The sequence below is a fragment of the Taudactylus pleione genome, unplaced genomic scaffold, assembly GCF_031769625.1.
Source record: "Taudactylus pleione unplaced genomic scaffold, aTauple2 ptg000274l, whole genome shotgun sequence".
NCBI lineage: Eukaryota > Metazoa > Chordata > Amphibia > Anura > Myobatrachidae > Taudactylus > Taudactylus pleione.
In genome coordinates this window covers 1,690,887-1,835,065 of record NW_028284676.1, presented here as the reverse complement: position 1 = coordinate 1,835,065, position 144,179 = coordinate 1,690,887, and the positions used below count along the sequence as shown (strand labels likewise).

Sequence of the window (144,179 nt, the reverse complement as noted above, 5' to 3'; positions counted from 1 at the left end):
CACATTACAGATGTTACAGTCAGGTCACATATTTCTAAGGAAAGGCTGAACAGTAACTAACTACAGTATTTTTCAGGAACTCTTCACATTAACATTTAAAGAGGGAGATGTATCAAGCTTAGGAGAGAGATAGTGGAACAGTTGCCCAAAACAACCAATGGGCTTCTGACAGTTAGCAGCTGATTGGCTGTTTTGGGCAACTGTTCCACTTTATCTCTGTCCAAGGCTCGATACATCTCCCCCTAAAGTTTGTTTTCGCTGAATGCTGCGTGTCTCTCAGACTGTAACATGACAGTTAGGAGCTAACTGGTCGATACTTTCTCTCCACTTTATCTCTCTCCAAGCTTTGATACATCTCCCCCATAGTATTCCTATGTAGGACACCTGCATCTATAAAATAAATTTTCATTTGTCCCTATCTCTATACTAACACCTAGTGCATGTGTTCTAGGAATAATACCTTGTGATATTTTGGATAAACATACTACCCAATACGTTATTAATCTGTGTACATTGGCAAAAGTTGTCATAGCTAGATCATGGTTGGCTTCTACGGGACCTGAATATGCGACATGGAAATCACTTGTTAATTCTACGGTGATGCATGAGAAATATATTTATATCTCACGAAAGTCTGAGTCTAAGTTTGAGAAGATATGGAATAGATGGCTTCAATTTAGTTTCTATGAGACACCCAGTGACTCATAATTGGCTCTAATGTTCTATTGGGAAGTTTTCTATTATGCGGCAATATCAGTATCAATAACAACAACATTAACACTGTTTTTTTTAAGTGTTCTAAGTACATCACAGTTGTAAACTGTTATTAGTTAGTATGTATGTTTAAGAAAAATATATCTGTTTATATGCATATCTATACTCTGTTCTTTTTTTTTTAATCACTCAAGTCAGTGGGATGAGATATCTACTCTAATTATTTGTATATGCCTGTTACTACTGATGTTATTTGATATGTATGCATGTTATGTACATGTTAATATGTATGTAATTTATGCTTGTATGGTATGTTTTAAAACTAAAATTAAAAATTTACTCAATTTAAAAAATAAAAAAAAATACATTTTCATTCAATACCCTGTCAGGTGTATGTATTAATGTGAGATAACCTCTTTTTATGCCAAAAATAGCTGTTTGCCGCAGTTAGGAGCAATACATGACTTATTGCAGGCAGTAGTCCCTGTGGTTTTTTTCTGGTGAAAGCATCTCCTATCAGGGGTGAGGCTTATTTAAGAAGAATCCTCTTATCGCTCTCATAACTCAGGATGGCAGTAGAAAAGCTTGGAAATAGAATGCTGTTATGTGGGCATGTGGGCATACACCTAGGTGTCTGCAGGACTCGCTGGCGAATGGGTAAGATTCCTGTAACTGCTGCCAGCCAGTATCACTGTGGAGATGAGCATCAATTACAGCGATACAAGATTTCTTGTTACTGCAATAAGCAGCCATAGAAAAACGCTGTTGTTGCCGCATCTAGATAAACCTGTTTGTCATTATTTGTAATAGTTACATTGGCACCAAAATATCTATTAGATTACTGCGAGGCTAGCTTGTGTGAGACCACCAAGACATAGGGACCTATTAATGAATAGGCCCCCTGTCTCCAGCAATCAGGCTGATTTTGTATCACAGAAAAATCCCTTTTCGCCACAATTTTACTGTCACAAATATATATTTATAAATTTATATATACACTGCCACAGGAGTTGATCAATACTCAACCCGGAGCAGTTTTGGCAGATGTGCACCAGCTCAGGCACGCTGCAGTGCTGGCGAGAGCCCAGATTGGGGATTTTACTTAATAAAAATTATAATAATAATAATGTTTGGAAATAGACGAAAAAATAAACAAAAAATGTTTCAAAACTTTTTAAAAAAAATAAATGTTTTTGTTTAAATAATATGAATAATAAAGTGATATTAATCTGTTATCTCCATCCTGAGATTGTGATAACCAGACACTAAGAGCCGTATTCAATTAGAGCGGATCCGCGATACTTTTCCGCCTCCCAGACTTTTCGCCTACATCGCGCCTTTTGTAGGCGGAAAAGTATCACAGCCGTGCGCGATAAAGGACCCGGCGAAACTTGAACAGGCGGAAAGTACTGTCAGATTTGGGGAAATCAGCCTGATACCCCCCAAAAGATGCTCTGACATGGAGGTTCCCTATGGTACCCCCCGATTTGGCTTGCTGAAGGTATTTGGTGTTTTTAAACGGGCTCAATAGTGTTTTTCTACACGTGGTGCAGAATAGTATTCAGGAGTATTTTTCCAGAAAATAACTTATCCCAGCAAATTTGGGGTACTTGAAAATGGGGGTCAGCATATTTTAAAGTTGCTAAAGTGAAGCTGAAAAAATCATGAAAAATCCACCTGCCGCAAGCACCTGCAATCAAAAAAACACTTGGGGCAAACTTGGGGACCCCCCCAGAGTCAAGTTCACTAGTTTTTAACTTTGTCCCCCACATTTTTTTTTTTCGCCTCCAAATTCAAAGTGATTTTTTGGGGTGTCCTTAAGTGTTTTTTTAAAAATGTTTGACACAGTTTACCCTTGGGGGACTGTCTGAAGGCTGCAGGGGGGTTCCCGCAACGTTGCACCCCAAAACCCCAATTCTGCACTTTTTTCCACCTGCTATTCATAGGCGAAACTTTTTCGCCTATTACATTGCATTGCCTTTCCGCCTAGGCAGAAAGTCTTCCAAATTGAATACGGAGTAAAACCCAAACAGGCGAAAATGATGTCATCGGCGAAAAGTTTTCACGAAAAACACATGAAAATGGCTTTTCGCTTCAAATTGAATACGGCCCTAAAAGCTCATCCTTACAGGGCGAAATGAAACAAACAAAAAAATGCTTTGCTATATAAATCATTCCCCTGATATTCAAACTTATCATGTTACCACATTTCTATTATGTACTTGGTAACGGTCTTCATTTTCTTGTCACCTTTATCCTGAGTACTTGGCTACGCTGTGACAATAACAGTGAGTAAGACAGGAGCGGTAACGGCTGGGACAGGTTCATGTACTCTAGCTCAGGGATGGGCAAAATGTTTTTGAGCTGTGCCGAGAAGGATCCAAAAATAACAGCATTAGATGAGTAGCGTACATTGGCCATCTGCATGCACTCTGTGAGAGGGCAGGGGAAACGAGTGCGCACAGTGCACTGGCTGCAGTAGATAGGGGAGGGGGCGCTACTAGCACGGGGAGGGGGGGACGTACATTGCCCAGTAATGCAGGAGTGTGATAATGTCGGTATCCTAGCATAACTTTGCCACTTGGGGCCTGCAGCTACTAGATAATTAATTGTCTCCTGCTCTCCTACTGTACATGAACAGTAACGCTGAAAACACAATAATACAGGCATGGTGATTATAGGTGACACAGCTTAGGTCATACCATGGTACAGTATATAGTAGTGCACAGTAACAGTACATCCTCATTGTGACATTACAATCTCAGTCATGCTAATAAAACAAGCCGGGGCACATTCATTCCATCGTCAAAGAGAATGTTACATAAACCCCCCGTCTGTGGGGGGCTTTAAGGGTGACGCAGAAAGCAGGGATCAGTATAGGGTGCTGCTGAATACACACACACTCATACAGTATCTGCTGTATACCTGCAGGAGCACAGGGTCACACAGGCTGGGATATTGCACAGCCCTATGGCGGATTAACAGCTTTGCCGGGGAGATTAGCAGTGACAGGGGACGGAAAGCACAGGCTGGGGAGACAGACGGGACATGACAGATATAGACAGGCAGAGAGCCCGTAGGTAGGACACTGACACTCACCCACAGGTAGAAGGACAGGGCCTCTCGCTTGCTGTGCAGTGGGAGGATGAGGATGGTGTAAGCAGCCTGCACAGCCATACAATACATGTGTGTGTGTGTGTGTGTGTGTGGTGGGGAGCAGAGGGCATCTAACGCCAAGGAGAAGCTTTCTGCTTGTTTATTAAACATGTATGTGGCTAGACGTGTGTGTGTGTATACCTAGCCTCTCATCCAGGACTGTCTACATGCCCATGTACTGTGCGTGTAAATGTTTGCATGCGTGTCTCTAAAGTGAATGTAAATGTGAGTGTGTGTGACAGCAGGAGTGCATACGTGTATCTGGTTATGAGCTGCACATGTGGATGTGTAACAGTGGGTGTATGTATACACTCCCTATGGTGCTCTAGGCGTGTCTGTGTACATACCTGTATGTTCCCTCCTCCCTGTCTCTCACCGTCCCCCCTGTAATCCTCTCTTCCTGTCCTCTAACTCCTATTGTTTATTACTATTTTCCTTTGACACCCACCATTTAATGATCCGCTCCTCACCCCCCCCCCAGTTACCTGTATAGTTACTCTCCTGCCTTACTGCCTCCACCTCTGAAACTATCAAACTCTGATGTTCTCTTCCGTAAGTGACGGAATCCCTGCAGCCCTCTCCCCTGTCCCTGCAGCCCTCTCCCCTGTCCCTGCAGCCCTCTCCCCTGTCCCTGCTGCCTGGCCAGAGACTTGGTCCGCCTGTTGCTCCCAAACAGCAGCCCCCGTGTGAATAGAGAAGTTATGCGAGCAGAGCTGACACTCCCTCGTCAGCCTCTCTTTTCCCACCCCTCCCTTATCTGTCTACCACTCTCTCAGCCCCTGTCATCCCCACCCTCTAACTCTCCTGTCTTCAGTTTATCCTCCATAGGCCTCCATGGGGGGGTGGGAGAGATGAAGAGAGTAAGCAATGAGGCCTTGGGGACAAATATGTTTCGCAGAGGTCCCAGACATTAAATTACCTACTTAGTCCTACCCAATGATACTGAAAATGAATGGAGATAAAATGGTTTTGCGGTGCCAGGTACCGTGTTGTAATCGATTCCGCTCGTCAGCGTGTGACGCCGTATGCGCTGCTCTTGGCGTGTGAGGCGGGAGGAGGAGGGGACATCGTTGTGGATGCTCCGGGAACGCGTGACACCCTTACAACCTGGGAGAGAGAGAGACACTTATTACTATGTTTATTGATTAATATTTATCATTTCCGCGAGATGTAAACGGGATGAGAGCTGTCCGTATATAGGAAGGATGTTTATTGTAAGAGGCTTGGATGTGTCTCTCTCTGTAATTAATGTTTTGATCTCCCCATCTGTTCCCATCTTATAAACCTGCATCTGTTCCGCTGAAATTAAAGAGTTCATCTCAGGGCTTAGTATGGAGAGAGATTGCCATCACTAAGGCTGGATGTATATAGAGCCTGCTAATTACTAGTTATGAGCAAATCCCATATTATTCAGAAGCAGATATTTCTAAGACTGAAGGTAATTATATGGCTAGACCATGATATGTACTGTACAAGCTCTAATGTATCAGGAACCTGCAATGTCAAAGACTGGTATACAGTATATATATCACCCGCCTCCTCTAGAATTGCATATAAAATGCTATGATATGCAGACCCAGCAGTCCTAACACTGCAGGACGTAAGTCAGCGACTCATGTACTGTGCAGACAGAAAGATTCATGCGGGGAATACATTGTAATTATGTGTGTACTGTACGCTACGCCGCATGCATCTCAAAATGGGTCCAGTCTGCAACACCAGCGATTGCGCCAGGTTTACGCCAGGAGTAACAAAAGCGTAGAGATGTGGTTTAAATTGTTTTAGTAGCATATGCTCAAGTCACACTTCCCAATTTGTATACAGTATAATACTGTAAAGAAGTGTCTGGACAATGTCATCAATAAATGCAAAGTTGCGTTTACCATGTAAAAGACAATGAAATACAGACACAAACACAGTTGTCTTTAAAAAATCAAATGGGAACCTCCTTTTCTGCCGCTGTGAGAATGAAAAGTAGTGCGTATTATATATGGCAGTGACTTTATACAATGTAAGCAGCCACACTAGTGATTTATAGTGGTCCAGGCACAATCAGCCAATCAGAAGTGGCTGCCCATTGCTGTCATTATCAGAGCGTATCTTGCACAAGGAATCGAGCACATAAGAGAAATGCCTTCTGATAGGCGCTTATGTGTCTTTGTCCAGGAGAAACTTGGTGGCATTTATGTGAATACACTCTTACTGTGCTTGGCCTATGCATAATCTGCATACAGGTGCAAGCGTAAGACTTTATGTGACCATGCACAGTACGAAAATACAAACATGAGATGTACAAATCTTATAATATAGCAGAGCTGGTGCGTATACACACACAGGGTGAAATCTTGTGGGAGACAGAGCCCTCCCAAATTACATGCTGGTGACATGTTGATCTGCTGTACTTTAAATGGTCACCTACAGTAAAACCTCACTTAAAAATCGCACGGTATAGATTAGACATGCATCCAACATACAGAACACGATAAGTGGTTCATTTGGCCAATATTCAAAACATGGAACATTTCCATGGACACCAATTTGTACTCTCATAATTTTGAAACTCTGGACTGGAAAACAGGGACAGCTGTTCTCTATGTAATACAGAACCTGAGGTTTGCAAAGCTGCATGAAATGTGGAGAGTCTGTGGAAAAAAAAAAGCAATGTGTACAGTATAGAGACTTTACAGTACCTGAGCTTGGGCTTGCCTCTAAACCTCTATCTGACCGTCCTGAGGAGAGAAACCAGGCCTAAACACACCCTATTAGGGTATAAAGACATAGCAGAAGTGGCTGTATACCACTGATATAACAATGTGTACACATATGTCTAGAATGATATTTATTGTGAATTGATGGCTTACAGTAGGTATGCTTTGAGTATGAGACACTGTAGTTTTAAATGTCACGATGGGTAGGACTGGAGATGTAACTGGGTTTTGCAAATAAACATTTATGAAAGAGTACAATGGAAAATGGAAAGAAAAGGTTATAATTAAATTCGGTAAACATTACAGTTTGGAGACCGTAGGGCCTGATGGTCTGTGCCTATATACACCAGCTGGGCGCTCTCCAAGCGCCCACTCTGCCCACCAATCAGCTCTTTTTAGGCATAACCCAGGTCATCGTGATATAGGGCGCTGATATAGGGCGCTTCAAACAGGAGGCTGCCCGGGATGGACCCGGGAATAACCCTGGCAGCGACCAGGGTCAAAGTCCCGGGTATTTTGATCCACACAGAAAGAAAAGAAGAACCCGTGTTGACCGGGCTTGCCCCAGCAAATTACCTGGTCCTTTTCTCTGTCTGAAAGGGATATAAATTATGCCATTCCAGAGGGCTAAGCCGTATGGTGATGCAGATTTGATCAACACTCACAACCTAACCTGTAGGCATGGGACATCACCTGCTCCCTCAGGAGTCTGGGCAGTCTCATCCCAGTTTGGGAGTCTCCCGCACATTCCAGTAGACTGGGAAACTATAATTTGGACAATCAAAGCTTTCTGATTGGTTGCTATGGGTTAGTGCACATTGTGGACATAAATTTAATGCTAAGATCTTTAATGCGGCATTATACTTATTATTGAATTGACTAAAGGAAACTTGTCTGAACAAAGTGTGCATTGCAAGTTGTTCCTTTATGTGACAGGTTTTAGAACTGTTAAAACCCTTAGTTAGTTAGGAGCTGATTGGTTGGTACTTTACCTGTATCTTTCTACAAGGCTTTCTACAAGGCTTAGTACCAAAAGTCCAGAACATGTTTGGTCCAAAGAGTGCAATCAACTAATGGCACACACATCCTATTAGAAGCGGAATATATTCCTATTGCGAAGTCTAAGTGTCTCGGCCAGAGCAGTGTTCTGGAAATGGTTTTTATACTGCGTCAGCAGTGTGCGCTTGTATAAATGGGTACCATTGTGTGCGGTGATTCACATTACTGCATGTAGGCTTAGGTACCCTGAATCCAGTTAGCTCATAGGTCTGTATCGCAATTGATAATGTTTTTTTTTTAAATGCGTTCTCTTCTATGATAAACGTACCCTATCAAGATAGAATAATGATTGTGTTGTTCAGCGATTTGGTTTGATCTATTTTTATGGCAGTGTCCTTGATCTATTGAGAATGATAGGTTGTGTGTGTAGTCATTTTTTATGCCTTGAAGTAATAATCCCTTCAAGTTCTGCCCATCCTCTCCCAACACACAGATTACATCCAGACAGATGGTGCAGATTACTGAGGGCTATGATACACGAGTGTCAGACCAGGGAGGGATGAAGGAGTGGGAGACTGCAGCGGACAGTGGTAGAACACAAAAGGTGAGGACGGAGATGAGGGAAAAGTTTTACATAGAGAAGAAGACAATAGTGAGAGGAATAACAGAGGGAGGAAAAAAAAAAATCAATGAAGACAGTGGCAGGAATGAATGGGAAGATCAGAAGGCCCACCAGGTCCCTCAAACTCACCTCTCTTTCTGGGCGTAGCTGTGTCCTGAGGGTCTCCTACTGTCAGCGCCTGCGTCAGCCCCCTCACCAGCCGGGCAAAGCTCAGGTATCCTCCGCTTGAAGCTGTTGCATCTCTCAGCGCCTGTGGCACCCTGGAGAGAAGGCTCGGTCCCCCCCAGAGACCTTCAATGTCCTGCACATGCACCTGGCCACCCCCTTCCTCCTCCAGGATGCTGTACAGAATACGGAGACTGCGGAGAAAACCCCGGGAAGGACAGGGAAGAGAAGAGGAACCGGGGGCCTGTGCACCTGGGGGAGAGGGGCCAACAGTGGAAGGGGAAGAGCTAGGGCCACAGAGGGGAGAGGTAGGGCCGGAAACTAGCAGTGTGTTCATAGTGATCTAAGTATCTCTCTCTCTCTTTAAATACATGCAGAACAGCCACCTGCTATACAGCTATTGCATAGAGTATAAGGGTTAATATTTGGCACAAATTTATGCAATTACTGTACAACTTTCTGCACTGTCCACTGTAAGTGTAAATTATTCTGTCTATTTTATTACTTTCGCAGTGAGTGTTTCCTTCTCACAGCTTCTCAGAGAGTACAATAAAGTATCTTTGTCCCATGTGTTTGTCCCCTGTGCTATATGTGCCTGGGCTCTGCCTTCTCTCTGTAGTACAGATGATTATCTTAGTGTACTGCCCGTGTCCCACTCATTAGTGTATCTCTCTACCTGACAAGTAATAACCTCTGCCTGAAATACAGAGCTACTGGTCTCCCTGTGGTCAGTCTCTAGCACACTGTCACTGTACCAGTGGAGCTAGCACTCTCTCTCTCTCTCTCTCTCTCCTTACTCACACTCTCTCTCTTGCTAGCCTGTCTGTCTCCTCCAGTCTCTTCATCTGTCAGAATAGCTGTCTCCTGAGGCTTTTCTCCCTGTCGGATTAGTTTTGGTGGCTGTCTCTCTCCCACTTTCTCCTTACTCTTCTCTTCCCCGATCTCTTGGTCTGTGTGTCGGCCAGTGAGCTGCCTCTCCTCTCTCCCTCCCTCCCAGTATAATCTCTCTGTGATTCTTGCTAAGTCTCTACCTCTTTCTCCTGTTTTGTGGCTTGTGATGCTTCATGCGGCTTTTAGAGACTGTCACATGTGCAGTGTCTCATTAAACACGGGGGACTCTGGACCAGACGGGACCAGAAACCTAGTTCTCTCCCATCCCCCATCCCATGTCCCGTCTGTCCTTTGTCTAGCTCCCCCTTTGTCCCTCTCTGTCTATTCTGTCCCTGCTTCCTCCCAATCCACCTGTCCATCTGCCCCTGACACACAGTCACACATACTTCTGACTTCTGCACCTAAACATGTTAGGACAAATAAATATTTTATTTAATGATGCCAGAGAAATCTGTGTGCATTTGGGCTGTCAGGGTCGGTGCACTGTAAGAACCTTAGGGGTTATACAATCTGAGCATGCACACAGGGCCTGATTCAGAGCCGAACGCTCTGAAAGAGCGCTCGCTCTGAATCAGGGCATATTTTTTTTTTTGTGCGGCCTCCTGGCCGCTCGCATAGCTGTGGGTGACCACCCACGGCTATTGCGAACGGCCAAGTGATGGTCGCGATGTTCAAGACCATCGAGCTTGCGACGAGACCCTTGCGGTAGGGTCTCGTTGCCACAAGCCCCAGTGGACTTCCTGCTCTAATAGAGCAGGAAGTCCACCTACTGACATCACGAGTGATGTCAGTAGGGCCGCCCACAAACGGCAGGCGTTCCTGCAGGAACGCCTCCGTTTGCCCAGCCACCCCCCCCTGCCCCGCCTTCCAAAAGGGGCGAGCTGTCGATCAACACCGACAGCCGCCTCTTTTGGATGCGAGCGCCGGAGTGAGTGCTTTCTGTGCTCGCTCCGGGGCTCGCGCGTGCGCACTGGGCCACCATCGACCCGCTTGTGAGCACTATGCGCTTGCCAGCGGGTCTGAATCAGGCCCACAGTTTGGTGTGAAAGATGAGACACGGCAGAGTTGGGTGCAACTACTTGAGTAAAATTCATCAACTTAGAGCCAAATAGTCCACATTGCCAGAGACCAGAGACCTGATTTTCATCACTTTGTATTATATGTGAATATGGGCATTACACAGAGACGGAATACAGGGCCTAATTCAGAGCTGTTATTACAGACATCCTCCAATGTTTGCAGAGCTGCGCCATGAGCCGCACTGCACTTGTGCAGATCTGTCTCTGCGATGGTGCTGCTGGCATTTGGAGGAGGCGACGGGCAGTGCTCCACATAACTGGGGCCTGTCGGCCCTGTTCTCTGGGCGTGCCAAAGCCACTGGCCCCGGCAGCCTGATTTCACCCTACATCCTGTATAACCCAAGGGGATTGATACAGATATACCTTATGCCCTAACCCCCTTTTTTTTTGTTCACTAACCCAAGGGGTTACTCAGATGTCGGATGTTCACGCAGTTGATCCAATGCTACGTCATGAGACACACTATCGCCGACTGCTCCACTACATACAACCTGATTCATTACCGCCTACTGATTAACTACCACCTACTGATCCACTACCACCTACTGAGCCACTACCACCTACTGATCCACTACCACCTACTGATTCACTACCACCTACTGATTCACTACCAGCTACTGATTCACTACCACCTAGTGATCCACTACCACCTAGTGATCCGCTACCACCTACTGATCCGCTACCACCTACTGATTCTCTACTACCTACTGATTAACTAACACCTAATGATCTAATACCACCTACTAATCTGTTACTGCCTACTGATTCACTACCACTGACTGATCCACTACGTACACCTACTGATTTACTACCACCTACTGATTCATTGCCCGTACTGACCAACTACCACCTACTGATCTACTACCACCTACTGATCCACTACCACCTACTAATCCACAACCACCCACTGATCTACTACCACTTACTGATTCACTACCACCTGCTGATCTACTACTGAATACTGATCCACTACCACCTACTGATCTACTACGTACAACCTTCTGATTCATTATCGCCTACTGATTTACTACCACCTACTGATCCACTACCACTTACTGATCCACTACGTACAACCTTCTGATTCATTATCGCCTACTGATTACTACCACCTACTGATTCACTACCACCTACTGATCCACTACCACCTACTGATCCACTACCACCTACTAATCAACTACCACATACTGATTCACTACCACATAATAATTCACTACCACGTAATAATTCACTACCACCTACTGATTCACTACCACCTACTAATCTGTTACTGCCTACTGATCCACTACCACTGACTGATCCACTACGTACAATCTACTGATTCATTATCGCGTACTGATTTACTTCCACCTACTGATTCACTACCACCCACTGATTCATTACCCGTACTGACCAACTACAACCTACTGATCTACTACCACCTACTGATCCACTACCACATACTAATCCACAACCGCCCACTGATCTACCACTTACTGATTCACTACCACCTACTGATCTACTACTGAATACTGATCCACTACCACCTACTGATTAACTACCATCTACTGATCTACTACATACAACCTTCTGATTCATTATCGCCTACTGATTTACTACCACCTTCTGATTCACTACCACCTACTGATTCACTACCACCTACTAATCTGTTACTGCCTACTGATCCACTACCACTGACTGATCCACTACGTACAATCTACTGATTCATTATCGCTTACTGATTTACTTCCACCTACTGATTCACTACCACCCACTGATTCATTACCCGTACTGACCAACTACAACCTACTGATCTACTACCACCTACTGATACACTACCACCTACTAATCCACAACCACCCACTGATCTACTACCACCTACTGATTCACTACCATCTACTGATCTACTACCACCTACTGATTCACTACTACCTACTAATCCACTACCACCTACTGATCCACTACCACCTACTGATTCACTACCACATAATAATTCACTACCACATAATAATTCACTACCACCTACTGATTCACTACCACCTACTAATCTGTTACTGCCTACTGATCCACTACCACTGACGTACAATCTACTGATTCATTATCGCTTACTGATTTACTTCCACCTACTGATTCACTACCACCCACTGATTCATTACCTGTACTGACCAACTACAACCTACTGATCTACTACCACCTACTGATCCACTACCACCTACTAATCCACAACCACCCACTGATCTACTACCATTTACCGATTCACTACCACCTACTGATCTACTACTGAATACTGATCAACTACTGCCCACTGATCCGCTACCGCCCACAGTACTACTACCGCTAACTGATCCACTACCACCTACTGATCCACTACTGCCCACAGTACTACTACCGCTAACTGATCCACTACCACCTACTGATCCACTACCGCCTATTGATCCACTACCGCCTACTGATCCGCTACCGCCCACAGCACTACTACCGCTTACTGATCTACTACCACCTACTGATTCACTACCACCTACTAATCTGTTACTGCCTACTGATCCAGTACCACTGACTGATCCACTATGTACAATCTACTGATTCATTATCGCCTACTGATTTACTACCACCCACTGATTCATTGCCCGTACTGACTAACTACCACCTACTGATCACTACCACCTACTGTTTCACTACAACCTACTAATCTGTTACTGCCTACTGATCCACTACCACTGACTGATCCACTATGTACAATCTACTGATTCACTACCACCTACTGATTCATTGCCCGTACTGATCAACTACCACCTACTAATATACTACCACTTACTGATTCACTACCACCTACTGATCTACTACTGAATACTATCCACTACCACCTACTGATCTACTACCGCCCACTGATCTACTACCGCTTACTGATCCACCACGTACAATCTACTGATTCATTGTCGCCTACTGATTTACTACCACCTTCTGATCCACTACCATCTACTTATCCATTGCCCGTACTGATCTACTACCACCTACTGATTCATTGCCCGTACTGATTCACTACCACCTACTGATTCATTGCCCGTACTGATCAACTACCACCTACTGATCTACTACCACCTACTAATCCACAACCGCCCACTGATCTACTACCACTTACTGATTCACTACCACCAACTGATCTACTACTGAATACTGATCCACTACCACCTAATGATCCACTACCGCCCACTGATCTACTACCGCTTACTGATCCACTACTACCTACTGAGTTACTACCACCTACTGATTCACTACCACCTACTGATTCATTTCCCGTACTGATCCACTACCACCTACTGGATCACTACCACCTACTAATCCATAACCAGCCACTGATCTACTACTACTTACTGATTCACTACCACCTACTGATCTACTACTGAATACTGATCCACTACCTCCTACTGCTCCACTACCGCCCACTGATCCACTACTGCCTACTGATCCACTACCGCCTGATCCACTACTGCCTACTCATCCACTACCGACCACTGATCTACTACCGCCTACTGATCCACTACTGCCTACTGATCCACTACCGCCTGATTCGCTACCTCCTACTGATATACTACCACCTACTACAGCCTATTGATCTACTACCACCTACTGATTCATTAGCCCATACTGATCCACTACCACTTGCTAAGTCTTTCTAATGTGCTCCTCCAATTAGCTGGAGCTCCATAGATGAACTGTGCTGACATTTTTCTCAGGACTGTATCGGATCTATAATAAAGAACCAGCAAATCATTTTATTTACATGTTAAAAATTGCTACGGTTTGTTTTCAGAAGGAACTGATGTGCTCCTCATTTGATGTGGACTTTGGGCCTGATTCAGACCCGTATGCGCTCGCAAGCGGGTCAATGTTGGCCCAGTGCGCATGCGCACGACGAAGCCGGCTCCATCGTGCGCATGCGGCTCCAAGCCGTCGCTCCGGGTCTCGCAACAAACGGGGCGTGCTGTCGATGTTGAGTGACAGCACGCCCCCTTTGGTGGGCGGGACAGGGGCGTGGCTGCCCAGACGGAGGCCATGGGAACGCCTACCGTCTAGGGCCGTCCCCACTGACATCACAAGTGATGCCAATGGGTGTGCTTTTGGCTCGGTCAGATCTTGGACAGCTCTCCCAGACGCCTGAATGCCGGTGAGTCTCCTACCAGCCCCTCGATGCCACATGCTGCTGCCCATGTGGTCCAGGTGGCTTAATGATGCAATTTGTGCTGAATCGCATCATTGGTGCCACAATGACGTGAGTGTGACACCATCCCTCCCAGCACCTCTCTCATACCTGCACAGTGCCCCTTGCACTTCCCAGCTGGCTGCCCCCATAAAGTTGTCAACTATGAGCTAATTATATGTTGATACTTGTCTCTAATTATAGCTGTCATTGGGAAAATGCAGTTTATTTTTTTTAGTTTGTTTTTTTCTTTCTCTCAAAGATAGTAGAAAAAAAGCTGTTTTGTAATGATCGGAATTTCTACATGTAAATTCCTACAATTGTCTTGGTTGTTAGTGATTTTAGGGCTTATATATACACGCATTACGCCTGAAAGGACACTGGTGAAATAAAATGTGCCTTTATTCTTATTGTCTATGTGTGACATACATTGCAGTGATAATACATACACACCCACACATCATTTCTGTCTATGGGATCTCCCGTCTTATTTGTCCCCCCCCCCCCGGAGCCTTATGCTGGGTACACAGTGGCCGATATATATTGTGTGCACGTCGGCCAGTGTGTACAGACGATATGTCTGTGTACGGCGACATTCACAGACATATCGCATCGGCCGTGCAGCACAGCCGATGGCAGATATGTCTGCAGATATACCTGTTCATTGTGCTGTGTGTACGGGTGGTCAGTCGACCGCCGGTACAGATGTGTCCTGGCACATCTTTGCTGCGTACGCAGCAAATCACTCCCTGCATGGCGCAAGGCGTCTGCCTGCGAGCGGATTAGTGTACTGCGCTCACACCCACGTAGCCATAGGAATGCATGATGCGATCCATAGTGTAGCATAGCATATGCTGTGCTGCGGGCAATCGCTTGGCGCGTTGCGTGCGCACGTTTGCAGACCGATCGGCAAAGATGTAGCAGGACACATCTTTACATTTGCTGCAGAGTCCGCCAGGGAGGGGGTCGCCTTGGCCAGTGGGACCGCAGATGACGGGTGTTCAGTTTGTATGAACATCCATCATCTGCAGATACAGTACATCTGTCAGGTGTGTACCCACCTGTAATCTGGCCCTGCTTGTACTCAAGGCCTAATTACCCTACTTATACCCCTTTCAGTCAGAAATCCAAATTACCGGGTTAAACATTTCAACCCGGTAATTTGGTGATTTACAGGGGACTTTTTTCTGTCTGAAAGGGTCATCCCGTGTCTAAATTCCCAGGACTTCATTTACAAGGGTCGGAGACACGGGAATTTAGTCCCGGGTTGACCCCTTCAGACAGAAGAAATAAACGTGTAAAAGACCCGGTAATTTGCTCTTCTGTCTGGAGGGGGGTAGAGACAGAGAATGGCAAAACAACCCGGTACACAAAAGTCGGGGATAATCCAGGTTTTTTGCCATTTTCTGTCTGAAAGTGGTATTACTAAAAGTTTAGTAAAATTTGAACAATAGTCAATATCAGTTAAGTGTTAGACTGGGTGTACAAAAGGCGATATATTGGATGATATATATTGTTCTGATGCGAATCATAACGATATCTCATCCATATCACTCAGTATGTTCCCTCAATCGCGCGTTCACATGCATCGTCAGCGGGGTCGTCATACAGGTGAATGCAGGATGGCAGGGTATATTGCACGGTCATACACCGGATCGCCCAGTGTGCTCGGCTGCCCAACATATCCTTTCATCGGGCGTCAGGTCGTTTGGGATACACATCGTTCTGATGTGTACCTACATGTCCTATTATAATACATATGGACATCTTTACAGATGTAGAGAGAAATTAAGAGCATCTCCATGAATGTTTCCCGGATTATGCTCTGGCTCCCCCCGAAAAGCTGACCTGAACTATGCGCCTACCTCACCCCTCCCACGTGAATTGCTGCAGTAGATAAAGCAACCTGGGAGCTAGGATGACTCTGGTATAAACCTGAATTTGGCACCAGTGCTTCATACGTGAAGCTAAATTATCAGACACATAAATGAAAACACATTTGTGTTTGTCCCCCTATTCCCAAGAGCATATACAGCGAATGCGGGTGGCATGGACCGTTACAGTAAGTGACTCTGCCCCTATTCTGCTACCACCATAAACAGAGGAACCAGCTGGCAGGTTTTTATACATCTTCCATTTACTGAACAATACTCATTATTATTATTATACAACAAGATATTAAAATATACATATGTAAAACAATGTATTTAGCAAAAAAAAAAAAATTCACTTGAAATTCACATGCCACGCCCCCTGCGTCTGCGATTCCTTAAGCAAGAAATATGGCTCCGGCATCTCAGTTCCCGCTGCCACAGACTCACTCAGTACTGCCACAAAAGAATGATCTGTGACCGATGATGCGTCTTTATACTCAGGATGTTTGGCTTTGCAAAACCACCGGAGGCTGCGACATTTGCATATTATCACATAGCATCTGTGTACACATTCGCAGCGGCGGCGGCAGGCAACATTAGCGTACAGCTCTGAATCAGGCCGGACTTCAGAAGGGAAGTGTGTATGTAGGTGGGATGCACAGAGGAATTACAATGGAATCTAATGTGTGCATGGACATATGTCCTCGCATTCATGTTACAGTGGACACAATTGTGCATACTTAGAGCCGGATTCAATTAGAGCGGATCCACGATACTTTTTCGTCTCCCCGGACTTTACGCCTACTTCGCCTGTTTTGCAGGCGGAAAAATATCGCGCGCGTGGCCGCTCTACTCCGTATTCAATTTGAAAGTAGGCGAAAACAGGACCCGGTGAAACTTGAATAGGCGGAAAGTACTGTCAGATTTGGGGAAATCAGCCTGACACCCCCCAAATAATGCTCTGACATGGGGGTTAGCTATTGTACCCCCCGATTTGGCTTGCTGAAGGTATTAGGTGTTTTTAAAGGGGCTCAATAGCTGCTAAATAGCGTTTTTTAATAAGTGGTGCAGAATAGTATTTAGGAGTATTTTTGTTGAAAATAAGTTATCCCAGCAAATTTGGGGTACTTGAAAATGGGGGTCAGCATATTTAAAAGTTGCTAAATTAAAGTTGAAAAAGTCGTGAAATATCCACCTGCCGCAAGCACCTGCAATAAAAAAAACACTTGGGGCATACTTGGGGACCCCCCAGAGTCAAGTTTGCTAGTTTTTAACTTTGTACCCCAACATATTTTTTTTTACGCCCCCAAATTCAATGTCATTTTTTGGGATGTCCTTAGGTGTTTTAAAAATTTTTTTTTACACAGTTCACCTTTGGGGAACTGTCTTAAGGCAGCACGGGGGATCCCGCAATGTTGCACCCCAAAACCCCAATTCTGCACTTTTTTCCGCCTCCTATTCACAGGCAAAACTTTTCCGCCTATTACATTGCATTGACTTTCCGCCTACGGAAAGTCTTTCAAACTGAATACAGAGTAAAATCAACACAGGCGAAAATGACATCATTGGCGAAAAGTTTTCTCCCAAAACACGCAGAAACGGCTTTTCGCTTCAAATTGAATATGGGCCTTACATGGGATACTAAACAGTGTTACACAACATAAGGTTAAACTCCATCAGGAATCAGTCAATCCCAGAGAGCCCTGCATGCATGAGAAATGTAGTACGTATGACATTCAATTCATAGTTATTCCCACAGAGAATACACAGCTTTCTCACACCCTGGCCTTCCCAAGTGTTACATGACTGATAAGCTGGGGGAATAGTCTAGCAATTTTATCAAATTGTATGATACAGTATCTTCCAACCACCTCCCTGTACTGTATTACTGTCAGCAGCTCTGTGCTGCTGTAATATGCAAAACATACCGAATAGTAATAACTAATAATAATAGTAACAACCCACAGTATGACTGTATTACTGTTAGCTGCTCTGTGCTGCTGTAATATGCAGCACATACCTAATAGTAATAACTAATAATAATAGTAACAACCCACAGTGTGACTGTATTACTGTTAGCTGCTCTGTGCTGCTGTAATATGCAAAACATACCGAATAGTAATAACTAATAATAATAGTAACAACCCACAGTATGACTGTATTACTGTTAGCTGCTCTGTGCTGCTGTAATATGCAGCACATACCTAATAGTAATAACTAATAATAATAGTAACAACCCACAGTGTGACTGCATTACTGTCAGCTGCTCTGTGCTGCTGTAATATGCAGCACATACCTAATAGTAATAACTAATAATAATAGTAACAACCCACAGTGTGACTGCATTACTGTCAGCTGCTCTGTGCTGCTGTAATATGCAGCACATACCTAATAGTAATAACTAATAATAATAGTAACAACCCACAGTGTGACTGCATTACTGTCAGCTGCTCTGTGCTGCTGTAATATGCAGCACATACCTAATAGTAATAACTAATAATAATAGTAACAACCCACAGTGTGACTGCATTACTGTCAGCTGCTCTGTGCTGCTGTAATATGCAGCACATACCTAATAGTAATAACTAATAATAATAGTAACAACCCACAGTGTGACTGCATTACTGTCAGCTGCTCTGTGCTGCTGTAATATGCAGCACATACCGAATAGTAACAACTAATAATAATAGTAACAACCCACAGTGTGACTGCATTACTGTTAGCTGCTCTGTGCTGCTGTAATATGCAGCACATACCTAATAGTAATAACTAATAATAATAGTAACAACCCACAGTGTGACTGCATTACTGTTAGCTCCTCTGTGCTGCTGTAATATGCAGCACATACCTAATAGTAATAACTAATAATAATAGTAACAACCCACAGTATGACTGCATTACTGTTAGCTCCTCTGTGCTGCTGTAATATGCAGCACATACCTAATAGTAATAACTAATAATAATAGTAACAACCCACAGTGTGACTGCATTACTGTCAGCTGCTCTGTGCTGCTGTAATATGCAAAACATACCGAATAGTAATAACTAATAATAATAGTAACAACCCACAGTGTGACTGTATTACTGTCAGCTGCTCTGTGCTGCTGTAATATGCAGCACATACCTAATAGTAATAACTAATAATAATAGTAACAACCCACAGTGTGACTGCATTACTGTTAGCTGCTCTGTGCTGCTGTAATATGCAGCACATACCTAATAGTAATAACTAATAATAATAGTAACAACCCACAGTGTGACTGCATTACTGTCAGCTGCTCTCTGCTGCTGTAATATGCAAAACATACCGAATAGTAATAACTAATAATAGTAACAACCCACAGTGTGACTGCATTACTGTTAGCTCCTCTGTGCTGCTGTAATATGCAGCACATACCTAATAGTAATAACTAATAATAATAGTAACAACCCACAGTGTGACTGTATTACTGTTAGCTGCTCTGTGCTGCTGTAATATGCAAAACATACCGAATAGTAATAACTAATAATAATAGTAACAACCCACAGTGTGACTGTATTACTGTCAGCTGCTCTGTGCTGCTGTAATATGCAAAACATACCGAATAGTAATAACTAATAATAATAGTAACAACCCACAGTGTGACTGCATTACTGTCAGCTGCTCTGTGCTGCTGTAATATGCAGCACATACCTAATAGTAATAACTAATAATAATAGTAACAACCCACAGTGTGACTGCATTACTGTCAGCTGCTCTGTGCTGCTGTAATATGCAGCACATACCTAATAGTAATAACTAATAATAATAGTAACAACCCACAGTGTGACTGCATTACTGTTAGCTGCTCTGTGCTGCTGTAATATGCAAAACATACCGAATAGTAATAACTAATAATAATAGTAACAACCCACAGTGTGACTGCATTACTGTTAGCTGCTTTGTGCTGCTGTAATATGCAGCACATACCTAATAGTAATAACTAATAATAATAGTAACAACCCACAGTGTGACTGCATTACTGTTAGCTGCTTTGTGCTGCTGTAATATGCAGCACATACCTAATAGTAATAACTAATAATAATAGTAACAACCCACAGTGTGACTGCATTACTGTTAGCTGCTCTGTGCTGCTGTAATATGCAGCACATACCTAATAGTAATAACTAATAATAATAGTAACAACCCACAGTATGACTGCATTACTGTTAGCTGCTCTGTGCTGCTGTAATATGCAAAACATACCTAATAGTAATAACTAATAATAATAGTAACAACCCACAGTGTGACTGTATTACTGTTAGCTGCTCTGTGCTGCTGTAATATGCAAAACATACCTAATAGTAATAACTAATAATAATAGTAACAACCCACAGTGTGACTGCATTACTGTTAGCTCCTCTGTGCTGCTGTAATATGCAGCACATACCTAATAGTAATAACTAATAATAATAGTAACAACCCACAGTGTGACTGCATTACTGTCAGCTGCTCTGTGCTGCTGTAATATGCAGCACATACCTAATAGTAATAACTAATAATAATAGTAACAACCCACAGTGTGACTGCATTACTGTCAGCTGCTCTGTGCTGCTGTAATATGCAGCACATACCTAATAGTAATAACTAATAATAATAGTAACAACCCACAGTGTGACTGCATTACTGTTAGCTGCTCTGTGCTGCTGTAATATGCAGCACATACCTAATAGTAATAACTAATAATAATAGTAACAACCCACAGTGTGACTGCATTACTGTTAGCTGCTCTGTGCTGCTGTAATATGCAGCACATACCTAATAGTAATAACTAATAATAATAGTAACAACCCACAGTGTGACTGTATTACTGTCAGCTGCTCTGTGCTGCTGTAATATGCAGCACATACCTAATAGTAATAACTAATAATAATAGTAACAACCCACAGTGTGACTGCATTACTGTCAGCTGCTCTGTGCTGCTGTAATATGCAGCACATACCTAATAGTAATAACTAATAATAATAGTAACAACCCACAGTGTGACTGCATTACTGTCAGCTGCTCTGTGCTGCTGTAATATGCAAAACATACCTAATAGTAATAACTAATAATAATAGTAACAACCCACAGTGTGACTGCATTACTGTTAGCTGCTCTGTGCTGCTGTAATATGCAGCACATACCTAATAGTAATAACTAATAATAATAGTAACAACCCACAGTGTGACTGCATTACTGTTAGCTGCTCTGTGCTGCTGTAATATGCAGCACATACCTAATAGTAATAACTAATAATAATAGTAACAACCCACAGTGTGACTGCATTACTTTTAGCTACTCTGTGCTGCTGTAATATGCAGCACATACCTAATAGTAATAACTAATAATAATAGTAACAACCCACAGTGTGACTGCATTACTGTTAGCTGCTCTGTGCTGCTGTAATATGCAGCACATACCTAATAGTAATAACTAATAATAATAGTAACAACCCACAGTATGACTGCATTACTGTTAGCTCCTCTGTGCTGCTGTAATATGCAAAACATACCGAATAGTAATAACTAATAATAATAGTAACAACCCACAGTGTGACTGCATTACTGTTAGCTGCTCTGTGCTGCTGTAATATGCAGCACATACCTAATCGTAATAACTAATAATAATAGTAACAACCCACAGTATGACTGCATTACTGTTAGCTGCTCTGTGCTGCTGTAATATGCAAAACATACCTAATAGTAATAACTAATAATAATAGTAACAACCCACAGTGTGACTGCATTACTGTTAGCTGCTCTGTGCTGCTGTAATATGCAAAACATACCTAATAGTAATAACTAATAATAATAGTAACAACCCACAGTGTGACTGCATTACTGTTAGCTCCTCTGTGCTGCTGTAATATGCAGCACATACCTAATAGTAATAACTAATAATAATAGTAACAACCCACAGTGTGACTGCATTACTGTCAGCTGCTCTGTGCTGCTGTAATATGCAGCACATACCTAATAGTAATAACTAATAATAATAGTAACAACCCACAGTGTGACTGCATTACTGTTAGCTGCTCTGTGCTGCTGTAATATGCAGCACATACCTAATAGTAATAACTAATAATAATAGTAACAACCCACAGTGTGACTGCATTACTGTTAGCTGCTCTGTGCTGCTGTAATATGCAGCACATACCTAATAGTAATAACTAATAATAATAGTAACAACCCACAGTGTGACTGTATTACTGTCAGCTGCTCTGTGCTGCTGTAATATGCAGCACATACCTAATAGTAATAACTAATAATAATAGTAACAACCCACAGTGTGACTGTATTACTGTCAGCTGCTCTGTGCTGCTGTAATATGCAGCACATACCTAATAGTAATAACTAATAATAATAGTAACAACCCACAGTGTGACTGCATTACTGTCAGCTGCTCTGTGCTGCTGTAATATGCAAAACATACCTAATAGTAATAACTAATAATAATAGTAACAACCCACAGTGTGACTGCATTACTGTCAGCTGCTCTGTGCTGCTGTAATATGCAGCACATACCTAATAGTAATAACTAATAATAATAGTAACAACCCACAGTGTGACTGCATTACTGTCAGCTGCTCTGTGCTGCTGTAATATGCAAAACATACCTAATAGTAATAACTAATAATAATAGTAACAACCCACAGTGTGACTGCATTACTGTTAGCTGCTCTGTGCTGCTGTAATATGCAGCACATACCTAATAGTAATAACTAATAATAATAGTAACAACTCCCAGTGTCACTGTATTTCTGCCGTCTGCTATGTGCTTCTGAATACACAGCACGTACTTAATAGTAAAATGAATAACTGATAATAAAGAATAGTAACAACCGTCTGTGTCACTGTATTATTGCCAGCTGCTCTGTACTGCTGATACACAGCACATAACTTTTAGTATAATTATTAGCTTACAATAATAACAGTAACACTCCCCTTTATCATTGTATTACTGCTTGCTGCTCTGTGCTGCTGAATACACAGCACATAATTAATAGTATAATAGAGAACTAATAATAAACACCCCTACCAAAAAAAACAAAAAAATAGAAAAAAATTCTATGCAAAGGAGACAATGTGCCCGAGCGGCTCTGAATCTGGGCCAATGTCCCTCACAGCAACTGATCTAGGCCCACACCTGGCCCCTATAACAAGCCCGGGAGTGGGTAAGCAGTTTATACAAGAGTTTGGCAAACTCCATTACAGTCCAGGTTTTAAGGATAACCATGCTTGAATCCAGAGAGTTAAATCAAATTGACTAAGGCACTAGTTAAGTCACCTGTGCTCAAGCATTGATATCCTAAATACCTGGACAGTAATCGCGGAGTTTGGGAAACTCTGGTCTATACTTTTTTTTTGTGTGTACTAAATAAAAATACACCTTATCAATATGGTGGTTTCTTTGCAACGGGGAACCTCTGAAGAAATTGATCCTCACTGACAGTGTCTTCATTCGGTATTCACTATTCATGTAGGTGATCACATGGTCCGGAAGATGCCTGTTTGTGTAGAAATATACACCAATGTCATCATCATACAACAGAGGTTCAACCAGACTCATGCCCCTTATGTCCAATCCAGCCTTCTGCCCTTGTGTCTTTCCAGCCTCCTGTATTTCCAGCCTCTTGTCCTGTTGCTCCAGCCTCCTGCCTCTGACTTTCTAGCCACGTGTCATGTCACTTCAGCCACCTGCCCCATCATTCCAGCCTCCTGCCCCCTGTGTCTCTCTGGCCTCATCTTTCAAGCCTCCTGGCCCATCGCTCCAGTCTTCTGCACCCTGTCCACCTCATTCCATCCTCCTGCCCCATCTCTCAAGCCTTTTGCCCTGTCACTCCAGCCTCCTGCCTGTCTTTCTAACCACATCAATACAGCCACCTGCCCCATCATTCCAGCCTCCTGTGTCTCTCCAGCCTCCTGCCCCCTGTGTCTGTCCAGCCTCATCTTTCAAGCCTCCTGGCCTGTCACTCTAGTCTTCTGCACTCTGTCCACCTCACACCAGCCTCCTGCCTCGTGTCTCTCCAGCCTACTACCCCATGTGGCTCTCCAGCCTCCTACCCCATGTCTCTCCTGCCTCCTACCATCTCCAGCCTTGTCACTTTAGCCTACTGCCCTATTACTCTAGCCTCATGCCTCTTTGTCTCTCCAGCCTCCTGCCTCATGTTTCTCCAGCCTCCTGCTCCCTGTCACTCCAGACTCCTGCGCCTTGAGTTTACAGGCTGTGTGTAATCCAAATACCACATTTATGGCAACCAGGGGTCCATCCATCTCTTGGGTGTAGAGAAAGGCTGTGCAGCTGCTGCATAGATGCTCCATCCTCAGCCTCTGCTTGCACGCTGTGGCTGCGCTGCATGGCCGTTCAGCATGACTCTAAGTCTGAGAACGCACAGCCTGAAAACAGGACAAGCTGCAAAAATAAAGAACAGTAACAGCGCCCTATATCACCGCATTACTACCGGCTACTGAATACATACACTGCACATAACTAATAGTAATAAATAATAGTAGTAACAACCCCCAGTGTCACTGTATTACTGCTGGCTGCACTGTGCTGCTGAATACACTGCACATAACTAATAGTGATCCAGGGTGGATTTTGCCTAGGGGCCGCAGCCCCCCTGTAAAATCCACCCCAAACTCCCCCCCCGCAGTGAGTTCCAACACTGGCTTCTGGCAGTGGCTTCCCATTGGAATCAACTTAAAAAAGGTCACAGAAGCGCGTTGTTGCGTGCTCCAAGCACTCTTGTTTTCCCTCCGGTCTATGTGGCTTTGGATAACCCGGACCCAACAGTACAGGCGTCTAAAGATATTCAGCACCTCTGGATAAAAGGCGCGGCAGTATACTGCACCTCTTACCTGCCTGCCGATAGACGTCTGGATACACTAAAAATAGACTACTGAGCACAGAGACAGGTGGTTGAGACCTGTGGGGAGGATGCTCCTATCTGCCGATAGAGACCCTTGAGTGAGTACCCGGGACTCTCGGCGCTTGTGTTCCAGACAATTTATACAACTTAAACTGGGGGTAATTAACTGGCCTACTGTATATAGCCTAAATATAAAGACTTTCAATTTATGAGTACGTATTTCATATTATCTTCTATGTTATTCACAATATCTTCCTGTGACTGAACATCACGGGGAGCGCTTTGAAACCAAAGCTGCTACAATTATATGCTGTTACTTATTTTGGTTATTATATTGCACTTTGATACAAATGTTGCACATTGATTGAGATACATATAAGTGAACCTATACAAGTTGGCTTTTAAATAACCTCTCTCTGGGCCTGATTCAGACCCACTGAGCGCTCGCAACCGGGTCGATGTTTGCACACTGGGCATGCGCACGACGGAGCTGACTCCGTTGCGCGCATGCGCGAGACCCGGCTAGCGACGGGTGCTCCATCGCTCCGGGTCTCGCTCCAAAAGGGGGCGAGCTGTTGATGGTGATTGACAGCTCGCCCCGTTTGGTAGGCATGGCCGGGGGGTGGCTTCACAAACGGAGGCGTTCCTAAGCGAAGCTCTCTGGGGCTTGAGGCCACGAGACCCTACCACAAGGGTCCCGTCGCAAGCCCGATGGTCGCGATGGTCTTGGCCGCTCGCAATAGCTTTGGGTGGTCACCCACAGCCAGGAGGCCGCTCCCAAAAAAAAAAATAATGCCCTGATTCAGAGCGAGCGCTCTTTCAGAGCATGCAGCTCTGAATCAGGGCCTGTGTTTTATCTGTATTTTACATTTACTCTTTATTCATTTATCCTTGTTCATGTGTATATGATTAATAAATGCTTTGATTGGTCTCTATACTCCAGCGCAAAATCTGCATTTTTTTATTGTGTTTTTGTGAGGTCGGCAAAACACCTCTTATTATTCTGTTATCAGCAAGTGGTTAAAACAGGCGCCGAGATTCTGTGAAGATTAATTGGCTTCCCATTGGAACAAACTTGCCAACATTTGAATTCTCCTCTCTAGAAGAAGCCTGGAAAGGAGAGGCAGCTGTCAATTTCGGTGGATAGTCGTGGGCTCTCTACGTCATTAGACTCTGCCCCCATGATTCAGGGGTCCATGAGGTGAGGGCAGGGTTAAAATTACACGTAATTGTAGCCCCGTCGCCTCCCTACGGACTCACTACTCCCGGTAATTATCTCCCCATCCTACCTACTTCACTAGGGGCAGGATGCTGGATATCCACCCATTCTTTCGGGGATGTGGGGGACTACCCGAAACATCTGGCAGAGTAGGTAAGTATGCATTGGAAGCACTATCTGCTAATCACACACGGGACAGGCAGTCCCAGGGGAGGGGTTTTCTTTCCCTGGAACTGCCAGTCCTGGCCGCGCTTAACAGGGACAAAGCTTCCAATAGAAAACCACTGCTCTGCCATCATCCCTTGATGTCGGCAAGCCGATTCATTCCCTAGGAGGCGGTGTTTGTGTGCATGAGCCAGTCCCTACGCCTGACAGATTCATTATGCAGGCGCCCTGACTGTCTCCGAGTCCGGACTGCAGCACGGGCAGCCCCCCACGTCAGAGAGGGTAGGAGCCACCACTGGTAATAACTAATAATAATAGTAACAACCCGCAGTGTGACTGCATTACTGTCGGCTGCTCTGTGCTGCTGGAATACACAGCACATAGCTAATAGTAATAACTAATAATAATGACTATTGATGCTAATAGCAACTCTTGGTACCACTGCATTACTTCCGGCTGCTTGTCCTGAGTTGGAGTACACAGTTTTCAGAGAGCACAGTGGGGCTAATCTGTTCATCAAAGCAGCAGGGAGGGAACCAGCAGTGTCAGCAGCCCAGGGATTAATAATCATCAACAGTCACAGGAACACTGCCAGTCCCATAATGATCGCATAGTAACATACTGTATATATTCTCGCAGCCATGGCACATGCACATGATTAGAGGGGCTTAGGGCCTACCTGTCACCTACATATAGTACAGGCAGTGCTTGCGTGGGCTGAAAATTCAGCCTATCAAATCACCAGTTACTAGTGGCACCGCTGAGGCATGCACAATTGCCCTCATGCCTCAGTGATGTCCTTATGTCCTAATGCGGTGCCTCCCAACAGCTGCTTCAGGGCACATGTATCACTGCGCCAGGCTGGATGCTTCACAAGAATTCAAGAGTAATCAGGAAGGAGGGGGAGATTATATATAAGATAACTTCAATTTGTACATAATTAACCTTATTATTATTCAAGCATTATATGATACAATGCTTGTACACTGGTGTGTCCCAACACAACAAAAATAGGGATCCCCATGTTGTAATTGATGGATGGGCTGTATTATTAGGTATAGTGGTCTTGCCCACAAAATAGCTGCGTCCACTTGGTGGAGGAGATGGGTACACTATAAAGACTGCCAGCTTCTAAGCAAGGCTGATTTTTCTGGGTATAGAATGAGGGTCTTGCCAGCAGAAATGTTAATCTAACCCAAACCAGTGCACAGAGAGCCGTGTAGCCGTGTCAGCACAGCAGGGATTACTAGGCGGTGGCCAGGGCTACAATGTCCTCTCGGGGTGAGAGGGGTTAGTCTGGCATAAGCGCACGGTGAATAATAGACTGGGACCGCTTAAATGGGTGAAAGGGTCAGTCTAATGCTGGAGTGCTGCGTTATAAAGACAGTGACGGACTTAACGGGTGAAAAGTTCATCTTAATGGCAGTGGCAGGATTGCCTGTCATTCATTTATATTTAGACATAAATGAGGCCAAGCAGAACATACAGACACATTATAGATACAGTGTCTATCCCGTGTGTCACAGTACTAATCATAAGATTGTGTAACACTACAATCTGCATCATATCCAGAGACATTCTGCAACAAGAATAGGCAAAAGCCCACTATGGTTCCTAAACCTCAGCTATGCTACACATCTGCCGCAACATCATTCTCATACTAGTTCAGTAACCCATTAATCACACTGATTTAAGGCAATGTATACGCAGACGCCTGTTGCTATATAAGGATTATATAAACAGGTAACTGTGCTGCATATGGTCATATACACTGCTGCACAGTGAGCTACCCTCTCCTATCAGATAAGCATTGCCTGTACGTGCATTGCATTCATACTTTTAGCAGTAAACTCCTTTTGAATGTACTACACTATACTATTCCTTCTCTGGATATACATCTGAAGCCGTTCTGAAACTGTTATTTCCAGCTGAAAACAATCTTTGGAGGATTTCCCAGACATTGTCAGATCCGCTTCAATTATTATTGCACATTGGTGCGAGACTAATTCACATTTCGAGGACCATTTATTAGTCACGATTGTGTTTGGATTTATTGCACTAGAAGGTGCCTCCAGATTATTCTTTTTCACTTTAGGTGCCTTTCCAATGTAGGTATAGCAGCACGGGAAATTCCAGCTGGGAAAGGCCTTATGGGGCCGAAGCGTCGACCAGCGACATGTGGTACACGAAGCATATATATATATATATATATATATATATATATATAAATATATATACAGTCAGGTGCATAAATATTGGGACATTGACAGAATTTTCATATTTTGGCCTCTATTCACCACCACAATGGCTTTGAAATGAAACAAACAAGATGTGCTTTAACTGCAGACTTTCAGATTTAATTTGAGGGTAATTACATCCAAATCAGGTGAACGGTGTAGGAATTACAACGGTTTCTATATGTGCCTGCCACTTTTTAGGGGGCCAAAACTAATGGGACTATTTCATGGACAGGTGTGGGCTATTCCCTCGTAATTTCATTATCAATTAAGCAGGCAAAAGGTCTGAAGTTGATTCTAGGTGTGACATTTGCATTTGGAATCAGTTGCTGTCGACTCTCAATGGGGTAGATGTATTATAGCGGCACTTACCGTGCCGCTATAATGCTTCCCGCTTCGCCTCGAAGAGGCACTACCGATGAGATGTATAAACATCTCATCGGCCGGAGAGGGGGAGCGTTAACTCCCCCCTACGGCGCTACCTGCTAGAGACAGCAGCGCATCAGCCTAGTGCTGATGCGCTGTGTCTCTCTCCCGGCCGGCTCCATTGAGCATGCGCAGGATCTCGCAAGTATCGCGAGATCCCCGCGTGGAGCCCTGGAGCCGGTAGCCGCTGCAGCAGGGACAGCGCTGTCCCTGCTGTGGGGATAGGCTAGCGCCAGGCTGTAGCTGTCGATAATGACAGCTACAGCCGGCCGAACGGTCAGACGATCTGACCGTTCATACATAGCCCAGGCTATCGGCGCTGCTATCTTGTAGATAGCAGCGCCGATAATGACAGGGGCGCATTTACCGCCCAGACCCTGTCATTTACCGCCCAGACCCCCGATCATACATCGGGGAGAAGCGGTATCAGCGCACATAACGTGCGCTGATACCGCTTATGGGCTTCGTACATCTACCCCATTATGAGATCCAAAGAGCTGTCACTATCAGTGAAGCAAGCCATCATTAGGCTGAAAAATCAAAACAAACCCATCAGAGAGATAGCAAAAACATTAGGTGTGGCCAAATAACTGTTTGGAACATTCTTAAAAAGAAAGAATGCACCAGAGAGCTCAGCAAACACCAAAAGACCTGGAAGACCACGGAAAACAACTGTGGTGGATGACAGAAGAATTATTTCCCTGGTGAAGAAAAACCCTTTCACAACAGTTGGCCAAATCAAGAACACTCTCCAGGAGGTAGGTGTATATGTTTCAAAGTCAACAATCAAGAGAAGACTTCACAAGAGTGAATATAGAGGGTTCACCACAAGATGTAAACCATTGGTGAGCCTCAAAAACAGGAAGACCAGATTAGAGTTTGCCAAACAACATCTAAAAAAGCCATTACAGTTCTGGAACAACATCCTATGGACAGATGATACAAAGATCAACTTGTACCAGAGTGATGGGAAGAGAAGAGAATGGAGAAGGAAAGGAACTGCTCATGATCCAAAACATACCACCTCATCAGTGAAGCATGGTGGTGGTAGTGTCATGGTGTGGGCATGTATGGCTGCCAATGGAACTGGTTCCCTTGTATTTATTGAGGATGTGACTGCTGACAAAAGCAGCAGAATGAATTCTGAAGTGTTTCGAACAATATTATATGCTCATATTCAGTCAAATGCTTCAAAACTCATTGGACGGCGCTTCACAGTGCAGATGGACAATGACCCGAAGCATACTGCAAAATCAACCAAAGAGTTTTTTAAGGCTAAAAAGTGGAATGTTATGACCTGAATCCGATTGAGCACGCATTTCACTTGATGAAGACAAAACTGAAGGGAAAATGCCCCAAGAACAAGCAGGGACTGAAGACATTTGCAGTAGAGGCCTGGCAGAGCATCACCAGGGATGAAACCCAGCGTCTGGTGATGTCTATGCATTCCAGACTTCAGGCTGTAATTGCCTGCAAAGGATTTGCAACAAAGTATTAAAAAGTGAAAGTTAGATTTAGGATTGTTTAGTTTGTCCCATTACTATTAGCCCCTTAAAAAGTGGGAGGCACATATAGAAACCGTTGTAATTCCTACACCGCTCACCTGATTTGGATGTAATTACCCTCAAATTAAATCTGAAAGTCTGCAGTTAAATCACATCTTGTTTGTTTCATTTCAAAACCATTGTGGTGGTGAATAGAGGCCAAATTATAAAAATTCTGTCAATGTCCCAATATTTATGCACCTGACTGTATTTAGAGAGAGAGAGAGAACAACAACACTCGATTGCAGTGTCCATCTTCCTTCTCGCCTTATATTTTGTAAAATTTCCTAAACCTGGATTATATTTACCCAAAGCAGTTCAAGTAAACTGCAATTAATCCACATCTAATTAAAGTACCCCTAAAACTAACATAAAGATGCCTAATATACTGTAAAGGAGCTAATAATTACATGCACAAGTATATACTGTACGTAAACCTACCCATCCTGTACTTTGTAGGAGATAATTGCCATTGTACGAGTATTTACATTTGATCTGCAGCCAAACAAGCTGGCGGCAGTGTCCTTCATCTGTACTACTGACAGAGAGTCTGCAGTGCATAAACACCTACACCCACCATCGCTCTCTGCAAAGTATTTTCCATTCTCAGATGCTCTTGAATACATTTATGAATGCTGTTAGCAATGCTTTTATATAAGTCACCGTGTAGTTCAGATGTAATGGTCACCAAGTAAGAAAAATGCAGGTGTGTCTTAAGGTGCATACACACGTAACGACCTCGTAATCGTTGAAAAAAATCGTTCCGTTTCGATGAACGATTATCATTCATACGCGTTCCCATTTGTAGTTGGTAGTTCATTCTGACTGACCAACTGAACGATTTTCATTAAGGGACGTTACAAAAATCGTTTGTAGTTCAAAAAATCGTTCACTACACTTTAAAACATCTGACAGATAATCTGACAGAAAATCGTTCATAAAATCGTTCATAAAATCGTTGTGTGTGTGTGTGCAGCTTAACTGTTTAAACGCCATTACATAGGCCTGCATAAATTAGCCATTGCCACATGAGAGCTCTCTACGTGTCTGGAGAGACGCTGTATTTGAGGTAGGTCAGACCTTCCGCAAGGGCTGCATTGCTGGCCGATGTTACCGATATTTACGCTGGTACTCGATGTCGTACGCAGGTAAGAAGGCATCGGTGGGCGTCCCTATGCTCGGGCAAGCTTTTCGCAGCTGCAGTCTGTGCGAAATCGCAGGTGCAATCGCACATATACAAGTGTCGCATATCATATTAATCAGTGTAGTCTTGTGAAGCGGTTTTGTCACATCGTTTTGTGACTTACACAAACATATGAGCAAAAGAGAGGCAACACTGCTCGGCGCAGCTCACTCGCGTCAGGTGTCTTGCGCCGCATGGCGTATTGAGGCTAGGTGTATGAGGACCCATCTGTAGTGTGGACACTGTGCTCCTGCAGCCAGAGTCTTTGTTGTAATCTTAAACTGGGTACACACTGGACAAAACGTCGTCCCATTCCGCGGATCGGAGTGATATATCAAGTACATCGTCTAGCGTGTACCCATAATATTCGCTGCAGGGCCGACGGGGGATGTCGCTAACGATGCCATGCAACATGACACGTCCACCCACCCTTCAGACCCGGCATAACGAAGTGTATATACACTTGCCGCATGCCAGGTCCAGTCGCCAGCGATGCCGTGCTGGGTACACATCGTTTAAAGTGTACCCAGCTTTAGTAATTGTTGCCACCCCCATAAAAAGAGAAGCTTGCAATTATAAATGCTGTGAATCTGTGATGCACTACTTTTGAATGATTTTTTTTTTTGTTAAAACATACAATGTGCATTTTCTGAAGTCATTTATGGATTTCGTAGCTAATACCTGTCTGACTGACGAGTCAATGAGTGTGCAGAGAGCAGAGTGACAGCGGAGGGAACCTTGCCGCAGGCGTGAAGTGCACCTGTTTCTCCTCACAATGTTCCCTGCTGTCACTGCAGCCTGAGACAGCAGCTTTCCAGGAGTGTCTGACACGGTGTCAGCTGCTGCCAAGGAAGGCTTGGACTCAGCCCGAAGACACTCGGTCTGCCACTTGTATATGTCTGCGGAGTTTAGATAAATGATGTTATCAAAAAAGTAACATATTCTATGAAATTAGACTTCTGGTTTGTTGTTTGTTCAGCACCGTTATGTTTAACATCTTAAACAGTGACATCTGGCGTTACTTTATCTCTGTAATCTCTCCCGCTAAAGCAGAGTAAATGGCTGTAAAATCTGTTTGCACAAGAAATACATTTTCCCTCCGGTTGGAAAGCTCTTCTTTCCGTTTTTGAATGCATATATAATTATATATATGATTCTAAATAGCCAACTAAAACCTGCTTCTTTTTCCAGAATAGTAGTCTCCATAGTATCATAATTGTACAATGCTCAAAGTCTCCTCTGGTGATCCCTAACTCTGGGGGTCATTCAGACCCGCTCACGAGGGAAGTTCGCTCACAAGCGGGTCGATGTTGGGCGAATGCGCATGCGCACGACGGAGGGAGCTCCATCGTGCACATGCGCGAGATCCGAATAACGACGGCAAAGCCGTCGTTATGGGTCTCGCACCAAAGGGGGCGTGCTGTCGATGGTGACTGACAGCACGCCCTCTTTGGTGGGCGTGCCAGGGGCGTGGCTGCCAGACGGAGGCGTTCCCATGGGAACGCCTACCGTCTGAGTCCTGCCCCACTGACATCAGTAGTGATGTCAGTGGGAGTGATTTTGGCTCTGATAGAGCCAAAATCACTCCTGGGCTTGCGGCAGAGAGACCCTACCGCAGGGTCTCGTCGCAAGCCTGATGGTCGCGATGGTCTTGTCCATCGCGACCATCAACATGGACGCTCGCTATAGCTGTGGGTGGTAATCCACAGCTATACGAGTGTCCATGAGGCCGCTCCAAAAACAGGTAGGAGGGCCCTGGTTCAGAGCGAGCGCTCTGGTCAGAGCGTTCGGCTCTGAATCAGGCCCTCTGATCTGACATTGTACACATCTTACTAGCTCAGCCAGCATGTCCAGTCCATAAGTAACTTGCAACTTTATAAGGCGTAGCTGTACCACAGTTTTATCCTAATTGGCTGGTATTAGGCCCATATCTTCTTTTCCCTAAGTCTTACATCTCCCTCTTTCTCTATATAAAGCTGACTAGACCAACAGGTTCTGTCTGACCTGTTTGAACTCAGGGCCTGATTCAGAGCCGGACGCTATTTGCGCTCGCTCGTTCAGAAAAAGGGACCGGATATTTAAATAAAGCGCTCGCTCTTTGCGGTCTGTTGACGCCTCTATGTCTGAGCGAGCAAATGAAATATGCGCTCACTATTTTGTAAAGACGCCCCCTGGCCGTTCGCATCATACGTCATCTCCGCTATTTATTAGATTAATCGAGTACATCGAAAGGCGTCTGAACTGCTCGCAGTGCTTGTGGTTGGATTTTCCTACCGCAATCATGCGAACAGTTCAGGCTAAGAGACAACCAAGTGACGTGGCCGATGACGCTGCTTTGTTAATTATGCGCTCCCATTAAAACGCCCGTTTTGACCGTTTGGCATGCCTGCGTTCAGATCTCCACTCCCCGTTTTCAAGCACCTTCCCGTTACCACCCACAAACGCCTCATCCTGTCACTCAAATTAGCAGGCACTCGCTATTTTGCGAACACACAATTTCCAACCGCACTGACTGGTTTTGCATGCGCATTACAACCCATACGCATGCGCAGATGTGCGAAACATCACTGGGAGCGAACGAGCGGCCGCTTACGAGCGGCTCTGAATCAGGCCCTCAGTCCCACCTACTCCTGCCAGCAGGAGTGAGAGCAGAATCTCTTCCAGATACCTGTGGTAAGTCCCTTACTTTGCCACACCAGTGTTATTGTTTTTTTTAAGAAGAGACATCAATAGGATCCATCACCTCAGGAAAAGCCATCTCAATATCAGAAATAACATTTATATAGTTTCTGTCAATCTCTGGTTGCACTGATTTTTCAATGGGTTAAGTCAGTGTTTCTCAACACTCAGGAACCCCTATTAAAGCATATGTTACAGATGTCCTCGGTATCACAAGTGAAATAATTAGCACCATCTGTGGATCTTTTACAATGTGTCAGCCTGTAATGAACACACCTGTACACCAACTAGGAGATCTGGAAAACATGCACTGTTAGGGGTACCTGAGGACTGCAGTTAGGAAGCACTGTGATAGCTAAAAAATAAAAAATACAAAGGAAGGTGAAATGTTAAGTCATTTATAGCACATGAGCATACTGTACAACATCAGATGATAATTATGTCCAGAAATGTATCATATAATACTTAAAAATAAAGAGCCCAAGTGAGACTTCATTAGAAGTCACTTGTTAGATAAGCGTTAATAAGAGCAAAAGGTGGTTCCACATTAATTTCAACATGTCTAATGTAAAAAAAAAACCAAAACAAGGTATTGCTAAAATCTCAATGTTCTCATAACAGCACTAACATGCAACACAACAAGTTCCCCACTATAGAGAGTTAAAACTTCCTACTGAGACTCAGTACAAAGGTTCAATTATTATTATTATTAGAGCAAATTACATCTCAATATCTTCACTGTCAAAGTACAGCAGTTTCATAAAACAATGGCAGTTGTTTAACATAACAATAAGTGAACATTATAGTATATACAATAAAAAAAAATTGTATGACAGCATTTACTTACAGAAAAGTTTAATTGTTAGATTAGACCTTATAAAGTAGTGTTTGGTATAAACTATTTGGAGGCGAGGAAGGGGTACAGAATAGTAGTTAATGAATGACCAGAGGTTACCCTTATTTGACATTGAAAAAACCCTGTATCCTCCTGTTTAGGGGATACATTGGATGAAATGTTGTGTCTATCACTCTATAATTCTGCAATAAACTATTCTATTTTCCATCGGAAATATAGGTCATTTATTTTTTGCTGTTCATTAGTGGTGATCACTGTTATCCAACAGGGCTCCTTAAAAAATGTCACATGTATTATATGACTTTGATAACTTTTCTTAAAGTAACATTATCAGAAAGTTTATAATATGGAAGAGAAGGGTAGGACCTCATCGGACAAATATTTTTGTAGGTCGATTTGTGGATCATCAAGATCTAGACAGAGAAAGCTGGAGACTAGTTTCTGACACCTAAAAGGAGTGAGAGAAAAGGGTGTAAGAGGTATGAGATAAAATACAAAGGAGATATGTATCTAGACAAGTGCAAATGTCGGCATAGAGAAAACAGAGAGACAAAATAAAAAATGACAGTTAGGAGCTGATTGGTTGGTACTTTATCTTCGTCCACTTTATCCTCTGTTAGTACATAGACCCCTCAGCCTGTAAAGTGACAGTTAGGAGATAATTGGTTGGAGCACCATTTAAGATTAGTAACGAGTGACAAACCATTATATCACTCTTGGATAAATCTGGACCCCAGTACATTTCTCAGTACAGACTTGGTAATTCCTCTAAGTATTTACCCTAACAAATCAAGAAGTACCAGGCTGGCTTCCAGGAGAGAGACTACAGATGAAGTTTATTTCTTTTATACATGACATAATCTGGAAAATTGAAAATAAATTGTACTGAATGAGTAGTGAATGAGACTAATGCCCCTTTTACACCGGAGCTAAAACCCGGGTTTTTGAAGGGTTAACCCGGGCAGCTCCCTGGTGTAAAAGGGCAGAGAGTTGGATCGCCGGGTCGAGTGACCCGGCAATCCAACCCAGGTAACCAGCAGGGTTTAACACGGGCGTAGCCCGTGAAACCCTGCTATGGGAACAGCGCACTCCGGGTCACGAAGACCTGGAGTGCGCTGCTAGCCGGCCGATTGGTCCGGCTTCAGTGGCGATTGGAGATGACGTCATCTCCTAGCGTCCACTTTCACTCCGCAAAAGCCGGGTCTATGCAGACCCGACTGCGGTGTGAGCGGCGCTGACTCGGGAATATCCCGAGTCAGCACCGGCAAAATTCCGGGTCTGATCCGGATAGGAACTTTGTTCCAACTCCGGGTCAGACCCGGAATTTAGGTGGAAAAGGGGTATTAGGTGAAAGAACCATAAAGTACTTTATCTGTAAATCAGACACAGAAGGTCAAGGCTAGGGTATGTATAGTGTATCCCAAGGTTTAGCATCTGCCTTACTTCTCCAGCTTTTCCTGTTTAGCCGTCTGATTGAGGCATTGTATGGCCTGACCTCTCCGGAACAGCTCAGAAACCTTGGGCACAAAAGGAAAATTTGGTAAACTGTATGGAAAAAAGTAGCGTAATAAGATTGAGGATAAAAAGAAATGTAAGATAAAGGAACAATCATGGGATTAAAGGACTAAAAAGGACGAGTTGGTAACACAGAAGTAAAGAGTCAAGATTCTCAAATTTTAATAATGTAATAATATGAGAAAACACAGTGTAAAATGCATTCAATCTTCTGAGTGTACACAATAATTAGGTAAATCCCCCAAAATGATTTTAAATGGGTCACTTATAGCCCTTTCTCGTTATCCAACAGGATGTGTTGGGCTTGCAAACCTCTGTAATGACAATGTTGTACTGGGTACTAAGGAGCTCATTCAGACCCGCTCACTAGATGCGTTCGCTTGTACCCTGCGTATGCAAATCCAGCGCACGCACAGCAAGGCATTAGCACATCCACTATGTCTTGGCGTGCGACCACTTAGTGTATGCAGACACCCACCAGCCATTCATAAGACGCCAACTTGCGCACATCATCTCCTGGAAGTGCAAGAAAACATTGGTACATCGAACACCACTGGATGTGATCGCAGCGCTTGAGGTGGACTATACCCTGCCACAAGCACTGCGATCACTTCAGTGTGAAATTCCACCAAGTGACATGTACTATGATGCTGTCTTTTAATTATGCACACCTCTGAAACGGCATTGAGACACTCAGGCACGGCTGCGTTCGCACCTCCACTCCCCCGTTTCTAGTGGACTGCCACTGTCACCACCCACAAACGCCTTCTCCTGTCACTCACTCTGCTGGGCTGTCTATGCACAGCGAGCGATTGCTTCCCGAGCATTCGCACTGGTTCGTGCATGCGCATTGCGATGCATGCGCAGATTGCAACTATCAGCCAGCTACAAGCGATCGCATCTTAGCGAGCGGGTCTGAATCAGCTCTTAAAGTCCATGTGTATAGTGACATTTCATGGTCACTGTCACGACCCGTGGTACTGAAGTCTCCCGACCTGTGGTACTGAAGTCTCACAACCCGTGGTACTGAAGTCTCCTTCTTACCTCTCCGGTGCCTATCCAGGTTGGAACAGAGGGCCCTCTGGGTTGCACGCCGCGCACGGAGGGTGCCAGGATATACACTTGGTGCTCCGCGGCCTTCTACTACACGCAGGCTTCTCCAGGTTTTTGACATATAGGCCGCACGCTGGCTCCCTCCAGAACAGAGACATGGGCTTGGCCATCTTGGACTTTGTCACATGACGCTAAGCTTCCACTCAGTGCACGGCCTGCTGAACTGCTGACTGCACTGGCCAATCATCCAGGATCCAGTCCTATAAATTCCTTTCACTGACTGCCCTCTGTTGCCAGTACAATGTCGCTTCCTGCTGCAGTAACAGCTCTAGTGCTGAGCTCCCTCAACTGCTGTTTCTGATTGGCGCAGTCCGTCCTATGCGATTGTCTCCATCTTCTATCAAGACTCCTTCATCATTTGCTGCAGTCCGGACTTGCCATTGGGATTTCATCTCACACAACCTGCTGCAGTCCTGACTTGCTACTGGGAATTATCTCTCAGTTATCATCTGATGGAGTCTGGAAATTATCATTGGGAATTATCTCTCAAATAATCATCGGTAATTACCGATTATCTTTAATAAAGTATCACTATCGGTTCCTACCGATCATCTCTAATAAAGTTTCACCATTGGTTCCTAACTTGTATCATCATCGGTTCTTACTGATTATCTCTTCTAAAGTATCACCATCGGTTCCTACCAAGTGTCATCATGGGTTCCTACCAACCATCTCTAATAAAGTATCATCATCAGTTCCTACCAATCATCTCTAATAAACTTGTCACCGGTTCCTACCGATCAACTAACATCTAATCCATTATCATTCTTCAAACATCGGATTTTCATCAAGTCAATTATCCTTCCTCAAACATCGGATCAACAACAAATCAAATATCATTCTTCATTTATGGACATTAATCAACTCTTAACAGGTTTGTTCTATTACATTGGACTTTTATCTATACCAAGTTATTTCAACCATCATTAATCTTCTGCCTGTGCAATTACCAAGTTCTCATATAATAGACTGTATCCTTCCAGTCATCGCCTTTGGGCATCACGGTCATCACAGCAGCCTCATATTCCTCATAGTCCTGGTTAAAACCATCCACATTTGTGCACACTTCCTCTCCCACGCATGCTCCAGTCCAAACCAAACCACAGACGTGACAGTCACTTGCTGACTGAAAATTAAATAAATATTACCAGCAATAAAGATGAACTCCCAGATATACTCATAATGGTTGGCGACGGGGCTCATCACTGCAGTTAAAAAGCACGGGAGCCCTAAACTGGCTATTGGTGTCATGGATGAGCACGTGAAGAAAATAATGAAAACCTATCTAAATAAGTGTCTGGCTTTGACCATTAAATAGAAAGGTTATTTAAAAACCACAATGAATTTACCCTACACTACTTTGTTTGTGCAGTAATTTGTCCATCGTGTGCATTTTTAAGTACAAGCCCATTCCCTGGTCCTTGAGACCACCCCAATAAAAGGAGGACACACCTACTTGGAATAAGTATGATGGAAACAGTGAAAACATAACTTCAAACTATGACCACCTAACACATTAGGACCACCCCCTCATTGTCCTCAGCTCTTACATTATTATCCTGACTGTGGTGTCATTATTTGACACAGGGCCTGATTCAGACCCGCTCGCAAGCGCATTGCGCTCCCAAGCGCGTCGATGGTGGCCCAGTGCGCAGGCCCCGTAGCGAGTGAGACCTTCACTCGCTCCGGAGCTCGCAGCAAAACGGGGCGGCTGTCGATGTTGATGGACAGCTCGACCCGTCTTGTAGGCGGGTAGGGGGGGTGGCTGAACAAACGGAGGCGTTCCCGAAGGAACGGCTGCCGTTTGTGGGCGGCCCTACTGATATCACTCGTGATGTCAGTAGTGGACTTCCGGCTCTATTAGAGCTGGAAGTCCACTCGGCATTGCGAATGCTGAGACCCTACCTTAGGGTCTCCTCACAATGCCGATGGTTGCGATAATCGTGACTATCTCCTGCCCGCTCGCACTAGCTGTGGGTGGGCACCCACAGCTTAGCAAGCGGACGGGAAAAAATAAATAAAAAAATACTCCCCGCCCTGATTCAGAGGGTGCGCTCGCAAATAGTGAGCGTCTCTGAATCAGGCCCTCAATCCAGTGAGTCTGAAATCAAGCCCTAGTCTATAGCGCAGTCTGTAACACATTCTCTTCATTCTCTCATGTGTGACATACAGAATAAATCACTGTCATCTTAAAGGCCAATTCATCCCAAAATGGCAAATTCATTTTCTGTTGTAATTTCCATAAATTCCAAACTATTGCAAAATATTTACTCAGGGTCCAATGCCCCACCCGGTTTGGTGAGTACCCCCGGAGCATGCTGCATCTCTCCTCACTGCTGCCAATGTGGGCTTTTCCTATAGACAACCCCCCAGCATTAGGACTAAGGGCAGCATTACAGCACTACGGAGATATTACAGGACCAGCTGGACTGGGGCCCTGATTCAGAGCCAGACACTCTAAAAGAGCGCTCGCTCTGAATCAGGGCGTTTTTTTTTGGTGCGGCCGCCTGGCCGCTCGCATAGCTGTGGGTGACCACACACAGCTATTGCGAGCGGCCAGGATGATGGTCGCGATGGTTCAAGACCATCGCGACCATCAGGGCTTGTGACGAGACCCTTGTGGTAGGGTCTCGTGGCCGCAAGCCCCAGAGAGCTTCTGGCTCTAAAAGAGCCGGAAGCTCTCCCACTGACATCACTGGTGATGTCAGTGGGGCCGTCCACAAACGGCAGGTGTACGCATGGGAACGCCTCCGTTTGTGAAGAAACACCCCCCGTCACGCCTACAAAACGGGGCGAGCTGTCGATCAACATCGACAGCCACCCCTTTTGTAGCGAGCCACGGAGCGAGAGAGAATGTCTCTCTCGCTCCGGGGCTTGCGCACGCGCCGTGCGGCCGCTGCGCGTGCGCAGAGCACACCATCGACCCACTCGCGAGCGCTCAAGCGCTTGCAAGTGGGTCTGAATCAGGCCCTGGGGGTTCATTGCTGGGCACCAAGTGAGTCATATCACATGATAATATATAAACTACAGAACTCTACTTAAAACTGAAACTCATTTTTATTACAGTGACCCTTCATTAGGAAAAGTGATAAGTACATTACCTCCACCCCCCGCTTGATGATATCTTCCGGCATACCGGCCATAGCCGCGACCCTGGCTGCTTGGCTGACCTCTGACACTCCCTCCTTTAGCTGGTAGAAGAAGACCAGTTCCTCCCCATCCAGGCACCACTCGAAGGTCTACAGAGCACAGAACAATAATATTGCATATTCGGAATCTTTGGTTATTGCCATTGGATTAGAAATGAATGTAATAATGACAGCATTATAATGACATGATTAAAAAGAGCAATCAAAATAAATAATTGAATAAACACTTGAACATATTCATAGACTCTGTGAATTTGTTCAAGTGTTTATTCATTTATTTATTTTGATTGCTCTTTTTAATCATGTCATTGTAAGAGTATATACTGTCTTATATTTCATAATTTATTAGCAATATTAAAGTTTCTAAAATCTAAAAAGATGTTAGATGCCTCATAAATGTGCCTCATAGCCGCTCTGAATTTTATTTCAATATTTGTGTCCAGGAAAACTGAATCTTATTTTTTGCAGGTTCCAAATGCCTTGATCCTCCCAGTACCTCACACCAGAAGGCTAAAACATTTCCATCTCTGCAGGCAAAGCCATCTTGAAGAACAGGTCCGTGCACTCATGACTTGAACAACAAAAGGTGCCCGACATTTACATTGGGTCTGCACATTTGCAAATGACTGTGCGTAAAGTGGTGGCACTGTATGGCAAAGAGTTTAGACAATATAGCATAGATTATCTAATACGCATGTGGCAACACACCATCAGCATTTTCCATCAATCAGTAGAAAGCATTTAGTAGTAGGTGAAGAAACACCACTCTTTGAAAAGTGTAAGCTGTGCACTAAGCTAGCGCTGTCAGATTGGTGGACTGTGGGCCGCAGGTGGTACCCGGGATGTCTGACCATGCAGTCCCAACACCTGCCGCCGTGAACCCAAACAGTTCCACTTGCTGCATCATCCTTAAACTTCCACCACAGCAACAAGATGTTTTATTAGCGGACACTGCTGTCGCTGCTACGAATCGAAGCTTAACAGTTCTAATTTGAAAACAATTATATAACTTTACAAAAATAAATCAAGGCTCTCCTAGACTGGGTCTCCATTATCCCTACTAATACCACAGACCGCTAACCAACACAGAAAGAGGGTCAAGCAGGTAAGAATGGGGAAACCTGAGGAGCAGGGGGGGAGTTTGGGCTGAATTCTGTAAGCATGTGAATAAAACTGCACAGAGTATGGCCAGCATGGTAACTGAGGCTGATTGCACGGGCCGTGTATTTATGTATTGTGTGTGGGTCTGAAATCCAGAGATCTAGATATGATGGCACTGCACTGGTGAAAGTATGTAATTCTGGGTCTGTTGATCTGCAGATATACTGCATGTGGTACTACCAGCAGAGCCGTAACTAGACATTTTGGTGCCCTGTGCCAGAAAGAGCATTGGCGCCCCCTCATTTTTCAAAGGGACATAATGCACCCAAAAAAGGGCCATGGCTTCATGGGGAAGGGCCAGGGAAGAGATAGGGGAGGCCAGGAGATGCTGGGGATGAAATAAGAGGAAGCTACAAGCAAGAATGATAATAAACAGAATTTTGACAGGCTCAAACAGTGCCCCCTGACCTGTGGTGCCCCGTGTGATGGCACCGGCCGCATTACTCTAGCTACGGCCCTGTGTGGTAGCATTGAGACATATGGGCATCAGCTTTGTTATGCTTGATATTGTTGTACTAGTTTCAGTGGCAAACGCAGGATTTCTAGAGGGGGGTTTGCAAATGCTTGATTTTAGAGTGAGTGTGGCCAGTCCATGAAGTGGGCAGAATTAGTACTTATCCAGCTTTAATATGTATATTGTGTTGCATAATTCTAGCATATACAGGACCAGCGATCACAGTAAGCCATTCGATGTGGCAGTAGGTCCATCCAGTCTGAGCAGGATGTTTTTCTTCAGATGTGGGCATCATTCCAGAGCATCGGGGCAAGTCCGGGAGTCTGGGGGAGCGGCAGAAGAACCTAGCACTTCCCTGGACATATATATGTACATATTGGGCTCTTTATGTACTGGATAGTGTATTATTATACAGTATTAATAATTAACCCTATTGATGATCTATAGCAGTGCAAGCCTAACAGTGCATGTTTTCCACATGTCCTAGTTGGTGCGCATGTATAATATTTATTACTGGTTGACACATTTTTAAAGATCCACAGGCGGTGCTAATCATTTCATTTGTGATACTGAGAAGAACATGCAGCGCTAGTAACATTCTATTATATTACTATTGTGGTCATGGTGTGTGCTGGGGAGGGGGTTTCTAGGCAGACGGAAACCCCCCCTGCGTTTGCCTATGCTAGTTTGCATGAAACATTAAAGGGAATGAACCTGGTAGCATGGGCACACAGCTGTAATGATGGGTATCCATTTCCAATGGTCATGATGATATAGTATTAAGCATAAGGGATAGTGATGGCTACGAGGTAGCTAATCTGGGAACAGGGCAATATGTTGTTGGCATGGGGAAGTAATGGTGGGCACAGGTCAGTGGTGAACTGCACACAGGGTGCAGGGGGCTATATGTGGTGGACATTAGGCTGTTATGCTGTGTGTTGAGTAATGGTCCACTATGAACAATATTTACTTTCATGCTATATCGTGCATACTATTTTATTACTTGGCTTTGTATAGTCATTGTCATGCAAGCTATCTATTTAATTTTTGTCATACTGTGCACACCCCAAACCTAAGATATGTCACACACCGTACATCAAGTTATGCAGGTTTAGACAAGTTTAAACTGTTCATTTAATTCATATTTCTTAATCTAATAATACACACGATTTTCTAAATGTCATCTACTCCCATCTAATAATGTGGTCACCAAGAGATGCGGCACCTGCACCTTTCTCATAGCAGGAACCTACCACGTCTATGCACAATACAGCCTGAGAGCAGAGGCTCTGCACCCTGGGGTTATCACATATATATGCAGTACGCTGCTGGGATGACAGTGTGAATGGAGAGATCTGTCTGCATCTCCTCCTGTGAGTATAGTCTGTTTTGTCCTCCTACAAGGGGGAGATGGCTTATGAAGCGGAGACGGTACTCTCGGCCACATGGGCTCATTCTACAACAGTAAAGACAGCAGGGAACCTTAAAAGTGAAAAATATATACCTATTGTCTTTTTACTGTTTCATTTTTGTGATTCTTTCAGTGGTGTTTTTACTTAGCCTGAAGCAACCAACATTAAATCATGTTTAGGTTTAATTTGTCCAGACTTGTATAGTAAGACCGACTACATTTTTGTATCTCCTAAATTGTAACAACTGGTATGTGATGTATTATTTTATCCTCAGGATTTACTGTTTTCCAGATAAGGGTTTTTTTTTTCCATCATTTGGAGCATAAGAAGTATAACATACTATATTATATTTAATTTAGGACTGACCCAGTCTTTCCTCCCAACAGACATTCCACCCAAAACTGAATTTGAATTTTTGTGCGGAATACCATAAATTAAATGTTTATGCAAAATATTCCGTATCTGCTGTCCTCGCCTCGCTCCTGTGGGCGGTTTGTGTCTTGATGTACAACACACTATCTGTATGATATAAGCCAGGAGTGAGACAGCCATCACTGCAAGAGGGGATACACCAAACCGGCTGGATCGCGAGACTCTAGGGAAGTTATATTCTGCTTTTGAGTATAATTTCTGAAACACAGCTCAGAACGGAATATTCTGCTTTAAGTATAGTCACCCTTTAATAGTTTTTAAGTGCTTCTCATACGGACTGTACAAGATACCATTTGGTGATCTTGTCTCAATGGGACCGATTCAATTCAGCGCGCTGCTGTGAATATCTCTGGGAAGTTGGTCCCGGAGCTATTCAATTCAGCGCACTGTTTAGTCCAACTATAACAACTTAAGTTGGAGAATGCCGGTTCTCACGACTTAACCTGGATGTTTAGTCGCGAGAACTGGCATTCTCCGACTAAAGTGCCGGCCGCCAGGCTGTTAGCGCCACGCTAAGCCGGCAAACAGACTCGCGACCGCCACTTCAGTAGGATTTCTCCTCACATGCGAGAAGATATCCTGTAGTCGGACTTAACGGAGCGCTGAATTGAATAGCTACAGGACCAACTTCCCGGAGAGTCTCACAGCACACTGAATTGAATCTGCCACGATGTGACATTGTGGCATATTTATCCATATTCAGTATTTTGCCCCATTAAATATCATTTCTTAATGCAGCATATCGCGGCAATAAGAAATATGGAAAATTTGGAATTTACCAAATGTCTCTTGCTGGAAAGTGGGCTTTAGAAGTAAAGACATAGCCTAATATTTGCTGGAACTTCCATTAGATTTTGATAAATATGACCCATTATACCTGCAATAACAATTACCAACAGCAAAAGAAAATTAATAAGTAAATATTTCCTTTCTGTGATTTATTTTTTTTTTAACTTTGAGGTTTTCCTGTAATTAAATTTACTTTGCAATCTACAGTATATAAAAAAAATCTACATAGCCAGCAATGACATGTGACTTTATGAATTCATTACAGAGATGACATTGTGAGGTGCCTAGGCATCTAAAGTGTCATCCTCAGCAATAATAGGTTGAATGCACACATCCATTTACATTGTCCAGTTTGCTCTCACCTGATATTGCACTGTGGGACTGTCTGGGAGTATTTTGAGCTGTATTAGACTGTGGAAGTTAGTAGACAGGAAAATATGGGGGCAGGAAGAACCCTTATTTATCCAGTGCCTGAGGATAGCAGCTAAGAGAGAGAGACCATCCACCTGGAAAGACACACACAGAGGATTTACTATAAGCTACACTGTATGTCTTGCTGTGCTGAACGCGCTGGGACATTTATGTCTATAAAACACAACTGAAGTATTTTGTCCACCTCATGGATTATTTATTTATTAACAGTTATTTATATAGGGCCTGATACTGAGCTGCATGCAACGCCGAATGCGCCCGCATCTCACAATTTTTTGTAAACTGCACCTACATCACGGCCTACATACGCAACTTAGAGCAGCTATGAGCGGTTCTGATTCGCTTCTCACCAACGACTGACTGGGCTTTACAGGGTGGTAATGTAGGAGAAGTTGTGGCACATAGGCAGAGTTACCACCTATTCTGTGTTGGGCATATGCAGAGTTCACACCATTTTCAGTCGGATCTTATGCACCAAGCATGGGGCAGATGTATGTGCCGTTACTAATGATGATGGCTACACTCGCATTGGAAGGGCTGAGAGCGGTGCGGTTGCATAGATGAATACAGGCCAATGCTCGCATAGCACTTCCGTGTGCCAGAAAAGGATGGAATTTCAACCACATTAGGGTAATTCAGAGATGAGCAGTAATAGCATCGCTGCTGCCTCACCTGGGATCCCCTGTGGTGAGGCCCATCTATAGTACTTCTCTTTTGGAAGCGTTGGTTCAGATGCCAGGGTGAGAGAAATTGGGGGAACATCATAGATCTCCTGAAGCTCTCACCCAGATGACATTTCACCATAAGATGATGAGATCTGCGGGAATCCATTCAGTCATCAATGTATTCAGGGGTAGTCTGCCAATGCCAGAAGAATAGATGAGAATGGGTTTCTATTAATACTGACTGATCATTTTAGCCCATTCTGAACACAACATCCCTAAGCACCCAGCATCAGCGTGAACAGCTGCAGGATGGAATCCTTGAGATCTGTCATGCATGGCATGGAGCAGCTCCAGTTTTTGGTCCGTGGACTCACAGGATGCACACATTTGCTTGTTCCCACATGACCGTCCGATCTGGGAATGTCACCAATGCCTTCTCCAGATTTACACTTCAGGCTCATAATTTTGGGATTCTAGATTTCAGCCTGTTGAGTTAAAGGTGTTCATGGGCATCATGGCAGAATTGGTGGCTTTTCTGAGGTTCATGGGGTGAATATTCTTCCATACTTGGACAATCTGTTCATCAATGCAGGGTCCTCAGAGCTGGCCCTAGCCAAATTAGTGCCGTAGGCAAGATTTTGGGTGGTGCCCCCCCATAGGATCCTGAAAAAGTGGGTGGTCTCACAGAAGGGGCGTGGTCTCACTGTGCTGTGGCCCCTTCCCCATTGCGCTGCGCTCCCAGCACCCAGCACAGATCACAGGACAGCACATATCACCCAGCACAGCACCCTTCTACCAGCACAGATCACAGCACAGTACCCCTCTCCCAGCAGCCGTCCCAGCACAGCACCCCTCTCCCAGCAAAGCACCCCTCTCCCAGCACAGCACCCATTACCCCTCTCCCAGCACAGCACCCACGCTAACTACTAGCCGTCATCCAGGTGCCTCATCCCCGCAAACCGCCGCTGCCCGCTCACTGGGCCTGATTCAGACCCGGTCGCAAGCGCTGTGCGCTCGCAATCGGGTCGATGGTGGGCCAGATCTCTCTGGGGCTTGCGGCCACAAGACCCTACCACAAGGGTCTCGTCGCAAACACGATGGTCGCGATGGTCTTGACCATCACGACCATCTTCCTGGCCACTCGCTATAGCTGTGGGTGGTCAGCCACAGCTATGCGAGCGGCCAGGAGGCCGTCCTGAAAAACAAGAAGGCCGGCCCTGATTCAGAGCGAGCACTCTGTCAGAGCGTCCGGCTCTGAATCAGGGCCACTGTTTGCTGCTGCCAGGTCAGATCGGAGCTGTCAGCTGAGCTCCAATCATGGACGCTGCACAATGACAGTAGCAGCTGCCAGAATCTCTGCCCAGCCAACAACTGGTGCCCCGGCCATGCATGCCCCAAACCAATGTCGGCCCTAGATGGGCTTGGGTGCCCTTAGTTTGTCTATGCCTAGGGCCGGCTCTGAGGGTCCTTCACCTTACTTCAAACTCATACAGTAGCAAAGGTGCAACTTCTGTATCTGGCAGCCTTTTATTTTGAACTGTAGCAGTAAATTATTGACAATCATGAGGTGACAAAGTGTAATAGGGAAATAACAGTAATTATTATTATTATTATTATTATTATTATTATTATTAATTGAACAAGCCTATGGTGTAACAGTGACATTTCTTACTGTATTAGTTCCTTTTCCAAACTCATCGATTAAAATAAGTGAATTTACAGTGGAATTATTCACTGCTCTCGCCACCTAGATAAAGGGAAGAGATCAATGTCATTGCAATTGTTAGACTGGGAGAATTTATTTTACTTTTCAATAAATTCTTGTCTTGCAAATCTACAATGACTGATAGAAAAACATTACATGTCTCCCACTATTATTCATTACTCAGAAGTCTGCAATATGTCCATCCCTTCAATACACCCCATGTGAACTTTGCCTGTGTTATAATGCCCCATTACAGCTCGGTTACACCTGTACAGAAGTAAGTGTAAATGCACTCAAAGGGCAAAATTTACTAAGCGGCGGTTTGACAGCGGTTTCTATACTATTCTAAACCCCGGCGGTTTGGTGGCGGTTTCTATTCTATTCTAAACCCCGGCGGTTTGGTGGCGGTTTCTATTCTATTCTAAACCCCGGCGGTTTGGTGGCGGTTTTGCAGTGGTTTCTAAATGACAGTCCTGTTCTATTCTATTCTAAAATGTGTTTTGATGGCAGTTTTGCAGCGGTTTTGACCTTAGTAAACCTGCAGATAGCAAAACCGCCACCAAACCGCAGTCAAAACACATTTTAAAATAGAATAGAACATGGCTGTCATTTAGAAACCGCTGCAAAACCGCCACCAAACCCCCAGGATTTGGAATAGAATAGAAACCGCTGTCAAACCGCCACTTAGTAAATTTTGCCCAAAATGTGTATGCCACTACAACGCCTCGACTAGCGTGGCATCAGTTCCGGAGCATGAACGGTGCGAAAACACGCAAAATATGTTCCGCAGACAGGCGTAAGGTCAGCTGCTGAATTATTTCATCTTATAGCAAGTTTTCAATTTATTATGACGGATTGTAATAAAATGCTGTAATCACATTATACAGAGCTCACTCCATGATAGTCCTCTCCCCTGTGTATCATGAAATGGGCGTACCTTACAGCCTGTATATAGAAGCCCAAAATTTGTAATGATGGACCAGGCTGCACTACCTATAAAGGAAGCTATAGGAGAAAAAGAACGAGTTGATGTATTCATATGACAAAACAGTAGTGTCTGACTCCGATTGGTAATAATGTATGACTTGGTTTTGTGGGTACAAAGGATGGAGCAAACAGAGCACAATACATCAAACTGCAATACTCTCACATACTTAATTAGCACAGGATATCGGTTTAAGTGAGGCTTGCCTACCTGGTTTAGGTCAATCATAAAGGTGGACAAGCCAAGAGATACAGATTCACGTGTCTGTAAACGAGTATATATCCCATCAATGGGCCCAATCTCAGCAAATGTGGCTGGGACATAGCTTCCAATCATAGACATGAAAACAATGAGACCAACCTGAGAAATGGAAGAGACATATAATCAAACATGGCGACTGGATGACACAGGAGCGCACAAGGTTACAGCAGCTCAGACCTTGCATTAGCACCTGTTGTAACTTTATGTTAGCTTTCGTAGTTTGAAAAATGAATTAAAAACATTGTAGTTCCTTCTTTATCTCTTCCTCCAGAATCTACCTTTACCTATTCTTACGACTTTCCTAGTACCTACTGTCACCTCATATTTAGCTTTGCAAAACATCTCAACACTCTTCATTTTAGGATGTGGCTTTTCCCAATCAGCTTTCATAATCCTCTCTAAAGTTCCCATTTTGCTATCTTCACTTACTTGGTTAAGTACCTATCTACAGTACTTGCAGATTCCTCTGTCACCGGCCCCTCCTACCTGTTTGAGATACACGCTCTTCCCGCATGAGTTGGGTCCCGTTATGATTTTTATTCTCTTCTCTTCCTCTCCAGTCTGCGCTGGATTTGGGACAAAGGTTCCAGAGCAAAAACCCATAAGGGGGTGTCTGGGGAGACAGTGAAATAAGGATGGCAATAAGTCAAGCATAGCCTCACATTATTATACTGAAAGGAGTGTGGATATCTGTCAGAGAAAGAATGACTGGGTACAATCTGCTCCCCCTCACCTGCCTTCCTTGATATTAATAGTGCTGGTTAGAGTGTAGCAGGGGCGAATATATCCATTCTCACGGGCAGAAACAGCCATAGCAAGAAGAGCATCCAGCTGCCCAACGTACTCAGTCACATCCTGCAACACCGCCGACCGCTCCAGGATTAGCATCTGCAGCTGGTGCATGATCATGGTCTCGTGATCTGTGGAAGTGGCACACATATTTACTTCACTTCTTCTTTGCTCCAACACTCCGTGTACTCTTATATATCAGTCATGTGTACCTGCTTTATCCTGCTCCCAAAAGTTTGGGATCCTATGAGTTCCTCATTTTACTGTGTATGTGCGTCCGACAGTAACTGCCAACACTTATGCGGATTTGTGCCTCACTAACATCTGCTACTTCTCAGATGTTCTTCCTTAGAAGATATATTGGACCTCATTCAGACCCGCTCGCAAGCGGGTCGATGTTTAGGCCCTGCACACGCGCAGCGGCCGCACTGCGCGTGCGCAAGCCCCGGAGCGAAAGAGAAATTCTCTCGCTCTGGAGCTCACTACAAAAGGGGCGGCTGTCAAAGGAACGCCTGCCGTTTTCTGGGCGGCCGCACTGACATCATCAGTGATGTCAGTGGGGAGCTTCCTGCTCGATCAGAGCAGGATCCTCCCTGGGGCTTGCGGTTGCCGAGACCCAACCTTAGGGTCTCGTCGCAAGCCCCGATGGTCGTGATGGTCTTGACCATCGCGACCATCAACCTGGTCGGTCGCTAAAGCTGTGGGTGGTAACCCACAGCTTAGCTAGCGACCAGGAGGCCGCACTTCAAAAGAGCAGCGGCCACCCACATTCAGAGCGACCGCTCGCATTTTGCGAGCACCTTTGAATGAGGGCCATTGTCCCTATAGTTGATCTGATATGTACATCTTTGTATAACCTACCCAAAACTACACAACAGCCCCATGAAGTCAATATAATATCCCACAATGTATTTTGTGCATTATAGTCTTTTTTGGAGTATTTCTGTAAGCTAGCTGTGTTTCACGCGAGTTTCAATTTACAAGTGTAAAGGAATGAGCATTCCTGCTTATACAGTATGCAAACATAAATGCCATTTACATTCATCTATTATAAGTGTCCTGCTTTGGTATTTTAAACTGTTGGGAGTTGTACAAGCATAATCCACCTTTGGCTGGAATCAATGGACACGGCCATTTAATGAGTTCCACCAAAATGAATGAGGACGTGGCTCTTCCAGTCACTGACGCATAAGGCACAAAGCATGTTGGTGATGGATGCACTGTAATCACTTTCACCTGTTCAACAATGTCCCATGCCCAAGTGCTGTGTGACTGTGGAAGCCCTAGCTGCGGTCTGGACAGCTTCTGCTCACAAACTGACCTCTGATCTCACAATGGAGATCGCCCAGAACTGTATCCAACTCTTTGGTTCTTGCACTTCGGTAATGGAGTCGATTTTCTGATAGAAACTGCACAAGAAAGGGAAATATAATACATGAAAGTATATGACATGCAAAAAAGCATGTTCTGTTATTGCAGTGCTCAAGCTACAGTGGTACAGGAGGAATCCAGAATAGATCAAACATAAATTGTCAGTGACAGTATATCAGAGGTGAACACCTAGGGCCTGATACATATAGTGCCTATAGTCTGAGTCGCCTGCATTTATGTAATCGCACTGCCCACAACCCTCCAGCCATGAGACCAGACCATCACTAGTAAGGGCACTTACACCTACCCCATGCTTGGTGCACATGATGCAACTGTAAATAGGGTATACTATGTATACCTGACTCAGAATAGGTCACACGCCTACTGGATGCTTCTCCTGCACGTGTACGATCCAATGTCACCCAGTGGCCACTCATTAATGCTCTTTCAGCTGTCGGTGAGAAGTGACCAATCGGACCATGTGACCAACCAGTCAACGGCAGCACATGTGCAGTTTGCTAAATATTTGCGAGAAGTGGTCGCATTTGGACATAAGTGCAACTCAGAATTAAGCCCCTAGTTGTGAGGATTGTGCTAGATGTGTGGCTGTGTGTGGAGGGGGGCAACAGGAAATCTCAGAGAGGGGAAAGGCATGATGAGGTTAAAATCTGTGATTCGAGGAGGTCAGACAGCCCCACCTCAGAACCCAGCGCTCAGTGAAAAATTGTTAATTTCACTTCCTGTTTGGTTCTGAATGCCATAGGAGCCAGACCGCACAGCTGTACAGTATAAGCCTGTCCCACTGAGTAGAGGACAATGATGGGCAGAGATACCTATTGATGGGCAGTGAGATATGGGGGGAGGATACAATGACAGAGATATGGAGGGGCAGTGAGATATGGGGTAGGACACAATGACAGAGATATGGAGGGGCAGTGAGATATGGGCAGAGGACACAATGACAGAGATATGGAGGGGCAGTGAGAGCTATGGAGGGGCAGTGAGATATGGGGGAGGACACAACGACAGAGATATGGAGGGGCAGTGAGGTATGGGGGGAGGATACAATGACCGAAATGGAGGGGCAATGAGAGCTATGGAGGGGCAGTGAGATATGGGGGGAGGATACAATGACAGAGATATGGAGGGGCAGTGAGATATGGGCAGAGGACACAATGACAGAGATATGGAGGGGCAGTGAGAGCTATGGAGGGGCAGTGAGATATGGGGGAGGACACAACGACAGAGATATGGAGGGGCAGTGAGGTATGGGGGGAGGATACAATGACCGAAATGGAGGGGCAATGAGAGCTATGGAGGGGCAGTGAGATATGGGGGGAGGATACAATGACAGAGATATGGAGGGGCAGTGAGATATGGGGGGAGGATACAATGACAGAGATATGGAGGGGCAGTGAGATATGGGGGGAGGATACAATGACAAAGATATGGAGGGGCAGTGAGAGCTATGGAGGGGCAGTGAGATATGGGGGGAGGATACAATGACAGAGATATGGAGGGGCAGTGAGATATGGGGGGAGGATACAATGACAGAGATATGGAGGGGCAGTGAGATATGGGGGGAGGATACAATGACGGAGATATGGAGGGGCAGTGAGATATGGGGGGAGGATACAATGACAGAGATATGGAGGGGCAGTGAGATATGGGGGTAGGATACAATGACAGAGATATGGAGGGGCAGTGAGGTATGGGGGGAGGATACAATGACGGAGATATGGAGGGGTAGTGAGAGCTATGGAGGGGCAGTGAGATATGGGGGGAGGATACAATGACAGAGATATGGAGGGGCAGTGACATATGGGGGGAGGATACAATGACAGAGATATGGAGGGGCAATGAGAAATGGGGGAAGGATGAGAAAGGGAGGAAAGGGACACTGAGAGAGCTATGATGGAGGCAATGAGAGATATGGATGAAGGAAGCAATAAAAGATGTATGCACGTATAGAGTATGGTACCTAAGTGCAAACCCTTTAAAATCATTTTATGCTGCCTTAGAGGTCAGTCTAAGTGGCCATTTATGTATAAACCTGGCATACAGCAGATTCATCATTGACTGTAATGCATGGATGTGGATTGAAAGATCTACAGTAAAAGGGTAGACAATGTCTAGATAGACACCAGATGTTAGACTGTCAACATGTCGACAGGGACAAAAGGTCGATAGGGACAAAAGTCGAAATACTAAAGGTCAACATGTGAGAAGGTTGACAGGGTCAAAAGGTTGACACAAAAAATGGTCGATACTTTTTTCTAACCCTAATCATTACCCTAACTCTAAAACTCCCCTTGGTGCCCAGCCCTAATCCTCCTGGTGCTTAACCCTAACCGTCGGGTTGGTAGGTGCCTGACCCTGACCACCCCTTTGAGTGCCTAACCCTAACCCTCCGGTAAGTGCCTAACCCTAACCCTCCCTCCTGGTGCCTAACCCTAAATGTCGGGGTAAGTGCCTAACACTAACCGTTGGGGTAACTGCCTAACTCTCCGGTAAGTGCCTAACCCTAAACCTAACAAAACAAAAAAATAATGTGCTGACAATTTGTGTCGACCATTTCCATGTTGACATTTTGACCCTGTCAACCATTCGCACCTGTCGGCCTTCTTACACGTCAACCTTTAGTGTGTTGACCTTTTGTCCCTGTCAACCTTTTGTACATGTCGACCTATTGACTGTCTAACATCCGGTGTCTATCTAGAAATTGTCTACCTTTTTACTGTAGATCTTTAGACCAGATCCCGTAATGCATAACCATAGGGGCTAGGGTCTTGGAGCCAGCTGGTGCATGAGTTCCGAAGTTATGGTTGGATGTACTGTACGCACACTTTACGGGTTTACATTGTCTGTAAAACTGTATATTTCATTATTGGTTTTTGTGCAAGCTGTTTTTATTTGGGCTAGCAATGGGAAGTAGGGGGTGGAGGGTTGAAAGAAAGCCTAGTTTCACCCCTGCCTGAAACACTTTCTCCATGCTTCACCCCTGCCTGAAACACTTTCTCCATGCTTCACCCCTGCCTGAAACACTTTCTCCATGCTTCACCCCTGCCTGAAAAACGTTCTCCATGCTTCACCCCTGCCTGAAAAACGTTCTCCATTGCATTTAGCTCAGTAACAACAGTCACACATTTTATACATAAAATAATAAATACATTCACAAGATAAATATACTGTAAAATGCAAGAACCAAGAGTGTGAAAGACACAGGAGGCAGGTCTACTCTCACAGGAGCTCAGGAGACAACTGAAATTCGCGGGTTTTTTGGACAATTCAGGACAGTAAGCAAGTATGACTTAAAAAATCATTACATTCTTGCTATGGGTTGAAAATTTAAAAAACATCATTTGAAAGAGTGAAACGTTTCTGTGTATAAGGAAGGAAAAGGAGTGTTAATCTGATGATGACTCGCTGATCACTACAGTTTCTAGGCAAAATAATTCCTGTCTTCTTGCATCATTGTCTGATAATACACACAAGGGATAACAGAACTTTCTTGGTGATTTTAAGATGGACATTCTCAAAATTAACTAAACACATGTTAGGAAACTCTAACATACTTTGGTGAGGGGGTAAAGGGTCTAAAGCTAGACAGATAGGAAACTAGAGAGGGTTGAATAGAACAAATCCATTCCTCACCATGAATTCCAAACCTTCAATCTCAAAGTCGCTTTTGTCCTGCATGAAAGCGAGACGATCGATAGATAGGAGGAATCCAATCTGAAGGGAATCAAATGTTATTAAATATAAAGATAAACAACCCAACACACAAACAAACATACAGTACATTGCGCTCTCCGGTTGCCAATAGGGGCCCAGAAGCCTTTTGGGCACTCAGGAACCAGTTGCATTATTGATCTGCTCTAGCAGCTAGAATTAGAAGGCAAAATATCAAAGGGGATTTGTTATTATATGATGCGGCTTTCAAGCATGAGATAATTATTTACTTAGATAACTGTATATTACATTGAGAAATTAATGTTGTGATATGTTCTTGTCATCCTCATGAGCTATAGTGCCAAACTACATCTGTCTTTTTACGCTAGTAAACCTCCAGTGTAATCTCTCCCCGTCCTTAAAAATAAATAGCAATTAACATTAGGGAGTTCAGTGCCAGCAAAGTAGAAGGAGGGTAAATATGATGTAGCCAGCATTAATCCAATTCACACAGATATGTACAAGAATGCTTTTCTGGATATAATTTAAGTATGACCGCTTAAGATAAAATGAAAAGCTTTTGGGAAAATTTATTGTTGCAGCTGTAAGTAATGTTACTCCAGATGTTTGATCCGTCTCTATAGGTAATTATAGAAATGAGTGTTTCTGCGATAGAATGACTCAGATAATACATATGTGGAAGTAAAGACAAAAATAGGATTCTACAGCTGTGTCAGGATGGATTTGTCAGAGAGGTAGCAGGTGAAATGGTTGTAGACAAACAGCTCGAGTATTTTGGAGGCAAAAGGGAGAAGAGAGATGGGGCAGTAGTTTGAGAGTGAGGAGGGATCAAGTTTGTTTTTTCTTTAGAATGGCTGAGACAAGAGCATGTTTGAAGAAAGAGGGGGAAATGCCAGAGGAGAGGGATAGATTGAAGAGGTTAGCAAGGTGGGAGCAGGTAGAGATAGGGCGAAGGAGGAGAGAGGGGATGTGATCTAGGTGGAGGTAGAGGGGGGAGATGATAAGATTAGGGAATGGAGTTCATAACCCGTGGTGGGAGGGTAGGAGCACAAAGGGGGATGGCTGGGGGGACGTGACATCCATTGAGAAAGGCCAAAAGAGGAAGAAAGGGTGAGAAGATTGGTGGAAGTCAGTGTGGATATAAATGGGGATGTTAAAGTCACCTAGGATGATGGAGGGGATGTCAGAGGAGAGATAATAGTTAAGCAATGCGGAAAAGTTATCAAGGAATTGGGAAGTGGGACAAGGGGGACAGTAGATGACTGAGACACGGAAATGGATGGGGTGGAAAAGAAGGACAGAGTGGACCTCAAAGGAGGAGAAGGAAATAGAGAGCTCAGGGGGGGGGATTACACAAAAGGTACATTTGGGGGATAGAATGATGCCCACCCTGCCGCCTAGTTGGTTATTAGGTCTGACTGTGTGGGTGAAGGAGAGGCCCCCATAGGAGAGAGCAGCGGTGAAGTGGTATCAGTGGAAGAAAGCCAGGTTTCAGTGACAGCAAGAAGGTTGAGTGAGTTGGAGGTGAAGAGGTCGTGGATAGTGAGAAGTTTGTTATTGATGGATCTGGAATTCCAGAGGGCACAGGAGAAGGGGAGAGAGGGAAGAGGGGAGATATAGATGAGATTGGCTGGGTTGCTGGAGTGGGACTATGGGCTGGCTGGGCGGGAGCTGAGGGCAGGGGTTGAGGATGAGTATGTGACAGGAGCGAGGAGGCATGGTGACTGACTAGGGAAGTAGAGAGTAGGGGAATAGAAGGGGGAATGGTGGTTTGTGGGTAGTAGTGGTGGGAAAAGAGAAGTGTGTGTTAAAACTACAGTAGATAAAAGGATTACTGTATAACTTCCAAATTCCATGATGTTTTTTGGAAGATAGAGGCTCTTTAGCATCAATTATATTTTGTATGACCTACTCAGAAAACCCTATTCAACAGACATGCCTTTAAATCCCACCTAGTCTTGATGCAAAATAAGTCTTTGGTTCATAAAGGTTAGGCAGTTAGGATGAGGCCATGAAGGTTCCGCTGCAACGCAGATACTATGGACCTCATTCAGAGTCGGTCGTAGCGGCCGCACGGTCATACGCCACCGATGTTCGCTTAACTGCGCACGCAAACTAGCTGCTACGATCAGAAATTTCTCTCTCCTTGAACACAGCCAGGTCGGTAGTTTGAGTGACAGAATGAGGCATTTGTGGGTGGTAACAGGGGAAGGTGCTTGAAAACGGGGGAGTGGAGATCCGAACGCAGGCGTGCCTAATTATGCGAACGGCGTTTTATGGGAGTGCATAATTAACAAAGTAGTGTCATAGCACACGTGACATGGGAGGTTTTTACACTGACATGATCGTAGAGCTTAAGAGAGGGTATGGTCAACCTTAAGTTCTACGACCAGTTCCGATGGTTCCCGATGGTATCGATTAATCCTTATATGCCCGGAGATGACGTGTAATGCGTACGAGAAGGGGGCATATTTTTTTGGCTTCCGGCCGCTTCCTCCCCTTGGTCGGCCAGCTACCGATCCGATCTTAGGGACGCAACTTGCGAGTGCATCATTTGCATATCCGGCCCCTTTTCCCATACGGCCGCAACGACCAACTCTGAATGAGGTCCTATATGTGTACCAGGATCGCTGAGGCCAGTTTGGTGTCAAAAGAATGGTTTTAACACAGTACACTGTAATCTTTTTGAGCATTCCGGATAATAAGGGAATCGGAGGAAAAATGTAAGCTATAAGAAAATGCTATGAAATCACCATGGACCCCACTTCCTCACCAGTTGTTGGAACATCTCTGGGTGGAGGGACCATTGCCTGGATGTATCCTGTTTTGAAAGATATAGTCTGCATCCCAGTAATGGATGGCTGTAATGTAGACCACCCAACAGAATACTATTGCCATGAGACTTCAAGAGCCACCCTGATGATTGATGTATACCATGGCCGTAGCATTGTCTGATTGAATGCACAGATTCTATCCATGAAGAAACTGTTGGGTCCAAAGAAGAGCCTTTAGGAAAGCTAGATGTTCCAAATTATTTATTGGTAGCTTTGTTTCTAAGACTGGAAAGAACCCCTGCATATATTACCACTCCACACTCTTATAGGCTGGTTGCAGACATTACAATCGTCCACTCACTGAGTGACAGGAGGTGTCCCTGGGAAAGATTTTTCCTTTGTAACCACAACAGAAGAGAGTGACGGACAGCACTGAACCGTTCGAACACATGAAACTCTAACAGATTATGTAAACAACTTGAACTGGCCAAAAGTTGAGTCTGAAGGATCCTTGAATGAAAGCGAGTGAATGTGATTGCTTGGAAACAAGATACCATCCTACCAAGCATTTTCACGCACAGAAAAGCCATCACCTGCTTCCTGACTGCTGATATTTTCTCCTCTACGATAAACACCCTGTAGCAACTAGTGTCAAACAAGTTACAACCTTTGAGCAGGGATCAGTTGTGAATTTGAAAAGTTGATTACTCAACTGTATGTCTGCAAGGTCTCCACCAGTTTATGCAGATGAGATTTTAGAAGGGACTCTGAGTCTGCTTTTATAAGCATATTTTCAAGGTATAGGGCGATTATTAGACTGAAATAGCCCAACCGTCATTACCACAGTTTATGTGAATTTTCACAAGGCTGCAGCAAGTCAAAAAGGAACTGAAAGTGCTTTGTGCTCAAAGGATAAAGGGGTGGTACTCCTCCAAGGTAATTTCCGCTTCCAATACTGCTTGATCCTTGCAAATCGCAAATAAAGATTGAGATTAAGTTCAAAATAGAAAAACTAATAGATCCAGTATTTGGACAAGGAAAAGGTTAGAGTAGGACCCAAACCTTCCTGTTCCTTTGGAATTGGGACAATTACCATGGAAAGTAGTAGTAACTGCAGAGCTCCTAGTAGAGCTTGACATCTTGTGCCATCCCATAGAATTGGAGTTGCAAAAAAAACGTTTGGCTGGAGGGATCGAGAATGTAACCCTTCCTTACGATATCTGTCACACAATGATCAATGATCTGAGATGAAAACCATCTACCGATTTTCCTAAGCTAGTAGTCCCAGTTTAGAAAACAGTAAAGTGATTACTACACTTAGAATAGAAATAAACATCAGGTTTATAAAGAGTTTAAATACAGGTTGTTTCCTGAAATTAAATAAACTTCCCTGCAGACTAGGGTGCTAGAATAATGAGAACCTCATACACTCTTGTAAACAGAGAACAAGTACACCTCCATTGAGAACATAAAAGTGCAGACGTGATGGCATGAAATTAACGTCTCATGGCCAAAGTGTGGGCCAGTAAATCCGGAAAAATCTGGAGACCCCCAGGGTGTCAGAACCTTCTGCTTGCCTGGCAGCTTTCAGAATAAGTTCTTTAATATGAAAGAAATTAATCCTCATTAGGGTATCTCTAGGGAAATTGTAGATCCCCACCCTTGGCTTAGGTAGACGATGAACTCGGTCAATGCGCAATTCTTGTGCAGAGGACGAACGGAGGAGTTTTTGAAATAGCTTGGTCACATATTCTTGTAGTTCCGCAGGGGCAACTGAATCAGGGATACCACGTACTTTGATGTTATTCGTCTCGATCTGTCCTCTAGATCAGCAATTTTATCGCGTCTAGATGATACTTCAGATTGCAACTCAGAATGTGCAGTAAGCAGGTAATTATGTGAGGAGACCAATTCACTCATCTTTCCTTCCAAATGATCAGTACGGCCGCCCAAACCCATGAGTTCTGTTCTGAGTGACTGAACTGAGGTTAGAATGTCAGTGCGGAATGCTGCGAACATTTGAAACATCGATTGAGTGGTTAGTAGAGCCGAGGCATCCAAATCTAGTTCCAACTCAGCTGGCTGTGTGGAGCCTTTATAGAGTGAAGCGACAGGAGTTGGGGAGGGCTTCAGTGATGTAGAAGAGGATGACTTCTGTTTAGACGAGGATGGATTTGAAAATTGGACAGGGGACTGTAACCGCTGTCTTGTCCCTCCACGTTTAGGCGGCATTGTGGTACAAAATGTAATAATATTATATGATAAAGAGAGTAACAGAAGACATTTAGCACTTGGTAGTGATGTGATAGACAGTCCCAAAAGTTTACTGCATGGGTCTCTTCATCCCTAAAAGGGAAGCATTCTGTGACAGAGCAATATAGCTCAAGAGACAGATAGCTGTACAGCTAACACTATAAAATCATGATATAGAGAAATAGAGCTTCCTCAGGCTATCATAAACACTTGGTTGAGAAAGATCATAAATTGTAGTAGATTATTTATCCATGCTCTAATGGAAGTCATATACAGCTCATACATGAGAGGGAGCAGACTCTGTGTAGGAAAAGAGCTGGTGTACAGAGGGGTCTTGTCAGCAGAGAGTTCAAGCTGGAACCTTCACTGGGGGCTGAGAGAAGAGATCCTAGAACCACTAAGCTTAATCTAGGCAGGTAAAAAGCTTGTGCGGGACAAGGCAGCTTTATACTTAGTCTCAATGCCCCGGCAGCAGTGAGTCCCGGCAGCCAGAGATCTCTGTCTCCAATCCAAGATCTACTGCTTTTCAAAAAACAGACGACCGCTCCATTACAGAACAATCTAGGGGGTGGGAAGGACTCTCCGTCATGTGAGGGGGGGGGGGGGGGGTGAATCAAAAATATAGTGTCAGGTTGTAGTCTAGGATTGGGCTTTACTCTCCTCAGCGCCGGTTTCCCCTGACCTCTAGAGGGGTCAGACGTCAGGTGTGGCGGCGAGTGATGCGCTGAGGATTATACCTGGGGTCTGCTAGGACATCTATGTGCTTGCTCCGTGATTTGGTTACTGCAGTTACTATCATGGACGCAGCCATGACAATCTACATCACCTGATTAGCCCTTTACCCAACGATAGTATTGGTTGCTGTCAGCTGATACTATCCTCCAATGGACTGCTACCTTAGGGTATTTAGCTGGACTCCAGACAACAGAAAGTTGCCTGTACAACGTCATTATTCCAGTGTATACTAGATGTTGCAGAGCTCCAGGTTCCAAGCTCCTTTCTTCCAGCGATACTCTCCTAGTGTTTACCCATGGTGTGGGTGTGTACTCAGTACGTCACCAGAGTACTCTCTCTGAAGTGTCATCATCCTATGCCAGTTCTGCGTCTGAAGCCAGTGTGTGTACTTAGGGCCTGATTCAGACCTGCTCATAAGCACTATGCGCTCGCGAGTGAGAAATTCACTTGCTCCGGGGATCGCTACAAACGAGGCGGCTGTCGATGTTGATCGACAGCTCACCCCGTTTTGTAGGCAGGGAGGGGGGGTGGCTGGCCAAACAGAGGCGTTCCCAAAGGAACGCTGCCGTTTGAGGGCAGCCCTACTGACACTACTAGTGATGTCAGTAGTGAGCTTCCGGCTCTATTAGAGCCGGGAGCTCACTGGTGCTTGCGGCAGACGAGACCCTACCACAAGGGTCTCGTCTCAAGCCCGATGGTTGCGACCATCACCTGGCCGCTCGAAAAAGCTGTGGGTGGTCACCCACAGCTTAGCGAGCGGCCAGGAGGCCGTTTTTTTTTTTAAAAAGCGGCCGCCCTGATTCAGAGCGAGCGCTTGCTTTTTGCGAGCGGCTCTGTATCAGGGCATTAGTACGTCATCTAATTACAATCTCCTGTTCCAGTTTTGCGTCTGAAGCTACAGTGTGTGTACTTATTACATCATCCAAGTACAATCTCCTAGTGCCATTCTCCTGTGCCAGCCCTGCATCTGGATCAACAGGGTGTGTACCCAGTACATCACCCAAGTGCAAAACTTCCAGTATCATTCTCCTGTGCTTTCCGTGTGATTGTGTTCTTCCATTTCCCACTTGTGCCGGATACCTGACCAAAGGGCTGCGACCTGCTTGATGGGTGCAGCTTAAACTCAAATCTCGCTTGGAGGGGTCACTGGTGAACACCTCCCAGTAAGTTAGACTCCACGCCTTTGGTCAGGTCTAGCCAACATCTGGTACTTGTGGATGAGGAAGGCATATATCCAGGCCCCTCACCACTGATTCTTTTCTCAACCTGGGTCCACGTCTTCCAATACTTCTACAGAGGACCACCATAGTCAGAACGTGACACATAGGGTTCACTCACCTCCATTACATGGCAAGTTAGTCTTGTGCTATTCTATGCCTAAAATTATTTCTTTTTATCAAGGGATACTGCAATTTACTTGCCGTTTTACCTTCTTTTCAAAATTGTTTGTTTTTATCATCTTATGTCATTTTATTGTCTATACAGTGAAAATGTTTTTATCTGAAAATTGGTTTGTCCATGACAATATACTGTATTTGATGTATAACATTTTTTTTTCATTTAAATAAAATCTATTTATTACACCCATTCATTAATGGACATTCTTTTTTACATGTGACTCACTTGTGGTAAGTAAATAAGGTCTGATCCGTTTGTTCTATTCACATGTATAAATACAGGAGACAACTTTTATTCTATATTGCTCTCTAGTATCAGTGAGTAAAAGACCTGTCCTTTTCATTAAGTGTGTCATAGACACATCCCTTGTAAGTTGGGTGTAATATAAACCCATTTATTATTATTCACAGTGCCAGAGATTCTGTATTTCCAAAACTTCCATGGGACCAACATGGTGTTATCAGAAACACCTTTAAATTTGTTGCCATTCAATAGAAACGCCCCCTTTGTAGTTCAACAAAGATGCCATCATGCTGATTCCATTTTTCCATAATCACTTCCAGCAACGATTAGAGGAATCCCCAAAGGGGAACTGTTACGAACTAAGAGAAATTGCTCCAATAGAGATACTTTTCTAACACGGGAACGCCAATTATGTGAACGATTGAATAAAAGAGGATACAGTAAGAATAAAATAAGATCAGCGGTTCAGAACGTCAGGACTTACCCACGTGAATCATTACTTATTAAAAAGAAGAAATTGAATTTAGAGGAACCAGTCAGATTTGTTGGTACCTTCAATAAAAATTGGCACCAAATTAACACTATTCTACAGAAACATTGGGGGATTCTTCAAATAGATGAAGATCTGAAAGCTGTTTTGCCTGAAAAAGTACAAACCAGCTGGAGAAGAGCTCGGAATTTAAAGGATATTTTAGTTAAAAGTAATTTTGATACCTCTAAGCGAACTAAAATTTGGAGAAAAGGGTCATACCGGTGTGGATGTTGTAAGGCATGTAAATACATGTCACCTAATGAATATTTTTTTGACAAATTTGGTAAAAGATGGACCATTGACAGCTACATCTGCTGTACCACCATGGGTGTGATATATCAACTTGAGTGCCCATGTGGCAAAAAATACGTGGGCAAGACAATTCGACCATTAAAAGTACGGATATTGGAACACGTCAATAGCATTATTAATGCTAGAAAAGATACAGCCAAGTTCAAAATTTTGACATCAGTGGCCAGTCATTTCTTAAAGTATCATGGAGGCTGTCCCTTGGGACTTAAGGCCATTGGATTACAACATGTAACATTGGGAATAAGAGGTGGTGACATTGATAAACAGTTATTGAGAGCAGAAACTAAGATGATTTTTCTCATAGATTGTATCTCCCCAAAAGGTTTGAATGAGAACAACAGCTACTCGTCTTTCTTATGAACTCAATTAATTGTTAGGTACAATCTATGACACTTTGTAAATTCCACCATGTGAATATCTAAAATGTGGAGTATCCCTTATAGACTGTATAATGATAGATTATAGATCAATCTATAATTTTTATTATTTACCTATCCCCAATAATTATAGGCAATGTCTTCATCATGTGTAGGCAATGTACTATGTGGGCCCCTAATTTTGGTGAACCAGTTTTTTAAGATCCTATATTAGCTACAGTAGAGAGTGGAATGAGATTGCCATTTATGATTATCTATTATATTATATATTATTTGGAGATAAGAATACCCATAAGATTTAATAATGGTTTATAATTACAATCTGACATGAAGCACTACTAAGATATAACAAATATTTTATTATTTTTTTATATTTTTTCACATATTAATTTAATTCACGATACACTGCATTGTAATAATACACACATAATCACAATAAATATTATTTTTATTTTATATCAAAAGATTCACTTAATTAATATTTTTTCACATTATCACCTTATATATATTATACTTATCATATATTATAAGATTCACTTAATTAATGTTTTTTTCACACTATCAATATTTTTTGTTTATTTATTATAGGGTAGATTCACTTTAAAGAATTTTTATTTATCACTTTTACACAAAGAGTTTGTTATGTACTAATTGATTTTTCACCTTTTATTTAATGAATATTAGATCAACAAAGTAACTTATTATTGACTAATTTTTGATCACTATTATGTAAATAGGTAGAATTATAAATTATCAATTAATTATTGTTATCATATGTTATTTTGGTGACAAGTTAATAAGATAAGGAGTCTATTTAATTGTAATAATTGAATTTAGTACATTATTAATATATATTATTATTTTTTGGTAAGTTTTCACTAATGTTTAGTTTTAATTATTTCTGTATTATATCTTTATATATGTTATACATATTTATATATGCTGATTCACATTATATTATATATCGATATATTTTAAATTCACTATGATTCATTCATCACTGTATACATGTATCTATTATTCATAGTAATCATATTACACAACTCTACCAATATTAATTTTAGTTCAGTCATGCCGGGTATATATTTATTTAATTTATTTAGGTCATAATTTGTGGGCAGCACAGACGGTGTAATGGTAGCATTACTGCCTCACATCACTGAGGTCGTTGGTTCGATACCCACTACGGCCCTAACTGTGTGGAGTTTGTATATTCTCCCTGTGCTTGCGTGGGTTTCCCCCGGGTTCTCCGGTTTCCTCCCACACTCCAAAAATATACTGGTAGGTTAATTGGCTCCTAACAAAATTACCCCTAGTGTGTGTATGTGTGTATGTGCGCATGTGGTAGGGAATATAGATTGTAAGCTCCACTGGGGCAGGGACGGATGTGAATGGCCGAATATTCTCTGTAAAGCGCTGCGGAATATGTGTGCGCTATATAAATAACTGGTAATAAAAAATAAATAAATAATTGGTATCTTAATTACCTTGTCATATCTATAAGAGCTATTCTACTCTTTATTTGATTACCAATACTATTTTATAGTGACATGAGTATAATTTTACAAGTTGATTGAAAAGTATTAACTGGCTCGCTAAATATGATAACTGAATCAAGTAAATATTATCTATTCTATCATTTTAAAACTATATACGTTTTGCATTAGATAGTGTCCCGACGAGGGATCATACCACGTGATTGGAAAGAACGATGCCATTGGATGCTATACATCTACTTAACCCAGCTGGATATTGAGCTCGGGTTAGCCTTGATAAAGCCTGTCAGTGAAACGTACGTCGGCGTTTCGAATGCTGACCAAGAGGGCGCTGCTCCTTAAAATGTTCTAAATGTATTGTTAATTGTGTATATGTTGTTGATGTTTAGCTGAATATACTTTCAGCCTATAATCAGGACACGGCTCCGGCATGCTCGGGTAGACAGGAATTTAACCTGCTACCTGTGGGGATAATATGCCAAAATAGGACGCTGCTTGTCAGTGTGGAGATCTGTCCGGCATGTTCGAGTATACAGAAATTTGACCTGCTACTTACGGGGATAATATGTTAATATAGGACGCGGCCTGTTAATGTGGCCGACTATAAATATACATTATCAAAACTACCAACAGCAAGTTAAGCTGGATTACCAAGCCTCATAATATGATTTTGGACTGATAACTAACCTATACCCGGGATACGGCTATAGCACGCTTAAATACATAGGGAATTAATCTGTTACATATGGGGATAATATGATAATTATGGTAGCTGTCCTGTGTCATTTTGCTATTTAATTTATTAACTGTTAACCAAGTTACTTGAGTAAGCAAGTCTCTGTATGCCCGACACACTCTTTTGATTAAAGATACTGCCCGCTAATGTGGTTGACTACTAATACATACTATTTAAACCATTAATAAGCAAGATAAGCTGACTTATTAAGCCCTGTAATTAGATCTTAGGCAGGCAACCAACCTATACCCGGGACGCGGCTACAGCACGCTCGGGTATATTGGAAATTAAATTGCCACTTGCAGGGACGATACATCTAATACGGTTGCTGTTCTTGCTAATTATTATTTAGATCATTAACAGCAAACCAAGTAAGTCTAATATCCTGGTCTTGGGCCGATATACCAATCATGGATCGGATAATAAATAGATGTCCTCTTTTTTAAATACGTATGGAGGGGTGATCTGAGATGAGAGGGACACTTTAAATATATAATATATTACAATATAATGTGACATTCAACAATCTTTATATATTTGAGTGAACACGGGTCAATTTGACAACAAATCTCCCAGTCCTTCTATTGTATGATTCACTGTGTCCGTGATTAGAAACAAATGTTTCAAAATGAATAGGAACAAGGTATTTCATTCATGAAGGGCAACACACAGTTTGTGATGTGCACAAGTTAATATTTTGAGTAGGCTGATATATAAAACTTATTGGGGATCAGAACGGAAAGACCTTTCTGTACGGAAGGAAGGAACGATCTGCTAACTAACTATTATTATACACATAACCAATAATTAATGATCCAAATAAACAAGGACTTAATAAATCATACGTTTATGTGTATATACAGTGCGGGATGTGCTGAACAAAGATAGCCTAAGCAGGCCAATACTCAAATTTATTTAGGTCCAGCACGGCTGGGTTTTCCTATATATTTATGTGTTCTCTCTCTTTTTTTTTTATTAACCATCAACATATACACTAACAATAAAAGAGTCATTAATACTCAATATACGTTATGATAAATTTATTTATAGGATAGCAGTTGCCCTTAAGTGTCAGCTTATTTTATTCACATTTTCAAGTTACTGTTTTCACAATATCTTAATATTCTTTATTTTATTGATATTTCACTATAACAAGGTTTTTTAAGAAATCTCAATAAAGGTTATGTTTTATTTTATACGAATTACTCTTTGTGCGCCTATATAGGACTATCTTTCTCCTTTCGAGGAATTTGTGTAATAGATTCCGGATGAAGGACATGCTTTCCAAGAAAATCGGCTTCCCACCTTACCACCCCTAGTACAGTTACCCCAGAGATCGCTGGAGGATTCTAAGGGATAAGAGGATCCTTCTTAAATAGGCATCCCTATGCAAAGCATCAGAAGCTTTTGCCAGAGGGGTCTGCATAAACTTGGATGATTTACGAAGTGCACCACTCTCAAACAGTAAACCTTGATTGTTCAACCCAGTGCACCACAAAGGGCACTCAGCACTCCTCTTCTCCATACTCATGGGTAGTCTCTGTCGGTCTCGTGTAGTACTGTATGTGTGGGGGTTGGTTTTTTTATGGGAACTTTACTTTTTTGTTTCTATTTGCACTAAAAATAGATCAAAAAGAATGATTTTTTTTTAAATAAAAGGTTTTAGGGGGGTCTTACTGAATTTATTTTAACATTGTGCATATTTTTTATTCCTTTGGAATAATAGAGAGGAGTCTTAGGAACCCTATTCCATTATTCTGGGACCGATGGGATGGCAAACTTGCCAGTCTGGAGATCCCAATTTATATATTTAGTTATATATTTAGTTTAGCTCCCCAAGCCTGGTTGTGTAGGGCAGAGTCCTATTGCTTTTCAGTGTGAGGCTTACAGGCTGTACAAGAGGATGGCATTCTGATTTTTGTACGAGGGGATGGCATTCTGATTTTTGCACCCATAACCCCCTAGAGACAACCTGGTGAACGCATATTCATTTGCTCTTATAGATGTGGATGTCTAATACCCCTTTCACACTGCAGTAAAAACCCAGATTATTGCCGGGTTAACCCAGGTCACGGCTCGGTGTAAAAAGGTTTCCGGAAAAAAAAATCCAACCCGCGTAGCTACCACCCTATGGTAAGCCGGTTTACCGGGTGCTTGGAGATGATATAATCTCCAAGTGCCAGCATAGGAGAAGCCCCGGCAATAACCCAGGTCCAGCCTGCGGTGTGAACGAGTTTCAAGCCCTGTGACAGGGCTTGAGACCCATGTTCAGTGACCCAGGCTGGACCCGGTTTTTATCAAAAGGGTATAACACTGGGGTTGGGGGTTCTATCCATCATCACTTACTTTTCACCTCCTACTCAAATGTACTTCCATACTAAGCTCAGCATATTGGTTATTCACATATTGTAATACACAAGTTAACCACTAAGTGTCAGCATTTAGTTACAGAAAAATGGCTTTGCAAGTTTAAAAATATATGTAAAATGTACATCATGTAAGTGCCTATGAAAGTATACAAGGATACTTAGGGAATTATAATCAAAAGAGCAGAAGACATTTTCTATGTTATGTTATGCACTGACTTCCGCAACTGCACATTGCGACCAGTAAAATTGCTAGTTTTTCCTCGCAACCCGTAGATGTGTGCAGGAAAATTTGTGACGTTAAGCTAGCGCAATAGTCAAAAATGTGCGCCTCCGAACAGTGCGGGTTGTTCGGTGGCACATCTCCGCTAACTGAATCACCCTGATTGGCTACTGGAGAAAAATGTGCTTGTTTATGTAAAGTAACATTTAAAAAAAAAAAAAAATTACTATATAGGTAATTTCACTAAATGGCTACAAAAATACAGACAATGCTATAACAATTTAAACTTTTTGTAAGTCTTTTCTAGAAATGTACCGTTATAATGTGTTAATGTAAATGAGGACACGGAGGACTGTCTGGAGGTAAGGGATATTTTACAAAATACCTATACCAAATACTTTAGGAGAGGTAACAATTTTGATTTAAATAATAAAACTCTTCCAATGAATATTCATTTGCTACGTATTTTATCCTCTTAGCCAAAAGTACATTTATGAGCCAATGACATAAGTAAACCAATGATCTAAAATGAGTTTAAATTTATCTCCTGCATTATGTAAATTACACTTAATTGTTTTCTGGCGGCAATAAACCACATGCTAGTTTTAATTGCAGTCATACTGTAGGCAGAGTTAAGGATTGCTTCCAAAATTTAGCATTTATGCTTTCAGCCGCCTGAATAATATATTCCGCTGCGTGTGATACGTTAAATTGCATCTGTGTGCGCTGGAGATTTCCTTTCAGTACCTCAGGGATGAAGCACCCATTGCACAAAGGTGACTAACTATATGCTAGAACTGTAGTGGATGTCTTACACAAGGGCATGTTTATACTACACCTATGAAAAACAAAATTTCCTCCATTCCACTCCAGCACCTCTTGGTTTTGCTCACCAGGGGGATGTAAATGACACTACAGGAGGGTATCTGAATATCCAGGGTCTCCAATTCATTGCGCGCAACCTCAGTAAGAAAGTCTGGCAGTCCCTGCATCTTGCGTTTCTCTGTCGTATAAGAGAACAGAATATAAGAACAAAAGTCCCCTTAATGGGCACACAGGGCACACTTTACATCTACACTTAGGGGGAGTGGCATAACTAGGGTATTTGGAGCCCAGGGCAAATAAAAAAACGGAGCCCCTCCCCACAAGGTGTGTGCGCCGAAGGTATGCGCGCTGAAACCGTGGGCATGGCCACATGCCACTAGGGGCGTGACCACTGGAAAAAGGGGGCGTGGCAACATGGCACACCACTGTTTCTCATCACTCTGGGAACATTCCTTTCCATATGCACCTTAATGCCCCAAGTAGTAGTGTCCCTCTTGCAATGACCACTGTAATAGTGCCCCTTATGCAATGTCCCCAGTAGCAGTGCCCCCTGTAGTGCCCCTATACAGTGCCTCCAGTAGTGCCACTTATACAGTGCCCCCAATGCAGTGTCCCTTATATAGTGCCCCCAGTAGTAGTCCCCCCATGCAGTGCCCCCAGTAGTGGTCCCCCCGATGCAGAGCCCCCAGTAGTGCCTCTTATATAGTGCCCCCTGTAGAGGTCCCCCCTATGCAGTGCCCTAAGTAGTAGTCCCCCCTATGCAGTGCCCCTTATATAGTGTCCCCAGTAGTGGTAGCTCCTATGCAGTGGCCCTTATATAATGCCCCCAGTAGTATTTCCCCCCCCCCATGCAGTGTTCCCAGTAGTGGTCTCTCCTATGCAGTGATCCCAGTAGTGGTCTCTCCTATGCAGTGCCTCCAGTAGTGTCCCTTATATAGTGCCCCAGTAGTGGTCCCCCTATGCAGTGCCCCCAGTAGTGGTCCCCCCTATGCAGTGCCCCCAGTAGTGGTACCCCCTATGAAATTCCCCTTATATAATGCCCCCAGTAGTAGAACCCCTATGCAGTGCCCCCAGTAGTGGTCCCCCTGATGCAGTGCCCCTTATATAGTGTTCCCAGTAGTAGTCTCCTCCCCCCCAACAGTGGCAGACAAAAACAAACACATAAAAAAAAAAAAAAACACTTACCCTCTCCTGCACCCGCCGCCGTCATCTGCTCTTCCGTCCTCCCGGGCTGGACCGCTCTGCATTATGGCAGAGACGTCATTACGTCTCTCCTATCACCCACTGCGGGACCCGGAAGATGGAGCTCATGAGTTACGGCTCCGGCAGTGGGCGCAGCAGTCAATGAGTGTCTATCTGACACTCATTGGCTGGCTGACAAAATAAACACACTGCTGCCGGGTTGTATGAGTGGACTAGCCGACGGCCGTGCAGTCCGCACTACACTGACCACCCGTGTCCTGAACCACGGTCGGTGGCCTGTGAGTTCTGTGATTTTTTAAGTATTTATTTTGCAGTGGAACTACAGGTACCAAGCGGGCCCGTAATGCCCCGCATGCTGGTACTTGTGTTTCTCCAAGTACCAGCATGCGGGGGAGGCTTGCTGGGACCTGTAGTTGCAAAAGATAATATTTTTATCTCTTTCAATCGCACCACACTTTACATAATCAACCCAGCACCCACCGTTCTAGGGGTGTCAGGGATAGTCTTGGGCTCTCAGCCTAGGCCTGTGGTGCCCTGGAGAGGAGGATCCCTTTATTGGGGGAGGAGGGGCTCCAGCTCTCCCCTGCCTGGGCTGACTAGTGGTCAAGGGTAATGCATTGGCAGGGGGACCCTGTGAAAGGGTTCCCCTTGTTGTGGCATTACCCCCCCCCCTCCATAAAAAAGTTTGGTGCTGGTTATGGAAATTACAGGGGACCCCTATGCTTTTCCCCCTGTATTTCCAGAACCAGGACCGGATCAGAGCCTAGTGCTGGTTGCGCTAAATGCAGGGGACCCCTACTTCGTTTGTCTCCTGTATTTTGGCAACCAGGGCTGGTTCTGAATAGCTTGGTGCTGGTTGTGCTTTTTGCACACAGATCCGTGTGTGCAGAGTTGTCAGTGATAGTTAAGTATGTTCATATGTCAAACTCGAATTGAAAAAGGTGTTCTGTTTGAGATTTCTATTTTGCGTCTTTTGCTGACGATTTGCACTATATATCGTCCTTTATAATGAATACGAATCCTTAGTAAATTTCCAGGTCCTATTGATGTCTATGGCAAAAGGCTGCTGAGTTGGACCGATGGTGTATGTGTCCGAAAACATGTTACCGTCCGAGTTTCAGGTGTTCTCGACCGATATTTCCTTTTCGAATGGAACAAAGTAGGAAGAGTTTAGCCTTTAGAAATTCCAAATATACAGTGCACGGCCGATATTGCCTCAATCGATGTCATTCGAGCTTAGTAGATTTGCTCCTAGGAGTGTGGCACTTGGCTATGATATCACAGGCCCAGCGTCATGTTCCAGTCTCAGGAGGAGAGGATCCCATTCTCGCCTCTAGCCAGCACCAAATATAATTGGTATATCTGTCCGATGGCGAGTATATCCGCTGTCAGACCCGAGCAGCAATCATCGCATCTTTTGGGCACACTGAAAGATTTCTCATGCTGGACTGAGCGATAAGCGCTGCTCGGTCGTGGGCATGCACTGTACAATTATTGGCCCAATCTGCCCAATATCGCCGGATCAGCCGATTATTGCACTGTGTATAGCCGCCTTAACTGACAATCTAGAGTTACACATGTAATTTGGAAATCATGAAGTGTGAGGGCCCCCGGGGACCATATTTGAGAAACAGTGATATACCGTGCCTTGCAAAAGTATTCACCCCTCTTGGCTTTTTACCTTTTTTGTTATATTAGAACCTGTAATTTTTATTTTTTTTTAATCTGAATTTTATGTGATGGATCTGCACAAAATAGTCTAATTTGGTGAAGTGAAATGAGAAAAATATATAGAAAAAAGAATCTTTGTAAATAAAATTCTGAAAATTGGCATGTGCATATGTAATCACCCCCTTTGCTATGAAGCCCCTCAAAAGTTCTGGTGCAACCAATTACCTTCAGAAGTCACATAATTAGTGAAATGAAGTCACCTGTGTGAAATGTAAGTGTCTTATGAGCTCTCAGTATAAACACACCTTTTCTGAAAGGCCCCAGAGGCTGCAACATCACTAAGCAAGAGGCATCACACCATAAAGACCAAGGAGCTCTCAAAAAAGTCAGGGAAAAAGTTGTTGAGAAGTACAATTCTGGGTTGGGTTATAAAAAAATATCCAAATCTTTGATGATCCGCCGGAGCACCATCAAATCCACCATCATCAAATGGAAAGAACATGGTACCACAACAAACCTGCCAAGAGAGGGCCGCCCACCAAAACTCACAGACCAGGCAAGGAGGGCATTAATCAGAGAGGCAGCACAGAGACCAAAGGTAACCCTGAAGGAGCTGCAGAGTTCCATAGCAGAGACTGGTGTATCTGTGCATGTGACCACAGCCGTACACTCCATAGAGCTGGGCTTTATGGAAGAGTGGCCAGAAAAAAGCCATTACTTAGTGATAAAAATATGAAGACACGATTTGAGTTTGCCAAAAGGCATGTGGGCGACTCCCCAAATGTATGGAGGAAGGTGCTCTGGTCAGATGAGACTAAAATGGAACTTTTCGGCCACCAAGGAAAATGCTATGTCTGGCGCAAACCCAACACATCCCATCACCCAAGAACACCATCCCCACAGTGAAACATAGGGGTGGCAGCATCATGCTGTGAGGATGTTTTTCAGCAGCAGGGACTGGGAAACTGATTAGAATCCAGGGAAAGACGGATGGTGCTAAATACAGGGATATTCTTGAGCAAAACCTGTTTCAGTCTGCCTGTGATTTGAGACTGGGACGGAGGCTCACCTTCCAGCAGGACAGGCTAAAGCAACACTCGAGTGGTTTAAGGGGAAACATTTAAATGTGTTGGAATGGCCTAGTCAAAGCCCAGATCTCAATCAAATTGAGAATCTGTGGTCAGACTTGAAGATTGCTGTTCACAAGCGGAAACCATCCAACATGAAGGAGCTGGAGCAGCTTTGGCTTGAGGAATGGGCAAAAATCCCAGGGGCAAGATGTGGCAAGCTTATAGAGACTTATCCAAAGCAACTTGCAGCTGTAATTGCCGCAAAAGGTGGCTCGACAAAGTACTGACTTTAGGGGGGTGAATAGTTATGCACGCTGAAGTTTTCTGTTATGTTGTCCTAAATGTTGTTTGATTCACAATATAAAAAAAAAACACCACTTCACAGTAGTAGACATGTTCTGTGAATGAAATGATGCACACCTTCAAACAATCCATTTTAATTCCAGGTTGTGAGGCAACAAAACATGAAAAATGCAAAGGGGGGTGGGTGAATACTTTTGCAAGGCACTGTATATGATTGTATGTGCCTGGATACTGTCATTAATAAATAAGTCACATTTACCATGTAAAATACATTTAAACACAGAAGCAAATGTAATTTTAAAGTACTAATTAAGGCCATGATTCAGAGCCGGACGCTCTGACAAGAGTGCTCGCTCTGAATCAGGGCCGTCCTTCTTACCTTTTGGAGTGGCCTCCTGGCCGCTTGCATAGCTGTGGGTGACCACCCACAGCTATAGCGAGCGGCCAAAATGATGGTCGCGGTGGTCAAGACCATCGGGCTTGCGACGAGACCCTGTGGTAGGGTCTCGCTGCCGCAAGCCCAGGAGTGCTTTTGGCTCTATCAGAGCCAAAAGCACTCCCACTGACATCACTAGTGATGTCAGTGGGGCCGGACCCAGACGGTAGGCGTACCCATGGGAACACCTCCGTCTGGGCAGCCACGCCCCCGGCACGCCCACCAAAGGGGGCGTGCTGTCAATCACCATCGACAGCACGCCTCCTTTGGTGCGAGACCCATAGCGACGGCTTGGCCGTCGCTATTCGGGTCTCGCGCATGCGCACGACGGAGCTCCCTCTGTCGTGTGCAAGCGCACTAGGGCAACATCGACCCGCTTGCGAGTGCTCAGCGCTTGCGAGCGGGTCTGAATCAGGCCCTAAGTTCAATTAAACACAAACATCAGTTGTCTTTCTCTTTAAAAAAAAAAAAAAAAAAAACAGAGTGGAATTTGTTTTTCTGCCAAAATTAGTGAAAGGAATCAAAACACACCCAAAACTGCTGCTCATCATCATCATCATCATCAATAGTATGTTTTTGGGGTTGTGCATGTGTAAGATATACACCTCTTGACTGGCGCATATATGTCTTTATTGTAGTCTGCATAAGACTAATTTGCATGAGCATCCCCTAACTGTACTTGCAAATTGCATATGAATCTACTGCGTCATATGTCTGTAATACCCCTTTCACATGTATAAGCCAAAAACCCAGGTGTTTTGCATGTGAACGTGCATAGACCCGCGTCTGGCATATGTGTGAAAGGTCCAATCTGGGTTCACAATGCAGGGTCCTTGACCCTGGGCGCTATCAAGGTTTTTCCAGTGACTTGCAACCCGGGTCGATGACCTGGCTCAAGGCTGAAAGGTGCGACTCGGGTTTTGATGACCCAGGTCATACCTAAAAGAAATTTTGACTGGCCGGGGACAGTAGTGCTTGGAAATGACATCAAGCACCCAAGCGTCAAGCACCCACTGAACGCCAGAAGACCCGGGTCACTGGAAGACTTTGGTCCAGTGTGAAGGGTGACGAACCGGGAATAACCCGGGTCATCACCCTTGTGTGAAAGGGGTAGTCCGGCTTCCACCGTGCTCAGTATAGCGGGTCCAAGCCGGGATTTTATATCTGAAAAAGGTATAAGAATGTTTTGTACCCATGCGCAGTACTAAAAGCAGAATTTCTGCCAAAAAAAATGTTAATGTGCTCTTGTGTTAGAGCTTGGATATGTGTTCATTTTTATCCCATATTGGCTGGAGAGCCATATATTAGTTATATGCAGATATGTATTATGATATATTAAGAAGAGCAGACTCAACTAATCACACATTTCATTAAGATTATTAGTTTTTTCTATTGAGTCCTCCATAATTGCTCAGATTGGATAATGCAGTCAAAATGAAGACTGCAAAAATATTGAAAGATTTGTCATATCAGTATTCAGAACGTTTGCCATATAACGAAGAAAAAATTGCTTTTATTGACCTGCTCAGACATTTTGGTTTTATGACAGCATGCATCAGAAACAGCTGTGCACAGCAAACTGCAGGCCCATGGCTGGAACTTTGTAAGACTCCATGTGCTGTGTTCTCAGGGCCTGATTCAGACCCGCTCGCAAGCGCATAGCGTGAGCCCCGGAACGAGTGAGAAATTCACTCGCTCCGGGGCTCGCTACAAACAGGGCGGCTGTCGATGTTGATCGACAGATCGCCCCGTTTTGCAGGCGGGTCTGGTGGTGGCTTGCCAAACGGAGGCGTTCCCAAAGGAACACCTACCGTTTGGGGGCAGCCCCACTGACATCAAGAGTGGTGAGCTTCCGGATCTATTAGAGCCGGAAGCTCACTGGGGCTTGCGGCAGACGAGACCCTACCACAAGGGTCTCGTCGCAAGCCCCGATGGTCGCGATTGTCGGGACCATCGCGACCATCACCTGGCCGCTCGCTAAAGCTTAGCGAGCGGCCAGAAGGCCGGTCAAAAAAAACGCCCTTCAGACCTGCAAGCTGCCTCCGGCAGCGAGCGGGTCTGAATCAGGGCCTGTGGGCCTGATTCAGAGCCGGATGCTATTTGCGGACGGTCGTTCTAAAAAAGGGGCCGGATATTTAAATAGAGTGCTCGCTCTTTGCGGTCTGTTGACACCTCTATGTCTGAGCGAGCGAACGAAACATGCGCTCGCTGTTTTGTAAAGACGCCCCTTGGCCACTCGCATCATACGTCATCTCCGCTATTTATTAGATTAATCGAGTACATCGAAAGGCGTATGAACTGCTCGCTATTCTTGTGGTAGCATTTTCCTACCGCAATCATGCGAGCAGTTCAGGCTAAAAGACAACCAAGTGACGTGGTCGATGACGCTGCTTTGTTAATTATGCACACCCTTAAAACGCCCGTTTTGACCGTTTGGAACGTCTGCATTCGGATCTCCACTCCCCGTTTTCAAGCACCTTCCCCTGTTACCACCCACAAACGCCTCATCCTGTCACTCAAACTAGCAGGCATTCGCTATTTTGCAAGCACACGATTTCCGACCGCACTGACTGGTTGGCGTATGCAGATTACAACCCATACGCATGCGCAAATGTGCGAACATCGCTCGGAGCGAACAAGCGGATGCTTACGAGCGCCTCTGAATCAGGCCCTGTGTTCCGTGAAGTAAATTGCAAAAATCTATCCAAGTGCACTGGGAAGAGGAATGCATGAGAAAACTGCTTCAAACATAAGTATATTGAATTCATGAACCAATTTGGGATTAGTCTGAATCCAAAGACATTTATACTAAATATTTGGATTTAGTAGAAATTAGGCTGTTATAGAGCATATCAATCTGCCATTGGAAACTTTTAACAGGATTTTTGCATCAATTGGATATCCATATACTGTATATTATGTTAAAACAAAACAAATATTGCCAGTGGTGTAGTATATTGTAATAAATAAAAATACAAGTGCCGGCAAAAACACAAGTACTATGCTTATCTTAGTATCTTGAGAGTTTTTTCTGAATTACTTTTTATCCAAAGGTGACTAAATGTGACATCAATCATTAATATATGCCGAAAGATACCGGTGTAATAATAGTGAGGCAAACATACTAATGCTCATTTTAATGACTATTTACTATTAGTATATACTATTAGTATATATTACACACACTCTAAAATGGCCTATACATACACAATAGTAGCATAGATGATATAATACATATGGTGATACATTGTAACCTTTGCTATTGGGTGTGTGTAGTATGTCCCAGGCTATGCCTACTGTATTGTGTAGGAGCATCTCTACCTGCTCTGTAATATGTGTGCGTATTTGGTCTCCTTGGCAAATTGCATTCCATTTGTTACCTTGGGTATGCCATGTTTCTCACAGTGATATCTATTGTGTATGTGTGGGTGTATCCCAGTAGGTATATTCTTTGTTGCCTTGTGTCTCTCGTGTGGGTGTGTTTGTGTGGTATGGGTGGTGGTATGTCTCACACTACTGCCTATTGTGTAGGTGGCTGCCTTCTAATGTGCTGCAAACAGGATGTGGTAAAACTCCACTTTGATACAAGTATACCACAAACACCATACAATATGATACACAAACACCACTGATAGTATTACCCAAAGGTATCTTACAGATCATTTAGGTAGTATAACTCCTATCTCAACTACATCTCTCATTCTGCTCAGTTATACCATTTCTAATCACGTTCTTTGTTGTTATCACCATTAGTCATTTCACGCTGCGCAGCCCATGGATCCAGCATATTTATCCCAGGACACACAATCAGTATACTCTATAGGCAGTTTACTCAATATTTATATTCTTCCAACAGGTCTTGGAACTCGTCCCATTCTCAGATATTACTGCAAGATGACAATAAGAAGGAGGATGGCTGTAGAATACAAACTGGAGTCAATTAATCTACAGACTGGCTGGAATGAATACTTTGGGGTAAAACACAAACTGATATTGTGAGACCTCACATATTCAACAAAGAATAAAACAACAATATATACTGTTTAAATCCGCCTCTTTAGTAGACCGCTCTCCAGAATAGAAAACCTCTGTATCTGTGGCCATTCCTCCAAAGGCCTTATTTTATGTCTTTGCTGTATTATGCTCTTCTGACAATTTCACTGATGTAAGAGCCCAGGATAAATCCAAATGGAAGAATGATTCTGGTACGGCCTTGGATGCTTAGGGTTGGTCTGACAATTGGCATTTCCTTGCTAAGTCTTCCATAAATGTCTATATTAATAGAGAATGCATATAAAGATTCTTGTTTAGATGTGCTGGTATTTTCCAGAGGTCCTGGATGCATGTTGGATGATCTGTGGGCAATTGGGATCTTCGCTGCCTATCTGGTGAAGCTTCACCAACCATCAATACTTATTGTCACACATCTTCAGCCTGATCTTCATTGTCTCTGGTGTCTGGATTCCAAGTGAACAGAAACTTATTCTCCTTCTCCTGCCCATCCCCAATTTCTCCAAGCACTTAAAATTGATAAGACATATCACAAGCGCAGTCACATACCAGATAGCAGACCTACTGTACTGGAGGATGCCCCTATCGCCGACATCTCAATGGTACACAGTTACTTCTGGAATGTATTACGTGATGCTCCTCTGTTACTTTTCATAGTTTGGGCACCTTGGACAATAAGTCCCTGTTTGTTATAATTATTAAAAAAAAATATGAAAACTGGAATCGCTGTTTCTGGCCTATGGAGGTATAATAATGCCCTCACTTTTCTACAGAAAAAGAAAATTATCCCTATGTAAGATGTACTAGCCTCCATGCGCGTTAAACAGCTCTTCTAGTCGCGCCATGACGTGGTGTGTGACTCAGTAGCACCAAGCGCCTTTTGTGCGACTTTTTACCTTCAAATGCATCTCATTTACACAGCGATGCGAATAGATAGCACAAGCAGCTTCTGCTGATTAAAATTATATGCAGCATGTCTATGTTCTCTGTGTATGTCTGCGGGTGTATCTGCATGTGAAACACTACGTTACAGCATTAGCGCACGCAGGGGGGGTTTCTAAGCACCCAGAAACCCCCCTCATGACGGGCCACTTTTTCTTATTTTAGAGACAGAGACAACCTTGTCTCCGTCTACCAGCCGCGGGCCACTCTCTATCGGAGCTGCTCAGCTGCCCGGCCACTGCACTGCATGTTTGGTAGCGGCTAGGTCCCCTTCAGCTACCGGTTAGGGTTAGCTTTCAGTGCTTCCACGTCAGGTGGCTTTCATATCACCTGACGCGGAAGCGCTGACAGCTGACCCGGCAAGGTCCGGGCAGCACGCCGCCTTCACAACACAGACCTTCCAGAGTGAGCCTGGGGGAGGATCGCTGCCGCCCAGCAGTCCGGCACCTAGGAGGACGTCCGCAGCTAGCAGCAGAGCCCACACATCAAAGGAAAAGCTGCTGTGAGTATGCTATGTGTGTGTTTGTACTTTGTAAGTATGCTGTGTGTGTATGCTTCAGCATGTGTATGTATGGTGTGTGGAATCTACAGTATGTGTGTATGTACTGAATGCTGTGTGTGTATGCTATGTGTGTGTGTCTCGCATATATACAGTGTTTGTGTATATATATATTTACACACACATAAACACGGTGTATATATATATATATATATATATATATATATATATATACACACATACACACATATATATATATTAGAAACCCCCCACTAAAAATCCTGCGTTTGCCACTGGTTACAGTGTCAGCGGCTGTACCACTGTGAGGTAGTGTTTCGCATGCAGATACACCCGCAGACGCCCAGAGAACATAGCTGCATATCATTTTATCATGCTTGTACTATCTATTCGCATCACTGTGTGAATAAGACGCATTTGAAGGTAAAAAGTCGCAGAAAAGACGCTCGGCCCTACCAAGTCATACGGAGCTTATGTGTGGCACCATTTGTAGTGCATGAAGGATAGATGTATGTGGACACATCTGTAAGTTTTTAAGGAAAGGAGAGAATAGCCTCTGTACATATCACACGGAGAGAGGAGAGTGACAATGCTGACCACTGTGTGAGGTAAAGCCCATCAAGGAGAAGATTAATTGCAGAAGATATGCAGATATACGCACCTCCCCTATTGGCCCAGTTCAGACATGGCACTGTGCCATAGGACAGGTTCCTGCCAAGAATGTCTGTGCCTAGTGTATCAGTAGAAGCCCCCATCTAACCACTGTGCTGGTCACCTGAGGATGATGGGCTGCAGGACTCAGGAGGGGTTGACTACTGTAAGCCCTGTCTCTTCCTATATAGAGAGTAGGTGTTTTAGTATTCACTTTCCTGGAGAGAGGTCAGATGACAGCAACATAACAGTAACAATAGTTGCTTAAAACACAGGGTTCCTTGACCAGGGCTGGATTAAGGTTTTGTCGGGGATACAAGGCAACGTGTGGGGGCCCTACCAATAAAGTTGCGGAAATGATCTATTGGACATGTTATTAAAATGAATAACGTTTTAAGTTAGTTTTGTGTTTGTTACTTACATGATACACTGGACCTCATTCAAACCCGGTTGCAAGCGCTGAGCGCTCGCAACCGAGTCGATGTTAAGGCCCTGCGGCCGCACTGCGCGTGCGCAAGTTCGGAGCAAGAGAGAAACTCTCTCGCTCCGGAGTTCACAACAAAAGGGCCGGCTGTCGATGTTGATCGACAGCTCGGCCCGTTTTGTAGGCGGGGCGGCTACACAAACGGAGGCGTCCCCGAGCGAACGCTTGCCGTTTTGTGAGCAGCCGCACTGACATCAGCAATGATGTCAGTGGGGAGTTTCCTGCTCGATCAGAGCAGGAAGCTCCCTGGGGCTTGCGGTTGCCGAGACCCAACCTTAAGGTCTCGTCGCAAGCCCCGATGGTCTTGACCATCGCGACCATCAACCTGGTCGGTCGATAAGCTGTGGGTGGTAACCCACAGCTTAGCTAGCGACCAGGAAGCTGCACTAAAAAAAAGAAGCGGCAGCCCTCATTCAGAGAGAGCGATCACTTCTTGCGACCGCCTCTGAATGAGGTCCACTGTCTGGCACTGACATGGACATGGAGCAGCATCACATGCAGGAGTGAGACCGACATGTCCCTTTGCTATCTACAAAGTACTCCCCCCCTCACACCACCACCACCACCAGCTCAACTCACGTGAACCTTTTCCTTCCATGTTCCTGTAACATAGTTTTAAACATAAGGTCCCCCAATCTTTTTTTTTAATCTTTAATTCATACTCCCAACTCGATATTAAGATTATTTGCATGTATTATTAAACCTTATAGTGACCTCTAGTGGTAAATTTGCATATGTCACAGTTGTTTCACAATTATTTACCTGTGTGCAGCAGATTTCAGCCAACTACATGTCTGTATCTATGCACAACAATAGGGAGAAAGGACAAATGTACATTTTGGGATTTTTGGGATCACTTTGGTTTACTGCACAGGTTCTCAAACTCGGTCCTCAGGACCCCGAACAGTACATGTTTTCCAGATCTCCTCACAGAATTACAAGTGAAATAATTAGAACCACCTGTGGATCTTTTAAAATGCACACCTGCTGGGTGACCTGAAAAACAAGAATTGTTTGCAGGTCCTGAGGACCGAGTTTGAGGACCACTGCTTTACTTTTTTTTCCATCACATGGTAAACAGTTCACTGTCAGTGCTCAGTGATTGTAACCATAAGGCTGCCATCAGGGGGTATTACTAGTCCTGCGGGGTGGACAACCAGTCATCATTACGACGCTGCATGGGCAGAATTAATAAATTGCAGCACCTTCTCCCCTTTCCTGTCTGACTGAGCAGCATCCCAGTATTCTTGCAGATTTACACTGACATCCACTTATATAGAACTGCAAACATAACTTTACAGGACGGCATTAGTCATAGAGCAAGGAGTCAGACTTTACCTGAACATTTCCGCACCATGATTTACACAGCTGTATGGTGGCCTGTTGGGACAATCTCTATCCTGGCACAAGACAGTGCAAAAGGAGACCAGCCCGGGGAAATAGATGCCAACCAGTCCACCTCCGGCCCACCCTGGTGGGGGCTCCCTGTAAGCGGCGTGACGACTGAACCATGAGCCCCAGTGGTAATCCGGTATTGTCCTTGTCACTGACTTTGTGGAAGTAACTAGGTAAACCCTTTGTTAACCATCACCTGCAATGAATGTGCCCTCCTCCTGGTTAGTGGAGGGGAAGGAGCGGGCAGCACATGACCAAAATATAGAGGTCCGGTATAAGGTTTCTAATGAAAAACCTCTTGGGTGTTTTGAACATGATATTGCACTATTATGTAATTGCTGTCTGTTAATGTATATTAATAATAGATGTCACATGAAGTCACCTTTGGATAAAGTAATCCACAGAAGGATCTGAAGATACACAGATAAGCATCATACTTGTGTTCTTCTGTTTCATAGGTACACGTACTGTATTTTTATATTTAATTTTAACATAGGGTGTTTTATTATATTACAGCATTGGCAATTATTTGTTTTCTTTTTACATATTCTATATGGATGTCTTATGAGGGGATTCCGGTTGAAACAAGAGACCCTCAAAAGAGCATATTGACAGACTTCAGAATCTAGTCTGTGATACATTGCAATATTTGGAATTTGGGAACCTTTTTTTTGTTTAGTATAACATTTAAATACTACACTGGTAGGTGTTCTTCCCTCTATAATATGTCTCCAAATCCCTACACTTGTTTGAACAGAAAGGAGTAACGGGGCAGCAGATATTACTGAATAGATAACAAGTTTACATAGGAGTCAGATAATGTGACAGGTTTCATCAGACGTGAGCTTTTACATACTCATTTCACAATGTGTGAATTCATCTCCATATTAGATTAACGGGTGTGGTATAGGAGATGGACAGTGTCTAGAAAGACACTCAATAGATCGGCAACAGATGGTAGACAGACAATAGGTCGACAGGGACAAAAAGTCGACAGTGCAAATCATTGACATGGACAAATGGTTGACTCAAAAATGGTCAACATTGTAATTTAAGCCTAATCTTCACCCAAACACTCCCTTAGTGCCTAAACCTATCCCTCCCCCTGGTGCCTAACCCAAACCCTCCCCCAAGTGCCTAACCCTAAGCCTCCCCCTGGTGCCTATCCCTAAGCCTCCCCCAAGTCCCTAAGCCTTTCTTTCCAGCCTGGTGCCTAATCCTAATCCTCCCCTAAATGCCTAACCCTAACCGTCCTCTACCGCAGCCTAGCCCTAACCATCCGGCAAGTGCCTAACCGTAGCCTTTAACATGTTGAATAAACATGGAAAAACACGTCGACCATTTGTCCCTGTCGACCTTTTGTATCAGTCAACATTTTGTCCCTGTCGACCATCTGGTGTCGACCTATTGAGTGTCTATCTAGACACTGTCGATCTTTAATCCCAATACCACATTAACTGCAGTGTCCATAGTAATAATATTATGTTATATAATAACATATTCGCTCTAGAAGGTCTAAAAGTCCACAATGACAAATGTCACTTACTGTCATCCACAGCTGGGTCTACATATGGTTTAATGCAAAATCGCTTCTCTATCAGGCTCTCCTCAAAATCCACCTGGGAAAGAGTAAGAGGCAGAGGTTAGGGTGAGGCAAATTGTAAAAAATATATATATATCCAATTAAGTAGAACACAGAGGTGCGAGAGTGAGTGATGTGGGAGTGATATGAGTGAAGCCATGTTCAGTAATAAAAGTGGGATGTAGAATTGAGTTCAGACAACAAGAGACAGAGGGCCCGATTCAGACCCACTCACTAGATGCGTTCGCATGCAGCCAAAATATGCAAATCCCATGATCGCACGGCAAGACATCAGCATGCCCACTATGTCTTGGCGTGCGATCACGGTATGTATTTATACGCCCACCAGCCTGTCAACAAGACGCCCACTTTCCCTTAGTAACACACATCATGTCCAGGAAGTGTATTAAACAATCGGTAACATCGAGTAACATCGGACCCATACGCAGCACTTGTGGCTGACCATACCCTACAGCAAGCACTGCGAATGCTTCAGTGTGTAAAACAGCCATCTGACGTGTCTGATGACGCTGCGTCTTAATTATGCACGCCCCTGAAACGGCGTTCAGACGCCTGCGTTCGTACCACCACACCCCCGTTTCCATCGACCACCCCCTGTCACCACCCACAAACGGCTCATCCTGTCACTCATTCTAGCGAGGCGTCTATGTACAAGGTGAACGCATAGACTGGTTCGCGCACCCGCACTGTGACTTATACGCATGCGCAGATTGCAAACATCGGCAGGCTACGTGGGAACGCATCCTAGTGATAAGGTCTGAATCGGACCCAGAGGTCCTAAGAGAGAAAGAAAAATAAAACTGACTATAGAAATAAAGCAAATGCCGACTATGAAGGTAGGAATGCGCAGAGTACTGATAAATGTATTGTAAATGAGTTGGAGAGGATATGATTAACGGTTTGACTGTAACAGTTGAGCTTGAGATAGGATTGGATGAAAATCCCAGGGCATGGCATAGTGAGGATGTTGGGTTAATATTTAGCTTTTGCCGCTCAACGTAGCTGGTTTACCCGTAGCCAGCGTTATGTGCGTGAGGACACCAAGTTTTTCTGTGAGTTCGGAATCGCTTAGGCAAAAAGCTGGAAGGTATAACTGTACTTCATTGTTACAATGCAAACACACAGAAAAAACAAAAACACTACAAGCACTAATAAATGCCAGGAGGTTCACTGCATAAACAGCCTACAAAACAACCCTAACTGGAGATGCCATATTCCCCACGTTCCCTTGGAGCAGTCATCTGTCTGCTGTGTCCCACATTCCCTACCATTGGGTAGGGACCAAGTCCAATGTCTTCACGCTTGTGGTGGGTGTTTAGACTGAGAAAGTCCATGGAAGCTTTGAAGATCCTATCTCTAGGGATGACCTTGGACCAAGCCAAGAGAAGCCAAGACCCCCTAACCATCATTGTAGTGAAGAACAGAGAGCACTTTTTGGGAAGAGTTTCCATTTTAACCCTGGTCCAGTTCCCATGGTTGTGTGGCCTTGGTAGGGAAGGTTTAAATAAGCATTGCCGGCCAGATTGACTAACAGTATGTAAAAGAATTCCTATTGTAGAAAATGCCCAGACACATTTTAAAAGGTCTGATCCATTTCAGGAGCGTTCAGTCCCAAATTAAATCTGATGGTTCTTAATCCACTATATCACATTTAGACATTAAAATAACCCAGCAGCACAGTGGGCACTGTCTTTTAAAGTACTCACTTAGCACAGCTTCATAATAAAGGTATCATGGTAGTTAAAGGATATGGAAAATAACAGGAGATATGGTAAGAACTTACCTTTGTTATCTCCGTTTCTACGAAGTCCTTAGGGTCCACAGGGATACCTTGGGGTATAGGGCTTGGCTCCAGCCATGGGCACCACAGAGTTAAAGATGTCCCTCCCAGGATGCACCGGGCCCCCTCCTATACCCCGCCCCCAGGCCAAGGCACCTCAGTTTTAGTATCAAGCCATAGGCCGGGAGAGACGAAAAAGGAAGAAGAAAGTCTGGAACACACAAGATTCACATTCTCATAGAAAAGGGAGACAGAAACTGGTGACCAGAACAACACCCTATGGAAGCACAGGGCGTCAGGGCGGGCGCCCCGTGGACCCTAAGGACTTCGTAGAAACGGAGATAACAAAGGTAAGTTCTTCATATCTTCTGTTTTCTACCTCAGGGTCCTTAGGGATCCACAGGGATACCTTGGGGATGTCCCAAAGCAGTATCCTTCAAGGGAGGGGACGCTCCTGTGCCGAGAGGAGAATCCGCCGCCCGAAGGAAGCATCCTGAGAAGCAAATGTGTCAAAGGCGTAATGCTTGACGAAAGTATGGACAGAGGACCACGTGGGCACCTTACAAAGCAGAACAGCTGAGGCGCCACGTCGACCTGCCCTCGAAGGTCCCACAGATCATGTAGAATGAGCTTTCACAGAGGGTGGCACTGGAAGTCCCTCATGATTGTATGCCTCAGAGATCGCCATGCAGATCCAGCGAGCCAAAGTCTGTTTATTGGCAGGCCAACCCCTCTTATGAAATCCATATAGGACAAACAAAGAGTCTGATTTTCTCAAAGAACTGGTACGGTCCATGTAAATCCGCAGAGCCCGTACCACATCCAAAGAAGCCTCACCAGCTGAGAGATCAGATGAATTAAAGGCTGGGACCACAATTTCCTCGTTAATGTGGAAACTAGACACCACTTTAGGAAGGAATTCGAGACAGGTACGAAGTACCGCCCTATCCGAATTAAAAATTAGAAATGGGGGACAACACGAAAGAGCCCCCAAATCCGACACCCTTCTGGCTGAAGCAATGGCCAAAAGGAACACTGTTTTTTCCGTAAGCCATTTCAGATCCACAGAACCCAAAGGTTCAAATGGAGGATCCTGTAGCGCCTTCAGGACCACGGCCAGATCCCATGGAGCTACCGGATGGACATAGGGAGGCTGGATGCGAAGGACACCCTGCATAAAGGTACGGATATCAGGCCGCGTAGCAATCCTTCTTTGAAACAAAACCGACAGGGCAGAAACATGTACCTTCAGTGAAGCAAGGCGTAGACCTAAATCCAAGCCTGCCTGAAGGAAAGCCAACACTCTCGATATTCTAAACTCGCGAGGATCGTACGCTTTAGGGCGACACCACTCAAAATAGGTATGCCACACCCTGTGGTAAATTCTAGCTGAAGCCGGCTTATGAGCATGTAACATGGTATTGACCACCGCTCTAGAGAAACCCTTGGACCTCAAGAGGGAAGTCTCAAGAGCCACGCCGTCAAAGATAGCCGACTCAGGTCCGGGTAGAGACAAGGACCCTGAGACAATAGGTCCGGCCTCTGAGGTAACAGCCAAGGAGTGTCGATGGATAGACACTTGAGATCCGAGTACCAACTCCTTCTGGGCCACGCAGGGGCCACCAGCAAGATTTTGCCTCCTTCCTGCCTGAACTTTCGAATTACTCGAGGCAGCAGGGAGAACGGAGGAAACAGGTACGCAAATTGGAAGTTCCATCGTGCCCCAGAGCGTCCACCAGGAAAGCTCCTGCTTCTCTTGTTCGGGATCCGTACGCCCACAGCTTGCGGTTGTGTCTGGAGGCCATGAGGTCTATTTCGGGAAGACCCCACTTGTCCACCAGGTGTTGGAACACCTCCTGGTGAATAGACCATTCCCCCGGGTGTACATCGTGGCGGCTGAGGAAGTCCGCCTCCCAGTTGAGCACACCCGGAATGAAGACGGACGAAATGGCCGGAAGATTGCCTTCTGCCCAAGTCAGAATGCGGGACACCTCCCTTAGAGCCGCTTGGCTTCGAGTTCCTCCCTGACGATTTAGGTAAGCCATCGTGGTGGCGTTGTCTGACTGAACCTGCACTGGTTTCCACAGCAGGAACAGTCTTGCATGCTGCAGCGCCCTGAACACTGCTCGAATTTCCAATATATTGATTGGCAGGTCCGATTCCTCTGACGTCCACCGGCCCTGGAAGACGTGTGGGCCTGTCACAGCGCCCCAGCCCCGAAGGCAGGCATCCGTTGTTAGAAGGACCCAATCCGAAATCCAAAACGGACGTCCCCTGCTGAGATGAGACTTTTGTAACCACCACGTCAAAGACAGGCGCACTTCCGGAGTGAGCCTGATCATCTGCGTCTTTATTCGATGGGGATTTCTGTCCCATCTGGACAGGATCAATATTTGTAGAGGCCTGGAATGGAAATGGGCATACTCCACCATGTCGAACGTTGACACCATGGAACCCAGTAACTTCATCACTGAGAGAAGAGACACTCGGCGACTGCTTAGAACATTGCGTATCTTGGACTGCAACAGGGCTATCTTTTCCTCCGTCAAGAAGATCCTCTGTTGCTGAGAGTCCAACAATGCCCCGAGATGGACCATTCTCTGAGAAGGAATTAGAGAGGACTTCTTCCATTTCACTATCCAGCCATGAGCCTGCAATACTGATATTGTCAGTTGTAGATGGCTGCACAGGAGTTGTGGCGACCCTGCCAACAACAGAAGGTCGTCCAAGTAAGGTAACAGGCGAACTCCCTGCAACCGCAGGTGTGCCGCCATGACCGCCATTACTAGTGAACACCCGAGGAGCCGTGGAAAGGCCAAACGGTAGAGCCTGAAACTGGTAATGGAGGTCCGACACTGTAAATCTGAGGTAACGCTGATGAACCCTGGCAATGGGGATATGCAGGTAAGCATCCTGAATATCCAGGGACACCATAAAATCCCCAGGCTGCATAGCTAAGAAAATAGATTGCAGAGTCTCCATTTGGAACCAAGGGACCCTTAAAAACTTGTTCAGGGACTTGAGGTTGAGTATAGGTCGCTATGATCCATTTGGCTTTTGAACCAGAAAAAGGATGGAGTAATATCCGGTCCCTCTCAGGGATAACGGAACAGGTTCTATTACTCCCATCTGAAGCATAGAATGCACTGACTCTTGGATCGCTAGAGCCTTCGTTGGATCTGAAGGACGTGCTGTTACAAAGAACTGATGAGGAGGCCTTCTGCGGAAAGAGAGGGCATATCCCTGAGATACCACCTCCCTTACCCAAGTGGCTGTGGTGGTTTTGAACCAACACTGGGCGTATTGCAGAAGTCGGCCTCCCACCTTGGGATCCCCCAAGGGGAGGCCCAACCCGTCAGGCTGAGGGTTTGTCGTCCGGCTTGGCAGCTGGACGTCTGGTACTCCAAGCTTGCTTCTTGGTCTTAGGGGTCTTTTTGGGACCTGAAGGTCTCGGAAAAGACTGAACCTTAGGTTTTCCCGGAGGGCGATAAGGCCGAAAGGACGGATTTGTAGACCCAGACGGAGTCGGGGCTGAAGGTAGACATGCAGATTTGGCAGCCGCCAACGTGTCCACTATTTTGTCCAAAGCTGGTCCAAACAGGACCTGCCCATTGTAGGGTAAGCATTCCAAGCCTTTCTTGGATTCAGCGTCCGCCCTCCAAGAACGTAACCACAAGGAGCATCGAGCGGCCACAGCCGCTGCAGAAATCCTAGAGGTAAGCAGGCTCAAATCCAAAGCTGCTTCGTTAATGTACGTAGCAGAATCCCGAAGGTTACCCACTAACACTAACAACCTGTTCGCTGGTACCCTCAGAAGCAAATGATGTTTCCAAAGTGTCCGATTACCTTTCCATAGCCTGAGCCACCCAGCAGACAGCCATAGCTGGTCTATATGCTCCTCCAGCAAGGGAATAGATAGACTTTAGGCACACCTCCACTTTACGGTCTGTAGTATCCGTCAGAGAAGACATAGACGGCATAGGCAAAGTTGCACTCTTTACTAAACGCGTCACATGAGAATCCACCATTTAGTGAAGTAATCTTCCGCAAAGGGATATGTATGAGCCACACGCTTGTGAGGTTGAAATCTCCTCCAGGCCTCCTCCATGTGATCAACTAGCTGACCAGATAGAGGGAATACTGCTGCAGCTCCTTTAACCTCTTTAAAATAAGCATTAGTAGGTGCTGCAGGTAAGTTGCATCAGTAATTACCATGGCCGCACGGGCTGCCCGTATGAGGCCTGGAATGTAAATACTAGACTTAGCCTCTGCCCCTACATGAGGAGTGTCAGTGTCCGACAAATCTAGAATTTCGCCCTCATCAGACGAGCCGTCATCCTCATCATCCTGAGTGGATGGATATGACAATAACGGTCTTTTAGCAGGTCTAGATTGATCCTGCTGAGAGCCCCGCACCCCAGAATCAGACAAACCTGATTAAGGACATGTTGCGGGGGGCACTGCATTGCTATTGGCCCCGGAACTCCCAGAACAGGAGCGGGACTACCATCTGCTGTGCAAACCCCAATTGTGGAAACGTAGGAGAGGCTGCAAGCCTATTTACAAGAACAGTCAGGGCTTGTGCAAAACAAGCCAAAGGTGATTCCTTAGAGGTGCTGGCTACAGCAGAGGTACCAGGGATGGCCAAACATGCAGCACATAACCCATCCTGAAGTACCGCCCCTTCCCCCACACCTGCTTTACATCTGGAGCAGGAAAATAGGAGAAGTGCTCCTCTAACAGAATCCTCACTGGACATAGTGGTATGTGACACTCCTCTCACAGAGATAAATCTTAAACTGTGAGGTAAATTCCTACCCTGACAGTACTGGCACTGAGAGGGCTGGTCAGGAGTAAGAAATAGGGATAGTAAAATGGCTGACAGGAGAAAAGATCAGGCACACAGCGCTAGCATAAAGTCACATACAATGCAGAAATCCTGCACTAAGTGCACTATCGCTTACACAGACCTACAGCATGGCAGTGATAGCGCTACATACGCTGACCTTATACTGGGAGGAGAGATATGTAAGGGGCACCCAGGCTCCGCACCCTGCACCACAGCGTCTTGCTCATAAAATGGCCGCCGGAGGATGAAGGGAGGCGGGCCTGGGGAGGATCACTGCCTCAGCCCGCCAAACCCTCAACGTAAGGCGGCGGAGAGCAGTGATGGGGAGGAGCCTCCTGTGCGCTACAGGGAAGGCATCCTCCCCTGGCAGGCCATTAACCCCCCGGGATGCTGGAGCATGTTCCGCAACGCTCCAGCCCCGTATCCCTGGTGGTCTAGTGGAGAGCGCAGGCATCCGCCTGGCTCCACTATACTGCCGTCTCCAGGGAGCCCCCAGCCCTGGGGACGCCGGACTGTGAGTCAGCGGGCGCCTACCGCAGACGCCCGCTGCTTACCTTTTGTAGCCCCCCGTAGATCCGGCCACAGTCCAAGGCCCCCATGGGTTCCGCTAGCTGGAACCCCCAAGAGCCCACCGAGATCCCCGGACCACCACCGGTGGTCAGTGCCGGCGAGGGTGTCGGAGCGGTAGCATGGACGTCCGCTGGACAGTCCTATGCTACCGCTCTAGAAGATCTTCAGGGGCTGTTATACACAGCCCCCCTCTGCGATGACCCAGCTCCCGGCCGGGCACCTACTGAAACTGAGGTGCCTTGGCCTGGGGGCGGGGTTTAGGAGGGGGCTCGGTGCATCCTGGGAGGGACATCTTTAACTCTGTGGTGCCCATGGCTGGAGCCAAGCCCTATACCCAAGGTATCCCTGTGGATCCCTAAGGACCCTGAGGTAGAAAATGAGGATTAAATGACTGTCTATAATGTGCCAGACCAAACATTTCTAATTACACCACCCCTTACTGGCTGGAAGAGAAACAAGACTGAATAGAGAAACTGGATTAACAAAGGTGAAAGATGGAAAGGATGGACAAAATAATAGCTACAGTACAAAAAGACATATACACAAGGCAAAGGAGAAGACAGCAAGGACTTGTAGCAGGGTGACGATGTGAGGTCTCAGTCTACTAATAGGCGGATGGACTGAGTAGGGTGAGACGGAATACAAACCACTTTGCTAATGACACTGGCAATGTAGTGTAGATCACTGCTGAAAGCAGAAGAGATGCGGGAGAAGAGGGTGACAGTCTGCGGCAGAGAGCGGCAGATGTCTCCTATACACACAGCATTGTACACGGTCTGCAAATAGAAAATGAGGCTTGTAGAGAGAAACAGAGAAGACATTTACTGTAGTAGTAATAATCAAAGGATTAAATAAAATAAACAAGAGAAATGGGCAGTGAGTTACCTTGTAGAGAGCCTGCCAGTCTGATACCTTGGTGTTAGAGAGCGTCATGCGCTTCAGTATCAGCTGATGGAAGAAAAACAGCAGAGAATGACATTTTTAATAGAAAGGAAAGACAATGACAGAGATAGAGAGTTTGGGAATTTTAGCGAAATAAATAAAATTGCCACAATTTTTTTTTAACATTTTGGGGTTTATATACGGAGTCCCGACACTTCTGCTCATGTTTATGCTCGATATTTAAAAGGGCAGAGGGTTTACTAGCTGTGTCTTGCTAGTAAAATCACTGACCCTTTTAAATATTGGGCAGTGTCGGGTTTGTAAATAAACCCCTCCATGTCTGATATATAGATCCATTGCATTTAGTGGCTGGGATTATTTTATTCTGTAAACTACTTGTTTCTTACAATTCAAAAAGGTGCAGGTGTCAGTCACAGCCCTATCAAATTAAATTGAGCATAAAGCACCCCAGTGGCTATTTTTTCTCTCTGGTGGGTATTAAACTCAAAGTCCAGTTTAGCAATATTATAGGAAGTACCTGCATTACGCATAGCTCTGAGAGGAGCCTAGCCTACATTTAGATGAGAGGAAATCATAGTGCCCTCAGCACCTGGCACTTCAGCCTGTAAGATAAGCCTTATAAAGACAGAGAAGTCCTACAGTGACAGCACAACGACTCTCGGACTCACTGGGATATTTTTTATGTTCTTCAGACATCCCTGAAGGTTGTCTGTGGTTTCCTGGTTGCGGGGCATCATGAAGAACTCAATCACATCCAGGCGACAAGTCAGCTCTGTCTGGTTTCGCGTAGGCCTCAAAAACCACAGTCTAATACAGAAGGAAAGCAGGTGTGAGGAGCACGTGATGACGGATATATTCTCTAAGGAGTGAGTGGGCAAATGACTTACCGCATAATGTTTTCTCCCCACTTTGATTGGCAACGGTTTAGAAGACCTAAAATATTACAATATGCGTATGCAAAGACATAAAAACCATAAAACACTCCAAAAATTTGCTTCTCCTCAAGTTTTTCATCACAAATTTACAGCGTTCCACCCTCATTTCACACACCATCTATATATACACTGCACTGCCAGATAGTGCAGCCAACATGGAATTTATTTGGCAGCCTCTATGAGGTTTGGACAGTTCATCCACAGCTTTGCCAGAGTTGGAATATTTGGCACGAAGAAAAATAAAATGTACAAACCTACGTTAAATCCTTTTATCTAAATTAATTGAGGGACACTGACCCGTCAGCATATAGGGGGTCATTCAGACCCGGTCGTTAGCGCCGATGCGCTCGGACCGGGTCGATGGCCCCCCACAGAGCATGCGCACGACGGCGCAGGTGTGCGCATACGTGAGACCCGCTACGACCGACAGCGCCGGTAGTAGCGGGTCTCGATCCAAAGGGGGCGAGCTGTCGATGTTGATTGACAGCTCGCCCCGTTTGGAAGGCAGGCCGGGGGGGTGGCAGCCCAAACGGAGGCGTTCCCATGGGAACGCCTACCGTTTGGGGGCGGCCCCACTGACATCACTAGTGATGTCAGTGGAGAGCTTCCGGCTCTGACAGAGCCAGAAGCTCTCCGGGGCTTACGAAAAGGGAGACCCTACCCTAGGATCTCCTCGTAAGCCCCGATGGTCGCGATGGTCTCTGACCATCGCGACCATCACCGGAGCGGTCGTTAGAGCTGTGGGTGTTAACCCACAGCCTAACGACCGCAACAGAGGCGGGCGGTCAGGATGCAAGTGGCCGCCCAGTTTCTGAGCAACCGCTTGCATCCTCCGACCGCCTCTGAATGAGGCCCATAGTGCCTTAGCAAGGAGTTTGGCACTTAATACAAAATCCTCACTATCGATCTATCGCCATACACCTAGCGTCTTTTCACCATATGGTGCAACTCAGATGCTCCGCCATGGGTAACGCACCTACTTTTTCCTAAATATTGCATCTTATTTGCATCTCACCCACACAAAGCCGCTCACAGTGTAAGGTTGCTATTTTTCTTAGAGAGGAATTGGTTCAATATATGTGCAAAGTCGCAGATTAAGCATAAAGATACGTAGTGGGAGAAAAAGCCGGGCCGCTTGTTTTGGAACCTCTTTTACACAGATTTGTGACTTAGTCGCACACACATGTATAAGTACCACAAGCCCCGGTGATCAGTGTGCGCTAGCAATGTAGTTTTGTTGCTTCTTGTCATTTTAGTGGCGCAAATAAGACGCAAATTTTGAGAAAAAGAGATGCTTTTCGCAGTAAAGTCTCAAGAGCCGTGACGCGCAAAGTGGAGCTCTTTGGCGTTCCTACAGCAAAGGTGTATGAGGACACATCTGTATGTACTGTATGCAACTCTACCCTTTCTATATTCCCACCCTGTTATCTTCTAACCAAGCCCCCCAGGACCGAACAAAGGAACACAAGCAAAGAAAGAAAACAACTTTTCCCAAAACTTTAAAACTTAGAAACTTAAACAGAAGAAGAGAAGCATGAAGGGTGGGTGCACAGTGTCCCCACATTCATTCAGGATCATATTCAGAAAAGTAATTAACTCAAGTATAAAAGTAATATTTACTGTATCATTCAATGGGGCACCCTGGAACACCATCTAAAACTTGTATACATTTTTTTTTACACAAACTGATTTTATTGAAAAAGAATCAGACATTTTAAATAGAATAAAATGGAAAAAGCTTATAGATATAAACAGTTGACAATTGGTGATTCCATTTAGAATAATACAATCAAAATTCTAATATAATATAAATAAATCACATAAAAAATATACAATAAAATAAAATAAACAGTAAACAAAAAAAAAAAAAAATATAGCCAATAACTAAAAAATATAGGGGAAGGTTCAGGGGAAGGGAGATCAGAAGGAAAGGAGGAAACTAAGCGGGAGATAGATAAGGGGGTGATCTATGGGGGCAAATTATCATAGTCTCAAATAGATATTAGAATCAAGAAGAGACAGATACGGGTACAGAATTGGAGCCACTAAACATGGCGTATTGTGTAGAGCCCTTGAACAACAGCCAAGGGGACCACAAAACAGTAAAGACGGTAGGACTACCTTTAGAAAAGGATATGATGTCCTCCATATCCATATAATAGTCGATCCTCTTAAACCAATCTTTAATGGAGGGAGGGGAGGAGGACTTCCATAAAACAGGGATTACCGCTTTAGCTGCATTGTTCAAGTGTCGCAGTAAGGAATTCTTGTATGAAGCCATTGAAGAAGAGGTCATGTTTAAGAGCCAAAAGCCAGGATTTCTAGGGACCTCTCCCCCAAATCTTGGAACATTCAAATACATTTGACCAAAAAGTAACCAGGGAGGGACAATCCCACCATATGTGGAGAAGGCTACCTGGTGCAGAGTTACATCTCCAACAAACCTTTGGGACCTGCGTAAACATTTTATTTAAAAGTACTGGATATCTATACCAACGTGATAAGACTTTGAAGAGAGTTTCAAGAGTAGCTATACAAGAAGAACTGGCAAAGGTGTTATTAAAAACAATCTCCCAATCAATATCCTGAACTTTATCTTGAAGTTCTTTTTCCCACACTGCAGTAAATTGAGGAGGCAGTTCATACAAATTTCTAATAATTAGTGAGTATAATGTAGATATAGTATGGGATGGAGTCTGAGAGGAAGAACATAAGGATTCAAATAAGGTAAGTGTCCTGGTGAGGTCAGGAAGTTTGCAAGAAGCATTGATAAAATGCCGTATTTGGAGGTATTTCCAGAATTCGGATTGGGGAAGATGCATTGATTCTTGGAATTCTGTGAACGAACACACCCCTGACGAACAAACCATCTGAACCAGTCGAAAGTGGCCATCGCTCAACCAATTTTTGAAGGACAGTGTGGAGAGCCCAGAGGAAAAGTCCAAATTCCCAAGAAAGGAAGTGAGAGGGGAAACAATAGATGAAATATGGGGGAGGCATCGCAATTTCTGCCAAGCGCGTAGTGTAGGTGTTATAGTGGGGTGTCTAACAGTTGGTATTTTGGGAAGCCATGGAGCTATTTCTATGGGTTGAGCCAGACTGCTTTCCTCCAACATGATCCACTGTTTGAAACCACTCGCTTGGGTCCACTCAAGAACGCGATTAAGCATTATGGCGTGATAATAGCTAGTGATGTGGGGAAGTTGCAGACCTCCATCTTGTTTGCGGCGATAAAGGATAGCATGTTTAAAGCGTGGTGTAGAAATGTTCCAGACAAATCTATGAATAATGCGCTCCATCTCCTTAAACCATGCTGGAGGTATATGAATTGGAAGGGTTTGCATTAAATACAAAATTTGGGGCAAGGAATTAATTTTGATCACGTTAATCCTGCCGATCCAGGATAAGCGAGTAGTGCGCCATCTGGCCAAATCAGAACGGATGGTTTGCAATAGTGGTAAAAAATTATTCGAGAACAGTTGGGATAGGTCTTTAGTCAGGGAGACTCCGAGATATTTAAGTCTAGTGGGATGCCAAACAAAGGGGAAGGATTGTTTCAAAGAATTTACCAGAGATGGAGGAGCAGTCAGACTCATAGCCACGGACTTGGAATAATTAATTTAAAAATTTGAAAACATGCCAAATTTTGGAATTCTGAAACAAGGTTCGGGAGAGAAGTAGCTGGGTTAGAGAGCACTGCAAGAAGGTCATCTGCAAAGAGTGCTAGCTTATATTCCTGATTGCCTATATGGATACCAGAGATGTTCACATTACTACGTATAGCCCTAGCCAGAGCCTCCATACATAGAACGAATAAAAGAGGAGAGAGTGGGCACCCTTGCCTCGTCCCATTTGAAATAGAAAATGAGTCAGAGAGGGTTCCGTTTATCCTAATTCTAGCTGTGGGGACATCATATAATGCCAAAATTCTCTGCAGACATGAAGGCCCTAATCCCAAATGACGTAAAAGACCTGACATAAACTCCCAGTCGACTCTGTCGAAAGCCTTCTCTGCGTCAGTTGATAAAATAATAGTCTGGGTAGATGAGAGAGAGGCTTGGTGTATTAAATTAATAACTTTTGTTGTATTGTCTCTGGCCTCGCGACCTAAGACAAAACCAAACTGGTCAACTGGTCAATTTAGGTAGGAATGTTTTCAACCGGTCGGCTAGGAGCCTAGCAAAAATCTTCAAGTTAATGTTTAGGTGTGAAATAGGCCTATAACTAGGGCATAAGGTAGGGTCTTTACCCTCCTTAGGTAAGACAGTAATGTGTGCCTCCAGTGATTGTTTGGAAAAACTCGTACTATCTGAGATTGAATTAAAGGCACGAGTCATAAGGGGTGCCAGTCTATCTTTGAAAGCCTTATAATAGGCTGTAGAAAATCCATCTTGACCAGGACTTTTACCAGCTGGAGAGGAGGAGATTGCCTGATCCACCTCTTCAACGGAGAAAGGTGTTTCAAGAGAATCAACCTCTTCTGGAGAGAGCTGAGGATAGTTAAGCGATCTTAAATAAGATGAAATCGCCTCTCGATGGGTGATAATGTCCGAGTCCTGACCCAGGTTCTTAAGGTTATAGAGTTTAGCATAGTAAGACCGGAAGGACTCAGCGATTCGTTTAGTTTCATTATGGGTCTGGCGATGCTCGTCTTTTATAGCTTGAATAAATGTGATAGCACGCTGTTCACGCAACGCCCTAGCCAACATCTTACCCGGTCTATTTCCCCATTGATAGAAATGACTACGGCATTTACGGTAGGACAGTTTAATTTTATCCATGGAAAGTTTATGAAGTGCAGCTCTAGCTTCTTCCAATTTAGAATAATATCCCCGTGTGGGGATAAGGAAGCTTTGTGGGAAGTTTCCAAGGATTTGATCTCAGCCAAAAGGGCATCTCTTTGCTTCGTTTTCTGTTTTTTTAAATAGGAGCCTAATTGAATGCAAGTGCCCCGGAGTACACATTTATGTGCCTCCCACACCGTTACCTTGGAAATATCCTCTTGGTCATTTTGTTCAATATAAGAGTCTATGGAGGACTCAATTTGGGATTTGCAATAGGCATCTTGTAGAAGGATATCGTTAAAACGCCATGACCAAGGATTGAGCGTGTGTTGAGGAAGGGAAAGGGTAAGGAAAACTGGAGCATGGTCAGACCACGTGATAGACCCTATTGAAGTGTTTGAAATGAGATGCAGATGTCTGTGACTCAAGAAAAGATAATCGATTCTCGAGTAGGTGTGGTGGGGGCGAGAGAAGAAGGTAAAGTCAGATACAGCTGGATGAGCGATCCGCCGGGAATCAGCTAGCTGATGGTTGTGAAGGGTAACTCTCATCTGCCTAAACTCCTTCCCTGGCCTATAAGTTGTTTTATTGGAAGTGTCACGAAGAGGATCAAGAGGCAATTTAAATCACCTCCCACAACCGTAATTCCTTCCAATAAAGTCTCAGATTTATCTAAACAGCAGCAATAAAAGAGGGTTGACCAGAACTAGGTGTATAAACGTTCAAAAAAGAGAAGCGCTGATGGTATAGAGTACATATAACCAAAATACCTCTACCTTCAACTAGATTATGTATGGAGACATCAGATATCGGTAAGTGGCGAGCAAACAAAACGGCAACACCCAGAGTTTTACTGACTGAATTATCACTAGTAAATACTTGAGGGAAGTTAATTTTTTTTAAAGGGGAGGCATGCCCTTTCTTGAAATGTATTTCCTGTACAAGTGCTATATCTACGTTATCAGCACGGAAGGACCTTAGCATTTGGGATCTCTTTTCAGGGACATTCAATCCTTTGGCATTAATGGTGACAATCCGCAACACTTACGACTGGTCATAAATTATCGATGTGAAGATAGCATAACAGTCTGCACCCCTTGATATAGTACAAGTTACCCAACCATATATGAATGTCACCCTTAAAAAATGGGAGGGTAGTGGAAAGGGAAGAGGGACAGAAAAAGAGGGAGGGAAAGAGAGAAAATAAAAGAAAAAACATAAGCACATATAATAAACAGACATTTGAAACATTGAGTATAGATAAAGATTGAAACATTGAAATGCTGCATCTGGACAACCAGGAGACAAAAAACAGCTCCATGTCCAGGATGTAAAGAAAAAAATGCAGCGTTGAGGGGGTTCGGAGGGGCGGTAATAACAACCACCCAAACATATATTTATAAAATTAAATCAACTTCAACTAGGGAAAATCCCACGGATAACTTTGCATTATGAAACTTATAGACATAATGAAGAATAACGTCACAAATATTGCTGTAATAATTAGTTAAGATATATCAAAAATACAACAAAATGAACGTTGGCATCATAACATTTAAATGTATGATTAAGACCGAAGTCTTTTGTAGATAGGAAGAAACTGGAACGGTCTCACCAATTATAAATATAAGGTGAAGTGATCAGGTCTCTTCTACGGATGTTTGGAGAGACAAACGTCTTTTCCTCCGTTTCGAGCTTGAGACTCAATGCCAATTTTCTCCATCAGAAGGAAGGGAAGGAATCGCTAAAGGGCTGTGAAGGTGCTCCCAATCCGGAAGTGCCACTGGATTTGTACCCAAAGCCGAGAAGAAGGAAGGGAGATCATCGGGTGAATGGAGAACAAAATTCTTCCCATTATGAGTTACTTGTAGATTGAATGGAAAACCCCAGCGATATCTCAGGGAATGTTTGCGAAGTTGTTCTGTGAGTGGTCTCATAGCCTTCCTTTGTTGCAAGGTATACCATGATAGGTCGGGAAAAAGTTGGATTTTGTCCCCGTTAAAATCGACCTCTTCAAGTTGGCGGACCTTCTGCAAGATAGCTTCTTTTTGGGTATGGTAATGAAGGCGACATATTACGTCTCGGGGTTTGTCAGTGGGCAGGCCTCTCGGACGGAGGGCCCGATGTGCCCTATCAAACAAAATTTCACTATTGGGGTCTAGACCAAGGATCTCCCCAAATATTTTCGTGAGGGCATCTGTGAGATTAGGTTGCATTACATCTTCAGGTAGACCACGTATCCTGATGTTGTTGCATCTACCGCGATTATCCAGGTCGTCTATACGTGATTTAAGAGAGCGGATCTCAGATTGTTGGTGGATGAGAACTTCTGTGAATCGGTGGAAAGCGTCCGCAGATATCTCTTTGTGATCTTCCAGGCCATTAGTCCTGGTTGCCAATTCAGCCATATCCAATTGAATAGTGGCTACTTCCTGACGAATAGTAGACTGAAGCTTGGCCTCCAGAGACTGAAAGTTCTGTTTCGTTGGAAGTGATCTAACGTGAGAAAGAATTTCACTAATCTCGTCCCGGAAGGTAGGTGCTGAAGGGCTGGAACTATGATTAGCTCCTGGAGACAATCTGATGATGCAGCAGGTGAGGCTGGTGCCGAGGACTCATCCGCCGCAGTGGTACCAGCAGGCTTTAGAAATTGACGCATTTCTTGATGGGATCCGCTATCCGACCGACCACCGACTTCCGACCTGGATCCTTCCCCATTCTGAGTTCAAAAATTGTAAATTTGTTACACGGAATATGATCTGCACACAATCCCCATATGTGAAGTTGGCTAGAGGAAAAAAAAAGGATTGGGTCATCGCCAGGCACTGCCCCTCCTAAAGACCTAGGCAGCCATCAGGATTACCATCACATCATGGCAGAGAGAGAACCATACGTGGTTTCATATCCTTGGAGAAGTATGAAACTCGTGTTGGGTACAGCAAATAAGAAAAACACTCACAGTAAAATATGACAGTCTCTAGAGGATGATGAGAACTCTTTGAAATGAGTTACCAAAATTCCACCACAAGAGGGAGCCAAAAGAGCTGGTATTGTTGATGAGTATAAAATCAGTGTAGAATGCTTAAGGGAGACTTTGTTTAGTAATATAGATATATATATAGGTATTAAACCCAGGTAGGTCCCTAGGAGATGTGTAGTCGCGGCATCGGCAGCGGAGGGGATTCCAGCGGGTGTTGACAGGAGCCAGCGGCGTCTTCAACGGGTCCGCGATCCGTCGGGCCCACGAGCGGGTGCCGCAAATTTAGGTCCCGGCTGCAGGGATGGTGGATAGGCCACAGTCCACGGAAGGGTAGGAGACCCTCCCCGACTACGCAGTCCCACCACAGGGGTACCCACCGATGCTGGGCACTATAGAGGAGCCCACCAGGGGTATTAAAGCTGGATGGTGGCTGGTGAAGGTGGCGGTTAAGGCCACTATTTCAGGAGCAGCATAGATGTACTTCTCCTCCAAATGGCTGCCAAGCCACGCCCCCTAAAACTTGTATAAATTTGACACAGAAACACTGAACCTGTAAAACTTAGTATAGGGATACATGAGGACCACGCGACTGCCCAACACATCTGCTCAGCCGAGGCTCGGCTGCTCAGGAGGTGCAGACCGATCTCATAGATTGTGTTACTCTTCCGAAGCCTGACCCTGGCACAATTTTGGGATCACAATAACCTGATTTAAGAGGAACGTGAATGCCACCTTAGGATGTAGGTAGGGTTTTGTCTAAACAACAGCCCTATATTTATGAAATATGGAAATCTGAGCCCATAGCTCAGATACTCTCCATAGTATAGAGATTGCCAAAAGAAAGACCGTTTTCTATTATTATATTGTTACTAACATTTATTTACTAACATTTACTCATAGTGTCAGCATAGTCCATTGAACTTAGTAAAGACCATGTTGTAAATTCCACGAGGCAATTAGAGGACTGTATGGAGGTTGCAAATGTGTACTCTATGCAAAAACATCTGCACTTCCGGTAAAAGTACCACCTTCTTCTGAAGACAGAGACATCAGATCTGAATGTTTAAAGAACTAAGGGCCTGATTCAGCAAGGATCGCAATTGCAAACATGCACGTAGGCAGCTTTACAATTGCGATCCTTGCAATAATGCCCCACCCCCTGCTGCATTTGCGATCTCAACACTGCGACGGAGGTCGCAGACAGGGATCACCATCGTGACCATCGGTGGTGGATGGTTGCGATGGTGGACGGCGCCGGGCCTTCGGCCAGCTGAGTAGACCTCAGTTTACTCAGGCAGGCCGGCTTGCGAGCTCAGGACACTGCGTTGATCAACGCCGATCCTGGGCTAGCCACTCAAGGAAAACGGGGCGTGAACGCCCCCGTTCCCGAGAACAGCGGCTGCCCCCGCACCGCCCCTTAAATGCCTCTGCCTGTCAATCAGGCAGAGGCATTCAAGGGCTTGCGTGCATCTACGCAGGATCCATTTTGCACTTTTGCAGAATGGTTCCTGCGCACACGCAGATAATTGTGAATCTGCAATAAACAGTGAACTTGCGTTCTCTGCTGAATGAGGCCCTAAGTCTCAAACCACTTTCAAACCCAGCTCAAGAACAGATGAGAACGGGGCTAGCTGAAAATAAGAGGTAGAGACTTGTCACTGTTAAAAGCAGTTAATGATAAAACGGTCCATAAGTTAACAGGTCCTGCCTTAGAGGTTGATGTCCTATCCGGCCTGCTACCATTTAAAAAAAAAAAAGTGTACCGTGAGTCTTGATCTGTCTGGTGCCATGAAAAGCACAACACCTTTTTAGATTCTTGACCCTTGTCGAGATGAGCAAATTACGCATTTCTGGAGACAGTGATCAACTGGCGGTTAAAGCAATGGTGTACTTGTTCCATTTCGATCAGTCAGGTACAAAATAATAGCTACCCCCCACCCCCCAGACCTCAGAAGAGGAGCCAAAACTGCAATTTCTCACCAGTCTGAAAGTTAAAAGTTGGAAATGATAATGATGAGCACAAACTGTGAATGTGAGAAGAAATTGGTGACTTCCCCAAATTGGAGCATTAAACAATGCCTCCTTGATTTCCATGAAGACCGTGAACTTGTTCCACTCCATGCTGTTTACAAAAGACCTCAGGTACTCCATCTTGAACCTGTCCACTTGCAGCTGGGTGTTTAAGATTTTGAGGTTCAAAAAAGAATCCATCTGACTTCTGGAGCAAGAAGAGAAATGGTTTGGCTAATAATTTTATCCAGTTTTGGACTGAACACTGCATTACACAAAAAAGTTAGGGAATTGAGAGTCTACCAGGCCTTAAGCCATAGCATTACAGCACACCAAGACAACTGACATATACTAGCCCCATTAATACCACATCCAGAGAGGCTTTCTAAAATATTCAGACACCTCACTTGTATGTGTAACCAGAGTCAGCAATTCAAACTTTGGTTTCCTTTACTGTAAGACCACAAAAGTTTATTCAACCACTTCTCCATCACCTTGTTAACCAAAGCGGAGATTAAGATGAGGCTCCATCCACAACATATATAGACATAAGGATGGCCTCAAATTTACTATCTGAGTTATCCTTAAGAGTGCTGCATTCAGGATCAGAATTGTAGTGATCTTTGACATGCATGCTATAGTGGCATCCTCCTTGGGTGAGGATACATTCTTTTCGGTAAGCTCAGAAGGAAGAGGATAAAGGTTCTGCGGGATAAACCTAGAGTTTTCTATAAGGTTTGCTCTGAGCTTAACAAAGTAAAACTTCCATGTGGGAAGTAGAAGAAAATTAGATAAACTGTTTTTCTTTAATTTAAACAGTGTAATGTCAGGAGCATCCAGCCCCTCACTGCACTTATCCTCAAATTCAATACCCTCAGCCACTTTGCCTTCCCTTTTAAGAGGGACCCTTTAAGTCTGATCCCTCCTAAGACTGGACCATAGTAGCACTTTGGTGTTTATAATGTCCAGCTGTAGACATTATGCTAAAATGTTCTCTAAAAAAGAAACAGGCTCTACACCATTTTTACCAGGCTTTCTGCCCAAGCCGGCTCCTCCAGTGGTGTTGCTACATGGTCTGAAGACCCTTGGCCAAGCATCCTCAGATGAAAAGAGTCACTGAGATTTTAGAGGAGAGAGCATGCTCCCCCATGAGGACATTGTGTGAGCTTTGAAAATTATGCAAAAGACTGGGCCTGAAGATTTATCGCAGACTGGTTCTGTCTGATCAGGTGTGCGCTTCCAGCAACCATCAGCCTTAAATGCTACACATAAGGTGCCCACACCTTTCTATTATACAAATTACAATTACATCTTGTGTTAAATACATAACTGACACCACCCCATCAGAATGAGAACCACTCACTTTATCTGAGATGACAGATAAGCATGAAGTACTGTTGAGGGACTATTGTAATGCCCAATCAAAGAAAAAAAATAGAGTTATCATACATGACAGGAAATGACTCCTATAAAAGTCTGTGTATTAGTCAGCATAGAAGAAACAAATGCCCGGAGGTCTAAATGTTTGCCTTTTTTGATGGGTTTCCCCTATTGAATAGGAAGTGTTCAGTGCTGCCAATTCTGAAATGTAAAATAAGCAACCAATAAGTAAAGAACAAGCCCAAAACAATCATAAAAAGCCCAATAAAAAAGCCCAATTTATGGGGGTGTCTCTTTGTCCTCACTCTCTACCTGCCTAACTTCCTTTATTCCCCCCTTCACTAAGCTAAATATATGTGTGCAGTGCATTATTATCTGCCTATATTGCTTTTCTCTCTCTACACCAGCCTCCATATTTTTACCTCCTCCCTCTTTTCATACCTCATTCCCTTGCCAGTCTTCAGCTGGGTACACACTTGCCGATGTGTGTACCCAGCAAAGCGATGCCCGACTACACAATATATATCGGGCGGTCGATACAAACTGCACGATGCAGTGACCAAATGCCCGATATGTCGGGCACCGGCTCCATCCACTATGCCAGCGTCGGCAGCTGGGTTGATCCATCGGCCCTATATGCAGGCCGACGGAATGACCCTGATGGAGGACCCATGGGAGTGCGCAGGGTCGTGCATAGTGGGTACACACTGGCCGATGTGGACGACATGTCGGTCCGATCAGCAGGATCGGGTGACATATCATCTAGTGTGTACACACCTTTCCTTTACCTGACTCCCCATTTTTCTCACCGCTCTTTATTACCTCCTTCATTCCAGTCACATGTCTAATTCTTTTATCCCCTCACTATAACAGCCTCAGTCATTTTAATTCGCCTCCATGTACCTGCCTCATTTCCACCATCTATTTTACCTCTCCCTCTTGCAAGCCCCCTCCAACTTCACAAAGAAAATAGATCTCAGACTGCAGACCCCAAAGCACCGCTCTAATAAGAAAAGTGAAGTGTTAAGAGCAGCCGCTGGCCGCATATAAAGCATAAAAATAAAAAGTGAAATACATATATATAAAGGAAACAGACAGTGAAGTGTTAAAATGTGTTAAAGGAAAATGTGTTATACTGCAGTGCCCTGAAGCAGATCAGCAAAGCAATCTAGGGGGACCCACACCCCAAAAATGAACCAAAGCTGCACTACACAGTCTAAATATTAGCAGGACTTACCTATTATTGTGCCTCTGACTGGTGTGCATATTACATTGCAAGCCAGCGGCTGCTCTTAACACTTCACTTTTCTTATTAGAGCGGTGCTTTGGGGTGGATTGGCTGGGCTAGTTTGGGGGTGTCCTGCGCTCTGGATTTGAGCCTTAGTATGTTAGGGACCTGCCCGACAAGAGGTTACCCGGATATGGTGGGCAGGCCCATAAGCTTGGCCAAGATTATGCCAAATACCTCTATTGTATTTACTGCAAAATTAATTTATTTATATATAATCAGTTAATTTGGAGTTGTGCACCTGTATTTCTTCTTTGTGTATATATCAATGGTCTCCACAGGTAGCATCTCCAATTATATATATATGTCCAGAATGTGCAGTCTGAGATCTATTTTCTTTGTAAACTAATTAGTGCATTGATTTGCACACCTGGGAAGCCTGAGCCATTTCCCACTCAGACTAGCACTTCTACTACATTGGTTACAGCATGGAGTCTGGCAATGTAATATGCACACCAGTCAGAGGCACAATAATAGGTAAGTCCTGCTAATATTTAGACTGTGTAGTGCAGCTTTGGTTCATTTTTGGGGTGTGGGTCCCCCTAGATTGCTTTGCTGATCTGCTTCAGGGCACTGCAGTATAACACATTTTCCTTTAACACATTTTAACACTTCACTGTCTGTTTCCTTTATATATATGTATTTCACTTTTTATTTTTATGCTTTATATGCGGCCAGCGGCTGCTCTTAACACTTCACTTTTCTTATTAGAGCGGTGCTTTGGGGTGGATTGGCTGGGCTAGTTTGGGGGTGTCCTGCGCTCTGGATTTGAGCCTTAGTATGTTAGGGACCTGCCCGACAAGAGGTTACCCGGATATGGTGGGCAGGCCCATAAGCTTGGCCAAGATTATGCCAAATACCTCTATTGTATTTACTGCAAAATGTATTTATTTATATATAATCAGTTAATTTGGAGTTGTGCACCTGTACCCCTCTAACTTCACTCTGGCTGCTGCCCTCTATTCCCCAGACACAACCCCCCCCCCCTTCCTCCCTCCCTCCCTCAGTCACTGCTGGTGTAAAAAAACACACACACACTTACCTCCAGGGGCGCCTCGGCAATGCTCACAAAAAAACAAGCCCATAAACAAGCTACCTTAAAAAAAAGAAGCCCAAAAACAAGCAACAAGCTACCTTTAAAAAAAACAAGCAACTCAGGAAAAATAGAAGCCCAATTCCGCTTGTTATAAGCGGACTTGGCAACTATGGAAGTGTTGACTGTTTTTTGCTGATTAGCAACTCCCCCTAGTGCCCAGCACAGTCATAGCAACAATCAAGGAGGAAGTCCCACTAATGTCCTGCAGCCACCACCCAACCTGTCTTCCAAGCACCATTCTCCTTCTGTGCAGGCACCAGGGCCGTAGCTAGGATAGTGCAGCCGGAGCCATCGCACAGGCCACCACAGGTCAGGGGGCACTGTTTGGGCCTGTTAAATTTCTGTTTATTATCATTCTTGCTTGTAGCTTCCTCTTATTTCATCCCCAGCATCTCCTGGCTTCTCCCATCTCTTCCCTGGTCCTTCCCCATTCTCCATTTTTTGGGTGCATTATGTCCCTTTGAAAAACGAGGGGGGTGCCAATGCTCTTTCTGGCACAGGGCACCAAAAAGTCTAATTACGGCTCTGGCAGGCCCCAGTTGGCGGGGGCTGACCGTGAGTTCGATCTTCTATCTTTCAGTGCGTCACTGCCTGAGGTTACCAGTTTCCCGGAAGCCAATCACTCGTGCAGGAGGAGGATGCACAGTAAGACGTATCTCCTCAGCCCACTCCTGAAATCCTGCAGTTTCGGAAGCAGCGTGGATGCCGCTGACAGCCATGATAATTAAAGATTCCAATAACGGTTTAAAGAAATACAGATGGAATAAGGAATATAACCAACATTGCCAAATGCAACAAAGCACAAACCTCATAGAACAAAGTTCCTGCGGGCACTTAAAGTTCCCTGCAGGGTGGGGGCAGGAAAAGACAAGTAGTTTCATACTCTTGGATGAGGCACTATATCCCCGAGGTTCAGTGCCCGACAAAGAAGGATTGAGAAATTATGAAAAGACAAGATAGAACACACAGAGGTACAGTATATACCGAAAGGGTTTCTCAAAGATATACAGTATGACTCTTTACAGAGGAGATAAAGTAATAGACAGAGAATAAGATAGAGAAAGAGTGAGAGGATGTGCACATGGGAAATTTGGGTCATAATATTACCAAATAGGCTTAGTCCCTCTTTAACACTGGAGCACATTTTATACACAGATGGGTGCGCTTCACTTTTGAATATCTGCAAAACACTGAGAGAAGAATAAAGACAAATCATGTAGTTAAATTAATAATGGTTAATTACATGCATTGTTTGGTATTAGTTATACCAAACAATTGTATTTACATACCTCCCAATATAATCCAGTCTTTTGAGGGACAGCCCTGGTTTTTCAGATAAATAAAAGACTATGGGGCCTATTCATCAACACTAAAATAACGTTTTTGAGGACATTTTCCTTAAATAACGTTATTTTGGTATTCATGTAGCCACTTAGCACAGGAGATATCACAGATATCTCCTTGCTAAGTTCCCCTGCGTTAATTTCCACACTCCCCATACATTAGTACATTAGTATGGGGATGTGGAAATTATAGTATTCATCAAATTCCGAAAATTATGAATTTTCGGAATTTGATGCAGTTACTATTCGCCACTGTGAGGTGGCGAATAGCAGAATCGACTTACCTGTATCAGTGTGTGCAGGTCCCCCGATGAGTCCCTCCGGCGCTCTGCTCCGTCCTCAGGCTCCGGAGGCTGGTCGGACATGTGTGCTGCCCAGCAGAGCACAAGAAAGTTTAGAAAAAAAAAAAAAGTTTTTTTTTTCTTTCTAATCTGTCATGTGGTCTGCAGGGAAACCACATGACAGACCAGCAGGACGGAGCCGGAGGCTGCTGCGCGGACAGGTAAGTCGGGGGGGGGGGGGGGAGGTGAGCGGAGGGGGGAGGGGGGGGGGTACCACAAACTTAACGCATCTGTAGGCAGTGCTGCGCATGCGCTAGTTTTACAGATGTAACAGCGCATGCGCAGCACTGTTTCCACATGCGATAAGGTAGTGTAGAGAGGGAAAAGTATCTATTTCCCGAAAAGCTGTCATCGCAAAAATGACAGCTTTTCGGAATAGATACTTATGGAGAGGTGGAATGATTAATTCCACCTATAATTAGGTAGAACTCCATGAGAGTTCTAAAGCTAATTATCTCCAGAGAATTTTTAGGTTTAATGAATAGGCCCCTGAGGGACACATTTATCAATGCTCTTTTGCTGGATATCCATTTTCAAGGGATACAAGCAAATACTAAGCTTCCCCAATATTGAAGAACTGGAGACTGAAGAAGATTTCGGAGACATAAGGCCCTCTGTTTTCATTTGGCAAATGTATGGGGGCTGCTGAACAGGAAAATGTACCCGGTTCTGAAATGCAGCGCATTCTGGAGCTTGGCCCCAGCAGTTAACGCCATCTTCAGGTGTGGTAGTCATTGCAGACTATGAGCTACATAACACACAATTTTTGGGAGAGAGATCTAAAAGATCTCTTCCTGGTACTGTCCGCACATGTATGTCAGCGCATGCGTAGTAAAGCAGTGGGGGGTCAGAACCAGGAAGTAACGTGATCGCAAATACAATCACTTTACCTCTTAAGTGATTGCTGGGATGGGCTTTTATCGGAACCATAGCACCGCGACTCCGAGATGATACATTCACTAGATCCATTATTGCGGCAACAAGTAATCTTCATTTTCAGGGGCAGAATTCAGTTACTAATAAATATGGCCGTATGAGTGTGATCATTTTCTCGACAATGTGGGTGTGACTTTGGGGAAGTGTACATGGCTTGCGTGTACCATGGATTGGCTTATTTGCTCCATTTTTTCCCTTTGAAAATATTGTGAGGCATGGAATATACTCCAAAACAGATGTAATGTAATGTCATATTGCCTGACTTTCTGAACATGGTGTATTGAACGGGAAGTAGTTGGGATCACAGAATGCCGGTGCTCAGCATCCCGGGGGCCGGAGTCCCGACAGGGGTGAGAGTGCCGGCACCAGCATCCCCGGTGCCTGCAATCCCAGTGGGTAAGTATGAGGGTTGGGGTTAGGGATAGATTTAGGCTGCGGGATGGGTGGTTAGGGGGGAGGATTAGGGGTTAGTGTAGGAGTACTTACCTTTTGAACTTCGGGATTCTGCCTGTCGGGATCCCGTACCCAACCCATATTGAACACCATACACTGATAAATAATGTGAGCAATTAAATTTTTTTTAAAACCAATTAAAATGTTATTCAAATCAGTTTCCTTACCTGAAAGTATCTCGATCCATATCAACAATGTCAGACCTATTGAGAGAAACAGAACAGAGCTAAATGACTTTCCTCACAGTGAGACAAACACAAATCATGGTCAAGGCTCTGTTCCTTTGAGTCACAGCCATCCTGCCTGGACAAGCCTGACCCATCTAGGGAAAGATCCAGAGCCCTGTCTGGTAGCACAGTATAGAACATTTTAGCAGACATTCAAAAGAAGGCCTACAGTGAGAAATGGAAGAGCAGACTCAATAATCCAAAATTCTCCTCCCTATGAGCAAATATTAAGTGTTAGGGACCAGATTATGCTGTTGCCACGGTGCATTTTCAAATTCCAAGAGCCCTGAAGTTGTAACTGTAACTATGACAGTGCCGTCATGGAGTCGGTATGAATTACCGCCGGACGCAAGTCAGGCGGTTCAAATCCCGACAGCGGCTGGCCGACATGGCTGAAAATCCTGATCGTCCCAAGGTAAGTAATAACTATCCTAGCCTCCCCCCCTAACCCTCCATTGGGGTGCCTAACCCTAACCTTCCCCTCAGTGCCTAACCCTAATCCCCCCTCTAAGTGCCTAAACCTAACCTCCCCTTCCCCGTCGCCTAAATCTGTCCCCTGGGGGGGTGCCTAACCCTAAGTCCCCCCCGGGGGTGCCTAACCCTAACCCTCCCTTCCCCCAGCCTGACCATAACCTCCCGGGGAGGTGCCTAACCCTAAGTCCCCCCCGGAAGCCCTAAACCTAACTCTCCCCCCCTTGCGGCTGTCTGCAGCGGCGCCCGGCATCACTTCGATCGGGATGCCGGGCGCCGGTCTCCCGGCATCGGTAAAATGACAGGTGTCTAGATTTAGACGCCTGTCATTTAACCCTCGCCGGGATAAAGCAGTCGGGAAGCCGGCTGTCGGGATTACGTCCGCAGGCTTCCCGACTGCATACCGCTGTTATGAAGGTCACTGGAATGACAGATGACAGCTGATATATACAGTATACACTCAGTGGCCATTTTATTATGTGAGGAAGGGCGAGTATAAAGTGATGGACCTGCCAGGGAGGCAAAGCCATGCCCCCCAAAATTTCAGCAGCGTAAAATCTACTGAGACGGCCTAGAAGTACTGGCATGGCTATGCCATCATACGCTTGGCCATGGCCTCTCGTACTGGGGCCTGAAATTTGTCATGGTGCCATGAATGTTAATGCAAATATCTAATCAGCCAATCTGCAATGAATGTTACACAGAACATACAAAATGTATTTCTTGAGGTTTAGGATTGGGACTCCCACACTGCTGTCCTCCAACTCAACACCAATCCTCCTCCGGTCAAGGAACTTTAGAAGCCCACCAAGAGCACATACCTGAAAAAGATAACGAAAAATATATGCATGAAAGCCAGAATTTCCTTAAATACAATACAGTAATTTGACGCTTTTCTGCAAAATTTGATATACAATTTGAAGTTAGACAAATACAAGAGTTTTGGATTTTATAAGAACCAGGCCAAAATGGCGGTGCCCAGAGAGGACTGCACTGGTGCCTCTGGGAGACAATAGCAGACAGCAAGCCGAACTCGGTAAGGTCTGGCATATGGCAACGTCCTCTAGAGAACCATGAGAGACCTTATTTGTCTCTGTAGACCGAGGATCTTGTTCATTGGCAAAATTACTCTACAAAGAGCTGTCCCGGAAATACTGTTTATAGGGAAGGAGCAAAAGTTCGACTTCTGGTATTTTAGTAGCCATCCATGTGACTTCAGGGTGTTGGCTGTCGCTTGTAAGTGGGACTGGAGAAGGAACGAGAATTCTGCTCTGATTAGCAAGTCATCCAAATAGGAAACTGATTAGTTCCCTAGCTCTCTGGAGGGTGATTATCATAGGGTTTGAAAGCTGTTTGCTTGTTTGACCAAGCCTGTTTCCCTCTATATTTTACTCCATGTAAGAAGGAATTAAAGGATCGATAACTCTGGCCTCTCAGTCTGGCAATGGTTACTGGGAGAAGAAGGCTACTTATTATTGTGACCTTACTGATGATCATGTCTACCTCATGCCCAAATAGGAGCTAACCTTCAAAAAGAAAGCAACTCAAGTGTCCTTTTAGATGATATGTCTGCTTCCCAGGATCTGAGCCAGGGTGTGCATAGTGCAGCAACCAGCAAGGCCAAAATCTTGGCATTAGTCAAGCCCACATCAAGGGCAACATTACTCGATTATACAGATACCTAGGTAAGCAACTGAGATTCAGGACAGTATTTCTAGGCTACATGCAAAAACACATGTAGTTTTTACCTGTATGATATGGCCAAAGTACAATAAGTATGCGATCATGCAAAATGCATTCAATAAAGTCCACTACAAAACCTAGACATGAGCAATATATCTCAGATCACTAATATCATATAGTACACTTATGAATATAATATAATGAATGGAAGAGAAATCCATCAATGCACCAGCATGAAGCTACTAATTCATAGCCAAACACCATGTGTCAATAATCATTAACTTTAATTGATACAAGAACCAATTAGAGTGTTTAAACAAGCTGAATAGCAAGCATCATTTGCAGTGACACATACAGAAAAGCTATACTCTAACATTTATTACCCCAGCACCCACCGCACACATACATGTTGAGAGGGAATCAGTATGTTATGCCGCCGGCCGCATGGTTTCGACGACTGTCGTTAGTACCTTGCCGGGATTTAACAGTCGGGAAGACGAGAGTCGACTTCCTGACTGCATCCCGTTGAGAGGAGCTACAGTGCTTTCAACACTAGAATGTTTTTTAGGGGGCCGGATTCCTTTTATAATTCTGCCCTGTGCTGCATAGGCAGGCACTTTGTATAAGCCTGAGGAAGCATTGACTGGTTAATTTTGAGTTGCATGATATGTGCGACTCAAAATAAACACATAAATGCTACATTTTGCGGGATGCATTTTAAGTCTGTTTTATGACCAACTATTACCGACCTCATACTCTGTAAAATGTTCTCAATTCTCACCATAAGAGGACAGTCAAAGGGAATAATGGAGGAGAGATGTAGAATCTTCTGTGTCTCAGTGAGGTTAGAAGGCAGGGAAGAGAAGTTTCCTGAGAGGACCCTCTGCTTACAGATGGGCAGCGCTGATTATGACACAGGGAAACATACTATTATAAGAAAATTCATTAGTGCGGCTAAGCTCATGAAACACTATGCACATTAGTGTGACAGCAGGTATACTGTATACAGTCTGTGCGCTGTATAAACTGTAAGCAAACACAAAATAAAATCTGAAACAGTATATTTAGCATTGTAACACTATTATGCACTAATTTATACACTGAGCGGCCCAAATTATGATAAGAGGGTTAGCACTTTGTTGGGTCACCTTTTACTCTTACTATGGCTTGAATTTTTCTAGGCATAGATTCTACGGTATGCAGTCGGGAAGCCGGCGGACCTAATCCCGACAGCCGGCTTCCCGACTGCTTAATACCGGCGAGGGTTAAATGACAGGCGTCTAAATCTAGACGCCTGTAATTTTACAGATGCCGGGAGACAGGCACCCGGCATCCCGATCGAAGTGATGCCGGGCGCGGAGCGCAGACAGCCGCGAGGGGCGGGAAGTGTTAGGTTAGGGGTTCCCGGGAGGTTAGGGTAAGGCTAGGGGAAGGGAGGGTTAGGGTTAGGCACCCCCCCGGGGGACTTAGGTTTAGGCGGCGGGGAAGGGGGGGTTAGGTTTAGGCACTTAGAGGGGGGATTAGGGTTAGGCACTGGGGGGAGAAGGTTAGGGTTAGGCACACCTAAGGGAGGGCTAGGGTTAGGGAAGCCGCTGTCGGGATTCCAACTGCCGGGCATGGGTCCGGCGGTAAATCATACCGATTCTGATTCTACTGTTGGTATGTTTCATGGGAAATATTACCCCAAATGCAATGAACTGCATCTCCATAACGTTGCCTCCACCAGCCTTAAGAGTCATGACAATGCAACAAGGATCCATTGAGTTGCTTCACCCTGTTTGCAGCAGATAGCAACGGCATACGGACAGGCCTCTGCTTCTGTAGCCCATACAATGTAAAGTGCAGCATACTGCTAGTTGAAAGAGCCCATCTCAATTGGTCCCGGATTCAGATTATCCGTAATTTGATGCACTGCTGCCAGTCTGTGTGAATGTACAAGTGCCCACTCTCTTTTTCCACTCCAGCATCAAGTAGCCGTTCACGACCACAGGCCTTGCGCTCAGACCCAGTTATTGTCTGCTGGTCTACTCTGTGAACACTTGACCAGCTGCCGCCCCTGAACAGTTCACCAGTGCAGCCATTGTGCTAATACTCGTACGCTGCTGCGAGCGCCAACAATCATTCCACGTTCAAAGTCTACCAGATCGCATCCTATATCCATTTTTAATGAGTGATACACCTCATTGGTCTCTGCATACCTACACTTTTCCATTCTTATACAGATTCAGACATCCTATGGCAGCATTATCTGAGGAATAGATACTGTACATAAAATAGCCTAGTAGTAACAATAATTTGGCCTCTCCGTCTATGTCATGTGTATCGTTTCTGTTAATGTGGTTCAATGTTTTTTGCAAAAACAATATTTTGGGAGAATCACAACTTTTGCATAACTTTATAGTTCCAGATATTACAATTTAATGAATAATAAAAATCAATATAACCTTCATCATTACTCTCTGATTTTATAACACACTAATAGCATCACAATGGTAACTCCCATGACTTTGTGTTCTCCCATCTCCTAAACATCTATAGCTTCTCTAAATCAGCCTTCCTGTTCTCAGAGCACAATTCCCTTTATTTCCAGCTTTCTGCCTGGCAATCTGCACCTAAAGATACGAGCACACTGTGACACCTACAGTAGATGGCCACAGCACAATCCTTTCCATCACCTCTCTTCAATCACTCCTATATCCCATTTTAGCACTTTTTTGCTCTCTTTTTACAATACCACACTAAACACAGCCCTAGAAGAAGCAGTCCCAACACACACACACACACAGTCGAGTCACATTATTATGCCCACCTCCAACATTTGACGTCGGCAGCGCGTAGCCCATGAAGTACATCACGTGCCGTGCGCTGGCTTGGTGGGTATATAAGGTGTGCGATAGGCCGTCTGCACACATAGCAATCATTGCTGTCATGGGTAAAAGGGGCAGTTTATCCGAGTTGCAAAAAGGGATGATTATTGGCTTTCGGTCGAGGGTGGCAGTATTTTTGAAACAGTGCAGTTTGTGAACTGTTCACGTGCTGCTGTGGTGAAGGTGTATCGTGGCTGGACAAATGGCACCATTGCGAATAACCGATGTGGAAACTGTGGAGCACCACATGCCATTAATGTGAGAGGTGAACGTCGGTTATGAAGGTGTGTGAGGGCCGACCGACACGCTACAGTGGAGCATCTCACAGTCAAAATAAACCTGGGGGGCCACCAGACGTGTGTCTAAAAGGACAGTTCAGCGTACCCTGCTGTGTATTGGGCTCCGAAGCAAACGGATGGTCACTGCACCTATGATAATGAAGGTGCATCGGCGGAAAGGGCTTACAATTTCAGGCATGTATCGGAATTGGACCTCTGCTGATTGGCGAAGGGTTGCCTTCTCCAATGAGTCACATTTTCTGCTTCACAAAACGGATGGACGTTGGAATGTCAGACGAGAAACATCGGAGAACAAACACCCTGCAAACCATTGCTGGAAGAACACAAGCTGGTGGTGGCAGCATTATGGTCTGGGGAAAGTTTTCATGGCATTCTCTGGGCCCACTCATCCATGTGGAAGGCACCCTCAACCGATTTGGTTATGAATCCATACTTGCAGAGCACGTACTGTACACCCATACATGCTGATTGTCTTCCCTGAGGCGGATGGGATCTTCCAGCAAGACAATGCGACATGTCACAAGGCTAGAAATGACCGACAGTGGTTGGACGAGCACGACCAAGACTTCAAGGTACTTCCCTGGCCTTCTAATTCCAAGTACTTGCGCCCAATTGAGTGGGGCCACCTAGATCGTTGTGTTCGCTCTATGCACCCTCCAGCAGCTGTGGGATGCACTGAAGTCAGCATGGCTCCAGATACCTGTGCCAACCTACCAGCACCTTGAGTCTGTCAGGACCTGGGGGGTTTTTGGACCCAGGATGGAATCAGGAGTCGAAGCAGGAACGGTCTTGTTAAACTTAAAGGCAGCTGGTTTAATGGGGGTATTCAAAATTAATGGAATTAAACAAATATATAAATACTGTAACAAAAGTCCATGGGTGAACTGAGGATAAGTGTCTGGCAGAAAATAATAGTCCAATTGCTGTGGAATTGCAAAACAAGTGTCTGATAAAAAACAAATCCAATAGAAGCCGGTGTCTGGTAATGAATGAGTCCAGTTGATGTGAGGCAGGGAAACAGGTGCTTGGTAACGAACTGACAGGGAAGAAAATCCAATAGAGGTATACTGTGGATCAGAGGTCTGTAAACTGCAGTGGGATCTGAGTGCAAGCGGCTGGTGGTCAACCAGTGGAGGGTGAGACGTGGGGTATAGTTGGTACAGGAATCCTGGGAACTGCCTGGAATGCTGACAGGAAGCAAATGAGACACTGCTGAGACTGCAATATACCAAGGATAGGGAGCACAGGTAACTCTCACACAGCAAGGCTGAGAACATGTTGCACTGGCAACTAGAGGGTGTGCTGAACACCCTTAAGTACCAAAGGAAGGTGCAATATAGGCTGCTGAGAGTCACATGCAAGGCTCCAACCTGATTGGCCCATTCAGGTCACATGCCCAAAACTAAGATGGCGGCACCCAGCAATCTGCAGCATGGAGAAGCTGCCAGTCTTACCTATACCAACATGGCCTGTTCCCCCGGGACCTCCTCGCGCACCTTGCGCCAACCTCCAGGAACCAGCACCCCCACCGGTAGGACCGCGCCAGAGCGCACGCACAGGCAGAGACCGCGAACCAGCAGGTAAGGACGCTCTGGTCGTGACAGTACCCCCTCCTCCACGGGTGGCCTCTGGACACTTCCCAGGCTTCTCTGGGTTGGAGGTATGGAACTTGCGGATGAGACTAGGAGCATGGACATCCTCAGCTTTGATGCAACATCGCTCCTCAGGGCCGTAACCCTTCCAGTCCAGCAAATATTGTAAGTGTCCATATCGCATACGAGAGTCTAGGATTTGTTTCACCTCGAACTCCACCCCCTTCTCGGTGAACACTTTAGGAGGTGACAGCATGACTTTAAGGAAATTTGTTAAGAATGAGGGGTTTCAATTGTGAAATATGGAAGGAATTAGAGATCCTGAGGTAGGAAGGAAGCTGCAGTTCGTAAGCCACTGGGTTGATGACCTCGATGATGGAGAACGGGCCAATAAATCGAGGTGCGAATTTCATAGATGGAACTCTGAGGCGTAGGTTGCAAGTAGACAGCCAGACCTGATCCCCTACTTGCATTCTGGGAACAGTTCTGCGCTTTTTGTCTGCACCCCTTTTGTATCGCTGAGAGGTCTTCAGGAGGGTAGCATGAACTTGTGACCATATCTGAGTCAACAGCGGGAACATCATAGACTGGCAGGTCTTTAAATTCAGGAACCCTTGGATGGAGACCATAGACAATATAAAATGGTTACTGACCAGAAGACGAGTGATATGAGGAGTTATGTGCAAACTCAGCCCACGGAAGAGACTCTGACCAATTATCCTGGGAGGACGACATGTAAATTCTCAGAAAAGTCTCTAGGTCTTGATTCACCCTTTCTGTAGATCCATTGCTTTGAGGGTGGTAGGCTGTGGAGAAGTTTAATTTGACTTGTAAGACGAAACAGAGAGCTCTCCAAAACTTTGCCACAAACTGAACCCCACGATCTGACACTATCTCAGTGGGGAATCCGTGCAGGCGGAATATGTGAAGTACAAATAGATGAGCCAACTCAGAAGCGGAAGGTAGTTTTTTAAGTGGAATGTAATGGACCATCTTGGAAAATCGGTCGACTATCACCCAGATGGTGGTATATCCATCGGAAACCGGCAAGTCTGTCATGAAATCCATGGACAGATGTGTCCATGGGCGGGTTGGAATGGGAAGAGGCATCAGGTCTCCAGCAGGAGCTTGTCTAGGAGTCTTGTGTTGGGCACACTGGGTGCAAGAAGCAATGAACTCCGCCACCTCTGTTTTCATAGCGGGCCACCAATAAGAGCGCTGCAGAAATTCCAATGTCTTGTGGTTACCTGTATGGCCTGAGAAGCGAGATGCATGAGCCCAGGACAGTAATTGTTTCCGTAATTCCGGAGCCACGAAGGTTTTGCCAGGGGGAGGTTGCACTTGAATACTGGCAAAGACTCGAGTCGAGGACTGGTGTTTCTCGGAGGACTTCCTTATTGTTGTCAGGGGCGAAGGAGCGTGATAGGGCATCAGCCTTTTGGTTGTGGGATCCTGAACGAAAAGTCAGTGTGAAGCTGAAGCGGGCAAAGAATATGGCCCAGCGAGCCAACCTAGGACTAATACATTGTATATTCTTTAGAAACAGCAGGTTTCTATGGTCTGTATATACTGTGAAAGGATACTTGGCACCTTCGAGGAGATAACGCCACTCTTCTAGGGTTAACTTGACCGCCAGCAATTCCTGTTCACCAATAGCATAATTCTTTTCCGCTGGAGAAAACTTTTTAGAAAAGTAGCCACATGAGTGGATCCTGTTGTCTTCAAATCTCTGTGACAGGACAGCTCCCACTGCCTCCGAAGAGGCATCCACCTCCAGAAGAAAAGGCCTGTTGGTGTCTAGCTGCCTTAACACCGGAGCTGAGATGAACGCCTGTTTTAACAGTTGGAAGGCTGTTTCTGCCTCAGGAGGCCATTTGGAATGACTGGCTCCTTTACGGGTCAAGGCTGTGATAGGAGCCACCAGAGTAGAGAACCCCTTAATGAATCGTCTATAGTAATTAGCAAAGCCGAGAAGTCTTTGGACTGCCTTTAAGGAAGTGGGGCGTGATCAATCCAGGATTGCTTGAACCTTTTTTGGATCCATCTCCAATCCGGAGCCCGAGATGATATACCCCAAGAATGGAATGGAAGGGACTTCAAACATACATTTTTCAAGCTTGCAGTATAGATGGTTCTCCCTCAGCCGTGACAGGACTTCTTTGACGTGGGCTTGATGTTCTTGGAGAGTAGATGATAAAATTAAAATATCGTCCAAATATACCACCACAGAAATGTAAAGCAGATCTCTGAATATATCATTCACAAAGTTTTGGAAAACTGCAGGGGCGTTACAGAGTCCGAATGGCATCACCAGGTATTCGAAGTGCCCATCTCGAGTATTAAAGACAATTTTCCATTCATCACCGGATCGGATCCTGATGAGATTGTATGCCCCGCGTAAATCAAACTTTGAGAAAATAGAGGCACCCTTGACTTGGTCGAACAATTCCGTGATGAGTGGTAGCGAGTATCGATTCTTTATAATGATATCGTTCAACCCTCTATAATCAATACAAGGTCGGAGACCCCCATCCTTGGACACAAAGAAAAATCCGGCACCGGCCGTAGACGTGGATGGACGGATGAATCCCTTACTCAGGTTCTCCTGGATATACTGTGACATGGCTTTGGTTTCAGGTAACGATAGGGGGTAGGTACGACCTCGAGGAGGAGATTTGCCCGGCATCAGATCAATTGGACAGTCCCAGTCTCGGTGTGGAGGTAAGATATTAGCTTTGTTTTCAGAAAACACATCCGAGAAGGATCTATATGCCTTAGGAATTTGCAGGTCTTCTGATGCCTGAATTTTCCTTATAGGTTTAATAATCGGCAGACAAGACCTCTGGCAAGCATCGTCCCAGGACTGTTCTTGCATGGAGTGCCAATCGATTTTGGGATTGTGTTTACACAGCCAGGGATATCCTAATATCACATCATGTGACGCTTTGGGTATAACCAAAAAACTGATGAGCTCAGAATGAAGGGCTCCTATGCGAACTGTTAGGGGTTGGGTCCGTTCAGAAATTGTACCATTGACAATGGGATGGCCATCGACAGCCGACAGAGTAATAGCATGGTTGAGGGGAATATGAGGCACTAGAAGCTTTCTAGCTAGTTTGAGAGTAATAAAGTTCTCTGCCGCACCAGAATTCAGGAGGGAAGAGACGAATACAGGGCCTTGCTTCAAGTCTAGGGCTATGGGTAGAACAGACTCAATATTTCCTGGGGACAGAAGCACTACTCCCAACCGAGTGTCCCCGGAACCGGTTAGGAGCGGGAGTTTGTTTGTTCCAAGAGTAGGTCGGAACCGAAGGCGATCAGGCCTATTCTTCTCTGTCTGTCATTACCTGAAGCAGAGGTCCACCTTGTTGCACAGAGAAATTAGGTCGTTGAGATCAGTAGGGAGGTCCTGGGTGATTAGAGCATCCTTCAAACGATCAGAGAGGCCATTCCAGAAAGCCGATGTTAGGGCTTCTTCGTTCCATTTTAACTCTGATGCTAAGATCTGAAATTGGATGACATACTGACTGACTGGACGAATCCCTTGTCTGAGGCGCATAATTTTGGATGATGCTGAAGTCGACCTCCCAGGTTCGTCAAAAATCCTCCTAAATGCTGCCAAAAAGTGAGAATAATCATCCAGTAGAGAATCTGAACTCTCCCAGGGCGGGGAAACCCAGTCCAATGCCGCTCCAGATAGCAGGGACACAATATAGGCCACTTTGGTTTTCGGTGTAGGGAAGTTAGAGGGTTGAAGGGTAAAGTGCACTTCGCACTGGTTGAGAAACCCCCGACACACCTTGGGATTGCCATCAAACTTATTGGGTGTAGGTAGGTGCAGACGGGGTGGAGCACAGGGAGTGGGACCATCGGTGTGGACTGGGTGGCAACTGCTGGGGGACCAGCTGTGACCAGAGAGGCATGCAAGGTGAAATTGTGCCATTTGCTGTTGCATAGCCTCCAGGCCTTCTAGCCGATTGGCGATACTGTGTAACAAATCCGTTCTGGACTCCGGTCCGGGTTATTTGGCCAGTGCAAACTGTCAGGACCTGGGGGTTTTTTGGACCCGGGATGGAATCAGGAGTCGAAGCAGGAACGGTCTTGTTAAACTGAAAGGCAGCTGGTTTAATGGGGGTATTCAGATTCATGGAATTAAACAAATATATAAATACTGTAACAAAAGTCCATGGGTGAACTGAGGATAAGGGTCTGGCTGAAAATAATAGTCCAATTGCTGTGGAATTGCAAAACAAGTGTCTGATAAAAAACAAATCCAATAGAAGCAGGTGTCAGATAATGAATGAATCCAGTTGATGTGAGGCAGGGAAACAGGTGCTTGGGATGCCGCTGCCTGGATTCTGGTACCGGGATCCCAACGCTGTCGGGATTTCAGCGCCGGTATTTTGTCCGTCAACATCCCGCACACCGGGATGCTGACTACATCCTATCGTTCCATCGGGATCTTTCACTCTGCCTATATCCCCTACTTGTCTCACTATTATATTTTAGCTTGAAGTTTCAGGAGCGTGGATGCAAGAGCCTGTAATTTTTACTTGAAATGTGTATTTTCTTTATTACTACTAATGTCTCCCATTTACATATAATCATGTATCTTATTTTTAATGCCAGTACAGTATCTACTGAACTGACTTTGAGAGGATAATTATTTAATTTGGAGATATTAGATTATTGAGCACTAAACTCTGCTAATCTGATATACACAGTCGAGTCACATTATTATGACCACCAGCTAATAGCCAGAGGAACCGCCGTGTGCAGCACGGACAGCAGCTAGACTGGCTGGGAGTGACTCTGTCATGACCAGAGCGTCCATACCGGCGCTGAAATCCCGACAGCGTTGGGATCCCGGTACCAGAATCCAGGCAGCGGCATCCCAAAGGTAAGTATCGTCTGTTAAGAGGGAGGTTTAGGCATTAGGGGGAGGGTTAGGTTTAGGGTGCTTGGAGGGAGAGGTTAGGTTTAGACACTAGAGGGGTTAGGTTAAGGCACCGGAGAGGGAGTGTTAGGTCTAGGGTGCGGGGAGGGGGGTTAGGTTTAGGTACTAGGGAGGGAGGTTAGGGTTAGGCACCAGGGAGGGAGAGGTAGGGGTTAAACTTACCTTCTGTCCTTATGGGAGTTGGGATTCTGACTGACAGGATGCCACTGTCTGTATTCTTACCAGCGGCATCCCGACCGCCAGGATCTCATACCCAGTCCGACCCCGATATGTTAGTGTAATCAGCCACACAGCTGATCATAGTATAACCCGACATCGTGAATAATCATCATTTCTATGCACTCCTACACACACACACACACATGTACTTTATACACAGCTCCTCAATTACTGCCATCCTCGCAGTGTCTGCCTTTCTCAGTGAAGCTGAATGAACGCTGAGAAGATCATCACAATTAGCTTTCGGAGAGCGGAAACAGAAGGAATGCTGTGTAAGGCTGATTACCAAAGTCCACACGAGGAAACAGAACTATCTCAGCTCTGTATCTCCCATCAGCTTCTCCATCTGCAGCAGAGCCTAGGAAATGACAACATGTGAGTGGCATGTAGTAATATCTTTATAAGTAGAAAGGATATGGCTGGGTAATTTAAATAACTACATCAGATATTTGAAGATGGAAATAACACTACAAGGAAAACTAGGTAACAGATGGGATGGAAAGCTTCATTACTATGATGAAAGAGTTAAAGACAGAGGAAAAATGAATGGAGAGATGAGGTCTAATGTTAGCAATTTTATTTACTCAAGGTCCGGAGAAAGTCGGAGAGATTTTGTTCCTGCTTTGCGCTGGTGACAACACATCTTGGCTGCAGATCAGCAATCACTACAATGGGGATGAGACAGTGGTTTACAGTATAATGACTCACAAAGGAGCAAAGGACAGCTGAAATTAGAGACATAATTAATTAAACTATTTCCTTAAACGTCACTGATATTGGGATGTAGAAGAAGCAAGATATAAAACCACACTTGCCAGCTCTCCCTGATTGTCAGAGAGACTCCCTGAAATAGTAGCAATCTCCCTGACTCCCTGAAGAGTCCAGCAATCTCCCTGATTGCACCTTACACCCATTATGTAGCTGTTATATACAAGAAAAAAACCCAGAGCTATATACATTGAAATTGGATATTAAGTATAATTTCCTTGCATTGGTCATGAGGCTCAATGATCCTTATGGCGACAAGCGTTGTTAAGGTTTCTCACGGCTAATTATATGGGAATCGCTTGTAAAACATAATACATCATCAAGCCCTGAATAGTTTTCATCAACAAGTAGATCTTACTAACTGCTATGTGGCTCGTTCACATATGGATGAAAGTCAATTTTATGTCACGACTCTCAGATGTAGCAGTACACACCCAATTTACCGCCGCGCTCATAGGTGTTACTTTCAATCTTCCTGAAATGATTTTTCAAGAGTAGGCAAGTATGTATATGAGACCATATGAGATCCCTCACAGATCTAAATGACGTTTGTACACTGACGTAACCAGAGTCATGATATAGCAGTATGTAAAGGTAGTGGTAGGTGGTGCCACCGTACTGTGACATCTTTGCAATGCCCAACTCTGCATCAGTAATCTCACATCTTGCGAGCCACTTTGAACACCAGCTAGGCTGCTCATGGCAAGGCGATATGAATTATCGGAGTCCAAACGGGGAATGATAGTGGGTGCCCGACGGATGGGACATTCCATTTCCGAAGTTGTGCAGACAGTCAACATTCCTAGATCAACTGTGTCACATGTATTCTGGATATACCTAAGGAAGGCATTGCCACCCACCATGGACAGCGCAGTTGGCGACCACGGGTGCTAAATAAACGTGATCAGCGGTGTCTGGTCAGAATTGTCCATGGTAACAGACAAGCGACACTGACTGGAATCACATCCACAACGCAAATCCAGCAGGTCAGTGCAGCGTTCTTTAGCTTCCATGGAATATGGGAGCAGAAGGCCCACCAGAGTGCCCCTACTAACACTTCGGCATTGGACACAGAACCTCAACTGGGTGGAGGACTGACAACATGTGGCGCGGTCCAATGAGACACGTTTTCAGTTGTTTCGGACTGATGGTAGGGTTCGGGTGTGGTACAGACCCCAGTTGTCAACAAGTCACTGTGCAGGCTAGTGGTGGTTCCATAATGTCTTCACGTGACTTGATTGGGTCTGCTGGTTCACCTAACACGTCATTGCCCAGTAACCACTGTGTTGCATTGCTTGATAACCATTTACAGCCCTTATTGACTTCATGTACTCCCACAATGATGGAATATTCCAGCAGAATAATGCACTGTATCGTCTGTCCCAAGCTGTCCACAATTGGTTCAGGGAGCATTCTGGAGAGTTCCGATGAATGGTGTGACCACCACATTCACCCAACATGAAACCAATCGAGCATTTATAGGACGCGGTGGAGAAGTCCATTCGCACCCAAGATCCCGCACCTACAAATATCAGGGAGCTGTGGGAAGTTATCCAGACGGCATGGGTTAACTTCTCTCCATGGGTATCTGATACAAACGTTTCCATTGACGGTAAACCAAAATCGTATTCTTCCAGGACACAAAAATTCAGGAATCACCCAAGAAAGACTGCACATAGCTGCAGGTATGAATCTATCACCCCTGGTTTCCTCCGGTCTGCCACTTTGGACTATTTAAAGTGGACACGGTAAAGTTCTCACAAACTTTACCTACAGTACCTGCAGATCAGGAATAATTCTACAATAATTGACTTGGACTCTAGAATCTTTTGGTCAGGACTCCAAATTATTTGTGATTATATATATATATATATATCTAAGCTTATTCATGTTTTTATTGCTTTTTATTGAGATATACTTCATTTGGATATATATTTTATTTGTGTGAGATGTGAATAATGTTTATATTTTAAATATCTACCTCTAGTGCAGTGGTTAAAATCTCCACACACAATTTTTTGCGCTGTTTCTTTCTACATTTGTTTATACTTTGATTTTTTTTTCGGTGACCTCACGTTTGAAAAGCAGCAATAATAGTATAATTATAAATTTATTTGGGTTTTAACAACGGTATACCCTTGATAATTGTTAAAAATCTCTGCAAAACACGGAAGTGGGACAGGCAGCGCAGCTTTTTAGCTAGTTTCCCCTATCCTACACGATACTAAACATCGATCGCATAACTTTTGGTACTTCAGTGTATGTATATATGTGAGTATGTTACCTTGATGTTTTCAGAACCCCTCAACTTGCTTCACATCACTATATTTGAAAGTGTTCTACATTGAAATGTATAACATTCAGTAAAACATAGTGTTATCTCATAACTAGACAGTGAATGTGGAACGACATAGCATGTTTAGGAATGAACAACAGAAATGATAGGAGGGGGGAGGAGGTAATAATGCTGAAGATCAATATTGCAGGAAGATATTACTGAAGAAGGTGGCAATGCAGATGTACTACAGGTCCATATATGATAACCAAGGTATTAAAAAAGTGCTGATTGGGGTTCAAGCATAAGATTTACTGAAATACAATTATTAATGCAAATGCAAAAGACTGCAAAGCAAAATCCAGTTATCACTATATGTGATTTTAAAGTACCCAGATATAATATGAGATACTAATAGTGTTTTTGTCAGATAAACTAACATTTCCCATGAAAAAGAAGAACAGAAGTGGGAATTTGTTGAAACTCTCGGGTAGATAATGGATGCAATGCAACCCATATTTTGGGGATTGGCGAGGCCTATTTCTGAGGTGTGGAGTCTAATGTGCCGACGGTGTTCACCAGGGACCCTCACAGGAAGGTATGGACTTGTTCCCCTATACAGGTGCTGGTGAAACTCTGGATGGAGCGGAGAAGACTTTCAGCGTAGTCAACAGGCCGGGTCAGAACCAAACGGACAAGACGGTACCAGGTAGCAGACGTATGCAGGTCACGGAGGATAGCCAAGGTCAGAACCAGATTACCAAACGCAGTACCAGGGAGCAGACGAAGACGGGTCAGGAACAAAGCCAAGGCCAGGAACGGATAGCAAGTATACACAGGAACGCTGGAGTAAGGTTATGGAGCCTATAAGCTCAGAGATCTGTCTGTTGCCAGAGACTCCCTCTTATAGGGAGGAGTTCAAATCTATTTTCACTCCTGCAACTCTGGCAACAGATGCAAGAGCGTATAGTTTCACATAACAATATTTTTATGGTCTTCTTTAAATCACTTTGCTGCTGAGGGTCATCTCATCCCTGTGCTTGCCCTGCGCACATTCCAACATCAATATCAGTACATTTTATTGTGAGTATCACATTAGGATCACTTTGTAAATGCAGGGGCCAGAATACATGAGGAATCGAGCATACCTTTGATCCCTCTGTTTTAAGCTCTGCGTCTCTCATCCATACACTCATTACCAGCTCCCATTCATGGTTACAGGACTTTTATTGGGATGCACCCACTCTGTGGAATGCCCTCCCATGCACAACAAGACTTTCCTCTGGTCTCCAAACCTTCAAAGTATTCCTTGAAGACTCACCTCTTCAGGCAAGCTTATCAAATTCCACAATCAGCCACGTAACCTCTGTAAGCTATGCTACCCAATTACATCCCCTCTATACAGTACACACATAACTATACATATGTTGTCTATATACACATCCCACTGACCCCAGGCCAACATTGCTGTGTGACTGGATCATACAGCTCACCAAGAACCTCTGCAAACTGGCTGAACCAATATGCAATAGGTAGAACCTGTCCTTGTGTACCAATGTCTATTTCCCTATAGATTGTAAACTTGCAAGCAGGGCACTCTTACCTCTATTTGTCTGACTGTTATTACCTAGGCTTGTTTTATCAGTTTTGTTTCCAGTTGTAAAGCGCAAAGTAATATGCTGGCGATATATAAGTGTAAATAAATTAAGCTAGTAGTAACTATTTTACACCATACCACTTTCATCGTTGCTACAAGGGACACTATAGTCACATACAGTAGAGTTTATCAGCCTCCGGATAAAGCAACAGCAGCTCGTTAACCATCCTTCATGACAATTGTAATATTAACCCATCTGCATTCAAATAGGGATAACACTGCGTGTTCCCCTTTTCTGCTTCTGCTTATCGCTTCCACTATGAACCATTTTGTAAATGAGAAAGTAAACCCTTCAGAACCACTTTTCTACAGAAATACTATTGGACACATGATATTAAACAGTCCTAATGATACTTAGGGGTAAATTTACTAAAGTGAGAGCTTTTAGAAGTGATGTTACCCATAGCAACCAGTCAGATTTTAGCTATTATCTTCTAGAAGGTGCTAGTTAAATGTTAAGTAGAATCTGATTGGTTGCTACGGGCAACATCTCTTCTAAAACTCACTTCTAAAAACTCTCACTTTAGTAAATTTGCCCCTTAGAGTGGTGAAGAGGGAAGGGGTTAGAAGTAAAATGCAAATAAGTAATGGAGAAGCGATGAAAGTTACTTTGCACCTACCTCTGCTAAGCAGCTGGAGCTGTTCAGTGTCTGGGGTATCTGGCATGAAGTGAACGGAGCAGTCACCCGAAATGTAATATGCGACAGCGAGCAGTCCTGATTGCCATAGCACACTCAGGTATATCTGCAGCAAACACACCACAGGATGCTTTTATCCTATCAGGAGGCATTAACAACAGTATTCATCCACTGAGTGGAAGCAGGACCTAAGAAGGCATTCAGGCAGCCTATTTGCAGCGTTCACACTTGTGGTTGGTGAGAGGACAGGTGAAAAAGTTACCCCTAGCAACCATTAAGTTTCTCATTATCAGTATGAATAATGTACTTGATAAATGATAGCTAGAAGCATAACTGGACATTTTGGTACCCCCAATAGGAATATTAGGAGCGCACAAACAGGTGTGCCCTCATGGAGAAGGGGTGTGGCCTCACAGCACACCCCTATCTTCATAAATCTGTGGGGGGGGGGTCCTGCACTCCTGACAGTGCGGTGACAGCTGATGCAGACGACTGGTCTGCGTGTTCCCGCAAGTGCTGGCCGCGGCCTGGCTGTGGGTGGGTTGCAGTACTACGGCCTCCGCTCCCATACTAACACTCTCATACATACTGTACATAACACGCACATACTACATTACATCTGCGTCTGATTAGCCAACCCTCTGTAACCGCCAAATATATTTCTAATACACCTCTTCCTGCGTGCATCTAAATCTGTACTGCAACATGTACGAACACCTTTGGAATGTATGCACGAAGCAACCCAGATGCATCAGCAGCCAAAAAAAACATTGCACAAGGAAAAAATACAACACATTGACCCCCACAGCAAAAAACAATCACATTGGGCTCAATAGGAAAAACAACAGAAGACTGACCTGTCAGGATGAATTGGGCCGGACCAAATTGCAACACGGGTCAATGTCAGAGACAATTGCAGGGCTCCCGGGTGGTCCATCTCCCGGCTAAGGGCACCCGAAACTGCCTGCTAGCCAGAGCAGGTGACTGCTTCCGGGTTTGTCTTCCACAGTGGAACACAAATCTCAGAAGTATGGTAGCCGGCCGGCAGCCAGTAGCACTGTGCGGTAGGACTGGCCGCGCCTCCCTAGTCACTGCTATGGCCAGAAGATTGGTTGTTATGGACAACTTTTCCACCTGTCCTCTTTGTAAGGTTTGAAACATCTGACCATCGGTGCTTTAAATGTGTGAGCCACAGAGATGCACTATGAAAGCTGGCTTTTCAGATACTTTGTACATGATTGTTTTGCGATACACTTTTGACATGTATTAAATAACCCACTATTACATGAATTTTCATCTTTGCTCATTTATGCCAAAGAATACCAAGTTTATTATGTTACAAAATGATAAAAGGAAAAATGCACAGTAAATATATAGGGGCTGATTATGAGCGAGACGCAGTCGCCTTTAGTCCTTTCAGCGACACGCCTGCACCACATAGGATGCAACATCAACGTGACTCTATTTAGCCACTGTCCCCGTTACTTCCCAGTCACTTCCCAGGACCGCCCCATATATATTTCACAGACCTAGACCTTACGTCCAAATCTGTACAGCGTCTTTGTACGAACGAGGAACAGGTGCTGCGTCCGCCTCAGAATTAGGCCCATAGAAAGTATCAACATGTGTCTCCACTGACGATGGTGGGAAAAGAACAGGTCTTTGAATGCAATAATATAGAGGAAGAATTACTCCAAATAACTCAGGAGACATATAAAGAAACAGTTCTGGTTACTTTGACATGCGTCATAAAATGATTTATTGTATCCTGTCTGTAAAGCTTACAATAAAGTCACACATATTGGGCACCCAGTCTCATTAGAGAACATACACCACCTGGTCAAGCGTCTGGGTCACATGGGGCTGAGTAATAGTGACTTGATGGTGAAGGCACACCCTGACATATTTTAAGGCAGTTCCAAACTATACCTGATCAATCCCAAACAGATAAAGGGGGAACTTGCATGTTTTGGAACCACAAACATTGCACACTAATATAACTAAATTGGCAGCCAAACTCTCTACATGTGGGCAGCTGAAATAACACAAGGCAATGCCCACTCCCACACTATTTACATAGCAATATGGTAACCATTGTTAAAAAAAACAGGGTCATTACAGACAGCCTTGATCAAAGAAAGCCTGGAGTAATTTGTTCCTCATCCCCTGATGCTACCCTTGGTGTATGGGCGTATTTGCTAGCACAACACCTCTGATTGTTGCTCCTCATCTTCATCTTGAGAGTCGGTAACTATGAAGTTATGTGTCATCTGCAAGTGATTCATCAGCGAACACTGTAAAACTGAAAAAAAAGGGAATACAAATGTGAACCAAAAACTTAAGGTGCCTATCCACTAGATGATTAAAATGAGCGATTGAACGGTAACGATATCGTTCGAAAATCATTTGCAGATTGTTTAAAAAATTGGTCTTTTAGACATCTATCATCGTGCAAACATGCTGATCAACCTGACGATAACGTCAGGTTCAGCATGTTTGCAGATGATTGATTGTGCCTACACTGAATGACTGCTCGGTCAGTGCAGGCACATCACAGACTGACAAACGACTGCACGATTACAATGTCGTAATCGTGCAGTCTTTTGCCTGTCTTCTAGTGGATAGGCACCTTTACAGCGATAAAATGCAACATCTATAATAAACAAATATCTGTGTAGTAAAGTTTGAACAGAAAGAAAATAATGTTGAACAACAACAAAATAAAAAGGTAATAAAACCAATAAAATTAACCCTACATATAATATGCAGGTCCTAGTACAGGAAATTATCTTTAAACCCTTAAACAATAGACAATAGATACATTAATAAATGTATACCAACAATAAGCATGCAACCAATAAAAGTGATTATCATTTTATCACATTTATTGAACAATAAAAATAACAACACTTAAAATATCTCTTCAAGCACGAGAATAAATCACTAAGACAGGGCTTGACAAATGTTTTTTTTAAATCTAGGAGCCAGGATGAAAGTGTAGGAGCCAGACCCCCCTCTTCCCCCGAGGCAGCATTACTGAGCACCTACGCCCCGGGCAATGGGATGTAGTCTGGAACGCGACGGTCTAAATGCCGACCGCCGGCTTCCAGACTGCTTTATCCCGTTTAGGGACGAATGACAGGCGTCTAAATCTAGACGCCTGTCATTTGCCTGACGCCTGGAGACCACTCGATTGGGATGCCGGGCGCCGCAGCGGACAGCTGCGGGGGGGGGGGGGAGCCCAGTAAACCTTATGACAAGGAAGGTGGACTGCGCTTAACCTCAAAATGTACTAAATATTTTAAATAAATTGACAAACCATTAGTTATGCGATACTGTAACTTAACAGGGTATGCAGTGACTGGGTCTCTGGGCCTGATTCCGAACGGATCGCGATTGCGATCACAGCTGCGTAATTGCATGCAATGAAGCTGCGAATATATGCTAATGTCAGCCACAGCTCAGCCAGCAAAGAGACACCCACTAATACCTTGCAGTCCTGCATATTCATCGATACCATTGAAGCATATCGGTCCGTCACGCACAATTACAGCAGTCCTGACCTGTCGCCGAAATTACTAGTCTCGCCGCACGCAGTGAGTACTCCAGCTGCGTACACCATCGCAGTGGCTAATTTATGCACACCCATGAAACGGCATTCGAACGGACAGACACGCCTGTGTTTCTCTAACCACTCCCCCGTTACCACCCCCAAACGCTCACAGCCTGTCACTCACTCTGCGATGGATTCCTATCTGCGTACCTAATCGCAGTGCGATCGCCGGGCACGCGCAGTGCGGCTTATACACATGCGCAATGGCTAACAATAGCTCAACCTGCATACGCAGTTGCAATTGCGATACATGTTGAATCGGGACCTCTGCTCGCCAGGTTGACTTTCAAAATGTCGACATAACATCAGTGTCGACATGCTGAATATCGACATGTTCAATATCGACATTATGGCTGCAATTCAATTGTAGTAGACTCCCCCTGCTGGGCGTCTATACGAATAGGCACCTGATGGCACAACTCAATCGTTTCTCCGTTCGGGTGCCCATTAGTATTTATCGCTGCTATATGCACTGTGTTTAGCCGAACACAGTGGCTAAACCTGTCTAAAGAAGTGGTTAGGCACCCAAACACCGTTTGGGCCCCAAAACCACCATTAGGGTGCCCAAAAAATAGACTTTGGACACATTTCTTCTCGCACCTCAGGAGGCACCATCGCGACCATCACCAGGCCGCTCGCTAAAGCTGTGGGTGGTCACCCACAGCTTAGTGGGCGGCCAGGAGGCCGCACTGGAAAAAAAAAACACCCTTCAGACCTGCGAGCTGCCTCCGGGTCTGAATCAGGGCCACTGTTCACCTCTGGGAGCGCTTATATAGACTTCAGTATCAGATTCATACAATAATAAAATGTATTAAAATCATGCATAAAAAAAAATGTAAAGAATAATATATAAATAAGCAACTATATAGCTATACTTTTGTATCCCACACAGATTGTTGTTTATGTATCATAGGTGAAAGTTCAAGGAGCAATTCACTTAACTGAATAATTAGAATGACTCCTTGGGTGATGTTATTATCCAGAAAGTAGGTTTTATTGCCTCTAACTCCGTCAGTAATTACTGATAATAAAAAGTCATAATAGCTCCTTATCACATGCAGATGTATTTGGATATCCACTCCAGTGGAACTCTCAAGCCAGAACAGTCTGCAATAGTGCAACAAACTACGATAGCCAGTCAAATTATATTGCAATTGCTTAGTGTCGGTATAATTACCCAGCTCCCCTTATTATGGAATCTGTAGGAGAGCCCCTTATTATGGAATCTGTAGGAGAGATGCCGGAGAGAGCTCTTTACCGTAGCCAGAGGTTAGGTATGCAATGAAGGCAGTAGTGTGGTCTGCGGTCTGGATAAAGGCAATCAAGTTTCCCTCTGCAAAGAAGTCAATGGTGCAGTCTGGATACAAAGTATCAAGTTTTCTTAATTGCTATATGTCAACATGTTCGATGTCAACATTACAACCGTATCAACATTCTAACGTCGTCATGATGAATTGTGATTTAACATATATATACAGAAGCCCTATAGGGAATAGCACAGGTTTGTTCATTCAAGATAAAGCTCGGCTTCACTAATATAACAATAAAATTCTTTGAAATTATAATTGTAATAAAAAAGAAAATACATTAGAGCATGCATAAAAGAGCCATTTAAACAATTTAAGTAGGATATACAGTACAACGTTTACATGACACTGAATTTATTTACTACTAGCGTTTGACCACAGCTTCACTTGAGTGGATTTCCGTTATTGCTCAGTGGAACTAATTTTACAAGACAGTAGTGGCATCTAATATTGCGATGTATATTTTATATTGTAGACATTGATCACAAAACATCTTTGTAAACCGTATTTGCAGTTATTCCTTCAGGGATTAACACAAAATGGGGGCTACTAACTCGTGAGCAAGCCACTTAACCTACAGTAACACTGAAAGGTTGCAAGCACCATGAGCAGCAACTCTATGATATCATAGTGTAGTCTTGGTGAGCCATCTGCTGGATTGACATGTATACTGCGACTTCATGAGTCAAGATAAGCTGCCTGATGAGTGCTTAATATAAAGTTGGATTTTCCTGCTAAATAGATCTTGAGATACATATAGCTATGTATTTATATATGCATACACATATTACTATTTGTGTTCGGTTTGTGCAATATATGTATATTTATAAATATATATTTATATCTATCCACGATCTGCCAGCACTCATACAAATAAACAACTTCCCCCAGAGGACAGTAGTAGATATAAACAACAAATCCAAAGAACAGCAAGTATATTTCCTGATCAACATGACGTTTCAAGGCCTAAGCCCCGTCCTCACAGGTTTGTTGTTATATATATTTATATATACAGGTTGAGTCTCCTATATACAAATATTCAGAAATACAGAATATTCCGAAATACGGATTTTTTTGTCATGACTGAGATAATGAAACCTTTGATTTTTGATGGTTCAATGTACACAAACTTTGTCTAAGGCACAAATTATTACAAATATTGTATAAAATTACCTTCAGGCTGTGTGTATATGAAACATAAATTAATTTCATTTCTGTACACATACTTTGTTTGAGACACAAAATTATTGAATATAGTGTATAAAATTACCTGCAGGCTGTGTGTATAAGGTGTATATAACACATTAATGCATTCAGGGGGTCATTCAGACCCGCTCGCGAGCGCAGGACGCTCGCAAACGGGTCGATGTTGCCCCACTGTGCATGCGCACGACGGAGGGAGCTCCGTCGTGCGCATGCGCGAGACCCGGATAGCGACGGGCTCTCAGTCGCTCCGGGTCTCGCACCAAAGGGGGCGTGCTGTCGATGTTGATTGATAGCACGCCCCCTTTGGTGGCCGTGCCGGGGGCGTGGCTGCCAGATGGAGGCGTTCCCATGGGAATGCCTACCGTCTGAAGCCGGCCCCACTGACATCACTAGTGATGTCAGTGGGAGTGATTTTGGCTCTGATAGAGCCAAAATCACTCCAGGGCTTGCGGTAGCAAGACCCTACCGCAGGGTCTCCGCCGCAAGCCCGATGGTCGCGATGGTCTTGACCATCATCATGGACGCTCGCATAAGCTGTGGGTGGTCACCCACAGCTATGCGAGCGTCCAAGAGGACGCTCCATTTTCATGGAGGAGGGCCCTGATTCAGTGCGAGCGCTCTGGTCAGAGCGTTCGGCTCTGAATCAGGCCCTCTGTGTGTATATTCCTATTCCCAAGATATTTCATTATGGTATGCAATTATTCCAAAATACGGAATATTCCGTTATCCAAAATACCCCTGGTCCCAAGCATTTTGGATATGGGAGACTCAACCTGTAATCATTTTTGTCACCATAGTTCATAAACAGTCCTTAAAAGTATTTGTCCCCAAAAAATTATATATATATACATCTAGTCATTTTTGGCTTGAGGAGTCTGCACACTGCACAATGTTTTGTCTCCATAGTTCATACACATTCCCATTAAGTACATTCATTCCAAAAAAAATGCTATGTAGACACAACCATTACAACTTTACTATAAGTACAGTAGAGGTTAAACCATCCTCTAGGCCTGTAGGTGTCACTGCAGACACCGTTATCACCCTGTGCTGTCTTGAGGCAGGTAAACAAATGTACTGGTTTCTCAATTACACTGTATTTCATCATACTCAACTCCAGTAACCCATATTCTATTTTACATGTCACTGGTATTTAACAAGCTCTTTGACTACAATAGTAACTAAATAGAAAAGCATTACCGACACAAAAAAGGGGGGTGATGAGGGAACCAGTCATGTTGCTTAAGGCAAAGAATGAGATTCAGATTTTCATCTGTGATACAAATGATCAAGCTTTTGACAAAAAGGGTGTGCTGTATGGCAGTAATATCCCTGCATTGTAAGATCTATGAAGCAGGCTTCTTATTGAGGTTATATATTAACACATTTTAAAAGTTTATTTGCTATAATTTCTTGTGAGTGTATGCACCACTTACTGGTACTCTGCAGTGTTGCAGTAAATTATGCTTGTATGTAATTCAATGATAATAATTTACTTTAAACTTTTCTGTGCCCATGACATAGCATTTATCTAAAGTCCAATCCTACACCTAGGATATCATCATTACCTGCACAGCATGCCTCCGATCCTACCAGCCATAGTTGAGGACTAAAGCTGGGTACACACTGGATCGATGTGGGGCCAATATGCCGTTTCGCCTACATCGCATAATGTGTACCGGCGATTGGGCGCTCCCGTGGCCGCTAGTGACGGTCGCCAGGTTTGATGTGCTGCACATCAAACGTAGCGATATTGCTAGTGCCAAGTGCATTTTTAATGAATTACATAACGGTGATCGTTCCGTCGTTCATTAAAGTTCATTAAAGTTGTCCAGTGTGGACGCACAATCACTGTTCACGGGCATTCGTTCTAATGTCGGAACTAATGCCCGTCGCTCAAGTGTGTACCCAGCCTAAAACATTTTACAATATTCCCAAGAGTCAATTCTCAAAACATTTGCTGATACCCTATCTCAATCTTCCTTCTTTGCTTAGATTACAGTTAATTACTAATTGCCTCCAACATTGCAAGGCCTTATTTGGAGAAAAATGATAAATTGCATGGTATAACTCTTTCTACACTGAGCCACCTATGATGTCCACAAATGCAGCAGAGATATACGCACTTACAAGTGCCACAAACAAAGACGACATACTGTAGAACAAAACAAACATAAAATAGAAGAGGTTAGTCATATGAAGAGAAAGTCGGGTATATTCACCTAGGAATGCAACGGCTGTGCGCCAGGCTGAGCACTAGGGACATATTTATGAACCTTATATTGCGGGTGACATCTGAAAACAGTAGTTTTCAAGGCATTCCTGCCTACGGTAAGTATCCCCGGGATGTAAGAAGGAGGAAGGGCAGCAGATATATTCAATATTTGCCATGGTTCCTCATATGTTTCTATGGGGGCTGCTAAATGGATCGGATTTACCGAGCTCTGGAATACGGAGCATTCAGTCACTTGGCCTCGGTAGCGAACGCCATCTTCAGATGGCATTAGCCCATAGTAGCCTACGGGCTACTATTCTTAATTTTTTTTCTAAGAAGCATTCAAAGTATCCCACCCTGTCAGCCACGCACGCACAGGCCAAATGCCTTGCACACAGTACACCAGGGCTTGACAAATTTTTCTAAAATCTAGGAGCCAGGATGAAAGTGTAGGACACAGATCACTGTCCCCCCCAAAAAAATTATAGGAGTGATTGAGGAGCACAGCTCTGTGTGTTATGCAACTGTTATACACACTATACTAGTCCACAAAATGGTCGCAGTTGAATGGATATAGTAAAATAGAGGCACCTCTGCTCGAGCCCCCACCCTCCAGTAATAACTGACGACGTTTCAAATAAAACAATGGTGCCAGCAAGTACAACAGAACCCCTCTCCCCTCGTGGTCACAGCACTATCCCTCTGAAGCTGCTCCGCAATCCCTGGCCATGCATAGACCCAATTACCGGGAAGCTCTATGCAGCCAGAGATAGAAGACAGTTGACACCCGGGACGTGCAGGAGGATCAGCGTAGACTGAGACAGACAGCATAGGTCAGAGCAGGCCAGGATGGAGAGGAGTCGTCAGCGCAAGATGGGACGGACAGGAGGAGTCTGCACAGGCCAGGACGGACACAGGCACAGCAGTCACCACAGACGACACTCAGCACATGCACTCCTTTGCATGACAAAATCTGGTAGCCAGGCAGCAAAACATGGTAGCCATGGCGACCTGGCCCCTGGGATTTGTCAAGCCCTGCAGTACACGCACTGGGTCCGGACCTAGAAGCAAAGTGATAGTGTCACGTTTAGCGTCCTGGAGTCCCTACTGAGGGGCTGGAAGTTGTGACCCTGGGTCAATGAAGGAGTCAGGAGAGATGGGCCTGGATGTTCAGTCTCCTCGTCCACAAGCATCGGATGCTGGCGAGACCTGACCTAGGGTGCAGAGTCTAACCTGCCGGGAGGTATTCACCAGTGACCCCTCCAAGCGGGATATGGGTTTCAGCTGCACCCGGCAAGCAGGTCGCGGTCCCCATTTCAGGGATCTGATGCGAGTGGGAATAGAGAAAGACACACCGCTTTGGTCCACTGGAAATATAATCTCTGTACCACTAGTACAGAGAAGCACAATAGGATATTTCCTGAAGAGGTGCTGTGGCAGACCAGAGAAAGGAAATCCACTGAATAGTTCGTTCTGCAGCTAACCCAGGAGAATGAGGATATGCTGCTGACTCGAGGAGGAGGATCTGTACTTGTACACCACTGTGCGAACCGAGTACACAGACAAACGTATTCTGGTGCACTGCTGCACCAAAAGGTGGCACTGGGAGCTGTACACAAAGACAAGGATATGGCATTTGTAAATATTACTTAGGGAAAGATGTTCTATCACACTGCTGCACGAGGATATGGCACTTTGTACATAGCAAACAGGCAAAGATGTTCTATCACACTGCTGCACAAGGATACGGCACTTTGTTAATAGCAAACAGGCAAAGATGTTCTATCACACTGCTGCACAAGGATATGGCACTTTGTAAATAGCAAACAGGCAAAGATGTTCTATCACACGGCTGCACAAGGATACGACACTTTGTAAATAGCAAACAGGCAATGATGTTCTATCACACAGCTGCACAAGGATACGGCACTTTGTAAATAGCAAACAGGCAAAGATGTTTTATCACACTGCTGCACAAGGATACGGCACTTTGTTAATAGCAAACAGGCAAAGATGTTCTATCACACTGCTGCACAAGGATACGGCACTTTGTTAATAGCAAACAGGCAAAGATGTTCTATCACACTGCTGCACAAGGATACGGCACTTTGTAAATAGCAAACAGGCAAAGATGTTCTATCACACTGCTGCACAAGGTAACGGCACTTTGAAAATAGCAAACAGGCAAAGATGTTCTATCACACTGCTGCACAAGGATACGGCACTTTGTTAATAGCAAACAGGCAAAGATGTTCTATCACACTGCTGCACAAGGATACGGCACTTTGTAAATAGCAAACAGGCAAAGATGTTCTATCACACGGCTGCACAAGGATACGGCACTTTGAAAATAGCAAACAGGCAAAGATGTTCTATCACACTGCTGCACAAGGATACGGCACTTTGTAAATAGCAAACAGGCAAAGATGTTCTATCACACTGCTGCACAAGGATACGGCACTTTGTAAATAGCAAACAGGCAAAGATGTTCTATCACACTGCTGCACAAGGATACGGCACTTTGTAAATAGCAAACAGGCAAAGATGTTCTATCACACTGCTGCACAAAGATACGGCACTTTGTAAATAGCAAACAGGCAAAGATGTTCTATCACACTGCTGCACAAGGATACGGCACTTTGTAAATAGCAAACAGGCAAAGATGTTCTATCACACTGCTGCACAAGGATACGGCACTTTGTAAATAGCAAACAGGCAAAGATGTTCTATCACACTGCTGCACAAGGATATGGCACTTTGTAAATAATCACTAGGCTCAGTACATAGGAGATGTACAGAGCATATACTGGAAATACCACTGGGAAGAGTCTCTGGAAGAGTGCATGTGAAGCCTGAATGAAACAAACAGCAACCATCTGTGAATAACGAAGTTGATCAGGCAATTTCCTGTTCACCTGGAGTCCAGTTTATACCCCCAGGTAGCTGTAAATTGGATGAGCAAGTCAGCTGAGAACTGACACAGCTACCACTGGATAAGGATCTATCAGGTGATTCAGCCAAGATGGCTGCACCCTTGACCATCATCGCAGGAACTCCGATATGGAGAATTGCGTGACAGTCACCTGGGCCCCGGGGAGAATACTCAGCAAGTCACCCACCGCTGCACCTGACGTCTCACTGCTCTCACTAATGAGGGGGAGCCGGCGCTGCGGTAAGTAACAGCCGATCCCAGGCAGAATCCTGACAGATAGCAGCTAATGCTGTCTTGGTGACCTGGAACATTAGATTGTACATAAGCCTGACAGAGATGAGTGGGGCAGGGCACAGGAATGAGTGCAGCAAAAAGAAGAGATGAGCAGGTGTTACTTCTCTCTGGAAAACCTGAGACATTAAAGCTGCCATCTTGTTCCACTGGGCACGACAACTAGATGTGGAAAAAGAGAGTAAATAGCTGGACCATCCAGAAACAGTTAACATCTACTGAATTCAGGAATATCTTTCTTTCTGGGGTGTAATACCAACAGAACATAACATAGGGAGCCCTCTCCTGGCCAGTGCCGGATATTGTGCTCTTACAGGCTTCCTTCCAAATAAAAGACAATTTTGCTGGAGGGCTTGTGGAGAAGAAGAAGTGAACACTAGGTAGGAGATGTTTGGCAACTGTACAGCACATCTGCTTGAATGGTAAATTGACTATGGGATATTTTTTTTTTAAAGTGGTGATGTGAAGCTCTGGTACGACAGGGAGGCAGGCGAGCGTATCCTGGGTTCATGAGGAGGAGTTCCCCTCGCTGAGGAAGTTGCGCAACCTACACCCCAAACTGAATCTGCACAAGAACCTATTTGTTACAATTCATCTTGTAAGGGGAGGTGCGCCAAAGAATAAACATTGTGTCAACACAGAAAAAAGAAGCAAGTATCCTTATTATGGGCACAGTCAGATTATTAATTTTATCGCTCCACATCCATTACCAGGATTCTGGCAATACCCTATCCTAAAACTTAACGTTTATTATCTTGGTTAAAATAAGAGGCGAAGTTTGAATGGTGATTAAATGCATAAAGTGACAACTATTGTCCAATCTGGATACTAAATTATAGTGATTTCAAATTGTGACTGTAGAATCATGTTGCTTAGACTAATCTCTACTTTCCTTATTGTATTGTTTACCCTGTAATTTTTATATTCTATACATTAAATAGTCTCTTGCCATCCGGGTATATCAAATCAACCAGGAATAAAATGTATATCTCCATTACTGCCTCTGATGTCTTTTGATTACATTATATATTATATGCTGCATCCATGGGTATTATTAATTAAACTGTTAATACATAAGATAGGTCACTGGCATAATAATCATATGCCTAGGGGCATTCCAGGGCTCTGCCACGCTCCCCCCGCCCGCTGCTGACACGATCGGAGCTCAGCACGATCGGAGCTCAGCTCCGATCGGTCAGCGCCCTGCACCCCTTCCCTGCTGCTGACGCTGCTGCCGCGATCGTAGCTCAGCTCCGATCAGACAGCACAGCGGTCAGGTGAGCTGCCCAAGTCAGAATGAGCTTCTGGACTGCGCATGCCCAGCCGCGTCCACTCCTCCCATGGGCCTTTGTGGAGCAGAGCCGTGAGTGACAACTCACGGCTCCGCCTCCGGCTCCACTTTAGCCGCCCAACCATCGGACCAGGTGGCATCTTAAGCAGCAGGATTAGCTGCGCAGCGCTCTGTAATTTAAATAAAGGTTAGTAAATCCTTTAGCTTTATTAGCTGTCTCTAGCTGGGAGAGGGACATACGTTGGGGTGGACACCATGCATACATTTTAACCCTGTTTGTCCATAATATGTTCACGCTATATCTATGGTACTGGTGCACTTTCTTCATGTTATTGTTATTATTTTGTTACCGGGGCAACGCGCTCCCTCCCAGCGACGTCATCGGCAGTGGCCGTGAACTCCCGTGTGAGGGAGGCGGAGTTGCTTTGGCGGCACACGCGATGGGGGTGTATAAAGGTAATGTGTTTTTTCATTACATGTATGTCCTGATGACGAGTTTGGATTAAAACTCGAAACGTTGACTTAAGAGACTGCAGTTATTGCTTTATTGATAAGCCCGAAGAGTGACACTTCTTTCTGCTGTATATATATATAAGCATATATATATATATATGTGTGTATATATATATGTGTATATATATATATATGTGTGTATATATATATATATATTAATATATATGCGTGTATACATATATCTATGTGTATACGTATTGTGTATATATATATATATGTGTGTGTATATATGTGTATATATGTTTGTGTGTATATATGTATATATATTTATGTGTGTATATATATGTGTGTGTGTGTGTGTGTGTATATATATATATATATATATATATATATATTATGTTATATGCGAATGGAGCAAATCGGCGGCACTTGGAGACTTGTGAAGCTTAATGTGACCCCTCACATCACACTGACGCTATTATATGCTGCAATGCACATAGATATTTGCTATCGCTGTATAACTGTCTCTAACATTTACACTTAGCTATTTCCATCTTATCTTTTTTTCTGTAACAGGACGGCCAGCCGCCTCGATCCGCTGGCTTCCTGGTTGTCTTGACAACGGGAAATATGCAGCGTGACGACGTCATCATTGCGGGATTCCGGCTGCGACACAGGGAGTCCCAGGTGGCGTCCGGTTCACTTCTCTTGGCGGGCTTCTCCCTTTATAAGGTAAGCTGTCTTTTAGTTATTCTACCTTGACAATGGGGCGTGTGAGCCCCGAAACGTCGGTGTGATGTGAGGGGTCACATTAAACTTCTTCACAAGTCTCCAAGTGCTGCTGATTTGTTTCACTTGTTTGCAGAAGGCACAGGAGCATGTATTGGTCGGTTAGAGGAGTGCCAGTCCATCTGAATAAATTTACTGGTTATCTCCTATACCGAGCTGAACAGACCCCTCAGGAAAAAAAACAGAGGGCACTTGTCAGTAGTTGTAAAAAAGTGATATATTGTCACAAATCACATAGGTGCTGTTAATGTTCAAGACATGTCCTGATGAAAAGACAGATGGGTCGTAAAACGACAGCACCTACTGAGGAGTGCCGCCTGTTTTTTTCCTTAGAGGCTTTTTCAGCTCGGTATGGGAAGTTGTTAGGGGGCACCAGTCAAAATTTTGCCTAGGGCATCAAATGGGCTAGGGCCGGCTCTGGTCACTGGTAGTTAATATTCACCATTATTTATACGTATTCTCCAAGTAATTGGATCAAAAATATATATGTCTCCACAGTCCAAACATATTTTATCTTATGTTTACAATAGTCTTACATAACATACAAAATAAGGCAGGGAGAGTAGGTATACTCAGACCATATTTTACCTCCACTCTCATAACATTCACTGATACCCTTGATTAGATATCCTTTTCAAATATCATATATAACTCAGGGGCCCAATTAAATTAAGAATCGGTATGGTGTATTAGCAGTATCTCCACAGAGAATCACCACATTGGGAGGATATCAGATGTGTACTTCTACATCTCCCATTTAAACATACACCTTATTCTTTAGACTGTGGGCTGTATTCAATTAGCTGCGATTCAATTAGCCACTATTCGCCCTATTCAATTTGAAAGGACGCGGAAACGGCAAGCCGCGATGTCAGAACAGGCGGAAAGTGTGGTCAGAAATGGGGAAATCGACCTGAACCCCCCAAAAAGATGCACTAACATTGGGGATCACTATAGATGCCCCCGATTAGCCCTAATGAAGGTATTTGGGGTACTTAAGTTGTGACAATTGGTGCCAATTAGCGCATTAACACAAGTGGTGAAGAATAGCATTAAAGCAGTATTTTTTAAAGAAAATAACTACTCCCAGCAAATTTGGTGTACGTGAAAAATGGGTGCTAGCAAATTTTTAAGTTGCTAAAGTGAAGTTTTAGATGACGTAAAAAATCAACCTGCCGCAAGCACCTGCAATCAAAAAAACCACCTGCCCCATACCTGGGGACCCCCCAGAAGTCTATTTAGCTAGTTTTTAAGTTTGTCCACTAACTTTGCACTTTTTCACCTCCAAAAATAAAAGTACTTTTCTGTGGTATTCTAAAGTCTTTTTAAACATTTTTTTGACACAGTTCAGCTTTGTGGGACTGTCCCAAGGGTGCAGGGGTGTTTCCCAAAGTTTGCACCCCAAAACCTCAATTCTGCACTTTTTTCCGCCTACTATTCATATGCGAAACTTCTCCGCCGATTACATTGCATTGACTTTTCGCGTACACGGGTAGTCTTTGGAATTGAATACGGGGATAAGTTTTCGCCTGACGAAGTGACGTCATCCGCGATACTTTTCCGCGGATTCGGACTTTTCGCCTCTAATTGAATACGGCCCTAAGAATGAATGAATTGGATAGGTTAACCTGCACTACATTAGTTCATCATACCAAGGACAATATAACACAGTTACGGGATATTAATGACTCAGTGTTTCTATCTATATTCACTACACCTCTGAATGTAGGCGTTTCGCCAGTAGCTTATTCCTATGAATAATATTCCACAACAATAAGAGTGATACCATGCTCGTTATTAGATACATACACCCTTTACAGCTGAATCATACATACCTGTGGCCCGATGTTGAAAGACTGCAAATAAAATTAAAATTAAGCTGACGTTAAGCTGTAGCTGACGCAACTCACGTTGAGATACTAACCCAATTTCACAATTAGGATATTGAGAACTCTAGTAATAATATTTTTTATTTAACTCATTAAGAGGACAGGATGATGTCTAGCAGCTGCTAATGAGGAGAAAATTATTATACCTGACATGAAATAAATAGTTCACTGCTAATAAACTACACATTCAGAGGTGTAGTGAATATAGCTAGAAACACTGAGTCATTAATATCCCGTAACTGTGTTATATTGTCCTTGGTATGATGAACTAATGTAGTGCAGGTTTACCTATCCAGGTCATTCATACACAGGAGCTCATTCAGAGCCGCTCGCTAGATGCGATCGCTCGCACCCAGTGTATGTAAAGTGACGCCATGGCAGGCGCTCGCTCAGAAAGGCATAAGCATGCCCACTTTGTGTTGGCGAGCGATCACTTTGAGTCTATAGACGCCCATTAGCGTATGCAGAGACGCCCACTAGTGCACGTCATCTCCTGGAAGTGTATTAAAACATTGGTACATCGAGGACCATCGGAAGGACTCGCAGCGCTTGTGGTTGCCTTACCTTACTGCAAGCACTGCGAGGACTTCAGTGTAAAAAAAAACAGGCAGGTGGCGTGTACTATGACGCTGGCAGATAATTATGCACGCCTCTGAAACGGCGTTGCAACAATTAGGCACGCCTGCGTTCGCATCTCCACTCCCCCGTTGTTAGTGTCCTGCCCCTGTTACCACCCACAAACGGCCTCTCCTGTCACTCATTACACTGTGCTGTCTTTGCTGAGCGAGCGAGTGGATTCCGATCACTCCGAGTGATTCGGGCACGCGCAGAACGAAGCGTATGCAT

At 44.4% G+C, this 144,179-nt stretch overlaps 2 protein-coding genes across 6 annotated transcripts in view; both read right to left on the bottom strand.

Annotated features, from left to right (window-relative positions):
* The window catches only part of SAPCD1 (suppressor APC domain containing 1), a 22,649-nt gene extending 13,364 nt beyond the window's left edge, over positions 1 to 9,285 (bottom strand). Inside the window, exons 1-2 of one of the 5 annotated variants that reach the window (XM_088481508.1) lie at positions 9,166 to 9,285; positions 4,856 to 4,977 (exon numbers count right to left, since the gene is read on the bottom strand). Coding sequence is in view for 2 of the 5 variants with exons in the window: in XM_088481506.1 (XP_088337632.1) it covers positions 4,856 to 4,977; positions 8,329 to 8,701 (495 nt within the window). In the remaining 3 variants the exon portion in view is untranslated. Of the gene's footprint in view, positions 1 to 3,813; positions 4,475 to 4,855; positions 4,978 to 8,328; positions 9,133 to 9,165 lie in introns of those variants that run through there. The other 4 variants (XM_088481506.1, XM_088481510.1, XM_088481509.1 and 1 more) reach the window with 4 other exon arrangements.
* Positions 9,286 to 35,232: 25,947 nt separating this feature from the next.
* MSH5 (mutS homolog 5) lies at positions 35,233 to 129,632 on the bottom strand. Its single transcript, XM_088481550.1, has 24 exons — positions 129,558 to 129,632; positions 127,330 to 127,453; positions 122,594 to 122,674; positions 122,296 to 122,367; positions 112,857 to 112,978; positions 111,104 to 111,213; positions 109,862 to 109,897; positions 107,729 to 107,811; positions 93,036 to 93,081; positions 92,817 to 92,955; positions 92,131 to 92,193; positions 91,893 to 92,021; positions 83,990 to 84,062; positions 69,829 to 69,938; positions 55,452 to 55,532; positions 51,748 to 51,835; positions 50,371 to 50,557; positions 50,124 to 50,250; positions 49,587 to 49,736; positions 48,359 to 48,433; positions 45,952 to 46,095; positions 41,294 to 41,431; positions 37,008 to 37,081; positions 35,233 to 36,012 (listed from the first exon to the last, which is right to left on the bottom strand). The coding sequence occupies exons 1-24, from the start codon at positions 129,630 to 129,632 to the stop codon at positions 35,904 to 35,906; spliced, it is 2,436 nt and encodes an 811-aa protein (XP_088337676.1). The 3' UTR covers positions 35,233 to 35,903.
* Positions 129,633 to 144,179: the final 14,547 nt, after the last annotated feature.

Coding starts and splice junctions, on each gene's coding strand:
- MSH5 (XM_088481550.1), bottom strand. CDS start 129,632: ATGAATCACTTGCAGATGACACATAACTTCATAGTTACCGACTCTCAA. Junction 122,368..122,593: donor CGACTTTCTCCGGACCTTGA/GTAAATAAAATT, acceptor GTCATTTCCTAG/GCTCTGCTGCAGATGGAGAA. Junction 50,558..51,747: donor TCTCCATTGTGAGATCAGAG/GTCAGTTTGTGA, acceptor CCACTTCCACAG/ATCACGAGACCATGATCATG.